This window comes from Ursus maritimus, unplaced genomic scaffold (assembly GCF_017311325.1).
Source record: "Ursus maritimus isolate PB19 unplaced genomic scaffold, ASM1731132v1 scaffold_13, whole genome shotgun sequence".
In the NCBI taxonomy this organism is placed as follows: Eukaryota; Metazoa; Chordata; class Mammalia; order Carnivora; family Ursidae; genus Ursus; species Ursus maritimus.
In genome coordinates, this window is record NW_024423675.1 from 62,005,510 (window position 1) to 62,129,809 (window position 124,300).

General features: G+C 45.3%; 1 protein-coding gene across 1 annotated transcript; it reads left to right on the forward strand.

Moving 5' to 3' along the window:
- The first annotated feature begins 22,673 nt into the window (after positions 1-22,673).
- FNDC1 (fibronectin type III domain containing 1) lies at positions 22,674-116,592 on the forward strand. The gene is made up of 23 exons (XM_040627495.1): positions 22,674-22,720; positions 22,877-22,956; positions 45,229-45,315; positions 45,741-45,809; positions 60,859-61,065; positions 66,490-66,588; positions 68,141-68,258; positions 70,387-70,574; positions 71,314-71,421; positions 74,118-74,306; positions 75,688-78,390; positions 80,118-80,218; positions 82,401-82,512; positions 83,687-84,115; positions 96,099-96,167; positions 97,732-97,875; positions 99,923-100,153; positions 102,934-103,042; positions 107,633-107,712; positions 110,210-110,239; positions 110,936-111,097; positions 112,829-112,951; positions 115,821-116,592. Exons 1-23 carry the CDS (start codon positions 22,674-22,676, stop codon positions 115,934-115,936), a joined length of 5,601 nt encoding a protein of 1,866 aa, XP_040483429.1. The 3' UTR covers positions 115,937-116,592.
- Positions 116,593-124,300: the final 7,708 nt, after the last annotated feature.

Genomic DNA, 124,300 nt, shown 5'->3' on the forward strand with positions numbered 1-124,300 from the left:
GCCCTGGGGTCCTCTCACCTATCAGCTCAGCCATTTCCAAGGGCCTCAGACTCCCCTGCTGGATTCACTCCGTCCTCCGGGTTGACCAGCAGAGAGAGCATGGGGCATCCTGTGGGATGTTTCAGGGGCCAAGACTTGAGGTCACGCCTGTCACTTTTATCTATTCTCTGCTGGCCAGAATGCAGTCACTTTGCCCCCCGTCACTAACTGCAAGGGGTCTGAGAAATACAGGGCGGGACACAAAATTAGGTATGTGAGTTTCCGGTAGCTTCTGTAACCGGTGACCCCAGTCTTGTGGGTTGAAACAACACAAACTTACTATCTTTCCATTCTGAGGTCAGAAGTCCAAAGTGGGTCTCACAGAGCCAACTTCAAGATATTGGCAAGGGCATATTCCTTCTGGTGGCTCAAGGGGAGAATCAGTTCCTTGCCTTTTTCAGCTTCTAGAGGCTTCCTGGTCCTCCCTGGTTTGTGGTCACAGCACTCTGACCTTGGCTTCCACGGTTGCATCTTCTCCGACTCTCCTGTTGCTGCCCTCTTCCACCCTTTAAAGACCTTGTGATTACACTGGGCCCACAGATGACCCAGAATAATCTCCCTATCTCGGGATCTTGAATCACATCAGCGAGGCTAAGGTAGCACGTTCACGGGTCACAGAGATTAGCACGTAGACAGACGTCTTTGGGGGCAGTTATTGTGCTCTCGCAAAGGGTGAGCTCCGGCTGTTTCCATCACACTCCCCGTAGGAACGCCGCCGCGGTCCGTGCTTGGCTCTCGATATCACTGGAGTTTACTCGACTCTAAGTGCTAGTACGCCCTGATGGAGCGACTCCACGCGTCCCGAACTCGCTCGCTGGAAACTCATAAGCTCGGGAGTAGAATCCCTAAGGCTGCGCACAGCGCCACCGACCGTGTGAAATCATGCAGTCGTGACTATAACTCCATGGGTTCTTTACTTTCTGAAAACATTACAAAAAGAATACATCAAGATATGGTTGTTATAAAAAATTTAAAATGCACAATACGAAACTAGAAAGAATAAAGGGAAAAAGTCATCTTTCACTTCTCTCTCCATAGAGAGAGTGCTGTTAGCGTCTGGAAGGTGTGCGGGAGCCGCTTCCACCTGCCCTCCTAATCTCTTCTGCACCCTTCTCCACCCTGCCTCAGGGTGGCTGACCCACACCAGACTGCATGGGTGATCCTTTGCTCTCCGGCCTCTCACTGGACTTGGCCAAAGGGAGGCACTAGTAGGAGATGGGAGGGTGGGAGGCGAGGGATGTCAGGGTATTTATTCCCTCTTGTTCCCTCCCTGTTGGGTTACCATGAGTTGGTTTCATCTCCGCCAAAAGCCAAAGTGACATTTTCCATAAAGCCTCCTTCTCCAGGTTATGTCCGGCTTGGGGGTTACAATGGTTCCATGCTCTTATTAGTCTGGGGGCACTGCACTAAACCTTATTCTTTCCCAAAATTCCACCTGTACTTTTATCAAATTCTTTTCATATTATCCAGTTTCAATGCCAGGACCCTGATGGATACAGAGTTTGCTATGACTTCACACACACGCACATGCTCACGTGCATGAGAAATAAGATGGTAAACTGGATTTAAAGGGTGTGTGTGTGTGAGAGAGAGAGAAAGAGAGACAGAGAGAGACACACACAGGGAGACAGGGAGATAGAGACAGAGACAGAGAAACCCATGGCAACAGGGTGGTATTTGAAATATACCACTGTGCAGGTATTTTAAAATCGGTGGTCAAGAACTGGTTGAACGGCTCCCATGAAGGGTACGGTAGAGCTAGGTCATTGCAGATTAGAGAGTACCTGTCGGGAGAATCACTTTGAAAAGATGTAACTCCAGTTGCTCTGAATACCTGTCCTATCTCCTAAGGGTGGAAACACAGAGGTGATTCCCCTTTATCTCAAGCCAATGGGAGCTTTATTTTTTAAAAAAATATTTACTTATTTGACAGAGAGAGAGCACAAGCAGGGGAAACAACAGAGGGAGAGGGAGAAGCAGGCTCTCTACTGAGCAGGGAGCTTGATGTGGGACTCGATTCCAGGACCCTGGGATCATGACCTGAGCTGAAAGCAGACGCTTCACCGACTGAGCCACGCAGGCGTTCCCCCCCCCCACCACGGGAGCTTTAGTGGGGCCCTTCCAAAGGCAGGGGCCGCCTCTGACACACAGTTAGGAGAGAAGAGGTTCTTTCAGCCAGAGTAGGGTGACCCGGGGTGCACTGTATGCATCCAGAGGTGGCTGGTGGGGAGGGCGGGAGGTGGGTTTATGAGTGCTTCTCATGGACCAGATGTGGACTGTATGGGAGGGAGAACTGGCCATTTTCAATCATGTCCAAGAGGGCCGCCTAGAGGGGCAATGGGTGTCAACCACGTGAATCCACCTGGCTCTGACTCCCAAAGAAACAAACATGAGAGGATAGCCACCTGGAGAAAAAAATGCAGCCAATGTCATGTAAGGTGCTGTTGCGTGTTCTTTACAGGAGGCCTGTGAGGCACTCCTAAAAGCACCCAGAAGAGAGAGGCCAGCCTACAGGATCCCCAGTCGGGCAAGAACTCTCTGCTTCTGAACCTGCAGGGGTCAGAATCCTTTAGCAAGCTGAGGGTTGGAAAACCGTACTGAAGGAAAACAGCACAAGGAGCCCTCAACGTCTGCAGGCTCCAGCTTGGGCAGGTTGGGAGAAAATCTACTTTAAGTCAAGTTTGGGATTTTTATTATTATACAGGATTAGACATCTTCAGTTGCTAAGTTCAGGCTGGTTATGACTTAAAGCAAACCGTAGCATTTGTTTATTACCTGTGAGTTCATAGAGGCCGTGACACCACCTGAATTCTCCCCTAGGTAGAGAATGAACTTTTCTCACTGGATATATTTTGGTGGAAGACAAAAATACGGCAGTTTTCTCATTAGACCTTATGAGTCTTTCCTGTTCCATATGCATCTTTTGAAATTGTACGTGATCATTATTATACTTTACATCCCCTTCTGGAACTTCCTTGATCACTTAGGGATGAATGTTAGAGATCTTCATGTATCCTTTAACTTCACTGACCAGTGACAGCTAGAATTCCTGTCTGGATGTACAAGGATGTACAATACCTTATTTAACTACTCCCTTATTGATGGACATTCCTATTATTTTTATTTTTATTTTCTTACCATTAAGAACCATTTTTCACCATCTATGTGATGTAGAAGAATAGATTCTCTGATGTCAGGTGCTGTTGCAAAGAGATTGACCCCGTGTTGCTTTTGTCTGCCTGTCTGCTCTTCTCCTTTCTGACAACAGCACCTCATTTTCCTTTGGGGAAAGAGAGATGAAATAAGAATGCATCTCAAATTGTTGTCTTCCACTGTGCTTTTTTATAGCAAATTCAAAGTGGGGCCAGCCCATGCCCTTCCTGGAGAGGGAGCTCTGTGACTGGCCCTCTTGTCATGTGATCTGACTAAGCCAATCAGATACTCCCTCCCGGGAACTTGATTCTCGAACAGAGGGACACAAAATTGGAAAAGGGTTGGGGATGACTTGTCCTGAAAGGGATCTTATAGAAGCTGGCCAAATGTAGGGGCGCCTGGGTGGCTCGGTCCATTAAGCATCCAGCTCTTTGTTTCTCAGGTCATGATCCTGGAGTCCTGGGATCAAGCCCTGCATCAGGCTCCCTGCTCAGAGCCTGCTTCTCTCTCTCCCCCTGCTCTTGTTCTTTCTCTCTCCTTCACATAAGTAAATAAAATCTTTAAAAAATAAATTATTATCACCTCATTTAGCCTGAGCGTGTCTCTATTGTTTGTGGATGATATAAACAATATGCACATTTAATATTTTGGCAAATATCTCTGGTTGCCCTCCAATCTGAGGGAGCAGTTTAAACTTCCACCAACAGTTGGAAGCTTCTGGATTTCTTTCTTTCTTTTTTTCCCCTTTAATTCGCTTTAAGCAGTTCTGTGGTGATATACACAGAGATTCTCCTTTTATTCAATTTTCCTGATACAATACCACTTTGATTTCCTGGTGGAGTGAGTCTATCTATTTCTAAATGAGCTAAATGATATTTGCTGCAAGGGGTTGGCCAACAAATAACTCATTTATTATTGCTAGAAAACAATTGGCTTGTACTTAACTTGCCAGAGGTAAAGTTGATGAAATTACCCAGTGTCAGATTAATTTTATTTATAAGTGGAGTGATTCACAAGGATATGAGCCACAAACTTGGACTCCAAGTGTTCTAAAACTGAGTATTCTCACATGATCACCTTAGCAACTCTAAACAATGACATAATCGTCAAATACCAGCAAAAAGAACAGTCAAGCATGCTACGAAAAGTTCCTCTAATTAACATCATGTTTGCCAATTACTTTATTCTTACTGAAATGTATATTAGAAAAACCAGCTGTAGAAGTAGAAGAATTCGTTATTTGAATTGAAGGCATATGAAAAAGAAATCAGGTTCTCCAACTGGGCGAATGCCATCATTAAAAGCGATACATACAGGGTTCATTGCCCTGCGTAAAGAGAAATGTCCAGGTTATTGATAGACGAGGGGAACCATACATAAGAATGAGTGATAGTGAAGAATCAATCACCAAGAAGTGTATGTACCAGGAAGAACATGGAGAAATGGAATCATGCCTACCACCAACTTCTTGAAATATTTCCTGCATCGTGAACAGGGGAGGAAAATGTACACATATGACTTTTATCCCCTCTCCTCACTCCAACTACTTTTGTTGAAATTGAAAGAATAGAAAATGTCCAGAGGAGAGAGAATTAGAATGTGGGAGCAGGGGCTTTGCAAGATTTTGTATAGGAGCTGGAGATAATTAAATCAATTACCACCATGTGTCTTATAGGGTCTTAGAAAGGAAGATTGCTTAAGTGAATAAAGTTGTGTTGTTTTGTTACTAAGATACATGGAAAAGATTGCCTTTTCTGTGCCAAGCAGTGCAACCGACAGGCGGGGAAATTGCCAAGTGCCTGAAATAAAGGCTCGTTGCCAAGGCCTCCAGTGTAGTGGGCTGATGAGAATGGACGTTCCATGCTTCCCGTATTTCACAATTAAGAAAGGTGTTGCTGTGTGCAGGTTCTTTATAGATACTATCAGTTTAAGGAGCCTCCCTTGTGTTTTGAATTTCTTAAGAATTTTTTTTAACCTAAAGGCATGCATCTAATACTTTTTCTGAGTTAATGAGAAGACCATATGGTTTTTCTCCTCTAATTTATTAATGTGGTTAGTTATATTTATTCTAATGTTAAACCTCCCCTGAATTCCTGGGATAGAGCAAATCTGGAGAAGATATATTTTCATTCTTATACTTGGCTGGATTGGATTTGTTCTGCTGTTTAGGATTTTTGTATCGATGTTTACAAGTTAGATCGTCTGCTTTTCTTTCATCATATCATCATTGCCTAGTTTTGGCATCGAGGCTCTGTTCACCTCATAGAATGTTACTGGGGCAGTACTCCCTCATTTCCATCTTCTAGAACACTGGAATGATCTTTCTTAGAATTTGCTCATAAAATTGGCTGAAGCTGCTATTTTGTTTTTGGAAGATATTTAACTACAGATTAAATTTCTTTAAAAATTGTAGGACCACTTAGACCTTCTCTTTCTTCTTGAGTCAAGTTCAGTAAGTTATAATTTTCCAGGAATTTATTTCATAGAAGTTTTCAAATTTAACATTATATTTATGAACAGATCAAATAATGACGATGAGCAAACAATTATGATAATCCACAATATTCTCTTTTCTTCAGGGACTTTGATTGGACAGGTGCCAGATCTTCCCGTTCTTTTTTTAAATGTCTTTTTCTTTCTTTATCTTTTCCATCTTCTTTTACCTCTGTTTTATAATCTTGGCAATTTCTTCTGACCAGTCGTCCAGTTACCTAATTTTCTCTTCTGCCATGTCTAAGCTACTATTTAACCATGGACTGAACTTTTATTATTCATGGTAATATTTTTTATTTGTAAGTTGTTTTGGCTATTGTTCAAAATATTATTTATTTTATTATTTTTTAGAAGATTTTATTTATTTGTCAGAGAGAGAGAGTGAGAGAGCACACAAGCAGTGGTGGGGGGGAGTGACAGGCAGAAGGAGAAGCAGGCTCTCCACCGAGCAAGGAGCCCAATGTGGGACTCGATCCCAGGACCCTGGGACCATGACTTGAGCCAAAGACAGACGCTTAAATGGACTGAGCCACCCAGGGATCCCCAAACTGTTATTTATTTTTTATTCTATTTTTATTTCTTTAAACATTTCAGGTATAGTCATTTCATATTTTGTATCTAATAATTCTAATATCTAAAGCACTTAGGAGCCCGAATCTTGTTTCCGCTGATTATTCTCATGGTGTTTGTTTCTTTGAAGGTTTGTGATCTCCTATCTGATTAACTGTAAATTGTGGAAATTGAGAGGGCCTAAAACGGGGATGCTTTCATTTGAAGAGGTTTCGTGTTTGCTTCTGCCGGGGACAGAAGATGTCTCTGACCTGGGTCACTGGGGAGTCCAGGCTGATGTTGGGCTTGGGGGTGCTCAGATTCAGTCTCTGCCTCGTGGTAAGCCCAAAGATTGATCATGGGGCCCCTTAAAAGCCTCTTCCCATCACACATATACCATGTTCTGTTAATGCTATCTCCCAGGATCCTGTGAATGCATTTCATGCATCCTCCAGTCCAGCCAACCTGAACTTCTCAGAGCTCTCCTCTTCCTTCCTCATGTCAGTCTCTCTGATGAGAAGGTCCTGTTATCACCGTTTCCACTTGCAATATCTCTCCTTCATGTCTGGCTCAAATGCTCACTCTTCTAAGACACCTGTTTTTGTTTCCTTAGCAAGCTCATATCTCCTGTGCATTAAGCATCATGTGCACACACACACATGTGCACACACACGCACACACAGATGCACACACAGACACACACGCGTGCACACATACAGGTGCACACACACAGACACACAGAGACACACAGGTGCACATACACAGACACACACAGACACACAGGTGCACACACACAGACACACAAGTGCACACACACACACACAGATGTGCACACATGCAGAGGCACACACACACAGGCAGACACACACACAGTCATATCCTTCCCTCAGGAATTAATTCCTTTGTGCTTTGTCTCAGAGTTTCTTTCCTTCTTTTTCCTACTACTTTGAAGTTGCCCTTTTTAGGTCAGGTTCTAGTTCATCTTTTTTTTTTTTTTAAAGTAGGCTCCCCATCCACTTCAACATAGGGCTTGAACTCACGACGCTGAGATCAAGATCTGAGTTGAGATCAAGACTCAGACACTTCACTGACTGAACCCCCCAGGCACCCCTATATGTCACCTTTGTAGCCAATCCCCTGTTTTTTTCACTCCAATCCCATCTTTAATAATTCTTCCCATAAAGATGAACTGTGTTTATAGGATCCCATGTGTTTTAAAGGGAGCGCAGCGGAGACATCCCTGAGAAGACTGTAGGGGTTGTAACTGCATAATTACACCCAGTGGCTCCCTGAAGGCTTTCTAGGCGGAGGGTTGGACTGAAGTGGGGTGTATTCAGTGGATGCTGTCAGGGGACTTAATTCTGAAGGACTAAAAGGCTAAGGGCTCTCCACTGATGTGTATTTTATATGGAAAATAGAGAAGAAAAACCCCAGAGATACAATTGTGAATGAATGATTCAATCTCAAATGTGTGCATGGAGCCCAGGGACCACATTCAGAAGGACATCAGAGCAAAGACAGGGGAGTGAGGGGAGTGGGCAGAGGGTCCTGCTTGCCAGAGAGATTCTCTGTCCTCATTTGGGGAACCCTGGCAGTCTCTCTTCTCAGAGAAGCTGTAATTTGGTGGCTCAGCAGTTTCAAGTTTTCCTTGTGATATTTGAAACTTTGCATATTTTTGTTCTTGCCAACAGTTATAACAAGACATCCTGCTTTTAAAAATACATTCCAGTGACATTTTCATGTTAGGCTCTGCCAACCAAGCAGACAAGTGCCTGAAGAGAATATCCAGCTGATTAATTAGCTTTATTTAGGAGTTTGCTAACTATTGCAATATGCAAAGTGACCACTTTGCTACATTTGAACTTCTCTTTGATATAAAGTTTACTAAACCATGCAGACAAGTCACGCATTAAAGAGAATGATACATGATTGGACCTTGTGCGATTTGCCACCAAAATATAATTGTTCTGAAAGATCATTCCAGACATTGTGTCTTATTCACGCTTGTGCCTCTGGTATTTATCTTAGTGCTTGACACATAGTAGGTATTCCATGCATGTTTGTTGAGAAATCAATTAAGGTATTTAAAAATGATTTCTAAAGCCTAGAATGTTCTCTGCATTCTTCATGCTTCCACGGGATACCAAAGAGGCAGAGGAGTTTGCCCTCAAGCCAGGAACAATAACACATGATTACGAATGATGTGATGCAAATATAAGTGCTAAAGGAATTTTCAGGAGAAAATTCTTTGAGGGTCTATTCAGGGAAGGCTTCCAGGAAGAGGTGGCATAAGATTTGAATACATGCTGCAAAAAAAATATTTGTTGACGTGAACTGATTAGGTGAAGGAAAAATGGGTGGGGGCCTTCTAGGTTAAGGGAGGTGCATGAGGGAGTACCGGGGTGGGGGTTGGCCAACGGGAGCAATGAGGAGAGAAACTGCGTCATTTCCATTCACAGGACACTGTAAGGGGGCCCTGCTAAATGCAATGAGGCTGCAAATGGAATGTGTCCTGGATGGGCCTCTGCATAGAATTTATGAGCTACAATATAGTCATATTTTATGTGCATACAACAAGGATCCTTGCCATAAAAGCAAACCAGAAAGTCATAACCTCACAAAAAACATGCTCAGGGACACTGGCCACTGGGACATACTGACAAAGGACACCACAGGCACGGAAGGTAGGATGTCGTGTTCTGTGACCCCGTGGAGGAGGCTTGGGCAGGTGGTGTGCCTTTCCCAGCAGCACGGCCTCCACTGGAACAAAGGGGAGTGAGCTCGGAGTAAAGATTCAAAGAGAAACAAATCACTGGTCAGTGAACCTAGGAACTGGCAGGAAAGCAGGGACGTGGCCACAGGGCCAACCTGCGGTCGCTAGCCTCCATGTCGACCCTCCGTGGTCTGCACCCCCGGTTTTCACCCTGTGTAGCCGCCCCCCAAGCTGTGTCAGGTTGGTCTGAGTCACCGATAGAATATGATGTAAGTGGTGACAGGTGACTCCCAAGGCTCACCACTAAAGGCTGTGCCGCTTCCTCGGACTCCTGCTCGGCTGCCGTAGGGAGTGCCAACCTCATGCTCTGAGCATCTGGGCTCCGCTAGGGGCGCAGATGGAGAGGAGCTGAGGCCATTAGCCAACAGCCAGCGCCAACCTGCCAGCCATGTGAGGGAATCCTCTTGAAAGTGGGTGCTCCGGCCCCAGCGAACCGTCACATGACGGCCCCCCGAGCTGACGTTCAGACTGCATCTCATGAGACACCTCCAGCTAGAACTGCCTAACCAGACGCTTTGGGGTTCCTGCCTCACAGGAGCTGGGAGGGACAATACGTGAGCACGGCTTCAAGTCACTAATACTGGGAATAACTGCAACACAAGCCTTCTGAGAAAAAATACAAAAAAAAAAAAAAAAAAACACGAAACCTGTCATATCCTTGGGTAATTATTCAGTCATGGACCAGAAGAGGAGGAGATCATGTGGAGAGTGTCCCCCGGTCTGTGCCTTTCTGATGTGACAGTGTTGGTCAAGGGGATCACCGACGTTATGGAAGTACAAGGACTCCTCGCTGGCAGCAGTGGGAGTATTGAATACACCAAACCAGCTGAAGGGCTGATTGGAGAAATCATGGTGTCTGCAAATCCCAAGGCACTCAACACCCATCTGTTGAATGAATTCAAGAAACAGCAAACAGGATGTGTGTCACCAGTTAATGAAAAAACTGAATTTGTCACACAACTACTTGCCTCTCATTCCTTCCCCACCTTGGAAACAATAAATGAGTATTTGCTTGTGATTATTAGATTCACAGCACTGATCGTCCAGAATGGGAAATCTAGTCTTTTTTTTTTTTTTTTTTTAAGAGAGGGGGAGAGAGAGAAAGAGAGAAGGGGAGAGGGACAGAGGGGGAAGGAGAGAGAGAATCTTGAGTAGGCTCCACGCTCAGCCCAGAGCCTGATGTTGGGCTCGATCTCATGACCCTGATCGTGACTTGAGCCGAAATCAAGAGTCAGACCTTCAACCAACTGAGCCACCCGGGCGCCTGGGAAATCTAGTCTTTCTAAACTGTGCTTGTGGGAGTGTCTGTCAGCCTGAGGACGTCTGCCCACTGGTTCAATGAATCCCTGGTTACGCATGCAGGGAGTTCAATACAGCCAGGATTTGGATGGGAGTGGAGTGGCGGCAGGGCAGAGGTCCAAGCTTACACTTCCTTCTTGCAGAGGCCCGTTCCACCAAGCTTGTACTACTGAGTACGGAATGTCCTCTGGCCCAAATGCACTCAACCCGTGTTTGCTGTGCACCTGTGTGAGTCAGGTCACAAGCCAGTTCCTGCGCTGGGGGGGGAGCAAACCCAGACACGGTCTCTGCCCTAGTGGAGCTTAGAGTCGCGCGGTGGCGATGCACCGTGGATAAGCACACGGAGAAATGCAAACACGCAGCCGTGAGAAGGGCTTGCAACGGAAAGTCATCTGGTGCTTTGAGTGGGCGTTGGGGGGTGGGGGACAGTTTATCAGCTGGCAGGGGTCGGGGGGACTTTGATATGAGCTGCTTTGTGAAGGATAGGAAGGAAAGCAGAAAAGAGTAGGGGAAGGATCAGCTGCTGCCAAAGCCCCTTGGGGGGAGGCGGCACGTCAAAGTGACTCCGGGACTGAAACACGGCCGGTGGTGGTGTGACAGTTACTGTAGCAGGAGTCCTGGACTAAGTCCCTTCCAGGAATGGAGGTAACCCACGAAATAGCTCAACTACACCTTTTCTTTTCAAGAGCACCATATAAACAATCACCAAGCATAGTTCATGAATTATGTCAGAGAATCATGCAGATTCGCATGGTACAATGTCATAGAAAGTTTCTTCTTGGGTGCACTTTGGTGCAGATTCTGAAGGATGTAAGAAAAACGGGCTTAGTTTGCTTCTCAAATGTGGCCTGAAAGAATTGGTTTTGAAGCAGATGCAAAAAACAAAAACAAAACAAAAAAAAAAACAAAAAAAGGTGCCTTTTCTAAAGTATAAATAAAAGACACTCTAGTCTTAAATGCCCCCCTGCTGATATTTTGTTGCTGGTAATTCACATAAGTGTTCTTTGTACTGGCCTATAATGCAGAGTGCTGAGTTTGCAAAGGAAGTAGCACTATTTGCTCCTGCCTTTGACACTTACTAACTGTGTATACATGGGCTGGGCATATAACCTCAGTTTGTACCTCTGTAAAATGGGCATAATAGTGTGTCTTCCGCCTTCATGGTTCATGAAGGTGAACAACATCACGCTTTGAGAGTTGAAAATCACCATATTCTTACAGGTAAGAGTCCCTGAAGCCGTATCAGTCACTTACATTTCAGCTAGAAGGAGGTAGAAGAACATCCTTGGGGGCACCTGGGTGGCACAGCGGTTGAGCATCTGCCTTCGGCTCAGGGCGTGATCCCAGTGTTATGGGATCGAGCCCCACATCGGGCTCTTCTGCTATGAGCCTGCTTCTTCCTCTCCCACTCCCCCTGCTTGTGTTCCCTCTCTCGCTGGCTGTCTCTCTCTCTGTCGAATAAATAAATAAATCTTTAAAAAAAAAAAAAAAAAAGAAGAACATCCTTGAAGGCAGGTTTGGTGGTGGTAGTGGTGGGGGGGGGGTTGGTAGGGTGCCCATGGGTGCTGTGTGCTGGGGTGAGTGGTATGAGAGGGGGTGCCACCCACGAGGAAAGGGGGTGGGGGTCACTGCTGACGATCTCTCTTCTTCATCCCCTTTGCCAGGGCTGGTCACGCTGGTAGCATGATACTACCAGGTATGTGTTCCTGGTGAGAGAAGGGTCTTGCGGGGCACCAGGATTATGCTGGGCCTTTCTGTGGCTTGCCCAAGGGTAGCCCACTGGGCTGTTGATGGCAAAGCCCCTGTCAGCTGTCAGCTGGCCCATGGCATTTCAGAGGTGACCACCGGTCTGTGCTGTTGAAGATAGGCTGGGTATGCAGTAGGAGCTCATTAAAGGCTTACTGAAGAAATAATTAGTTTTCCCATTTTGAGCACGAGTACCTGCCTACCCACATGGGGTCTTTGTAGGCCTGTGTAGCTGGTGTGACATGCTCCGTGCTTGGCAGCTCTGTGCCTCTGTCGTACCTACGGGATTGCAGCCCTGTTCTGCTCTCGACAGGAGGCGGGGCTGGGCCAGGGCAGGCTGGACAGCAGCCAGACGTGTGTTTTGCTAGCATAATGCCTCAGTCAACTTCTCAAACTGCCAACTGCAACTCGAAGACTGGACATTCTGAGCTTTTGTTCCATCACGGTTTACTAATGCCTTCTCCCCAAACTAGACTTCTTAATTCTGCAGGGTTAGAGTGAGTGCACCCTGAGTGACGTCTGCCTACAGCAATTACATGCAGGGTTAAAGCCCTCCTTGGGGAAAAAAGTGAATGAAGTAAGAGAAGGGATAGGCAGCATTTAGAACGATGCCCGTAAGCTTCACGGCTGAAATAGCACGGTGCTCCAGATTGTCAGTTTTTGTGTGTTTCTGTCCTTGACTGTAAGTTCTTTGAGGCAAGGGGCTGCTTGAGCTTCAGTCACATTTTATCCCCAGATTCTAACACATTACTTGATGCAAAAACAGCTGTTCAACAAAAGTCATATAAAGGAATAGATTAATGAATGATTTCTCTCGACCTAGCCCAAGTCCTGTGCCCATTGACAAGTGGCAGGTGCTAAACTGGATTATCTAGCTGCTTCCATTTGCAGTGTGTCTGTCTAGTGGCCTGGGGCCACCAGGCAGAAACTTAGAGTAAGGTCTGTGGGCTTTCCTATCATGGCAATCAAAACATCAGAATCTTCGACGATTCGTAGGCTAGGTGGGGTATCTGACATTTTCATCCCTTATGCTCCACTAATTCGCAGTATTTGCACAGAAGAGAACTTGCCTTGGCATGCTTTGCAGTGGAAACTAGTCAGAACTGCGCAGAGGAAGTATGCTTTAGGCAATGATGGATTTACAGAAATGTAACCACCACTTCTCTCCTGCATCTTCCAAACCCCAGGAAGGTGAATGATGTAACATCAAGGTCTTGTGTAATTGTCTGCTAACGAGGATTGCTCACCATTTGGATGATAAAGAGGTGTCTCTGTTCATCTGTACTGCACACGGGGAATGCAAAACATACTTTTATTTGTAGTCTCTGCTTGGATCCTGATGCTTTTGCTGAAAATAGAATAGGAGACATCTGGTGGTGTCATAGTGTCGTGGAAAAGATATGTACCTGGAGTCAAACAGAGGGGGGGGGCTGTCACCCTCACTTGTCACTCATGAGGGTGGACAAGCCACACAAACTCTCAGAACCTTGGTTTTCTCTTTGTAGAAGCAGAGAAGTGCCTCTAAGATCGTTGTGGGATTCAGAACAAAATAGGTACCGCTCAAGAAAAGTTTGGCCAAGCATTATTTTATTTTACTGCTGGTTAGAAGCAATCTCCGTCTTTTTTCTCCCTTGTCAAGCTGAAGCCTGCTTGCCTGCCTCTTTTTTTCTTTTTTCTTTGCCCCTTCTCCTCTGTTTATGGCGTCCTGTTTATAGAGACTGAGGCTTTCCAGCTGCCTTGTGCCTGCGTCCGTGGTCTCCTCCCAGTCACTGCAAGTGCTGTGGGTACTCCCCCTTTCATTCTATGCTCTGGGGAGTCTTTAAATAAAAGCTGTGTGCACATCACCATTGTGGAATGGGGATTGTACCGCGTCCTGATGCTGTGGCAACATACAGATACAGTCAAGTGTGCTGCTTAAAAAGGAAACGAAAGAGCCATGTGAGCCAAACTGAAGCCTGAACCCGATTTGATGTCCGATGATGGTATGAGACACGCACTTTCAGAACTACACGGAATGTATCCTGGATGGGCATCGGAACTGGTTTCCGCTTACCCACATGAGAATAGCATTGTAATCTCCCCACCGCGTTGGAACGCCATGACAATGTATATGGAGATTGCTCAACTCTTTGAATGTACGGTTAAAAATAACTAGAACCAGACATAGTGATGTGGACACGGACAGATTCATAAAGCTAGAAATAAGCCAGAGAAGCAACCTGGAAGCTGGTTAGGAAAGGGTCACAATCAAATAGCTGATAATCCATCTGGCCCAAGAGTGATCTCTACTCTGTTTCGTTTTGATAAATAAAATAGAAGCAACAACCAGGAGCTTAAGAAATTATGTGAAAAAAAAACCCAGAAAAGTCTATCAGGACGATAGTAAAATAGAGGGGAAGAAAACTTTGGAGAGCTTGTATTTTTGAGGTGCTCACATCCAGGATAGAGGACTATGACTCTTAGGTCAGATTTCTTTGAGGTCTTTCTGTTCATTTATTTGTTTTTGTTTTGTTTGTTTCTTGTTTTGGTCTGTTTGTTTTTCTGAGGTCTTTTAAACCTCAAGTTTGCTGTTTCCTTTTAGGACTTTTAAAATGAAATGGACTTCCAAATTTGTAATCAAATCAGAATCTAGACTCATAAATGTTAGTAATTTCATTTACTATCTCACAGTCCCTGGATGATTGTTCTGATCTAGTTGGAGGCAATGTTGCCTTGTACTTTACTCTGAAAGGCCCCAGAAGTAAGCTGCCCTCATAAGTAATATGCTGGGGAGGCAGATGCATGCACATGCATTTCACAAGGAAGGAAGGAATGTGCTGGTCAGGACTCAGTGGTTACATGGGATGGAAATCCCATTCCAATTTAGCAAAAGGGTATTTTTGTCTCCTGGAACTTAGGAAGTGCAGGGCTGGGGCTGGAGCCCAGGACTTCTACACCTGCAGACTCTATCTCCCTGTTGGGTTGTTCATGTGTTGGCTTCATTATCTCTGGATGGTGCCTCTCAAGGCTGAGCCAGAGACACAGACACCTCCTGGCTACTGTATCAATGTCCTGTGGCTGCTGTAGCAGCTAAAACAACTGAAATGTATCCTGGCAAAGTTCTGGAGGCCAGAAACCTAATATTAGTGCCACTGGAGTCAAGGGGCCCAGGGCTGTGCTCCCTGCAGAGGCTCTCTGGGGAGAATCTGTTCTTTGCCTCTTTTGACTGCTGGGGGCTGCCCCCTACCTTGGCTCATGGCTGCATCGCTCCCATCTCGGCTTCTGTGGGCACATTGTCCTCTTTTCTGTGTATGTCAAATCCCCTTCTCCTTCTTGGAAGGATGCATGTGATGGCATTTAGGGCCCACCAGATAATCCAGGATAATCTCTCCATTTCAAAATGCTTAATTTAATCACATATGCAAACACCCCTCCTCCCCCAATAAGGTAAAATTCATGGATTCCAGGGATTAGGGCATGGATATCTTTTGAGGGGTTATATTTCAGCCTACCATAGATGCGGTCCTTCAACATCCCTGAATGACTGGAGAAAGAAGACTTTCCACCAGCTCGGACTCTGACCCTGCTTGGGCCACTACGGATACTTGGACCAATTTGGGTGGGGAAAAGTGTGGTTGGGAGGGGACAGGTCCCACTGGGGCCACTTGGTCAGAGTGGGGGAAAGGGCTACTATTCCCAAAAGAAGAGCAGGACCTGGGGGGGGGGCGCTGCTGGACAGACAAAAACCACAGCTCCATTACATGGCTTATGGAGGAAAGGGCGAAATACTGGGGAGTAATGGAAGAAAGTACATATTTAAACATTAAAATACTCGCAAACTACAAGAGCTCTGGGAGCACAAAGAACTCTCAAGATGAATGAAGAACAAACGGTCACTGGGAACCAGGAGAAAGCTTTCCCAAAAAGAAGGTTGAAGGAATTACGGGTTTCACAGCCAATCACTGGGCAAGAGGCACCAGCCAGGGTTTAAGGGCAAGGATGTGTTGTTGCTTTGTTTCAGAAGAGAAGTACTATGTTTCTCTTTTTCATCGGTCTACAATTCATTTAACAGTCGTTCCCTCTCTGCGGTATCTGGTCAAGTTTTGGGGTGTCCCGATGGAGAGCCGCCTCAATGTTAGGTTGTGAGCTGGAGCGCGAGCAGCTTTGAACGGAAACCGCTGCGCAGCGGGCAGCACCGGCGCCCCAGCGTGGGCCTGCCTGGAGCAGGTGTCCTTGTCGCCTCCAGGGGCGCTCCCAGCCCGCTTGGAGCGGCTCGAGGCTTGCGAGGGCGAGGGCTGGCCACACACCGGTGGGAGTCCGGTACAGGGAGCCCCCTAAGCTGTGTTCACACCATGGATACTGGAGGAAGCAAGGCCAATCAAGGCCTCGGGCTGGAGGCTTCCGTACTTCAAGACGGATTCCTTTGAGACGAGTTGATGCGCTCCCCAGAAATGACAGCCAGGAGCAGCAGTGTCTAAGGACATCAGACCCCCTCTCCCGGGCGTGCGGGGTGTGGGAAGTCCGGGGTGAGCCGCAGGAAAGACCGCAACGTGCAGACAGAGGTGAAGGGACGTGGCTCCAGTCCCCAACGTTGAAAGTGGGGGTTTTTATTCAAGGGATCCTAGGGCACTCTTGGGCTTAGCAGCGATTGGACGCGATGAGCCATTTCCCGAGCAGAAAACGAGAGATGTTAGACAATGGGAGGAACTTCCCAGTCCACTTTGCCGCGCATCGCAACCACGAATTTTCAGAACCACCAAGCGGGGTTCTGGGATGCTGGAGCACCCGGAGCCCCGACTCGGCACCCGGTGCCCCGCCCTCCTGGGCCAGCCGCCCCACCGCCCCGCCGCCCCCCGCCTCGTGGCCGGCAGGGGGCGCCCGCTCGCGGCTAAAAGGCGCGGCGGACCACCGGAGGCCTCAGTACACAGCGCTGCGGCCGGTGCGCGGGCGGAGCGATTAGCGCGGGGCCAGGGCGCCGCGGGAACGGCGCAGAGCGCGCACACCCACACGGACGGCGGGGACCCGACGGCGGCGCCTCCGCGCTCTCCGACTCCCGCCCAGCGCCCATCCGCCAGCCGGCCCGCGCAGCTCGCCGCGTACCCCGGGCTCCCGATGGCGCCCGAGGCCGGGGCGGCCCCGCGCGCGCGGTGCTCGCTGCCCTGGGCGGCGCTGCTGCTCCTGGCCGCGCTGCTGCCCGTCGTGTCCCCGGCGGGGGCTCCAGGTATGCGCAGTCCCGGGCTCGCTGCCCGGCTCTCCGCGCCTCCTCGCCGCTTGTCTGTCCACCCTCCGTGCACCACCACCCACCCTGCCTGTCGCTCCGGGGATCGCCGTCCGCTCTGTGCTGTGCGTGTCGTGTCACTAACCTGTGCGTCCTCATCGTTCGCGGGTCGGGGCGCGGAGGGGGCGGCGGCGGACTCGGGGTCTGGGCACTTGGCGCTTCGCGCACGGGAGGCGGACGTGGGGACACCGTTGGTGCCGGGGACCTCAGTGCCCTGGTTTCAACTTTGCCGTCGAACGCCCCGGAGTCCGGAGACTCGAGCAGTCAGTCTAACTTCCCCAAGAGAGTCGGGCAAATGAAAAAACAAACAAGAAAAGAAAAAAGCGACCCTTCGGCGTTGCGGTGGAGGTGGGGGTGATGTTTCCCCGTGGGCATCCTTTCCTCCGGTTCACCTGCCCCGAGGTAGGGTTGCCTGTTGGAGGGTGGCACTCGGGAGGCCAGCAGGGAGGCAGGGAGGGGGGACTTTTCTAGAAGCGCACGGGGAAAAGCTTCGAGCTGCCCGGGGGCGGTCGGGTACCTCGGCGCCCAAGCATTGGTGGCGCTCGGACGGAGGCCAGTACCTCCCGGTGGGAACTCTGGAGCTGGGAGACCTTGGTCTCGAGAGGAGGGAGAGGGAAGGTGCGAGAGCCGATTCGGGAGAAGCTCGCCCTTCCCCGAAAGAGACTGAGGACTGGAGATGGGATGGATGCTTTCTTTCGGGGCTGAAGTGTGAGCAGCGCTTTTCAGAAAATGCCAGCGTGCTGGTGTCAGATTTTTTGAAGGTTTCCCGCAGAGAGTTAAAGCTTGTGGTGGGGTTTTCATCCCTAAGCCTTTGGTGGCCCTTGTTCCCACCTCCTGTGCAGGCATTTTCACACTTGAAACGGTGTGGCTTTTATTTATGCATCAGTTTGTAGGAATCCAAGAAGTCCACATTTTTGTTGATACTATTCACTCCCAGCTGGGTTATAAAAATTCAGATGTGATTCCAAGGAAGGCTACTTGCTTTATGATGCTATTTAGTGTCCCTATTGCCCTTTTGAAAAAGGGAAATGAGGGACAGTTGGGGGGTCGCATTGTCTTGCAGTGCTTTTTGGTGGGGACATCTGCATCAGGTTGATGCCACATGGTGGGATGCCGGAAGTCACTTCTTCATGCAAGGCAGTGCCACTGGTAGATTTTGTTTTCCTCTGTTAGCAATCTCTAGGAAAGCATTCACTGAGTATTTGGTGCAGTAGTTAACAAGAATAAAACTCTTTTAAAGCCTTTAACTTCCCTACCTACCACCCATGGCTTCTCCCCCCCCCAAATTAAATTTTCTGAATGTTGAAAGAGTTTTTGTTTCAGAAAATGGGCTGGCACTGGAAATAATGCTAAACTGGCTTCATGACAATTCCAGCTTCACTCCTGCTGGATCCCTCTGCCACCTGCCCATTGAGTTACATTTGTGGGTGCCTGGAGTCAGGGTGCTTTGTGGCAGCTGCGGAAACGCTGCCATGTTCCCTGCTATTCCTTGTCTTGCCTCCTGCTCTGTAAATCCACTGAGCTGTGGAATGTGGGAGCTGGAATGCTTGCTGGCACTTCTCTCAACTGTGTTGACGTGGGATTTGCAGTAAAATGATGATCAGACTAGAAATGGACCAGCACATTCCGAAATGAATATCTACTGTATTTAAATGCAATTAATAGAAGGAAAGAAACAGATATAATCTGCAGATAGCTCCCCAGTGCTGTGAAAGAAATCATGGGGCCCATAATTTATTTCATCTGCTCCTCTGGAAGGCTTCCTGTCTGTCCTGCTGCACATAGCTACAGTCACTGCTCCAGACTTGGATTCTGGGTCTGACAGCAAGGCCATGGACACACCACTCCTTCTCTGGCTGAATCAATGCACGGGCCCAGCAAGCTCCTTGAGTCAAGCCTTTCCCTGCCCCCCCCCAAACCTTTGGGGGCCAGAAACCCTATAAAGAAAGCACCCAGATCCACTCTAAATGGCAGGCCACCACAGCTCAGAGGAACTTTTCTTAAAACAGAGGAGATTTGCAGGGCATACTGAAGATCTAAATAAACCCTTTACCTTGGTGGTCCGTTGAAACATAAAATAAGCAAGTGAAGCCTCCGCCATCCATCCCTACAATAAAGTGCTAGGCAACCATTGAGATTATGGTGGCATTTGCCAGTCCGATAGGATACATATCTCTAAAAATGTGAGGACGCACACACTCACAGACATTTCAGCAGTTACCTTAGTGTGGTTATGGGTGACTTTAATTTTTTTCTTTAGAACTTAAATACCCTTTCAGAGAATCTACAAGGTCAAACTATTTTCAAAGAAATGCCAAGATACTATTTGCCTTTTTTTTTTTTTTTTTTTTTGTACTGTGTTGACATTTGCAGCAAGGGTGGAAAGCTTGGTGGGTGAAACTGCTGGTGAATCGAGGCATTGGCACTATAATGAACTAGTAGTCATTGAAGTGAAGAAAAGATATGCCAGTTTCAATTACGATTGTCCTGTGCAGAAATTATTAATTTTACCAAATCTCTACCCTTGAATGCATGTCTTTTTAATATTCTGTGTGATGGAACGGGAAAGGGACATAAAGTACTTCTGCGGGCTGCCCAAGTTCAGTGGTAATCCGGAGGAAAAATCCTGAGGAAAATCCTGGTAATCCTGAGGTAGTCCTGAGGAAAAGCTCTTGTGTGATAGTTTGAGTTGTGAACTGAACTACCTTCTTTTTTCATGGCACACTGACCATATTTACCAGAAAGAATGACCACAGACAAACTTGGGTATTTGGCAGACATCTTCTCAAAGATGAACAAGGGGGCCTGTCACTTCTAGTAAAATAACTGATAGTATGTCTTGCCAGTGATAACATTTGAGCTTTCAGATGAAAATTAGAATTTTGCCAAGTCATCTCCAACATCATTTGAAAGCTTCCCAACGCTTAAAAACTTTTCTAACGATGTCGGCATTTAGATGACCTGCATAACCAAGTGAACCAGTAAATTCCAAGTGGCCAGTGCAAGTTACCAAATCTTGCCTGGCTAAAAGATCTAGCCAAAGTGCAAGACAGCCCAGTGGATTTTTCATGTAACAAAATGTGAAAAATTCTTCATATGGTTTCAGATTCTACATCACGACCACCCTTAAAGAACTGCTACTTGATGAGTTTTGGTGTAGTACCAAAGATCTTCCAAAATGATCCACAAGGCTGTTAAGATACTTCTCCAAGTACAGAGCTGTGTGAGGCTGGATTTTCTTCAGGCACTTCAACCACAGCATATTGTAATAGACCGAAGGCGTAAGCGGAGAAGACGTCCTGCTGTCTCCTGTTGAAGAGATGTGCTGAAGTGTAAAACAATGCCACTCTTTCTTTTTGTTTTGGAAAACAGTTTTTTTTTTTTCATAAAATACAGTTTTTTTAATGCCACTATGAAACGGCTTCCTGCTGCTATTTTTAAATGATTTAATACATGCACAGGAACACGTGCCTACTTTACATTTTGGGTCAGTAGATCACAACAGATGAAACCCACATAGATATAACTGTGAAATCCTCATTAATTTAAGAGTTGACAGGAATCCAGAGACTAGGTAGTTTGATAACCACTGAGACAGAAGGAGGTCCCCCATCAAGGGGCCTGGCTGGGTGTCTCAGTGCTGTGTCATTCACACACTGTGTGACCAGCCCTGGGCCAGCTAGTCAGTCTCCACTGGTCCAAGTGAATGGAAAGATTCCTTCCATCTCCAGAAGTCCTCAGGGGCTTTCCTGTGGCCCAGCCTACACCCAGCTCTGCAGGGTTTCCCTCCCACTTCTGTCCTCTTTGAGAAGAGAGGGTGGATATACCGTTTCCTTTTATCTTGAGCCCACTCAGATGAAAGCACTGTTCGATGCATGCACTTTGGTACTGTGGAATCAGAGGTCGTAACAGAATTGCAGAGTGACGGTTCATGCCCTTGGGGAGTTGTCCCTGGACGGTTCCAGAGCATTATCAATATGTCTTGCCAGGGCCATGCATATCTCTAGTTAAGTCATAAAGGCCCATTCCCTGAAAACAGGCAGGGGAGGAGGTGAGGAGTGTGTGTGTGTGTGAGTGTGTGTGTGTGTGTGTGTGTGTAGGTATATTCGTTTTCTATTTACTGTTGTAACAGATTACCACAATTTTAGTGGTAAAGCAACACAAGTTTTTTATTTTGTAGTTCTGGAAGTCTGGAGTCCGAAGTGTGTCTCATTGGGCTAAAATGAAGGGCCGTGTTCCTTCCGCAGGGTCTTGGGGAGAATCTGATCCTTACCTTTCCCGGCTTCTCGAGGAGCCCATGTTCTTCTAGCGGCCCCTCCCAGCAGTCCTATCACTCCACTCCCTCCCACACATCGCCTTCTCTGACTCTGACCTTCCTGTTTCCCTCTTTCACTTATGAGGACCCTTGTGGTTCTCTTGGTCCCAGCGGGATAATGCAGGATAATCTCCCCATCTCCGGGTCCTTTACTCAGTCACAGCTTCGAAGTCCATTTTGCCATGTGAGGTCACATATTCGCAGGTTCCAGGGATTGGGAGATGCACAGGGTCGTGGGGCTGTTATTGTGCTACTGCAGGGGTGAGGGTGGTGGGGGGAGGCTAGCAGCAAACATTTCAGGAAGGACCCATCTCCCTTCACTGATTGAGGAGCAAACCTCTCTTCATTGTTCCTATGGAACTGAGGATTTAAGTTACCATTAAACCTCTTATCAGACTTTATTTTAGTTTGAAAATATAGAGGTGAGTATTTAAAGGTATACAAATAAAGGAGAGAAAAATACGTATATTTACTTGTTAATCCATAGAATATTTATGTTAGAACATACCCGAACCTGAAATTTTAGGTGCCTTGATGAGAGCCAGGTAGCTGGGGGCAGGGACAGATATTGCTTATTTCTTTTACCAGTTTTAGTAAGCACATATCAGGGCATTTGGATCGGGGTATTGGTTATACATACGAGCTAACATCTTCTTTTCCTTATAGAATTTATTCTTGTCTTGTTACAAAGAATATGCATTTAATTCTATTTTGGGGAATTAGGTTATTATTGATTTTTCAATAAGGAAATTTCTCCAATATGGGCCAGATGGTTAAAATTTAGAAATTTTGAACAAGGTATCTTTGTGCCACTGAGCGTTAGGTGACGTCACGAGGAAGACACATTTCGCCCCATCCCCCACTGCCTTTTTCTTTGGGCCCCGAGGGCGGCCGCGCTTGCGCCCCGCGGCCCTTAGAGGGCGCTGCTGGCCTTCTGGCGGCGTTTCCACCGCCCGCCGGCCCCTTGCGCTGGCGCCCCAGCAGCTGTGGCTTCAGAGAGATAAGCAAATTAGGATAAACGTGCAGTTATCTGCTTTGGATTTCCCTTAATGTTTGCCTTGTCAACTTTGCTCCTCTTCGAAGCTTCCTTCAGACAGTAAGTCAGGAAGGACAAAGCGTGCGTTAAGAGTGGAACTGAGTGCTTCTTAGTAATTTTCAGCTGATCATTGGTGAGGAGGAGCTCGAAAGCCTAGAGCTAAAGCAGGGGCCGGCAGCCCTTGAACGCTGGGGGACCCCCCGGCATCTCTGCCAGTCCCCCAGAGCTGCAGCAGCTGGAAGGTGGGGAGAGACAAGGGACACTGGAGGAAGACACGGGCCTCCAGAGCACCGCGAGTCAGTTTTGAGTGAGTTGATTAATCAGACACAGTTTCTCCCCGTTAACCTCCCTGGAAGCTTTTTGTATCTGGGGAGAGTAATGCACGTTTTAAGGCAGATTTGTAAGTCTAGCAAAATAGCTGGAGAGCTGCTCATGTTATTCCTCACATTTTTCTGCTGTGGTCCCTTGTATGTGGAGGAAATGATTAAATTATAATAGCATCATAATCTATATGGTATAACCTACACAATTCTGTTTTCATTTTTGCGTGGAGTTCTTCGGTGTGCGTTTTAATTTCCTTTTAATACTAACTGGTGATTAAAAGTGCCACAGAGTTTGTCATTTCTCTCTATGTCATATCATCTGATTTTCATGGCAACTTTGTGAAGTTGGTAGCATCCTCCCCTTACCACGAGGGAACTGGGTTCACAGGAGTTAGCTGATTTTCCCAAAGGAGTTAGCTGATTTTCCCAAATCATGTAGTCTGCAGTATCCCAGGATTTGGACCCCAGTTTTCCGGATCCACATCCTCCGTGCTTCCTGCAGACCAACCCAGCTCCTGTTCTAGTGTTTGCTGAATTCCTCGTGTTTTTTTCTTTGGGGTGGCGGTGGGAGCTGGTTTGCTCAGAACACCCTTCTAAGTCTACGCTCCAGTAACACTGCCGTTGGCTGTTGAGAAATGAGCCTGTCACGCACCAAAGCGTGTTGAACTCTAGTAGGGCTTAACATCAGATGAAGTTGCAGGGAACCTGTTCCCTGTGACGAAATATATTTGGCATTGGGGCATAAGCACGGTCTTCATGGTAGGCAGTGTCCCCTCCTTAGTGGCTCCTGTTAAAACTTGCCCTTGAGATCAGTGCTCTGTGCCTAGTTGGTTACAGAAACCCTTCAGCGTTTAGCGCAGTGGTTCTCTGTGGAGGCCTGATCTGTGTGATGGAGCCTGTCAGCCTTGTGTTGCAACCACAAGGTTCCCAGAGTTGAAGTTTGTTTACAGCAGACGATTTAGATCAAGGAGCAGTGCTGACAGACATTAGTTTTTTTTTTTTTTTAAGATTTTATTTATTTATTTATTCGACAGAGATAGAGACAGCCAGCGAGAGAGGGAACACAAGCAGGGGGAGTGGGAGAGGAAGAAGCAGGCCCATAGCAGAGGAGCCTGATGTGGGGCTCGATCCCAGAACACCGGGATCATGCCCTGAGCCGAAGGCAGACGCTTAACCACTGTGCCACCCAGGCGCCCCCCTGACAGATTAGTCATTAATCTGTGGGGTTGACAGATCCTCATTTCAGAGGTGGCAGGACTGTAAGAGCATTACCGTTTTAAGGTGTTTGGAACGTCTCAGAAAACAGTGTTCTCTAAATGCTTGAATTTGTTTTTTAGGGATTATTTTACAGCGTTACGTCTCTTTACCCATAGTGGCTTCACCTGACCCAGCTGCTAAGTTGCACTGCGTGAACTTGGGCAGGTCATAATTCTGCAGGCCTGTTTCTCATCTGCAAAGTGAGGGATCAGACGATGGACATCGCTAAGGGCCCCTTCGGGCTCTAACTTTGTGTGAGTCTCCATTTAAAGGCCATCCATTCAGTCAGTCAGTCAGTCAGTCAGCCAGCATTAATGCTTGTCAGATGCAGGGATACAAAGCCTGACAAACACAGTCCCTCCGTCCAGAAGGCGTAGGCAGAGGGGGTTGGGGAAGGGGTGCACAGAGCGTGGTGCGTATTAGGACAGTCCCTTGGCGGAATCGGACTGGACATCAGGACAGCCATATTGGAGCTGGGTTTTGAGGAGGGGAGTGGGCGTTAGTTAGGCAAGGAGGGCAAGGAAAGACATTTCAGGTGGAGGAACACTGTGCCGTGTGTGTGAAGGCACAGAGAGGCAAGGAGCATCATGACATGTTTGATGAAACATGCGTTTTCTGGTGGCTACTGCAATGTGGCCCCCTGGGGGAATGGTGGCATTCAGGGCTGGAAGGGCAGCCCTGGTCATCAGCTCAGGAAGGTCCTGGAGTTTGACCATAGTCCAAAGTAGCCAAGGCCATTGAAGGAGTGTCCATAGTGGGGGGAGGGGGGCACACGGCTGCTGAGTGGAGGACAGTGCAGGAGTCAGGCCAGAGGGAGGGTTCTTTTATATCTGCTTATTTATTTGAGTAATTTTAGGAGTTGGTGGGGGCGGCGGCGGTGGGTACCTCGGAAATGAGGAAATCAGGCTCTTAGAGTCTAAACAGTGACACTCCACTGGGAAGGCCCCCCAAGCATCCACTAGCTCCGGGGTCTGAAAGCTGGTATGTGGTGCACAGGCGGTGGGTTAGAGCCAGCGGACCCAGAGAGAGGAGCCGGTGCCGTCCGTGGCAGAGGGTGGACGGCGGGTCCCCAAGCACCCGCGCTGCGGCTGTGCTGGCTAGCGATGCCCTCCTCGGGAGGCTGCCACGTTTGTCTGGGGCTGAAATGCCACCGGCAGTCACCGCAGCCAGAGCCCGCAACGCTGGGCAGGGGGAGAGGCCAGGGACCCCGAGAGTCAGGTGTGGTCTCCTAGGAGCTGGGGAGCAGCAACCACAGCCAGGCCAGGTGAGGGCGGCCCTCTGGAGCCCCCCACCAGGGGCTGCTGTTGGCGGGGTGACGGCTGGGCCGGCTGCCTTCTCCGTGGTACCGTCTCACGGGGGCAGCGTTTTATCAAATCAAATCCCTACGGAGAAGACTCAGTCTCTCCAGACCGTGATGGTGCCGCGTGGATGCTTCTCCCTAGGAGACAGAGAGCTCTGGGCGCCTGTCCCGCAGTGAGACCGGTGCGGTGTGCAGTGTGGCGGCTCGGATTCCGAGGCTGCTTTCGGTGATCGTTTATCAGGAGTCTGCCCTGGCGTGCTCTTTTCCCCAAGCACAGGGGGCAGGGTTTGGGACTCCACTGTAGTCATTAAACGGCTTTGTAAAGTGTCATTTTTGAGGTAGTCATAGTCATGTGCAGTTGTAAGAAAGAGTGCAGAGATCTCCTGTGTCCTTCCCCCAGTGTCTCCCAAAGGTGACATCTTGCATACCCTAGTGCAGGGTCCATCACGCAGCTGACATTGCTACGATCCACTGACTGTTCCCATCTCACCAGTGTGACGTCCTTGTGTGGATTTCTGTGTAATTTTGTCGTCTGTGTATATACGTTCACCTTCCTTCTTCCCCTCCACCTCGGCCCTTGGCAACCACCAATCCATTCTCCACCTCTGTAATTCCAGCATTTCAAGAATGTCATATAAATGGAATTGTTTAATATGTCACCTTTTGAGATTGGTAAAAGCCTATTTTTAAGAAGTATTTTCGCCCATTCTGCTCGAGATCACTAGTTAGCTTGCCAGTATTTTTGTATGTTCTGAGATATCATGGTATATAATTTGGCATAGCAGGAAAGTACTGCTTGCCACCCTGGTCCAGGTCACCTTACCTGGATTACTGCAAGAACCTCCTCATTGATCTCCTTGCTTGCATCCTCCCTCCCTGCACTCTATTCTCAAAACAGCAGCCACAGTGATTCTTATGATCCATGAAGTCACAGAAGTCACAGTAGCTCCCCATCTCTCTTGGATAAAAACCCAAATCCTAACAAGTTTTCGGGGCTACACATGATCATCTTCTATACCACACCCTCCCTCACTGTCAGCTGCAGCTCCTTGGCTTCCTTGCTGGTTCTCTGATGTGCTAGGGACCTTCCAGCCCCAGTGCCTTTGCACTTACTGTTCCCTCTGCCTAAACAACTTTCCATGAACATCTATGGGTACATTCCTCACTGTCTTCAGGTTCTTTATGTAACATCTCACGAGGCCTTATATGACCACTTCCTCCCCAGTTTAACAGTGTAATCCTATCCCTACTCCCAGCACTTCTTATCCTGGCTTTATTTTCTGCACAACGTTTAGCCCCACCTGATAGTTCATGTATTTAGCTTTCGAAGTTGATAATTGCCTGTTGTCCTCCATTGGACTAAAAGCTCCCCAAGAGCAGGACATTTGTTGGTTTTGTTCACTGAAGTCTCTTCATTGCCTGGAATGCTATGCCGCCTGCAGAGAGAAGATGCGTGGTAATTATTTGCTCAGTGATTGGATGTGTGCTTTCTTTGGTATTGATTACATGTGGTAGACACCAAATATATTTATGTACATGACCTGACAAGAGCAGGATATGTGGGGGCTGCGAGTGTGGGACAGTGACCTGCCTCCCTCTTACCATAACCCTGTGAGGTCAGCCTGTGAGTTTTGAAAAGTGTCGGCTTGTGTTGGAAGTCCATCAGCAGCTGGAGTGAAGAATTATATTTACGTGGTATACCCATTTCCCAGTGCTGCGTGACTAAGGACTGCACACTGGGTGGATTTAACAACAGAAATTTATTCTCTCATACTTCTGGAGGCTGGAATTCAGAAATCTGTGGGGCAGGGCCATACTCTGAAGGCTCTAGAGAAGACTCCGTCCTTGTCTCTTCTTAGCGACTGGTGGTTTCCAGCAATCCTTGATGTTCCTTGGTTTATAGATGTGTCATCCATTCTCTTGTCTCCTTTGTTATATGGTCTCCCTGTGTGTCTTCTTATAAGGACAGTGGTCATAGTGGATCATGGCTAACCTGAAGCATAACGTCATCTCAACTTGATTACATCTGCAAAAACCCTATTTCCAAATCACATTCACAGGGATTGGGCATTAGCACTCAGCGTGGCTTTTGGGGAGACGCAGTTCAACCCACAACATATGGTATGCCTACCAACACGATTCCTTTTCAGTAGGTGAAAGAATTCTTGCAGCTTCCAGAAGTGGGCTGTAGTTGAGCTGTAGGAAGACATGAGTCACTGTGTCATGCGCTGTGCTGAACTGTCAACCCAGAGTTCCAAAGACCTACGCACATTCAGTAGGCCTAATTCATAGATCAAACCGGGCTGAATCCTTCATTCATAAAGTAAGAAATTAAGTAATTAACTCAGATCTTCTGTGACCAGTGACTATGCTAGGCTCTGAGGCACAGGGCTACAGAGACTTAATAATGAAGTTAGGATTGATGTAGCAGTAAATCATGGCATCGAATGTGATATTTAGCAATATGGAAACATTTAGTACTTTCTAATCAACTTCTCCTTGTCAGGTATTGTGTTAAGTTCTCAGTGTTTTTACGTCGACATACATAAAATTGTAAGATTAGCAAGAGAAATCAGCAAATTTGTGTGAGGACTCTGCCTGGTGGCCTCCCTTGAATATTCACTCAATCTCTATTTTTTTTCCTGTTCAATAAAATTTGGGATGCACCACTGTCCTTCTCTTATCTAGATTGTAGTCTCTAGTCAAGACTTCTGGGGGGGTGAGGTGAGGAGGCCTTGCTCTCTCACAGAATATCCAACTTTTTGACATTCTTTATGTCATAGAAAAACGTCATGTCCTTTTTCTATTGTAATGCATGCCTGGCCCTGCTCTGTCTTTTCACATTTTCCCACCCCACCCAACAGTTGCCTTCTATTATTTTCTGATAGACTGGGAGAATTGAAACCTCTTCTTGTGGTTAATAACTCTCAGAATTCGCATATGTACCTGCAGATATCTGAGCAAACCAGAGCCGAGGGGAAGAGAAAAGAGGGGCAAAGAACACTATGGTCCCCGACTTCCCTGAGTCCCAGGCTGATCTTATTTTATAGTTGTTGAGTCAACACCACATTTTGACTCTAGTACCTAGGAAGGAAGAAGTCTTAGAGATAAGCCACAGGCCATTGTCTGAGCAGATTACATGTCTGTCTTGGAGAACATGAAGAGTTTGGTTTAGGAGTCTCTGGGATGAATTTGGTGGGGTCTACTGGTGCTCTGAAATTATAATGAGTTTTCATTATAGGAAGCAATTCAGAGCAGTTTCAAGGGTAAAGGGCAAGTTGGGTTAGAGTCACAGAAACGACTTGATTAAATGTCCTCTCACAATTCAAGCTGTGAGACTGAAGCATAAGAAACAAACTGAGGGTTGCTGGAGGGGACAAGGGTGGGTGGATGGGGTAACTGGGTGATGGAGGGCACGTGGATGCAATGAGCACTGGGTATTATATAAGACTGATGCATCACTGGCCTCTACCTCTGAAACCAATACTACGTTATATGTTAATTGAATTTAAATAAAAATAAAATAAAATAAAAAAAGAATTCAAGCTGTGGAAAGCACTGGCCGGGTCTCCCACACATGCGGGAAATCTCTGGCAAAGGCCCTCCTTGAATCCCATTATTAAGGCTCTGTAGCCCTGTGCCTCAGAGCCTAGCATAGTCACTGGTCACAGAATTGTGCTTTGCTCTCTGATCATCCTGACTTGAGAAAGACTTCCTTTCCTCACCCTCTGAGCCCTGATAATGTTCATCGTTAGTAGCACTCGGTTGATATTAAACGTCTGATACCCTCACTCTTCTTTTCATGTGCCCGTACAGCGCTTCCCTCAGAAGCCTGAAGACCACTGCCTTCCTTACACGGCTGTGAATTTATTCACTTGTATTCCCAGGGCAGCGTCTTGCATACTAACTCGTACTAACGTCATACTACCTTCACCCAGCTGAAGTAAATATTCACGGAGATTTACCTTTGAAGAGAGGGGAATGTGGGGGAATTTGACTAGGTAGACCTGTCTAATCACGGAAACTATTGAAGACCGTTTTAGGCACAGAATTGTTAGGCAGATTGAAAAGGGGAAGTTGATCAGATGACCTAAATTTCCTTTCAACTCTTAAGATTTTAAAATTCAATTCCAAGACTATTTCCTAAGGTTGAATAAAATGAAGACCCCAAACCCACTCCTGCTACGTGAGGAAGGAGAATTGCCCGAGAGCCCAGGTACTGGGAATCATGCCCAGTCATTTTCTGTTGGGTTTTAATTGGTGACATCAGCCCTTCTGTGGCTCTTCCTCTTCCCACATTAGCTGAGTGCTTTATGACTTTCTTTCACATTTCATTCTTGCATCAATCCTTTGAGCACAGCTGTCTGAAAAGGAAGTGATTCAGTTTTATATTTTCCTAGAGAAACTTTGATGACCTATTTGCTTTGCTTTTAGGCCTTGAGTGGGGGTAGACCTGTCCTAAATATAAGTGGAGAAAAATGGGCTCTTCTCAGGCTTTATTTGACTTGGCACTGACAGACATTCCCTTCTTCCTGAAAATCTCTCCACTTCTGTCATCCATGATGCAACTTTTTTTCGTGGTTCACCTCTTTATAATTAATGGTTCAAATTAAAATGTCTTCTTTCCAGTCATCCTTCAGACATCTATGTTCTTTGGGTGCCACTGGAGATGTCACATACACTGTTGGACACATTGGAGCGCCAAGGAAAAGTCAGGGGTGCCTGGGTGGTTCAGTCGGATAAGCATCTGCCTTCAGTTCAGGTCATGATTTGGGGGTCATGGGATTGAGCCCCGTGTCGGGCTCCATGCTTAGTGTGGAGTCTGCTCCTCCCTTTCCCTCTGCCCCTTGCCCTGCTCATGCTCTCCCTGTCTCTCTCTCTCTCTCAAATAAATAAGTACAATCTTAAAAAAAAATAGGAAAAGCCAGGGCTGGAGTCATGAATTTGGGAGCCATCATTGTATGGGTGGTATTTGCTATCATAGGACTAGATGTGCTAAGGAGGGAGAGAAGACAGAGGGGGGTGCATGCAGAGAAGAGGGAGGGCCAGAAGCTGACTCTGGAGTACTCTAACATTTGAGTTCTGGCAAAGGAGACCAATGATGTGGAAGAGGTACCAGGGAGGGTGGTGTCCTGGGAGGCAGGTGATGGTGGGGTCAGGGAAGACAGGAGAAGAGGTACCTTTGGGAGAAGGAACTCAGCTGTTGTTGGAAGTAAGTAAAGTCAAGGACCAAGAGATGAGGGTTTGGCAACATGGACTCTTCTTGGTATTTATAAGAGCTCACTCAGCACAATGAGCTCATGTATCTTCATGAATTCTGGTGTCACTGATAACTTTTAGGGTTTTTTTTGTTGTTGTTGTTTTGGTTTTTGTTTGTTTGTTTGTTTGTTTGTTTGTTTTTCAAAGTAGGCTCCATGCCCAGTGTAGAGCCCAGTGCAGGGCTCAAACTCACAACTGTGAGATCAAGACCTGAACCGAGATCGAGAGTTGAACACTCAACCAACAGAGCCACCCAGGCACCCTAATAACTTCCAGTTTTATATCTTTGGTTCTGATTTCCCTCCAGGCCTACATTTATCCCTTTCAGTTATAACTGCAGCTGAGAGGCAACAAAGAGTAGTAGAAAGAGCATGGTCTTTGGTTTGGGATTGGTCTGGGTTTAACCATTGTAACTTACTAGCTGTGTGCCTTTGGGGAGAAACTGAACTTTATGAGACTCAGTTTCTTCATATGTAAAAGTGTGGATACCGAAGCACAGTTGATACAGTTTTTATGGCGATGCAAGGGCTGATAGTTACAGTAATCTAGAACTCTTTTTAATCACTTCTGGGTCCCCAGTGCCTAACTCAGAATCTGACACACAGTAGGTATTCAACATATGTCTTTTGTAGACATAAATGACATGTCTGGCTCTTACTAAATGGGTAAATAACAAATATTCATTTCCTTTTTTTCTTTACTTCCCTCTCTATTTTTTCTTGATCACATGTGGCCCCACTACAAAACTTAAACTCCTTGCTTATGAGGTGTGTTGAGCATTTCTTTCCTTTTCATTGGTAGATTATTTGCCTATGCCATTCATAACCATTAAGTGATTATCTGAAATATTAATTTTTTAAATTTGAAAGCATATTTTATTTTATTTTTTCAAAGATTTTATTTATTTATTCGACAGCAATAGAGACAGCCAGCAAGGGAGGGAACACAAGCAGGGGGAGTGGGAGAGGAAGAAGCAGGCTCATAGCGGAGGAGCCTGATGTGGGGCTCGATCCCATAACGCCGGGATCACACCCGGAGCCGAAGGCAGATGCTTAACCGCTGTGCCACCCAGGCGCCCCTGAAAGCATATTTTAAAAGGTGATTATTATTAGCAGTCTGGGTTGTCATTGGGTCCATGAGGTCGGTGGCTTCTGGTCATATCTGTCTCGTTTACTCTGTTTCATACCTGCCTCTCCACAACATTTGCTTGGCTTGTCTTCTAAGGGTATTTTTCAGGGAGCTTTCTGAGTAAGATGAGTGGTGATTTCAGTGACAGTAATACCCAAGTGTTTAACATAGTTAGACAATGACTTTCACATTTTGGGAAAAGGAATGAATTTTCAGGGAGTTTTTTTTGGCTGGCATGTCAAGCAGTTTATAGTAGGCTGAGTTTAAGCTGGACCAGCAAACAATGGTAATTCTTTGAGAAACTATTTCTCAGTTGCGGATTGAATTTGAAGAATGTGCAAGAGATCCCACAAAAACCTGGAAAGTACTGGTGTCTAGTGGGATCTCTGCTGCCAGTCAACAGCAGGCATGAGTCCTGTATTCCTTTCCAATCCATAGGCATTTTCTCTTCCAGGTCTCTTGTTTTCTTGTTGTTTTTTTTAAATAAATATATCTGTCCAATCCCTCCAGTTCCATTTCCCTAAATCATTCTGGAAAGCTGGTGGTTTAGATGGGGAAACATTCTTGTCTCTTCTCTGGAACAGTAGCTTTGCTTACATTAGTTCCTGAATAAAATGGCCAAGAGTTTAAAACTTTAAATCCTAATGATCGGATTCTGCCAGCTCTGTGGGTTAAGTTTACTCTAATTTTTGGCTGCATCATTTTCTGGACAGATGTACTGACTCAAGTCTGTGGCATACTGACAAATAAAGCATTGACATTGTCAAAATTAAATTCCCAGAGCAGGTCCTTTAACAACAACAAGAGAAATAAATTAAAGTTAAAACAAAGCAGCTCTCATTTAGAAATCAAGAGAAAAAGTGACTTGATTGTATGGATCCAGAAATGATGACACCAGTTAGCAATGGATTGAGTTGCTAATAGCACAATATCTGATGAACAGTGGCTAAACAGGTAAGAGAACTGCTTGTCTCACTCATCAGTAAACTCAGGAGCAGAGAGGCTAACCAGGATCTTTCCATTTCTCCAGTCTGCTGTCCCAGGCCACGTTGTCATACTCAGGCTTGTCACTTCATGTTCCAAGATGGCTGCTGCATGGCTAGGTGTCAGGTTGACATCCTGGAGTGGGGAAAAGCAGGAAGGTACAAAAGGTCAAGAGCACATGACAGTGGATCCTGACCCCTTTGTAATGCTTTCCTGGAAGTGATAGCAGTAACTTCTTCATAGGTGTCATTGGCTAGAATTGATCACATGACCACCCATAGTTACCGGGAAGGCTGAGGGGTCATGAATGTTTAGCATCTCAGTTTCTATTGCGGAAGAAGGCAAGGGAGGAAGAAGCTGGGAGTGGATCTGCCATGACACTTTCTGAATTCAGTGCAAGTTTTAAACTGTTATAAATTAGCTGAGAAACTGGCCATTCTTGAGTGAAACTAATAAAAATTCAGCTCAAAACATCTCAGAAGACATCTTGAGGAAGAAGGCAGATTCATTTTAAGAGTATTCTTTGGTCTTGAGAATTTGATTTTAGTTTTGCCACTTGCTGCTTGTTTTGAAACAATTCCCTGCTGCTTCATTTTGTTGTCCATTTTGTGTGTTTTTCTACTTTATAGATCTTCCCCAAAGTGGTGACAGGGAGGAAGGAAGATAATGAAAGGGAATAATGTGAGGTAAACTATATTAACAGATATTCTGCCTGTCTCTCTTCACCCCACTTTCTCCCCAAATACAAATAAACAACCTAGAATCTAGAACATTCTAGGCAGAAATTTCCCATAGAAAGCCATTAACCCTTGAGGGTAAGGAGATGGCATTTGAATGACAGCCTTTGTTGGGTGCAGGTGTGGGAGCTTGGGGGACAATTCCTAAGGAGAAGGAGACACAGGAAAGAAAGTACAGCCCATGCGGCATTGGGGCTCTTTCTTTGGGAAGTCCCCACGCCCTGGCAGGAGTACTGGGCAGCCTAGGACATGACCAGCTTACGTGCAGCACTCCCCACCCCCTGCCCCGTGACCCAGGGGAGCAGTTTCCTGAAGCCACATATGAGGATGTGTGACATGTGGGCACCTGAAACTCGAGTTAAGGTGGAGGATGGCGGTGCTAGCTGTCTGGAGAGGATGGAAATGGACTCAGACAAACTCTACGTAGGTTTAGCCAGTGGCTTGAGTTTTGAGATTTGGATGGCTTCACCATTTGGCTTCTTTGAGCTGATGGAGAAAAAATGTGATTCACAATTGTATTCAGTGACCATCTAGTGCCCTTATAAGCTCATTGGCATGTAGGCCTGTGAATTTGGCCATTTAGTCTGAATAAAATGATGCTTTGTTGTGCTCAAAATACTGGAGTACGCCTGAGGGCTTGGGGACAAGGGCAGGGAACTCAGGTTTCGCTGAGGCTGGGAGAGGTGAGCAGAGCACACACTGAGCCTAGTGGCCTTGCTCACCCCTCTGTTCATTAGCAAACTCTGCGGGCAGCGAGGCCGGGGTGCTCCAGCCACACGCCAGAGCTGCCCGGGGCATTCTGAGTCTTCTGGTTTCTCACTCTACTTGTCTATGCCCTCAGCAGGTGAACGTGATGGGACACGTTGGGCATGGGGGTGGAACCCAGTAACATGGGGAGCATGTTGTGACAAGGGAAAATGGATTGGGTTTTGAGGAATGCGAACCAGGGATAAAGTCTGGAGAGCCCTGGCTGCCCTCGACCTCCCGAGGGACCCAGGACATCTGCTTGCCTTGGTGTTTCTCTCTGACTCGAGGACAGTGCTGTGTGGCTTCCCCAGGGTGGGGTCAGAGGTTCTGTTTGCAAAGTTCTTTCAGCTCTGTGGAGTGTTTTTTAAGTTTAAAGACTCCAAAGACCTAGACTCCCAGACGTAGGTTTTATTTTTTTAAGCAGTTATCCATAGAGAACCATGCCAACTGTGGAAAACACTTTTATTGAACCCCATTCATATTGTGAAATGTCAGAAGAGGAGCCAGGCCATTATTTTAATACTCAGACTGTGTCTACCCAGCCCCCGTCTTCCAGGTGGAAAATGCAGTCAACCATATGTAGATTTGACTCGTAGCGGTTTTACTTCACACCGTTGCAAAACCACCTGTGCTCGCCCTGTTTTGTTGCTGTTCTTGTTTGTTTTTTAGGGGACCATCATAGTTATTTGGCAAATATAACTCCATTCATTTGACAAATTATTAAAACTTGGCCGGATGTTCCAGTGTTTTGCCCATGTGTTGCCAACCATCTGGATGTTTCTGCGTTTGTGACTATTCCTTTGCTGTCTGATATCTTATGGACAGAGCCAAATTTTTCCACCTTTCCTTGGAATTATAGTCTCAAAGTTGCAGATCATGTTGATTCCTACCCGCTCCCCCCCACAGTTTACATCCGAACCTTTTCTGGCTTATCGATTGGATTTTTGGTCAAACACTCATGGTGGCAGTGAGATCTGTGTTTTCTTCATTTCAGAGTCTGGGAAGTATTTGGCGGTTTCCAGTGGAAAGTAAACTTGCATTTCAAACAAAGACGAAGTAGGGAGACTGACATGAACATGAAGGTTTTGTTGCATTAAAGAGCAATCCTCAGTATACTTAAGAAATAATTTTAGAATTTTGGGGGTTTTAAGGGACTAGTTTATTTCAAAAGCTCTTAACATTCCTTTGGGGGTTTCCTTCTTCACCAAGGTTGTCCGCTCCTGCTCCCCAGCACCGACTGCCAGGCGGGGTGGGCTGCACGGAGCGCTCAGCTAGGAATGGCAGCCATCCCTGGCTGGTATTTGCCTTAATTTTTTTTGGGTGTGTCTGCACACTGGCAGCCTTTTGTGACTAAATGTACTGGCTACTGGGGCAGCTTCAGAAAGTTATTTTTGACTTTTGTAGAGATCTTGATTGATCCATCAGGGTCTGACTGCAAGTGGCCAAAAACCCAACTTGAACTCATTTAAGTCCCAGAATTCATTGCTTTGTGGAACTGTATGTTTGGTAGTGCAGGGGTTGAGCTGGCCTTGGGGGTTGAGCCCTAGAACCAGGTTCTAACAGCCCCCGGATTCTCTCTCCGTCGCTGGCGTCTTCTCCACGTGACGCGAGAGCTGTCACTAACAATTCTAAGATGCTCCCTCCACAGCCTCATGACTGGAAAGCAGAGGCAGTGCCCAGGGTCTGGCCCCAGTTACAATGATTCCAGTGAGGTCTCCAGAGACATCTGAGCTCACGTGAACAGAAGTCTGTTACCAGAGTTGGGGGGATCTTCATCGGATACATAAAAAAATATGAGTCCTTTACACTGCACATTTTGGATTTTCTGCCTCACAGAGATTTTAGGGACTTGGGGCTCTTTAAGAACCTAGGCAGATGGAAGACTTTGGGTTTGATTATTTTTACGTCAGGGAATCCTGAAGAAGTCGCACCAGTTCCAGTGAAAGATGGCAGAGGCTGGAGTTGCCGAGGGAGCCCTGACCCCATCAGGACACTAGATGAATCTCCTCTGGCCGAGGCGAGACAGAACAGGAAGTAAGAGCGGAAAGAAACTTGGACTTCAATTTCTTTAGATTTTAAGCTATAAGACCCAGAAGGCTTCACTCTTGGACTCTGAATTTTTCATGGGAATTTCATAATGGGAAGGACTTATATTGAAATTGGGACATTTTTATTTTGCTGGTACTGTATTATCAGAATATGTGTTTGATATTTCAGCTCATTGCTTAAACTCTGGTGGGGTATTTTGGACATCATGGCCTGGGCAAAATAGGGGATTGGGAAAGGAGAGGCAGGAGTGGATTTTCAGCCTAGAGGTCAGTGTGGCTTTGGAGTTGGCTAAAGAACGAGCCTTCCTCATTTCTGAGCCTTTTGGGGGCTGGAAGGATCCCATCTGTCACCCCAGGAGGATACCAGTGGACAGTGATTAGTCCTGAAGGTGGGGCAAGTGGCCTTGACCCTCACTCTGAAGAGGCAGCCACAACTTGACCTCGGGTTAATGGTCATGCCCAGTGGGGCCAGGGAATAGCCTGCTGGAGATGTTAAAGGGACTTCCATTTTCCTCTCCTTGTGTTTCGCTTCTGGCCTCTGGCCTCATCCTGTGCTCCCTGTCCTCCCCGAGGCTTGCTGTCTCCGAGGGGTGAGTGGTTAGAGCCCAGTCTGCGCTGGTCTGCTTTCTCTACTGTGCGGCATTAATGCCTTAGAAACACAGACATGTGAGTCTCCTCTTCAGGTCTGCCTTCCTGCAGGAAGGCTGCATTTGGCTCCTCTCCGGCTTCCACTTGGGATGGCACTGGGTTGTGGCTCAGGCCTGTTGCTTTCCCCCCACCTATGAGGCAGCGGCCCTGACGGGTTCTGCTCTGTAGGCTGGGCTCTCCCCTCTGTGTTCACCCGAGGGTCTGGAAGTGGAGAGGGGAGCGAGACAGGAAGCATGGTGACGGTCCCACTTTAGATCTACCCTCTCTAATGTTTATCAATAATAAACCTGATAGTTTGATTTTTTGCCAATATAGAGAATATGATGAAGTCACTATGTTATTTTTTTAAAAGTAAAATGAAACAAAGAAACAAGCAAAAGCAACGCTTTGAATCCAGAAATATTCAGTTACTGTTTTGAATCACAATCTTCAAAGCATGATTTCTCCATGGATTGTGTCCATTTTGGATTACTTTTACCATTGATTCATTTTATCAACTGATTCTGAACTTTCCTTCCCTTTATTCTGAGGAAGAGCCCTTCACGGAATTCCCTTTCTAGGAATATATGTATTTGCATTCGTTTTGGATATGCCTGTATACTTACGGATGGGTGGTGATGTCTGAAGCAAGGCAATGAGAAGTGCGAGACTGAGTTTCACCTTGAACCTGTTCCACTTGGAACTCAACACGGGACTATCACATGGGCAGTGGGGACTGTTGGTCTGGGATGGTTAGGTCAGTGACAGACATGCAGTGGTCATCAGTTTTGCTAGTAGCCAAAGCCTAGTAGCATCCCGCTCTCCCCTGGGAAGCCATCTGGGATGGGCCTTCCTTTCTTCTCTGGAACCCAGGCCAGTTTTTTTCAGAGCCTTTATGCCTCTCAGGGGACAGAGGGAGGTCTGGCAGTGAGATATGGGTCCTTGAACAGATCTGTATCCAGGGTGAGACTAAATCGTGCCTTTAGACACAGTGGACAACACTCCTTAATATGTCTTCACTGTTTGCTTGATCTTCCTGGTCCTTAGAGGTGTTTGCGTTGGAAATCCTTGGTGGACCTTGTGAGTCTAAAACCTCCTAGCATCCTTTTCTTCGATCCGTCAGCCATGTAAGTGAGCACCAGGTAGGTGGTCAATATCTGGCGTCAAGAAAGACGCCAGAGGGGGAAGGTGAGCAAGGAGCAAGTGGGTTATATGCCCCCATCTACTGTGAGAAATGGGCCCTGCAGATGTTGGTCAGGGCAGCCTGGCCCTGGGAACCTAGCTCTGGCATCTCGAGGACATTTGTCAGCCCTGGAGAACCCCTCGAGGTCACTCTGCAGAAGCTGAAGACCTTCCAAGGACAGACATTCCAGAGCCATTGGGATTTTGATATTCATTCTTGAGCAGAAAGGGATCCATACTTTGACCCTTGAACCAAACTGGCCTCCTAGAGCCCTCTTGGATAGGACCTGAAGTTTGGACCTAGACCAAAGTAACAACTCTAGGTGCTGTGTCCTTGTTGCCTGTTCCCAAACAAACCAGTAGAGGTCTCATAGGAGCCACAGCTCAGAAATGTCCATCCTGTAGTGGCTGGGTGTCTGAAAGATCACCAAAAAACCATTGCCACTTGGTACCTGACAAAATATTCCTGAATCTGGATAATGTTTACTGGCATGAACTATGGAAGTGACTTTCTCATGGTATGAAATTGCTGGAGTCATAGGAGACTCTCCTAGCTTCCTTCTTCTGTCTGGAGCATCTTACCACCTGCTCCGTTCAAAGATGCCTTGAGTAGGGAGAAATGGGAAAAGACATGGACAGGAAATTCTTTTTACTTAGCCTAACATCCCTTAGGCTGCAGCTTTTGCTCATTTCCTCATTTTGTATCTTGGGGAGAAGGAAAAAACAGCTTGTCATGGCCCTAACCTGTCATGCGGGCTCTGTGAGGTTACCACCCGTGTTCCCTCTGTTGGGCCATAGAATTCCTGTTGTACTGACTTTGGCTTTGTCCTTTTTTCTTTTTAGAGAGGCAGTTCTTGGGATTTATAGCTTTAAAGGATGTACCAGTACCATCTTTATCAGACGAGAATACGGAAAACTATTACAAAAGGTTATGTGTTGCATTTATCTAGCAGAGAGGGTGGTCTGGTCTAAGTTTCTAAAAACAGTTGGCATAAATCAGGAATCACTTTGTCATATTTCATCCTTATGCTCCCAGAATACTGATCCCACAATACAGAACCAGAATGCTGTCTGCAGACCTGGAAACCAATCTCACAGCCTTTATGCCTTTACTGCACATTTAAGGAATGAAATCAGGAGACCTACAGAACGATGATCGGGAATAGAACATACTGTCACGTTTCTAGTCCCAGGAAGAAGCTTTCTGTCAATTCAAGTGCGTGCGCGTTGATTTGTGCCCGCTGGTTTGGTGAGTTCGCAGAGAGCTCAGGCACGAGGGGTGCTGGGTGGGGCTGGAGTGACAGCAAAGATTGTTTTCTATCCAGGCCCCCCTTCTCTTCCAATTCTTTCTGAGTGGGCGCAGATGATGTTCACTAGGAGGCACCAAAAATGACATCAGGTTGAAATATCGAAGTTGATAACAATCCAGGGAGTGAAACTATCTGCTAATCAGGCCACCATATGATTCGTTTAACGGACCCAGTTTGCGTGTGTTGGGGGGAGGGTGGGAGGCAAGGTCATGGTAGATTAGCCTAAGGCCTTTGGAAAACCGTAAATTCAGGAGAGATCTTCAGGAGATTGACCCGAAGGCTGCCTTGAAATTATGATTTCTAGGTCTCCCAGAGGCCTTTGTGTTCACAGATGACCTTCATTAGGTAACTCTCCAAGGCCTAAGATGTCACAATTAGAATAGTCTCTGGTCTTAGGTTTTGTCATAAGAATGCAAATGTCCCTGAGAGAGCACATCGTCCACTTCTTCCATCCCTTCCAGAGGGGGCAGAGGACGAGGACACCATGATGGTGTTGGGGGGGGCAGGAGTGCCCCCCAGAGAGGAAAGTGGCATGGTGGCAAACCCAACCCTAGAGGCCTTGCGATTTGTTTTAGACGGGTGGTGGCTTCCTAAATTAATTAATTTTCCAGGGCAGTGCTCACAGGTCATATCTGAGCAGGGGTGGATTCTGAGGGTCTGTGAGCTGTGGGGAGAGCTGGGCTCTGGAACTGGACGAAGCAGGGCTTGCATTTGGCTCCGGCTCTGGTGCAGCTGTGTGACTCTGGGTGAACCCTAACCTTGCTCCCAGCCTTCTTCCCTCGCCTGGAACATGGAGGGAGTAAATGACACCTCCCACGTGGTGTGTGTTCTGAGCACTCATGTGACGTGGGCTTAGGCTCTCAGAGCAGTGGGCAGTGGGCGGCAGACACTCCATAAACCCCCTCCTCCTGTCCACCGCCCTCTCCCGTTGGTACTGACTAGCTGCACACCATGTGGCTTCTCTCAGCGTACGAGTGCTGGCTCAGGCAATTATCGCGTTGAGACACACCGATGGTACTTGATCATTGGCAAGAGGAGAACAAACTCGTGCACAGACACTATTGGAAGCTCCGATTGTGTAAGCACAGTGAAACGATAGTCATTAGGTTTTGGCAACCCAGCGGTATCTCCCCCTTGCCCCTCTTTACTTTGCACGTCTCTTACTGGAGCCCCTTGAAGGTTTGCCATATCTCCCCACATGCTGGGCTGATGCACCCGTTTGAACGTGGATTCTCGTACGAGTTGGAAATTCTATGCTGGGTCCAAGGATAGAGGCAAGGCAGGGCTGGGACAAACAATGAGTATATTTATAAATTGTTCTTCTTTCCGGATGATCAGTAATGAAAGTCAATCATCTTCAGGCCTAGGCAGTTTTGTACTGATTGAATCACAGGTGCCCAAGAGAAAAACGTGACAGTGCTTAGGGGTCCGTGGCCTCTTGTTTCAGCTGTCTGTCTGGGAGCTGACTTTCCTTAAGGGAGATTTGGTACCAAACTAAGGAAAAGCGTCATTCCCATATTCATGCATTTTCTTCCTTGGGAGAATCACCCAACATGAGCATCCCTTTTGCAGTTCGGAAGGGGAGGGGCCTCACTTTGCTCTTGCACACCTTGCGGTCAGTGTGAAATACTGGATTCCTGGGGCTGATTGCTGCGCTGGGGGAAACAGGGATCACACCGAGAAAGAGCTGGGTAGTCAGAGGGCAGAGAAGGAGGAGAGGCTTTTGTAGTGAAGCCTTGGGGGAAATAAAGGGAACCAAGAGAAGGGAATCCCAGTCCTCTGGCTAAGTCCTGGAAGGTTTCTCGTGGGCGAGGAGGGGTACATGAGAATTATTGAAGAGTAGCCATGATTGCTAGTAAATGCCCAAAAAGTCACCAACGTGCTGTGTGTATAATCTCTTCAACTCAAAATTGTACAGAGAGCCCTAGGTTTCTTGTCTGTGATTTCTCCCATTGTGGGTTTATGGGACCCTCATCCCTGGAACTGGGGAGGGGAGGCTTTGTGGGTTTTGCTTCCTGGCCCAAGTCTGACAGCATGCTTTTGTCTCCAAAGTAGGCCCCCCTTCTTTACTGCTTTGAAATCATCAGATTCATTCTCTTCTTTTCCATTCCTTGGATTTCTCTGAGTGAGACCACATGAGCTCTCTCCTTTTCTCATCATCGTACTCCTGAGGCAGTGGGGCAGTTTGGGGAGGAACGAGTGATGTATGCTAGCATCGTCTGTGCTTATGGTGTTCAGAATTTTCACCTGGTGTTAAATCACATACTAACCAGTCCACGTGTTGTCACAGAACACTCCTTCCCCTTTCTTCTTCCGTGAGGTTCCAAATTCATTTTTCTTCATGTTACTCAGTTTAAGGGTTTCTGGGTTGTTTAGATTATTTTTCTCTTTCCTGAGAGTGCCTTGCATCATTGAATAAACAGTTTCGGATCAGGTTTGCCTAAAATTTGTTTGACTGTTGTGTGAATGTTTAGCGTCTATATATGTTATGTAATGTGGCAGGATCCGTTACAATGTGAGCTGAGAGATTTTGTTTGACAAAATGTTATGTTTCATTTGGGTTATTTTTCAAAATCAAGAATACGTTTGTGGAACCTCATAACTGAAGATAAAAATGTAATTATGCTTCTTAATAACTTGTTTTTCTTCTTCTGGGACAAAGCATGGAAACAGTTAAATTAGCTCCATGCAGATGAACCAGAGGCTTACCTCCCTTTCAAGGTGTTGACGATCTTGGTTTGTTTTCTTTGTGGAAATGAATGCTTCTGTTATCTCACTGTGGATGCAATGGGTAGTCATCCTTATCATGACAATTTTATGTCGTTCTTCTTGGAGGTATTTTAAAGATTGTCCAACTGTACCATGCAAGATACTAAAAGCGTATTTGATATATGAATGCAAAAATTATGAATTCGTTATTCCTGCACTAGCGAGCAACATAATCAAGCCAGAGAATGCCTAGAGTCTGTTTTGATTTGTTTCACTTTTGTTTTAAATTTACCACCCACAGTTATCCAAAATACATGAAAGCTTGTGGGTTTGATATGTTTGTTTTGCTCTCATACTGTAACGATGTTCAAACATGACCGTACTTAATGTCTTTAGGACCAAATTGAAAGTCATTTGCTCTTTTGATAATAATATCAGAGAACATTGGGAAAAAATTCCTTTTCACAATCTGCCATTCCCGTAAGTTGATAGTTGCGCTGTTTGCATAGCTGACCACCCACTGAAGCCAAGGCACGTGAAACTGCTGTCCACTAAAATGGGCCTGAAAGTCACGTGGGACTCACCCAAAGATGCTACCAGTAGACCCGTGGAGCATTACAACATTGCCTATGGGAAGTCACTGAAATGCCGAGACGCACTCCTTCCTTATTGAGGATGTGGGTAAGTGACACTCTGGTCTTGTTGCCAGTCAGAACTAACTGTACATCAACATTCTCGGTTCCCTCCTCGGGTAGGATGGCTGTTTGTGAAACACAGTGTGACCAGGCTCCAGCGATCTCATGGTTCTTTGGGAACAGGTAGCCAAGGTCATGAGGCTGTTGCTTAACCTTTATCTTGCCCCTGGGCTTCTTCATTCTGCATTTGAGCTCAGGTATTTCTGGATAGCTCTCCAAATGGACGTAGGAAACCGAATGTGCTTTTGGAAAACATGTTGGTCTTTTGTTTGTTTCAGAGAAACTTGACTACTTTGTAGCCTAATCTTGAGATGTCTAATTTATAAACCAATTAGAGATTACTCAAATAATATGTCCCTGTGAGGGTGTGTGTGATGTTATGCCTACCCACATCTGGTTCAAAGATGTGACATTCTCCCCGTTAAATTTGATTCTGGAAGTCTGTATTATTTAACAATTTNNNNTACATATATTGTTTTATAAGTGCAGGTGTAGCTGGTTTTGAACATAGGCTTTGAGATGCCTCCTCAGGATCTTCTATCTTTTGCTTTTTTGATCCTACAAGCCTGAAACTCCATTTATTCTACAGTCCAACCTCAGGATGGATTGTAAGGAAGTAACAGAAGTCAGCATCCCTGCCAACCAGGTCTCCTTGTGCCAGGTTACCGTTTCCCTGCCTTCCTTTAGTGAATTGAAACCAACTCACGGCTCCTCAGATTCCTGGCCATAGTCTGCACCCTTACTCCCTCTCCACCCCTGCGTTTTAATGTTAGGCTTTCTGAGTAACGGAGCAGAAAGCATATAGAAGGGACATAAAAGGAGCCAGATTTCCTTCTTCATAGTTCCAGCTAAACATATATTTCTCTGAATCTTTTCCACATCAGTGTGGCCGTACGAAGTCCAACAGTGAGGTTAAATGGAGATCCTGTTGGACCAAAGGCATGAGCAGGGTCATCTTTGCTTGTTCAAACCTTGGGTTGTTAGGATAGCTGCAGAGAAGAAAAACGTGCAAGAAGAGAGCCCTAGAACCCACTGAAAAACAAATAGTGTCTCCCAGTAACTCGCTGATGAGTTAACGGGAATCAGAGACATGTGGATTAAATTTCTTTGAAATACGAATAACCTCAGAATAGAGAAAGTGCCTGGCAACGCGTGCTTTTGCATGCTGTCTGACCCTCGAGAGAATTTCCCAGTCAGTCCAGCAGGCCGTGCCAAACCCTGAATGCCACCAGGCCCTGCCGCAGTCGGACAGAGGTCCTACTGACCTTGAGCACAGCGGGGGTGCTAGATGGCATCACCGTGTCGCTGTTGCTGGGCCTCTGGCCCAAGAACTAAAGTTCCGTTACGGGGACATTCCTCACCTTGGGCAATGTACACATGCTTCTTGCCTTTGACTCAACTGACTTTTATCTCTCCAACCGTCCGTCCCATCAAATGCCCACAAACCCTCATCTTTCCAAGGAATTGGCGCCTTCACTTACCTTTCACAGTAATTCATTTTGAGGAAAACCAGCGCTATTGGAGTTTTCCTTTTTGCAGCTGCGAATTCAGGACTTATCACCCAGTTAACGTGGCCTCTCCATTTCCCTTCCTGTCCCACTGACTTCAGGAACTCGGCCAAAGAGATCATGGCTATTTGACCTTGACCCCTAGATTCAAGTCAGCCCAGTTATTTCAAGATTAGTATGTCCAAGGTTCCAACAGCTGTTTCTCTGGATTTTTGTTGAAACGGTCAAAGACAACATGCAGACCTAGTAAAGGGAGTATTTTACTGTCATAAGGAGAACATTTCATGAAGCTTTATGTGTTGCAATGAAGATTTCCCATGTGCTAAATTTTATGAGTTACACTTACATTTTCTTTCTGTTTCTTGGAGATTTCTGTGTGAGGCATCCAGGGGGAGATATTATTTGCAGTTACTGACGCTGTAGGCTATAAAACACCTAGTTAGTGGATAGTGCGTTCCTATTGCCTATATTAACTTCACATTAAAAAGCTCAAAAACCTTTTCTGTGGACTGCTTTATTAGACATGCCATGTACTTTGTACTAAATAAATGTGTTCTTTGGGTCAGGTGTATTTTCGTTGCACGAGAGGAATGTTAGTGATATTGATGAAAGAGAGAGAGAAAAAGCTGCAGTTAGACTTGTCACTTAATTCAGATTTTTTGTATTTGGTTATACATAAGGGAGACAGTTAGTGAATCAAACTGTCATTCTTGGAGATTTGAAATGGTGGCTTGATATAAACCATATGTTTCAGAGCCGGGGGTAGTGTACTTTGTGCTGGTTACTGCAGAAAACCACAATGGAGTGAGCCGTCCAGTTTACAGAGCTGAAAGCCCGCCTGGTAAGTCTTACCTAGCATTGGAGGCTGTATTTTTGTTACGTAGATGGGGAGAAACATCCCTCCTTGCTTTCTCAGATCTATACAAATTTAGAATCTTTAAAGAGTTCCTGAGCAAGAATGACTCGTATAGCAAGCTGAAAGATAGAAGACTAGGACAGTCTCATCCCTTCTTTTAAAGTAATTTTAATGTAGGTTGTTAGCGTTTTGTCCTACATTTTTTGAGTACTCATTAGAGTAAGCCATGTGCAAAAGGCCAAAAAGATGTGTTGTCCAGAAAGCTTAGGTGCCTCATTACTGATGTGGCCTGAGTGGCTCCTTTTGTGGACTGTTGAAAAGACCACTAAACGCATGTTAGGGCTGCACTGAAATGTGGAAAATCCAATCGTCCTCGTTTCTAACTATGAAGTTGCATTTTCCTCATTTAGGAGGTGAATGGATCCAGATTGATGGTTTTCCCATTAAGGGTCCAGGACCATTTAATGAAACCGTCACAGGTACTACGTGCTCCTTCGGTTCATGTCTTCACTGAAGCACCGTCTCGCAAGAGGGTCGTGCTTCTGTCACACACATGTGCTCACCAACCTTCATTCAGTTCCCATCGCTAAACTAACACACATGCCACACGGTTTTGGTCCATCTGCTCTGCACCTGATGACCCAGACTGCAGCCAGTGTTGCTCATTTCGCACTGTTCTTTCATGTTCTGGTGTGGGGACGTGTCTGCGTCTACATCTGGGGATACTGTTGCACTGTTAACAGGCAAATATGGTGGTTGAGATGGCAGCCCTGGCCTGATGAGGATATTTAAGCTGTTACCTGTGGATGGCATAAATGAATGGAATCCACCAAGAAGTGGTTTTTATTGGCTAATACGCTACATAAGTCTTTCTCTCTTTTCTCGTAAGCGTGGGATATTTTGTGATATGTTAGAGCACCTGCCTTCCATCTCTGCTCCATATTTGTATATATGTCTGTTTTATCATTTGGATGTTGATGTTGTCTAGTCATATTGTTTTACTTGTTGAGAGAAGTGTTTACATTTCTTGTATGTTTTTTTGAATATATTTAATTAATGGTGAAAAGATAATACAAAACGAATGCAGTTATTTTGGAGTGTGGTTGGATACTATCCCAAAGGCAAAATGGTGAGGACCTGTATTCTATTTTCATGAACCATGTTTTTAAGTCCGTCAGTGTGGTGTTGTTGTTGAGAGGAAGGTGAGTACTTTGAAACCAATGACCATAATCTGCTTCTCAGATCAGATTTGGTGGGTGTAGGCACTTTCAAAGTCCCCTTTTCATAGAAAGGGGGTGGAAAAATGAAACCACCAGAGAAGGAAGGTGGCTTTCAAGGAAAGGTGATATGCTTTTGTTCTAATATGCTGGACTTGCGGTGACCATGGGGTGTTGGAAGGGAGACATCTCGGTGGTGATTGGAGGTGGGGAGATGAAAGTTGGAAGAGAGAAGTAAGGGGCAGACATGGATTCCGGAGTCATGCTCCAGAGTGAGTGGAAACCGAGAGTGTATGAAGGAGACAGGAGGGACAAGAGCAAAGGGCCAAGGTCAAAACTGAAAGGATGATGACAGTGCGGAGTAGCCAAGATGGTAGTACACCTAGGAAATGTGCAAAATAGGCAGGGTTGTTTATTCCGAGATTGTCCATCCCTGAAGAGGTGCATGTAACCTTTTTACTGACAGAGGTTCAGTGCCTTATATTGGAATCTTGTATTTTAAACGACCATTTTATTTTTTATAATCTTTCCGATAAAGTATTCTGAATGACAGTGGTTTTAGAACAAGTAATTTTCTTTTGCTTTTTCTTAAATAATTAATTTCTTATGCCTTCTTTAAAAAAGTGTGTGTGTGTATGTGTGTGACCTTTCTGAGTGAGCATGAGTTACAGAAACGCTGGCAATTGGGACTCATGGACAATTGTGCTCCAACATGTTATTGGTTTTGCATACTGTGAAATCATTTAACCTCTCTCTGTAGGAGACTCGTATGCCCTCATTGCCAAAGAGCACTCTTCTGTGATATATAATACTATGTTTGTTACACATTATGATAAAAAAGATACTGGAAGAAATTGCTAGCTGAAACCATTTCCAGCATATGATATAAAGCAGAACTTTTTCTTTTAAAAAAATGAATGCCAGAATGCACAGACTTGGTTACAATGCTCCAGAAAAAAATTACATTTCATTGGTAATAAAAATAATAAGAATAATTTATGAGAAGTTATCAATAAATGGTCAGCATGCATCTATGCCTTTTCTCTAAGGCTCGGGAAATACGCTGTGCTGCTGCTCTGAGGAATAGTTAAAGAAATGACAGTCCCATTAACCAAAGTAGGTATTCCGCGTTCCAGGTATCTTCATTCAAAGGAGGGGATTTGCCCTCAAAATGTAGACATTGGCATTGGCTCCTGGTGGAAGGCCCCAGAGTTCCCTGTAGTGCTTTGACTGGTAGCATCTCACTTTCTTTAAGGGTTTTATTTGAAACCAGAGGACAATCTATCTTTTTGCTCTGCCAGAAACAGTAGTTTCAGTTCAAATCCCAGAAGGCCTCCTTTTGGGGTGGAGACCTATCTTGACCTCCTTGTCTTTCCCTAATTATTAGATTCATTTATTCAGTGCCATTGGCTTTCCAGGGGCAGGTCTGGAGGCTACAGATACAATAGTGGGTAAGACAACCAAGGGTTTGGCTGAACGAAGACTGGATTCTAGTGGAAAAGAAAGACAATAAACATGTAAGCAAAAAATAACGCATATAATCTGTATTAGTCTGTGAGGGACTCTGTAACAAAATACCACAGAGGGTGGCTTAAGCAACAGATGTTTATTTTCTCTGACAGTTCCAGAGTCTGGAAGTCCAAGATCAAAGTATCAGCAGGTTTGATTTCCCCTGAGGCTTCTCTTTGGCTTTTCTTTCCTCTGTGAGCGCACATTCTTGGTGTCTTTACGTGTCTCTGACTTTCCTTTCCTTAAAAGGACATCAGCCAGATGGGAGTAGGACCCACCCCAGTGGCCTCATTGTAACTTAATCGCCTCCTAAAAGGCTCAGACTCCAAAGACAGTCATATCCTGGGGTAATTGGGGGTCAAAACTTCAACATATGAATTTGGGGGGGACACAATTCAGCCTGTCACAGAATCATAAATTCTTTGAAAAATGAACAGCACTGAGATACAGACTAAGCCAGGTGGGCGAGCCGGGGAGGCTCTAAGATGGTGGCACCAGGCTGAGTTGGTATGGGGACTGCTGGCTGGGGTGAGAGTGAGGAGGAGGAAGAACATGGCAGGCAGACTTGACTAATTCTCAGACTAGTCACTCGTCCAAATCTGATAGTGCTCAGGACTCAGAAAGTAGGAGGACTAAGCAGAACTGTAATTTTCCCGGAAGTTCTGGCTTTGGCTTTGGGCAGCTCATCTTATATCTGTTAGTTAGAAAGTTTTCTTTGTATTTCAATGTGAAATCCCTTCTGTTGAGATGCCAACCCATATCCCTTTGTTTTGTCCCCAGGGAAGAGAGGTCCCAAGTCCATTCAGATATCGGAATCTTATTTACTTTCCCTGCAGACTTCTTTTCTGAAGTTGTTTTAGCTTTTAATCCTGTGACCGGCTGTGGGGTCATTTGGTCTGTGCCGAGCCAGACAGTGGGGTCAGGACAAGACCACGGCCCAGCTCTGCCTCCAACCAACCCACGGACTGGGTGTGCAGGTCATTCTGCTTTCACTAGGCTCTTCATCTGGAAAATTTTTGTTCTCAATAGGATCATGTGTATTTTTAATAAGGTGATGGTTTTCTAAAAATCTAGTCATTCGTGCTGTCCTTAAACAAAGGCGCCCAAATTAGACATAGTACTGAGATAAAAGTTTGATTTCTCCCTCGTATTTTCTTACATTATATTTTAATCCATGAAGTTTGCTCATTTTTTAGACAATTAAATTATAGCTCTGACTTGAGTTCACAGTTCTCCTTGGCTGTTCTCAACCAACACTGGCATACCTGTGCCCAGCCATTCCCTGACCTCCAGGATGCTCCCCAAATACAAATAACACGTTGGCACTTGGCTCATAATGGCCGGTCCACACTGGTGTCCTCCATGACGGTGGCCCACGTGACAGCCTCACCTCATGGTTTCCGGCTGCTGCCACCTGCTGCCTGTGGTAGAGTTGCTCCTGTCCACAGTATCTCGCTTTTTAAACTCCCTTACTGTCCTGAGCCCCCTTTTGGACCTACTCAGGGTTTGGGTCCATAGACCCTTCCCAGTTCCACAGTCTGAAGTCATCTCCTGCCTCATTTCTTGTCTTATCCTGGTCCCGCTCGTGTCAGCTCGGCCAACTCCCCTGACCGTGGGACAGCCTCAGCGGCCTGCTAGTCCCCATACCAGGGCCCCTACCTCCCTGGTTTCCCTCCTGCATGTGGATTGCTGGGCCTTGTGGGAGAAGCAAAAGCTCAGCTGATCTGGACCTTTGTGACTCCTTACAGCTGGTCTGCTAACTCCAACTGGGTCCTCAGCGCTGCTTGGCAATTGTTCTAAGTGTCCTTACTCAAGGTACTTCCTTCGTTCCATGGGTTGGCAGTTTCAAACTGTTGCCACTTTGCTCAAGCTCCTTCCTCCTGTCCTCCTCTCGCTTCTAGCCTTGTCTCCTCCTCCTAGCAGAATAAAGGTCATCAGCATGACACCCCTCCTCTTATTTCCCATGACTTCCAAACCCTCATCTCCCTTCCCTCTTCTTGGCTCTGAGGGGAACTGCTGTCCCTGTGACTCTTCAAGGCTGACTTCGTACGTGTGAAGCTGCTTTGCATGCTGGTCAGACCCGAGGGCAGGCCCGAGGTCATGGAGGCTGCTACTCTCCTCTGTGCCTGCCTCAAAAAGGTGATAGTTGCTGTTGAATAGGTATCAAATTATTTGACATAGAAATAATGAAACTAACAAACCATGCAAACCACAGTTTGGCATCTTTAATTCCTTCCCTGGTGTTCCTTTCATAGGAAATACCTATGGAATATGAGAAATGGGTATTTCATAATCTAGAATTATGAATTCTGGGATGCCTGGGTGGCTCAATTCGTTAAGCGGCTGCCTTCGGCTCACGCCATGAACCCAGTGTCCTGGGATTGAGTCCTGCATCGGGCTCCTTGCTCATCGGGGAGCCTGCTTCTCCCTCTGCCTGCCGCTCCCCCTGCTTGTGCATGCTCTCTCTCTCTCTCTCTTTCTCTCTCTCTGATAAATAAATAAATAAATAAATAAATAAATAAATAAATAATAAATAAATAGACCAAAAGAACTTAAAAAAAATAATTATGAATTCTGGCCTTTTCTATCAATAGTTCATCAAAACGAGCACGGACCTTCGGGTGTATCTTCTTGCCAATTTATTTAAATGTGACTGATGTGGAGAGTGGAAATTCTAACCCTAGTGTCCTGCGATGGGCCCTTTCCTGACCTGTTGACTTGAGAGCACAGTCCCCATCAGGCTGTAGTCCCCACCCTGTCCACTCCGCATGGCTGGCTCGGGCTGCAGCTGCAGCATATTCCTGTAAAATCCTGCAGCTGTGAAATGCTGGGACTTGATGGGAAGGTTCTAGGTTCCTTTCTAAGAACGGCCTCAGGTTCTGAGTTTTATTCTAAGGTTCTGGGGTTCCTTTCAGGTGGGAAATTTTGTGAATTTAGGACACGAAGCAGATCGATTCCACCACTTTTATTGGGTGATTTTGAGCTTTGCAAGCAATTGGGAACCATCTGTAGTACTGAGAAATGGCTCTGTGCCTTTTTCTCCACCCCTTTTACTGTTTTAGGTCAGCAAAATAAAAAAATCATATTATTAAAGGGAGAAACACTGAGTTGCAGTTTCTAGGTGTTGAATCCGTGCCCGAGTGCACAGAGCTGCTCAGAATAGAGAATTGTCACCAGCGAGCCACTGGACACACCTGTCCCAATGGCCCCGTTGTCTGTGCCGCCCCCCCCTTCTCTGTGTGTGACGGCACGCGTGCCACCACGTGAGCCAGGAAGAAGGCCCCATTACCATATCTAGACTGTTGGTGTCACTCTGGGTAAAAGTGCCGGTGTAGCACCAGTGCGCAGATCACACACCGTGCTGCTGCGTCCAGGGCTCTAGCCGACCATGCTGGAGCCGGGCCAGGGGGCTGCTGTGTGCCAGACTCGCGCTTCAAGCGTACCCCAATCCAGACTTCTTAAAGTAATTACAATCAGATGGTCCTCTTTTCACACACTAGTTTCAATTAACGCCCTGACCAATGGGGACTTAATAATGTCGGTGACCTGATTTTCTCAGTAGCTTTCTCAGGCAATCATGAGTTTTATTAAGTGCAGTTTACAAGGCAAAAATCAGTTTCCGCACCCCAGCCGAAATGGTGAGCCACCTCAAAGGCAGGGTGCTTTGATTTACTCATCTTTGTATCTCCGGGGCCTGGGGCAAGCACACAGTAGGTGCTCCATCGATGTGTGTTAAGCAGAAATGTATTTGGAGGCTGCTTCCCCTCGGTGTCTGTGCCTTGGCGGAGGAGATGGGCAGTGAGAGGCGCGAGGGCAGTGCGAGATGCAGAGCGGGCTGTCAGAAGGTCAGGGTCGCCCCTGGCTAGTTCAGCCTCTGATGCTGGGGGTGGTCCTGGGCGGGCCAGGTTGTCGGCCACAGAGGGGTGCTGTCCTCAGTCAGAGATCCTGATTCGTGCCTTCTGTGTCTTGGAATGACATGAGGGCATTTGTGGATTGGAATTCCTCGAGGCGGCTGGTCTGTGAAGACGAGGCGTGTACACAGCAAGACCTGCTGTGGGGATGCCCCTTCTTCCCGGGGGGCTCCCATCTTATCAGAGTGCCTGCTTCAAAGTTGCCTCTCCCATTACAGTGTAGACTTCCCCAACCTTCGAGCCCATTCTTGAACAGTGAAAAAGTAGGCAGTGGAATCTTGTGTGCGGTGCTGTGTAACTTCTCCCATAGCTGAATGTTCTAGGGTTGGAGCAAAACTCTCAGGGGTTCCAGCCCCCACAGAAATGCCTTGGAAGGGACTCAGGAGCTGTGGTTGACTGGAGAGGCTTCCCAACTCATTCTGTGGTGTTTCCTCTGTATCGATGGATGTGAATGTGTGCTCACAGATTTTCCCATCAGCGAGTGGCCAGGAAGCCGGCGACCAGGAGTGAGGCCGTTTCCTCGGGTGTGGGGTGGGTGCTCACTTCAGAGGCCGACGAGTGGCTGCTCTGAGCGGCAGGACAGGGCCCAAACGCTGGAGAGAGGAACTGTCCCCACATGTGTGGCCTTGAGTGAAGGTGCTGCTGACTTTGCCTTCACGTTCTGCACCTGTTAATAAACCCAATGCTCCTGACAAGGTCAGCATCTTGGGGGCCAGCTGCTACTGTCTGACTGCACAGGGTCTGTCATGGGCTTTTCCTTCCACGTCTGAGTGGAAAAGAGGGCAGGCATGTCCCTCATGAGGTCTCTGAAGAGGGATGTGGTCCTTATGTAGGATCCCTGCAAATGCAGATATTAGTCCTGAAAGAAAGCCCTTCTCTTTTAACTTATCAACCTATTCATATATCATGACTGGGTCTTCTGTTTGCAAAGGGCATGTTGGATCGCAGTAAAAAGTTAAACTAACCAGTTACCACTCAATAGAAACAAGGTCTTTCATTTCCGGAAAACAAGTGCGTTACTTACTGTCCAGCTCCCGAATGAAAGCAATGCAGAAGAGCTTTAGACTATAACAAATAAACCAAACAAAACAAACCTTGGAACTGAGACACAGTTTTCCTCAGAATACTTCCCACTCCTTTATCTTGGTTTCCATAGTCCAGGAGGCTGTCCCCATGTTACACTGAGGAGTGAAGAAATGCCAGATGTCTGCATCTCAGCTGCTAAGGAGATCAGGAAAGGGCTTTTGCTCCCTTTGCTTTCCGTGGCCCTCATGAGTCCTCAGGAAGTGCTTCTAGAAGTGACACTACCCCCAGAGGGATCTAGAGCAGATGCTTCCAGTGACTGCACCTGCCCATCTCGAATGGAGGAACCCTCCGCAGCTGGAGAAGCTCCCTGATCCCCTCATGCTAGGTCCGTGGGGCTGGGCCAGGACACCACCCTTCCGGGAGTCCATGAAGACATAGGATACATCGACCATGTCGACAGGAAGTGCTTTCTGGATGATCTTTCAAAATGTTACTTTCTACTTTAAGACAAACACCAAGATATTTAAGAGTAGTCTATAAAATTGAAGTGAGATTTTGAGATAAAGTTTGTGAATAAATTGCCTTGAGCCAGGCTTCTGGGACTGTGCCATCTTCTTTGCTATTAAATAACTTAGACGGGAAAGTTTGAGGAGCTCTCCTATGTGATAGAGGGATTCCACAGTCTTGTGCAACAGACAGCCGAACAAGACAAAATGGCCTCTGTGGCGTGAGCCCGGAATGGCTTACAGTATTTGCTTTGTTTCTGAGACAGTCCTCCTGGATTTTGAGGGCCACCGTTTAGGGCACAAGTGCTGGCAGCCTCGCAACAGCCCATGAGGTTGGCCTCTGACTACTGTCCTTTCTCTGCTCTGTGCTGAGTAGGATGCCCTGTGGCATCTCATCTGGGGACAGTCTGGACATTACTGTGTGATCCCAGAGAGCAGGAGGGAAGAGTCTGTGAAGAACTGGACAGGGCCAGGGGGCAGGTGGAAGCTTGACCGAAGACACTCAGGTTGGCTCGTTTTAAGAGTTAGTGTTTGATGTTTTAGAAAGGCTCTTTGGGCTTCCACAATCCATAACATCATTAGACATTGGCATTGGTGAGTTTGGGGGAGATCAAGGTTGTTTTTCTTTCTTTTCTCTTCTTTTCTTTCTTTCAAGATCTTGTAGACCTTTGAAGATCTACTGCCTCTAAGTGGGCCGAGGGCTGCTGTTCTAGTGTCTCTGAGGGCAGAGAGATGTGTGTAAGTTGCAAAAATTCTCTCCTTAATGTCCTGACTGCTTCCCAGGATGAGTCGGGCAGCCAAGCCATCAGTGTGGCTGCCCAGGTGCTGGGCTGTTCATCACATGGTCTTTCCTGGAGTGTTGAAATGTACAAATGTCAGGGGAATCGTGTGATGAGTGGCTTCTGATGGAACAGATGGACTGACTTCCCTCAAGAGCAGCTACGTCCTTGGGGACGATGCTGATGTTTTCTGTAAGTGGGTGTACTCGTGGCATGGAAGTCATGGGGTGATTCCTGGAGCAGCAGACCAGATCCTTCACCCCAAGTTGTCTGTGAGGCACCAAAAGGGACCTTCTCCCAGGGCAGGCATCATGCTTATGCCACAGCGTGGCTGCTGGTGACACCAACTCTGCAGCCACCAGGAGCTTCTGAACAAGAGTGAAGAGAGAATCAGGGCTACAGATCCAACAGACCGCAGTTCCAGGCCAGCTTCGTGCCCCTGCTATCTGGCTTCGAAATTCCCCTTTAAGCATCCTGAGCCTCACTCTGTCTGTAAATGGGGCATTACTGGGTGATGGTGAGGACATTTGTCAAATGACTTCTACCTGGTAGGGATCCAATGACTTATGAAGGTTGGTGACATGGTGACAGACACTATTCTAAATAAAGAACTAAGATACCCATTCTCCTTATTATTAAATAGCTAGGCATATCCAAATATCACACAAAAACCCAGAAGTCAGAGTATTGAGGATGTTTATTGGAAAAGAAAACAACGGCATTCAAAAGACTTCAGTGTAAGTGTTGCAAATGTTGGTGAGTGGAAGGAGAGTTTTGTGAAGCATTCATAGGTCTCTAAGGAATGATGTGTCAGAACTTGCTCAGGAAGGAGCCCTTGGCAGACATCACTCAGTGCCAGGCCTGGGCCTGTGTCAGTGGCAGGGAATCCATACTCCATGTGGGGACAGCAAAGCCCATGTCCTGTCTCTGTTCTGGCTGTCCACAGTTCATCTTCACCCCCTCTAGTGCTCCTTCTCTCCCCTTTTCCTGCCCTCCCTCCTCTTCCTTATGCTTATTCATCAAAGGACACATAAGCTGGGGCGCCTGGGTAGTTCAGTTGGTTAAGCATCTGCCTTTGGCTCAGGTCATGATCCCAGGGTCCTGGGATCAAGGCCCACGTTGGGCTCCTTGCTCAGCAGAGAGCCTGCTTCTTTCTCTCCCTCTGCTACTCCCCCTGCTTGTTCTCTCTCACTCTCTCTGTCAAATAAATAAAATATTAAAAAAAAAAAAGTACACAGAAGCTTTGGACTCACCTGGCTCTGATAGAGCTGGGGGCTGGGACGTGTTTTCACAAGCCCTGCAGGTGAGTCTGATGCACACTGCGGTGTGAGGGCCACTGCGCTGGCCTCACAGGCCAGACCCCTTCCTGCTGTTTGGACCAGTGCCCCTCCTGGCCTCGGGGTCTGATGTTTGGGATTGTGGGGAAGCTGCTGGGGGCAGAGGATGGGTGAGCGGAAGGCCAGCGAGCACACAGGCCTGCCCTCTCAGGCCATGAGGATGAGGGTCGGGACTATTGATCTCTGTGAAGCCGGGAGGTCAGTGAAGCAGGGTGTCAGGTTGCTCAGCGGAGCTGTGTGCTGAGTGACAGCTGGCGTTCTGCTGGAAAATGAGAGTGTCCTGTTAGCCGAGACCAGGCCGAGGAAAGTGGTCACCAGACAGCAGTGGCCGTGGACCCTTTTATGCCAACAAAGAGCCGGGGCTTGCTCAGAGCAATTGGTCATTGTTAGGTGGTGACGAAGAATAGCGCTGTCAGTTTATGGTGCAGAAAAAGGGGTCTGGATTAGACCACCTCATAGCTGAGAAGGTTTTCAATGTAGAGAGTCTTTGACAATACTGCGTTCTTCTGCTTATGTCTGGTTCTTTGAGACACGTTTTTTTTAGTGCCCCCTATGTGCAGGGCATCACGGTAAGCTCTGTGATACGACCGTGGCTCATGTCTGGAGGGGGCGGCCCGCCCATCCAGACAGTCTGATAAATGAGGGATTTCATTTTTATCACAGTCACAGACACAGCTAGCACCTAATGGGTGCTTAATGTATGCCGGGTACAGTTTTAAATGCTTTACATGGATTATATTACAAAACTCGATATGCTGGATATACTTTACAGAGGAGGAAACTTGAGCTTCCATGAAGGTTCTCAAAGGCACCCAGATAGCGTTGGATTGTAGACGGGCACAGCATCATGGTGATCTTTTGATTTTTTAATTTTTTTTCTTTGTGAAGAGAACAGATTTCGATTCTGTATAATTTCAGTATTTTTGCCAATTTGTGTAGCTGGCAGTACAGATCAGGAGAGGTGTTCTAATCCTGTCTGGCTTTCTGAAGTCTGCTGTAATCCAGGTGCTAACTGTTGCACAGCTGACCGGCCAAGTGGACAGTGTATAATTAACCGCTGTGGGTCTCCTGTGATTGGTCAGTTCTGAGTACGATCTACCTGGTTCTGTTGTACCAAGAGCAATGGAGGGAATGTGTCCCGCCAAGTTTAAAATACACTCTGCACTGGTCAATGTGAACGTGATGACTCATGGCAATTATGACTTCCTGTTTTCAAGATAAAAGACTTACAGAGGTTTATTAGAAAAATTTCACAGGGCTTCTGTGAAGCTATCACATACAGCTTAGAGAAAACACTGGAATAATTTCATGGCGAGTGAATTTGAACCATATGGATAGGTTTTTCTTAAAATGTGTGCATCAGCTTAAAAGAGGACTACCAGATGACCTATAAAAGATCTATAGAAGATGTTTGATGGTATGAATCCCAGAATATTAAAGAATGGAAAATTTCAAAATACTTGAAAAAAGATTTCTAAAACCAAGGTTTGAAAGATGGGGGGCTGTGGTTTTCAGAGTCAGTGACCTCCGTGTATGGTGGGAGAGGTCTCGGGGCGTCCTTGGCGAGAGGCCTTCTCTTACTCATTTACTGGTACTGTGTGTACTGTCCGGTCCATTTAAATGTGTGCTCGCGCCCACACACACACACCCGCACACTTAATACCTACTGTGCCAGACATTATGCTCACACCCTGAGAAGGGCCTGCCCAGCTCAGAACCTTGCTTCACATTCATTGGCGGAAGAGGTTAGGTGGTTGTGGGATGGCACGTGGGCTGAGGAGAGAGTGGAACTGGAAGGTGTCTAGCGAGATGAGAATGGAACCCAGCCCACATGCTTGAATTCAGGTCCTCACTTGGCACTTAGTAGCCGTGTGGACTTGGGTCAGCGACTTCACCTCTTTGAACCTCAGTGTTCTCTTGGGGATTATGACATGTATCCTACTTAACCAGGAAGCTCTTGTAAGGACAATTAAACCATGAGGGCCTGTGTAAACTGTGAAGTTCTGTGTAAAGTAGGCAGCACGGTTGGTGGCTGGGGCTAGCCGCAGCCTGCTCCCTGTTCCCCGAGTTCCTTGCTCAGCAGGCCCTGGTGTGGGGCGGCTACACAGCAGGTTGGAGCCTGGGGTGAAAGCCTGTATAGTTTGAGGGGGGCTGTGTGGCTGATGCCTAGGGGGCCTGGTGGGAGTCGAGCCAGAGCCACAGGCTGGGCACCTGAGGCAATAAACTTGTGTTGTCTGAGACTGAACTCCGTGTCCTTGGAACCTTAGCACTTCGTGCTCCTCAGGGACCCTGTCACTGTTCCAATGGTCTTTTTCCTTCTTACAGTTTTGTCAGCGCTTTACTGTGGAGTGTCGGGGAGCAGAGACCCGCCACGTTCCAGCAGTGACAGCACGCCCTCCAGGAACACTTGACCCTGTAGTGTGTGTGGCCGGAAGTGCCCCAGAACTGGAGCGGAGCCGCAGGGCAGAGAATACCATCTCTGTGCAATAATTGATTTTTTATCCGACTCCTGTGAGACCCATGTGTGTGTTTTCAGTACATTTGCCCATTTTGCCAGAGGTCACCCAGAACTCCCACGCTGACGTATTGCTTCCTGCAGGGGTGCGAGCGTTGCCGGAGGCCACAAAGGGATTCAGAACGAGAGCTGGGGAGGGAGTAACACTGAGGACAATCAAGTTGATAATAGCACCATGGACATCTGTCTTGTTACTGCTGCCCCTCAGGAAATACACTGTGGCAGCCATGGTTGGGTGGTAACCCTGTCATTTCTGCCCAAAAACCAAGCAGTGCAAATGGCCTGTGGCAGCTTGAGCAGGCGTCATTTTCAGGCCCACATCACTGAGAGGTTCCCTTGAGGAGGATGAGCTTTCTATAGAAGTAAAATAAACATCACATGCTATTGGCAGAGATCATTTTCACTTTATAAACTTCTAAAAAACACAGTACTAACCCTTGCCCAAAGCTGGGCACCCCCTGAAAACAAACCCCAACCTCAGATGGTTCACCCTCAGAGACTCGATGCCATTACTCACGGGAGGGTCTTCAGTTAAAGTTGGATTTGGTGTGTGTGGTGACAGTTTGTATGAGAGGCACACAGGGGAAAGACGATTTAGAAGCTGTAAAGACAGAAGGAAGCAACGATTTTTGCTTCCTGTGAAATTTTCTCTCAACTTCTGTGCCCTTGCTTGTGGCTCGTGTCAAGTCTATTTCACAACTTTGCGCAAAGCTGAAAAAGACACGAACACTATTCCTGAGAGTGTCAACTTGGTTATGTGTTTTGTTCTGACGAATGTCCTCCACAAATCTGCTAACTTTGAAAACAAACCAAAACATCATTGTTGATAAATGAGACTGATTGTGCTCCTTGTTATTCAGATTTTGCTTTTCATACGTGGTTTTTGAGACATTTCCCCCGGTATTTAAAAACAACCTTTTCATTCAGGCCCCACACAAGGTCTAGTCATCAGTGACCCATGCCGATAAAGGAAATTCACGTCCACCTCTGTGACACAGTCACCTGTGTCTTAATAAGTTTTGGCAGCCTGGATCTTTCTAGAAACATGGACATCACATTATTAAGGGTGTGAACGAGAGATCCCCATTGGGAACTCATAAGAACAACCAAGTCATAGGATTAATATAGAAACTCAGGCAGTTACTCAGTGCTGTGTCATTAAAGACTTGGGCTCTCAGTATTGAGCACATTTGGCAAATTATTTTCTTTTGAACTATATAAATGAGCATATTATTCATTTCCATAATCACTTGGTAGTCCCTAATTTTTATAGAGGCTAGTCCTTGAAATTGAGAACCTACCTCTTAACTTGGATCAAAACAGAGATCAGTTTAGTATAACCCTAGGGGAAGTGATTACACTCACAACACCAGGCTGCCAGGGAAAGTCCCATGTAGTTAGTCCTTTGGCTGCGTTACTGGGTCAAAACTGAAAAATCTTAATAATGACTATTTTGTATATTGGGGAAAATATTTACCGAACCATAATCTGGTGTTCACTTAGAAGCCTTTCGGAATGGGGGTGCCCAGTGACGGAGCAGGTTATCTCCAGCCAGTGTACAAAAGGATATTCCTGTTGATTAGATTCAAAACATGGGAGCGTGTGTCTGGCTTCTCAGAATAACCATCTCCAATGGCTCTTGATTTATTGTGCTACTGAAGCTCACGCTAACTCATGACATTAGATTTTGTTTTTATGTCTTTGCTTAGCTGGGAATTTTCCAGTCTAAAAAATCAGTCAAGAATTGACTAATAACGGAAGTATATACTGTATGGTGACTAACATAACATAATAAAAAATTATTTAAAAAAAAAAGAAATCATTGAGATGATTACAAACCCATTAAAAAAAATAAAAGAATTGACTAATAACGGGGCCGATGGAGATGGTTGAAGAGCAATGCCTGGGAAGTACCTGGCTTCTGTAAGTGAAGAGATGCTTATTAGCCAAATTGTATCCCTGATGCAGGGCCAGAGTGTGGCTGGTGTCAGAAATAAGCAGTCTGGTCGTCACTGCCTTGTTCCCAAACTTACCAGCTCTTACTTGATGTAAAAGCAAGACTTTAAACACTAAGTATTGGCCACCAGAATGCATTGCTTTAAGTTAACAATCAGGGTGTTTCTTGAGATTGGTCATTTAGCAAGAGGGTTTCTCGACACTGATTTCTCAAGGAGGAAAGAGCAGAGACTGGGGATTGCAGCGGCATTCGTCTGGAGGGGCAAGACAGCTGTGTGAGAGAAACTGAGATAAAACACAAAAACCGGTTAGCATTGCAATCTTAGCGATTTACTGTAAAGACAAGGAAAGCCTGTGTGGAAAAAAGCTTCCTGGAGGACCGTTTTAAATAGCACAGAAGTGTGTTTGCTCTATTTTTACACTGACCTTTAGCTCTCACCAAAGAATATATAGTTTTGGCCTTAAGAAGGCAAAATAGATGAGAAAGAACGTTGTAAAACATCCAAGATTTCTGGCTGGCAGCCGCACAATGGCATGTTTTCACTTGAAGTTCTTGAGCCCTCTCGGTCTGAACTGCAGGGAGGAATGGGTGCATTGAGTGTTGATACCCTTGGGGGATAAGTGCTCCTACTAGAATTGATTTACCAGAAATGGATGTTTGGAGCCCGGCTGCTAATTGTCGCAGCTCCGTCTTCGGACAGACTCTGTGGACTCAGAGGTTCACTCTCAGGGGTGTACTGTTTAGTAATTTCTGTGTCATGTCCTCTTTAAGAAAAGGAAGTGCCCAACAAGCCCTTGCGTGTCCGGGTCCGATCCTCAGACGACCGGCTCTCCGTTGCGTGGAAGGCACCGCGCCTGTCGGGAGCCAAGAGTCCACGCCGATCGCGCGGTTTTCTTCTGGGCTACGGGGAAAGTGGCCGGAAGATGAATTATGTCCCACTGACAAGAGATGAGCGGACACACGAAATTAAAAAGCTGGGTGAGTTTAACGTTAATTGGTATCGATGTGTTCATGACCTTGCCATCATGTCAGTATTTAGAAGCTCGTTCGTGACCGGAAATGATATTTGAGGTGTAGCGTTCATTTTCCAGGTGTGACGATTATTCACAACCGTGTTCTTGGCTCCATCCTCCCTCCATGCCTCTGTCCTTTCAACCTTCAGTTAGTGGCAGGACGAGACCCCCTTCCCCGTGCCCATCAGCTGCCGCCTCATGCCATAGCCCCAGTCCCTTCGGCTGGGCCATTTCTCTGCACGTCGGAGGGAAGCTCATACTCTTCTCGTCTTGTCCCTGCTTTCACCGTTTTATTCTTTTAAGCTTTGTCTTAGCTCCCAGGACGCTGGACTTTGAGTCCTTTCAAGAGGAAGTGTGGCCGCTGAGGGAGCCTGCACACCACGCCCGCCTTCCTCCTTCTTTGCAGGCCCTTATTGTGTGAAGGAAGCTCTGGCCATGGGACGCGGACGGGGACGTCTGCTGGAACGTGGAGGTTCCAGCTTGGGTTGAGGCCTGACCTTTTGTTGCTCTCACTCACTGACAGGCCCAGAGAGTGGCACAGGCCACGGTCTAAGCAGGGTGATGCTGCAAACTCCTCCTTTTCTCCCCCTTTCCTCATGCCCCCTTATTGACCTGATGAGTTTGGCGGGAGGTGCTGGGAAAATGTGGGTTGCCCCTTTGTGTGTCCTCCTCTTGCAGGGAAGCCAGGCTGCACAGAGCACGTGATCTGCTCAGCTCATCTGGGCCTATGTCACATAGGCCCCTGGGCTGTTGGGCAGCAGAGCCTGGTAATTCTGGGGCTCATTACTAGGAAAGCACACTTGCCCCATGATCTCCAACGTAGCTTGACCAGCAAGAAATATGTTGGCCCCACTGCTTATTCTTCAGTCGCTTCCTAATTGGGTCAGTACTTGAGCAAGGAAAGGGAATGATTTTTTGGGCCCTTCCAGAAGACTCCAGTGGGACCTGATGATCTCTTCACTTGCTAACGCGAGCCAGGCCTCACTCAGCTTCCAGCCTCGGCAAGATGGGCTGGAGGTGGGAAGGAGAACCGGCTCTGGGCAAGGAGCCCAGAAGAGCACAGAGCTGAAGGTCTGTGCCGGGCACAGAGTCACCCGTGAGAAGGCAGTGATGCCTGTGGCGCCTCCTTAAGTCTTCTGTCAACATGACGAGGGACAGGCAAGTGGTGGGAAATGAGACCGGCGAGACAAGACAGAGAAATGGGAGAAGAAAGGGAGAGGAGAAGCCAGACTGAGGGTTCCAGGCTTGCAGCAACAATGACCAGCAGTTTGGGGCTCAGGAAACAGGCCGGTGAGAAACGGGGCTGCCTGTGGGAAGCAGGTGTGCTGGCCCCCAGTGCCTCAGGTGCTCCGAGAACACAGTCCCGCTGCTCGAGGCATGACCACAGATTCTGGAATTTGGATAAGCAGCTCTGAGTTCCTCAGGACTCCCAAGGCCGGCCCCCTGCGCCACATGGCAGGCACTGCTCGGGGCCAGATTGATCTGGTTGGAGACGCTAGTGGAAGGCCAGCCTGGATTCCCTTCCTGAAACAACCCAGAGTCACCGCCTGAGTCACGGCTGTCTCTTCAGCCACCTGCTGAACCTTGGACAAGTCTGATGGGTGTTCTGCTGGGCAGAGCATCCAAATCATCTCGAAATTCAGACTCCAGACCTCCCAGACAAAAAGACCAGCTACCTCTCTGCTCCAGAGCCACCAGAAGCCACACGGGATCACAGCAGGCAGTGCTTGGGGAGGCTTCGGTATTAGCCGTGAGACCTAGAGCCAGAGGCCCAGTCATCGGGAGACTCTTCGGTCATTCGTTCCCAAGCCTACCCTTTGCCCTGAATAGTTGAACTGTGCGGGGGTAAATGGGCCAAATTCTACCCAGAACATCAGCAGCAGAGGAGAGGCCCTCCTTCTGCATTCCTGAGACTGCAGGGGAGCGTGTTTCCAGTGCGAAGTGTTCATCGTTCTGAGTCTTCCATAGACACCATGCAGTAAAACCTCGTTTGGTGCGGACACGTTTCTCATCTGCCTGGGAATGACCCCTGGCTCATCTGAGGGCAACAGAAGGATTTGATTGCTTCTTGAACTTGAGCCAATGTGGGAACTGAGGTCAGGGCTGGGCTCTAGTTTCAGCCTGATGAACAGTGTGCCCCATGCCTCTGCGACAACGTGTTGGCTTTTGAATTTTCACCAAAGTGTTGGACTTGCCATTGCGGACACTCTACGAGGCTGCCATGAGGAAGAAGAGGGCTTCCCAGACGATTGCTCCGTCATGATGGGGAGGGTGCGGTGAATTCTGGGGAGGATGTCCCAGTGGGCCTACTGTGTCATGGGAGGAGTGTCCTACATAAGATTTTAATTCCGTTTATGACCGAGATGCCATTGAAAGCATGGTGCCCACAGAGAATGGCCAAGGAAACTTGGAGAGAGGTGAGCCCAAGGTCCTGTCAGCAAAAATCCCACCCTGCCAGTCACTCACGAAGCACATGTGATTGGATGTCTTCTGTGTCAGGCCCCTCAGGGGGCACCGGGGCCCCAGCAGTCCCTCACAGAGACAGACCACGGACAGGGTGTCGTGAAAGCAGAGACCATAGAAGCAGACACGGGAGGCCCCAAGTGCTGCGGCGGGCGCCCAGGGCCAAGTCCTATCCAGGGGAGCAGGGGCAGCCATGGGAGACAGAGGCCAGAGGACGTAGCAAGCCCCGGGGCTCACGTGGGAGCAGGACAGTTATAGAGAAGGAGTGTGTGAGTTTAGGGGCCTTCAGGAAGTTAGGACTCTGGACGAAGTCCAGCGTTTCTGCCGAGTCACACACTTCAGATCAGGGAAGTGAGCCGATACACTGGCTCTGATGAGGGGCCGTGGTGCCTGGGGTCTCAGGGGGCACTGGGCTGGTGACGCTGGGGTCATTTCGGATATTTTATTTCCAGAGTACCAGGGGGCACAGAATGGAGCGTGTTCTGATACCAGCGAGTCGTCATTATTTCTGTGAAAAAGAGATGGTTGTTCCCAAACCAGCACTTGGCTCTGGGCCCTGCTCCCTCGTCACCTGCCGTAGTAAATCCTGGTGTCACACTGACCCTGCCACGTCGGCCGTGACCGTGGGTGGGTCATCCCATCCCCCTGAGCCTGGTTTCTCGTCTGTGAGAAGGAGACCGTGAGAGTAGCTTCCTCATGGGGCTTTCGTTGGGGCTAAATGAGGAGCTGGGGTGACACATTCAACACAGCAGAGACCAGGGCCACACTCGTGGACTGTTCTGGTTTATTCTTCCTTCGCGGTAATCTTGGGCCAGGTTTAGTGTGGAGAGCTCGCAAGTCAAGAATCTGGGTGTTAAAAACAATCTAGGAACTTTACGAAATACATGACGAATATGTAAAAACATCAATTGTGGGAAATTATTCATTTCTTGGGGGCTCTTGATGGGCCACTGCTTTTTAAGGGTTTTCCTATGTGGTCCTGGGTTGTGAGGTTGGATGGGGGAGTTTTTCTTTGTTGCCCTTTGGCTGCTTCCTTGTCAATAGCACCAAAAAGTTGACCATCCGCAGAGACTCCTCTTTTTGGAGGCTTAGTCTGATGCTCTATGAATCCCAGTATTACAAACTTGAGTTTTCCGTTTATAAAACATACATTTCAAAATTCGATAGTAGCATGTCAGAGCCTTAGTCTAAATAATAATTTACTCATCACCGCATGAGTTTCACCTGCTGTGTGTGTGTGTGTGTGTGTGTGTGTGTGTGTGTGTGTGAGTGAGTGGGGAGAGAGAGAGGTAGGCTATTCGAGGGTTGTCAAATAGTACCCCCTTCCCCTGAAACGTGCCTGGTCTACAGCAGTTTGTAAGTTTCTCTGTGTGAGGTTTTTGAACACTCATCTCCTTTTTATGTTTAACTGACATGCTGTTTATACAAACAAAAGGTTTATTTTCCCATTGCTGTGAAAGTTTGCAAGGCCCGAAGGAAGACCTCCAGTGTTACAAGTTCTAATTCGGATCTCTGTCCCCTCTGCTAATCTGCTCAGGTGCTAGCTGACGGTGTAGTTACCTGATGGTTTATTACCTAATGGCGTGTGGTTAGAAACATGTCATATTGGGGCACCTGGGTGGCTCAGTCCGTTAAGTGTCTCACACTTGATTTGGGCTCAGGTCACCATCTCGGGGTGGTGAGATTGAGGCCCGAGTTGGGCTCCACACTGAGCATGGAGCCTGCTTAAGATTCTCTCTCTCCCTCTCTGCACCCTGCCCTCACTCTATCTCAAAAAATTTTTAAAAAATAGAGAAATATGGGGCGCCTGGGTGGCACAGCGGTTAAGCGTCTGCCTTCGGCTCAGGGCGTGATCCCGGCGTTACGGGATCGAGCCCCACATCAGGCTCCTCCGCTATGAGCCTGCTTCTTCCTCTCCCACTCCCCCTGCTTGTGTTCCCTCTCTCGCTGACTGTCTCTATCTCTGTCGAATAAATAAATAAAATCTTTAAAAAAAAAAAAAGATCTTTTAAAAAAAAAATAGAGAAATATATCGTATTGCCTCATTTTTATTCTTGAACTTAAAGGCTGCTTCTGGAAGCTCAGTCAATAGAGTCTGGAGTTAGGCATTAGTGACTCTGGATTCAGAGGACATTATGAGTCCTTCTCAGGGGCATGACCACGGGCAAATCAGTCAATTTTCCCATGGCTTTATGTCCTTATTTATAAAATAAGGTCAAATTGGAATTTAATCAAGGTTTCATCTGGATCCCAGATTTTATGATTCCACGGTACTCAAGAGTTGCAAGTTTTATTTCAACATTGTGATTTTTTTCCAAATACAGTTTTCAAGTTTAGGTTTGTTTGGATACTGCTGCGCCCAATGTACAATTTGCAGTGTGGAGTAGAGGGAACTAACTGAAAGAACAATCCAGAAATAAAGAATATATTTAAACTCTTACATTTGCTCTTAGCAAATCTTTGGAGGCTCAGTTCTGAGGATTTCAGTTTCTGAGGGCCCAGCATCCTCTCTGGACTGCTTACCTGGTACACTCACTGTTCTTGTCTTGCTCCCGTCTTTTGATGACAGATTAAAACACAGAATGACCCCTCTTCTCTGTTTTGGAGGTAAAAAAAAAATTGGGGGAATTCTGTGGGCAAATATACTGTTCTTTTCTTTTTTAAACATTGTTCATCTTTCTTCGATGTTTAGGAGATAGAAACCCATTTCTCAACAACTATAGGTAATAATCACTTCCACATTTTCTCACATAATAGTGTTCTTCTTAGGCCTAGTTTCTAATGTTCTTGGCTCATCTTGAATTGTCCTGAAGAAGTTGGAATGCCCAGAAAGACAAGATGGGAAGGGTGGGGGGATGCGGACAAAGAGGGTGTGCGTTCCGGAAAGCCAAGTGCAGAGCCTCATCCCTTGCCGGTTGGTCCACAGCCTCGGAGTCGGTGTACGTGGTCTCCCTGCAGTCCATGAACTCCCAGGGGCAGAGTCAGCCTGTCTACAGGGCTGCCCTAACGAAACGGAAGATTTCAGGTATGTTTCCAAGGATGCACCTGCTCACGCCATGGTCTGTGTGGATGCAGGATTGTTTCCAAATGATGCCGCATTACGTGATGAATTACATGGATTTCGCTGAGTATGAAGGAAACCACAGGACCGGCTTGGTCACGTTTCGGACACGAGCATGTTTCTTTTATACTCAGAGATGAGAGTGTTCTTCCAATGAAGTGTATTTCCCTGTGCGTTTTGAATGGCTTCCCTGTGCAGCAGATTTGCCGCAAAAGGAGCAGCCAAGCATTTGCTCCATTTAAAGTCACAGTCTAACCCACACAGCAGTTGCCTTTGGCGGCAGACCGTCAACAGAGAGAAATAAGAGTAGGTGTGGAGGGGACAGTCTGCAAGATCTGTACTCATACTTCATTTTAGCTAAAATCACCTAAACAGCATTGAGAAGAGTGAGAAAAATGTAGTAGAGGCTTGCTCATAGCCTGATCATTGGTCATTTACTAAGGGATGCTTTCCGCCTACATCCATTCACAGATTTTTTTTTATGTTACGTATTAATAAATTACACATACTTATTCTGGGTTCTGCATCTTAATTTAAAGAGGCAGCCTGCAGCATGGTTATTTTTATGAATTCACAATTTATTTGTGATTACAGTTTTATATGACAAAGCAGATATTAAGTTATTATGTATCTTTCTATATTATCGTTTTACATTTATGATTATAGTTGCTTACGTTGTGTGACAGAAGTCTCAAATACGTGATGTTGCATTTTTATTTTTCGTATTTACTACTATTGAAAAAGTGTCTGCATTGCCTTTTTAACGGGCTATTTACATCTTCCCCTACTTGTAGCAAAAATCGCATCCCTTTGGTCCCTGAAAGGTGAAAAGAAAAAACAAAACAAAACAAAAAAACCCCAAGAGACTAAAAGCAAAATTGAAGCCTATAAGTCTTCATTTTGGGTAGAGATTAAACAGAAACTTAGGCTTTGTGAGTATGATGTATTCTCTTGGAAAGTGGCAAATTGAATTCTATTTTATGTCTGAATGTAACTTTTAATATGTCTTGGAACCACATTTTCTAAAATGGGAGGACATTGAACCGAATGTAATTTGTGCATTTGTTTGAACCAGAATTTCATTTCATGCCATGATCGCTAAGGAAATGCTCTGGCTTGACATTTTCTCCCCCCAAATTTTGCTTCCTGTAAATCTTGTATTATTTCCCAGAAATTTACAGTACGTTTTAAGAAAACATTGAATTACTTGGAGTATCCTGGGCCAAGGCAAAGCATCCCTTTTGCACTGTTCTTTAGGTCAGTTGAATTGGGCAACTTTTCAAGTGAACTGCCCATTTCTTAGACTGTGGGTAAGAAGAAGAAGAATGGAGATTTGGGTTTTTCTACATTGACCAAGCAAACAATTGCTTAGCTTTCTATTAATTTCACTTTATCAACATCAAGTGTAAGCAATTGAAAAATTATACAGCATGAATAATGAACTCTGAAGGCCAGAGGAACTCAGGGCAGAGCCTATTGTAGAGATAGCCTTTAATGTGTCCCGTTGTCTTTTCAGAAGAGGATGAACTAGACGTGCCTGAAGACATCAATGTCCGGGTCATGTCATCCCAATCCGTGCTTGTAGCCTGGGTGGATCCTGTTTTGGAAAAACAGAAGAAAGTTGTTGCATCAAGGTACTTTCCCTTATTTCTTTGTCTTTATTTGAAATACGAGAGATGTGGTTTTCTGGCCCTGAAGAGACATGTGTTTATTTGAATGACTGTATCTTCTGACATATCTGAATGCTGGCCTCTGAATGGTAGACTATTCTATGACAATCTAGCTAATCTCAGGTGTGGTCACACATTTTCCACAGATCAGATATGACCAGGGCTTCGTGTGTAGTGCACACAGCAGGACCTCACCTCTCACTTGCTCAGAGTTTTATCTTGTGTCTGGAAATTCCCTAGATTCCATTTCTTTCTTTGCCCCATTTGTGTTTTGCTTTATCTCACTACGATCTATTTGTGAGCAGAAGATATGGCCCCAACTTCGAAGGAGTCTTACCTTTCCTCCTGTTATCCAAGAAGGGTGGCAGTAGAAAGGATTTTTTTTTTTTTTAAAGATTTTATTTATTTATTCGACAGAGATAGAGACAGTCAGCAAGAGAGGGAACACAAGCAGGGGGAGTGGGAGAGGAAGAAGCAGGCTCATAGCAGAGGAGCCTGATGTGGGGCTCGATCCCAGAACGCCGGGATCACGCCCTGAGCCGAAGGCAGACGCTTAACCGCTGTGCCACCCAGGCGCCCCAGTAGAAAGGATTTTTATGTAGAGAAGGGGACATTTGTCAAATGCCTTGTACACAGCAGTTCTTCATACATTCTTCAAACACTGAATCGCTTTATGTCCAGCTCATTTGTGCATAGCAGAAGGCATGTTTTGTCTCGTAAGCCATGATGTTACGCCGTTACACTGATTTACAATAGCAATAGAAGAAAAACAATCATGAGGTTAAAATAATTTTTGTGTTTAAAGAAGCCACTGGTGAACACCATTCCTTTTAGCGGTAGATTAATCTAACCAGCAATATTTTATGTGTTAAATGACTGAATAGTTTATATTACCAAGAGAAAGCCAAAGATTTGGTGGTCACTAGGGCACTACGTATTAACTTTTGAACCTATCTACAACCAGGAAAAGTGAACATCCTTTAAAAAATGAATGGAATATAATGCTGAGATTATATATGTATTTTATCTATATATTTTTATTTTATATTTTTATTATATATATTTTTATCATATAATTTATTTTATATACACACACATATACCATTATTTGTATTAGATATAGTTTCTGTTACTATCTGTTAGTAAAGAAAAAGAAAAAGAAATCTGCTTCTTTTGAAAGACCCGAGAAAGCTCATAGTGATTCTCTTCCTAACCATTTTGTTCCTCATTACCACTGGACTTTGATTTCCAACATCTTGATGAAAAGGAAAAAGCGCTTGAGTTTTCTTAGCAAGACTCTTGAATTAATTGGCAGGCTGTGTCTGCAGCTGAAGTCTTATCTTGACTTATTAAATATCACCTTGTTAATGCTTCAGATGCTTTCTACTGCCAAGTGGCTGCAAAGAAAATTTCTTGGCAAAGGAATACAATAAATGGCATTTGCAACTCTTAGAGTGTGGAGGATGTCTTCTGTCTGGGATTGTTATTTCCATGTTTGTTCACACTGTTTCTCTCCCTGATAATCACACAGTAGAGTTCCTTTTGTAAGCTCCTCTATCTTACTCTGTTTATTACACATTTTTGCTCCTTCTCATGGTGATAAGTCTACTCCAAACCACATGTTGCCTTTCCTCCTGAACCTACAGAAAGCATGCCTGCTTTGGCATGAAGTGGATCTTCTTGTCTTTCTTTTCTGGAGAGCCAAGATACCTTGGGCCAGTTTCAGTTCTTAATATTGCTTTTTCCACACCACATACATGCACACACATACACACATGTCCCTCAGAAGGCCCTGCCTGGTCAAAACTGTCCTGCTTGTGTCCCTTTCCTTCTTAATCTCTGCTTGAATTCGTGAGCAGTAGGACACTAAGCTTCATCTTTTCTGGCCAACTTTAGGCACCTTTCCTGGAACTTAGGAGTAAATTCTTTGACTTAATAGCATAGTCAAAAATGTAGATTTTTCTCCTCTTTAATTTCTCTGCTTAACCTCCAAAGTCATTACTTATGGGGAAGGAAAAAGAGCAAGGAACCCAATGTTTAGTTGCAGAGAATTGGTCAACGGGGTGCATTGTTGCCTTGCGTTTTCTTATAGACAGTACACTGTGCGCTATCGAGAAAAGGGGGAATTGGCAAGGTGGGATCACAAGCAGACCTCCAACAGACGCGTGTTGGTCGAGAACCTGATTCCAGACACCATGTATGAATTTGCAGTCCGTATTTCACAGGGTGAAAGAGATGGCAAATGGAGTACATCTGTCTTCCAGAGAACACCAGAATCTGGTCTGTATTTAAAATGGCTTTTGGATCTTCCATTTGGGAAATGCCCTGAAAATAAGATTTAAAGATGGTTTAAGAAGCCAATGGTGATAAAGGCCAGCAGAGGCATTTTTTTAAAGTAACATTAACCCTAAATCTGGGAAGTGATTCTACGTACAAGCGGAAAGAAGTTCAGGAACTGTTGCCTTGGGTCCATGTTTGTCCTCCACTGGCCATCTTCATTAGCAGGTTATTCGGACATGTGGAGCACATTACATCCCAGGATAGAGCATAGTCATAAGTCCCCGCTGGATATGTACATGCCCCTGGGTAATTCATGGCTCTGGAGGGTAAGGGAGACTCTTCTTTCCTAAGGCTGAGCTTTTGTTTCATTCTGGGGGAGAATTTTGCTCTGTATCAATTATTTTCTTTTAAATGATGTCTTTAAAAGCTTTATTAAAAAAGAAGTTTAAACTGGATTTTCATCTTTTTTATATATTTCAACATTCAGCAATGAGAGAAATTCTGAATTTCTAAAAGCATTTCCCTGGATATGTCTAAACTCACTACATGAGGTGGTAGCACTGATATAAATCATCATATTGCACAAAGAGTAATGAGAGTGTAGAATTTTCTGTCATGTATAATCAAAATGAACCTAGTAGTAGCTTCAGTGAAAAATCTATCTGTAGGGACCATACGTCACTTACTTTTAGAATATCCATAAAGGCACTTTAAACCTTGGGTCCTTGTCCTTTTGTAGCTCCTACAACAGCTCCTGAAAACTTAAACGTCTGGCCAGTCAACGGCAAACCTACAGCGGTCACTGTAGCTTGGGACGCACTGCCTGAGACCGAGGGGAAAGTGAAAGGTAGGAACCTCATTATTTAAGGTATCAGGTGCACACAGGAGTGACATACCCCAAATAAAGATGTGTACATTGACTCTGATAAGCACCAGGTCTAACAGCAGGCTTGATGACTGGAAGAGCAATAGGGAAGCAACATATGTATATGGGGCACTAACCCAATGGACAAGGGTATTTCTTGTAGGGTTCTTACGTCAGTAAGATCCAGGTACTCATGAAGATGATTTTGCATCTTCTCTATCCACAGCGATTTGGGTGCTGCTGTCAGGAGGGGTGTTTTTGATTGTATGGGTATGACATCATAACCTTTACCCATACAAGTAACAGCCTTGTGTTGCATGCTATGGATCTTTTCATTGTACCAATAAGATCATGGAATGTGGGAGTAAATAGGAACCCTGTGGGACCACAAGTGTCTTGAATGAGACCATAGATATTTAATGGGTTTGAAAATCAAGTAATAAAATAAAATAAAAAATGGATTTTTTTCCTATTTTTCAGCCTTTTAAATTAATTATTATTATTTTTTTTGGTTGAGGAAAATGTGACCTTAAAATAGAAAAAAATGCCAAAGATGAAAAGGAATTAAAATAGAATAAAATGTCCACAACTACTTAAATTTAAAAATAATCTGTTAAGAATATTAAATAAAAACACAACTTCCTTTTAGTGTAAAAATATTTAAGAACCTTTCAGAAGTCTTTTCAGAGACATTTTAGAAGACTGTGTGAAGGTTTTCCCCTGACATTGCCTATTCAAATGTACCCTAAGGGTACGTTTTATTATTACTTGATTTTGGAAGCCAACTTAAGTCTATGTCCAGAAACTCTGAAAGGTTTGTGTAAGCTTAAAGAAATCGAGAAAATTATTACTAATCCCCTCTGGGAATTTCTTAACTGAAAAAACTGAAAGGTTCTCTTGTATTCAACTGTAAGTTATCTTTGAGGACCTGTAAAGATGTCTTTGCATGGAACAATGGGGTAGTAGTTTCTAAACTTAATGCTTTCTCATTTGCTTGCAGTTTGTAAAGAATATATTGTACTATTCTTGCTCGTTCTTTTCCCAGTGGAATAAATCAGAAGCAAATGAAGAGAAGAAATATTGAGTTGGCCCTTTAAATCATCCTTTTTATGACAGTTTGTCGTGATGCTGGCAAACATTCTGAAAATTGCATAAAGACGTTTTTGGCTGACTTTTGTTAGTTACAAAAAAGTCAATTGTTGCTCCTTTCATGACTTTATTATCATGCTACTTATTTGCTTTCTTTCCCTCTCCCACATCTTAGTTTATATTTATAGCTCTTTGGCGAATGAACCTCCCTGGTAGTCAATGAAATATTTTCAGAAAATAATAATAGCTACTGAGTTTTTTGTCCAAAAGAACTCACGTATCTTAACCCTGCTTAGGCAGTTTTCATAAAGGGGTGGTGATGGGACTGAAAAGTCATAATTACACTGGGGAATTTATATGTATGACAAATATAAAACATAATAGAAGAATATAGTTTAACATGGTTACATTTTTTCCAGATGAATTAAATTTCTAAAAAAATCTGTATTACCAAATTTTATAGACAGTGGGTTCTTTTAATTCTTACTTTGACCACCACAAATGACTAGTTTGTTCATTTTCAAAGAGAAAAGAATGTGGGTGTGTTTTTTTTTTGTTTTGTTTTGTTTTTTTTTTAGACAAATGCTGCAATGGCATTTTTGGTTGAAGTTTTTTAATTAATGTACTTTTTAAAGATTAGATCTCAGGGAAGAGAAAAGGTCTTCTGTGCTCTTCTACATATGACAAAGATAGTATGACAGTTGCTTGGTTTTTCTGTGATTCAAATCATTTTTCGTGGTTAGCTCCTACTCACATTAATTTGATAAGTTTTGTAAGTCTTAAGTTTATTGAGAGGAAAATAGGCAAGACAGTTTTTAGTCGAGGGTGGAAATTCTGCTTCAATACATGGCTTCCTTACGTTACGGTATTTCCATAGAAGCATAGAGCTATATTAGGTCCTTGGACTGAGTTTGCTCTGATTTTCAAAGTTCAAGGGCATTACATGTTTGTAAATATCACTGATTCGAGATGGAAACATTAGACATCACATAAATCTATGAACTGGCAAATTTTCCTCACAGTTTTAAATACTGTGAAATATCCTTACCTAGATATATTGAGTCAGGATTGGAATTTCTGCAATAGTGAAATTATACTCCAAATATGGAATTTATCTGGCTTAATAGACAAATAGCCCAGATCAATACACTGAGACTCTCAAAGGTGTTGGTAGCGCTTCAGATTTAGTTCCGACCATTGTCATTTAAATCTTCCACGGCTTCTTCTACTCAGAATATATTAATGCTGACATAGTAAATTAGTAAAGGAACACAACGAAGAAGAGCTCCCAATGCAGTGTAAACAGTTTGGGTAAGTTGTATGAAGACTGGCCTCCTGGGTTCCATTGTTTAATTTGCTGGAAATGGAAAACTGCCCACGAATTCACTCCAGGGCCCGTTCTGGTAGCCTGAATGAATGGGAGTTGACCTTCCACTTGTCTTTATGCTCCAGCTGCTGACTTGGCGTGCATTGTTAGAGTATTAATTTTAGTAATGCACGTTCTAATTCATCCTGCCCATACAGTCTGTCTGCTGGACACAGGACTGTTTTCAGTTTCCTCCTTCCAACCGTCTGCCAAATCATTTCAGAATACATTCTTTCATACGCCCCGGCTCTCAAACCATTTGGAGCAAAGTCCCTCACCTATCCTGGAGAGACTACTTCTGCCCTAGTGGATGGTCTGCAGCCTGGGGAACGCTATCTTTTCAAAATCCGGGCCGCAAACAGGAGAGGACTGGGGCCTCACTCCAAAGCCTTCATTGTCGCTATGCCAACAAGTAAGCATCGTGTGTTCGTGGCTCTCTCTCTCTCTCTCTCTTCATTACCGCTAATTGTGATGTGTTACTTTGAATCATGCTCGTGGATTTAGAACTGCTCTGTTGATGATTTGGGGGGCTAAATTTGGTGATTTCTAAAATATTTTTATTGTCCCTTTAAAAATTCTTCTCCCTGAAGACTAAAAGATCGATTGCCAGTCATATGAATTACTATTACAATATTACAGTAACATGAATGTAATAATTATGTGATTAATCTTATATCACTGTGTAATTTTGGGCTTATGATGACAGGGAAAGAACATATTTACAGGTGTAACGTGACATTTTTAATTGTTAGCTCTCTTCAATTTCTAGATAGCACTTAATATTTTTAGTTTATATTCCATTATTTTGGAGTGTAGCTTTAGTCAGAAGAATTTCAATTACCTCGTTATCTCACCACTATCAAAATCGAGCAGGTTAATAAAATCCCAAATTGGAGGGAGGTGTTTTGGGGCTGTATTTCCTTTTCTGCTTCCCCATATTTACACCAGATATTGGGAACTGTCTCCTGCGTGGTGTGCGGTGAGGATCCCCAGTATACTGCAATATTAAACAGTTCTGTGCTGGAAAAACTGGAATAGATAACGTTTGCTCCCTCTGGGTCCCCCCTTGCCATATATATTTCCCCCCTCTTGCAGCATCCCTTCCTGCATTCAACCTGCTCTCAGGAAAGGATAAATTGTAGGGCACCTGTAATATAATGTTTTGCCTACCCCAGGAGTCTTTTTAGTTTAGGCCTTATTTTGGGATTACGAATGTATCCATTATTAAGGGGATTTTACATAAGAAGGAGGAAGCTGGTACAGACATGTTAGGGGGGATAGAGAACTCTTTGTAATGTCTTAATAATGACAGATTTGTTGCTCACCTGTCACTTGCAAATCCCACACAACACATCCCCATTTAGTTTTGTGTATAGATCATTCAGCATTTTGTACCAGGCTCTTGTGTATTTCTTCCCTACATCACGAACAGTAGTAGTATCCCAACAGTTATATTAAGAAAATCCTACATAAGATTTTGCATTCACAAAATCAATGGATTACTTTAAAGTACTCGTTTCAAAATTTCTGCAAATAATAAGCTGTGCCGTAACTTGATTCAGTTTATAGAAATTTAATACACATTTTCTGGGACTATATGTTACTTAAAGCAAAAAAGAGATCTTTAAAAGAGATTGCCATAATTCGGAAAATGTGTTCAATGTCTAAATAATGAGAAGTTATTAATTGTAATGACTAATTAGAAATGCCTCCACACTGCCATCTTAAACACTTACCTGATGTTTCTCAGCTTTCAATTTTTTTGACGGCAGAATCTTTAAAATCTATTTTAGCTGGTTCTGGTGAGTCCGATGTGCAGCAGAAGACCCACCCCGAGGATGGCTGGAAATCTGAAAAGCCAGAGACTTCTCCCAAAGCGCCCGCTTCCTCAAAACACACTCATTTGCCTATTTCTCCCCGAGGCAGAAATGTCAAGGACCCTCTCCTTGACTTGAAGAACAAAATATTGGCTAACGGTGGGGTGCCTAGAAAACCCCAGCTTCACCCTAAGAAGACTGAAGGGCTGGGTCTTCAGTCGACAGAAATCACCGATGAGGAGGAGCTGGATTCCCGGGGGGACCCACCAACGTTGCCCTCAGAGACCCAAGACCGGAAACCACAGCAGAGGCTACCAAGTAGATCTGTCCCCCCAGTCCTCACTCTCGGGAGGACCCCAGTGAAAGCACAGACGCCAGTGCTGTCCCAAAAGGAAGGTGCAGAGCGGGGTGGCTCCTCTCTGGCTTCCCACCCTCGTCCAGGGGTGTCCTCCTCTGTACCCCACACACGCATCGAGGGTAGCTCTCACCGCCCTTCGGGGGGGCCCTCTACCAACCTGCCCCCCAGCTCTGCTGACAATGACTCAGTGGGCCAAGAGGAGGACGAGCCAGCCGCAGGCTCCCGGGACCCCAAGGACGCCGCCTCCCAACGGCTGCCTCCCAAGAGCACTGCCCAGGCTCGGCCAGCCCTGTGGCCCAGCCGCCAGGCCACCTCCAGTGCCCAGCGGGACAGAGGCCCTGCGTACCACAGCACAAAACCAGCCTTGCCCGCGCGGAGAGCACCCCATTTTGGGGGTAGGGAGGAAAATTCAGGCGCTTTAGTCTCACCCTCAAAGCTTTCTCCGCCCCAGGGAGGGTTGTCTCGGCTGCTGCCCACCCCACCACACCCTGGGGCTCCACTGTCCAGGGGCTGGAAGAATGGTCACGACGCCCCAGCCACCAAGTCCAGTGCACCGTCACAGTCCAAGTCTTCCTCGTCTTCTGGTCTCTCCTCAAGGACACAGGTCCCTGAGGGAGAACATGCCTCTGATGGCGAAGGTGACAATGATACAGAAGATAGAGGCAGGCAGGCGGAGGCCGCGGCCCCGACGTCTCAGGCCCGGCTGCCCTCAGGTTTGTTCAGAAACAAGCCCTTTGCTGCCCACACGAGATATCCAAGTCGGTTTGGCAGCAGCCGAGGACCCCGGTTGCATCCTTCCAGCTCCTCGCCGTCCACCGTGTCCCCCCGAGTCCACTCAAGGGTGAATTCTCACCCAGCTTCGGACCACAGGCCTGGCTCGGGGATCCATGGAGATGGAGCAGAGAGCGAAGCTGAGGATGAGAAGCCGCTTCCTGCCACCGTGGTAAACGACCACATGGCTTCCTCCTCCAGGCAGCCTGCCTCCCTGGGCGTGGACCACCTAAGAAAAGGCCCGCAGAGAGGGGCGAACCTTCAGCGGAAGGAGCCCCTGGCGGAGAACCCCAAATCCGCAGGGATTGAGGCAGGCGCGCACCCTCAGGGCAAATCCCTCCCTTCCAAGGCGCTGGATGTTCAACAGAGCACAGAAGTGGGCGTGGACGGCGGCTCTCCTAAGGCGCAACTGGCCCCCGCTCGGCGGCCCGCGACGCGGCCCCAGCACCACCCCGGGCCCGGCGTGCCCAAAAGGATGGCACCCGGCCAGGGCCTGGGTGCGGGGGCCGCCGCTCCGGAAGGGCAGCCTTCGCCCGCGGTCTCCGTGTCGCAGCCACAGCCCCGCGGCCCCGCGAGCAAGGACGTGGGGCGTCCGCTGTCCAAGCCCGAGCTGCCCCAGGCTGGGCGTCCCCACTCCGCGGTGCAGGAAAGCGCCTCCTTCTCGGACCCCTACGCGGCCAGAGGCAGTCAGTCCCCCCACACGGCAAGCTCCCGAGGGGTGCTCCCCACATCTCCCCACCATCGGGACGAGGATTCCGAGGGCAGATCCGTTGGAAACCTCCACGACAGCACAGAAGCGGAGGCTGGAGGCTCCCGGGCGCCCGCACACCCGGCCCGGGCCAGGGACCCCATCTTGTCCCTTCCCAAGCACCTCCAGCTGGAGGCTCACGCAGGAGGCGCGGGCGACAGTCACCTTCGCAGACCCCCAGGCTCCCCATTGAGGCCCGGCAGCCCCCGCCACTACCCCCACGCCCGCCCTAGGGTCCCGGGCCGAGCCGGGCCCCAGGCTGTGGGGAACAAGGACCGTGCTTCCCAGGCCGTGCCGTCCAAGAGGGAGCCCCTGACCTCTAAATCGCAGCAGTCGGTCTCGGCGGAGGAGGAGCGTGAAGATGCCATGGTGTTTAAAGGAGGAAAGGACGAGGACCCTCTGTCCTCCTCTGTTCCAAAGTGGCCTTCCTCCTCCAGCCCCAGAGGCAGCAAGTATGTGGATGGGAACATCGCTAAGGACAAGACGGACCCTGCCATTGTGCTCTCACTTCCCAGGGTGAGCTCCCCTCAGGACGAGAATGACACTCCTGTGAAGCGTCCTCCTCCTCCTCCCCCTGCGGGCAGCTCCCCGAGAGCCTCACACCTTCCGCCCAGACACCCCCACCGCAGCCCTGCCACCCCAAGCCCCACCGCGGGCACCCCGGCCCGGGTGCAGTACACCACCCGCGCCCCTCCTGTCTATTCTTCCACCACCCCGATGCTCTCCTTGCGCCAGCGCATGATGAACTCAAGATTCCGGAACCCCGTCTCCCGCCAGCCTGCGAGATCCCCTACCCGACCAGGTAATTCGTTTTTAACTGAACATTCTCTTGGCGGTTCTCCACGGGGTTCAGAGCCAATTCTTGAGAGGCTTTTATTTTATATTATTGAGTGTCTGCTATGTCCAAGCCTGTGTTAAGAGCTTTACAGATGTAACGGGATTTCATCCTCTTAACCACCTCTTGCATTGTTTCTCCTGGTTTTCAGAGGAGCAGACTAGGGCCCAGGGATCTGAGTGGTTCGGAGAGAGGTCAGACAGCTATGTGGCTGAGTGGCAGATCCCATCCCAGACGTGCTAATTTCCCAGGCCTCTGCCATTCCTCTATCACATTCTGCCTCTTCAAATTCCCCAGCATGCGCTCTTAATCTGTGAAAATGCATCACAGTCATGATGCCAAACTAGGCTTCCTGTATTTTAGGTTATTTTTAGTTGCTCACCTGCCAGGGTATATTTAAAGAACCCACAGAAAGGAATTAGGTAACTGTGTAGGCTGGATCTTGTTCTTGTAGATTCTGCATATAAAACTCTCAGTATACACCCCGAGATAAACTCAGATGTCTTGGATGCGAATTGCTTAAACATTGCAATCAGTGAACGTTATTTAAAACCTCCAGAAAATGCATGTTAAAGATGATTGTCACACGGAGGAGTGAGAGGCAGATGTGTGACTTACGTTGAGGACTCAATGTAGACAACTGTGAATTGGAGTCTACATGGACCCCAGGGCAGGATCTAAGTTATTTACTCCAAGTTTGCATTCAGTTTAGTGACACCTTGCACTCTCCTTGCCTGGAATTGGTGCTTAATGGGAGATTTTTGAATGAATGCATTAGTTTTGTTAGTCTGTACTATTATTAGCTTAGCAAAATGTAAAGACACAGAACAATGCCCTATATAGAAGTCAGTTTTCTATTAAAATCACTATTGTAAGCAAACATAAGAGCCTGATAATAGATGTAAAATCCACATTCCCTTGTATATAGCAGAAATTCAATAAATATTTAATTCTCATTAGCTATTTGAATGATAAAAGTAAGTCTCTGACCCACAGAGTTGTAAGAAAGTCCAAGTACTTTATGCTGTGGGTGGGGTTGGACCAGAGTGCTCCCAGCGCAGACCTCGACTCACTGTAGCTGATCAGAAATGCCAAGAGATGAAGAGGGAGGACAGATGCTAGGAGCAGACAGACCAGCAACCGAAGGGGCAGCTAACTGGACCTTCTACTTCATCTCTGAGCAGACGCTTCTCCAGCAGCCCCACGCAAGTCAGCACTGAGCTTTTACACTTGGTGATTGATGGACCCGATTCAGCTAGAAATACTTTAGTATAATCTGCTGAGAAGAGCAGGACAACATCTAGTATATTTTAGAGAGATTTTTCTCCATCCTTCCAACTTTCCTTCCCTCTATCTTCCAACTGGCTAAAATAATGCTATAGCCACTACCGTCCTTAACTTTATCTAGAAAATTTACTTATGCTGGACTCTCTCCTTTTCCCTGTATTGTTGGGAAACTGTGACTTTAGTGTACTCTTCGTAGACATTCATATTTGGTATTTAGAAGTCACAATTTAAGACTGTCTTCTAATATATGCAAGTTATTCGTTTAAAATTCTGTTTAGTATTTCTGTTCAAAATGATGCGTTACTATTTAGAGGTTAGTATGAAGTCAACTTTACAGGAGTGTTGAATTTACCAGATGCTGGGTTTTGTTGTTGTTGTTGCTATTGTTTTCTTTTGTGTGCATGTAGGGTATAATGGCCGACCAAATGTAGAAGGGAAAGTGCTTCCTGGTAGTAATGGACAACCAAGTGGACAAAGAATTATCAATGGCCCTCAAGGAACAAAGTGGGTAGGGTAAACTTCTTTACACATACCGGTTGTTTTGCTGTTGGGAAGAGAAAAATGGTGGGCATTGTACAGCAATAAGTGAAATGGTGTTTCGTTTATCTCCTCCAGTTTTAACCACTCCTATGTCAGTATATTTTTGTATTGCTTCTTCCAGTGCTCAGAAAGATCTTTTATTCTCCTGAGTAACTAGTTTGCTTTCTTCTCATAACTAATAAGACAAATGGGTCTTTATTTCCTGTTTGCTTTGACTGGTTAGGAAGATCATACAAATGTATGTTCCAGCCCCACAGCAATTACATAGACCCTGATGCTTAGCCCCTCAAATGGACTTCTTTTTTCCATCTCTGATAGTTTCATTTTATTTTTATTTTGTATTTTTATTTATTTATTTAAGATTTTATTTATTTATTTGACAGACAGCCAGTGAGAGAGGGAACACAAGCAGGGGGAGCGGGAGAGGAAGAAGCAGGCTCCTAGTGGAGGCGCCCGATGTGGGGCTCGATCCCAGGACTCTGGGATCACGTCCTGAGCTGAAGGCAGATGCTTAATGACTGAGCCACCCAGGCGCCCCTATTTTTATTTTTTATTATTTGATTAACTAGTATACACATTTTTCTGTAAATTGTCTCGAATCCTTCGTAAAAGAAAGCAGGGTAAAAACAAACAAACAAACCAAAAAAAGTTGGCTCAAATAGGCAATTTTCACTATATCACCTTTTGAATTTTCCAACGATCATTGTTTGACCGAAATAAAAAATAATTACTAGTATTTTATGTGTGTTTAAGCTAATTGACTCTAACTTCCTGGGGTTAAATGTTCAGCAGTTGTTGGTGAGGTAGAGGGTAATGGGCAGAACACCTTTACAATGTTCAAGGATTTAAAAGATTTACTAGAGAATCACAAAATTATTCTTATTTTGACTAGGAATTCCCAGTCAAAACTTCCCCTTTATTGCAGTAAGCTTTAGGAGAACATCTTGAGAGAGTTCATAAAATTTTTAGTCACAGGTAACGATACATTTTATCATTTCTCCAAGGAAAAAGGAATTGATAAAGAAAGAATGTATATTAAAGCGAAATGTCATTGTAAATAATTTTGCATTGGAACAGTATGGAGTAGAGTTCAGAAGAAGGGTTTATATAAATACATTTTATTTTAATTACTGAGACATCATCCAACAAAGTGGCATCCTGGCAGGTGTGGCCTGCTGTGCAGAGTCATGGTTCTCAGACATTAGGGAGCATCAGAGTCCGCTGGGGGCTCGACAAATAAGACTTGGGGTAGGGCTAGGTAATTGGCATATCTATCAAGTTCCCAGGTGACGCTGAGGCTGATGGTCCAGGCCACACTTTGAGAATCACCAGTGTAGAGCATGAGCTTGTTCCTTAACGGGAATAATAATAGCTTCCCCCCTCCCCAAAGTATCATAAATCGTAAGAACATGACATTTTTGCCTGCATTCTATATTAGGCAGTTTCATTACAAATTAAATGGATTTTGTTATATAGCAACTTCAGTTTTTGACATTAACAGCCAGATGGAAACATTTCATGTTTTTAATACACTAGCAATACGTGTTCATGGCAAGAAGTTAAAGCAATTCAGAAATATATGAAAAAGATCATTTCTAAGCTAAGAAACATCCCAAACCACTCCCCAGCGGTAACCACTGATAACAGTTTGGGATATGTCTGTCCAGATTATTTTTCTCTGCAGTTTTAAGCTTATATATACAAATGAATATATTTTTATTTCTTCCAAGTAGTCCTGTAATCTGGTCCATAGCAGTTAATATATGTAGAATTTCCCAATCCTTTTCATTGGCCACTAGCAGTCCACTGTGTGGATAGGCCACGTTTTCTTTATCCCTCCTCGCCACCGGTAAGCGCTTAAGTCATCTGCTGCTTTCAGCATTACACACAGCGTACTAAATGGTAGCAGTACTATGAATATCTTTTGCATATTTGAGAAACTTAAAACAATTTATATATTCTGTGGTTAAGCAATTATAGTGTGAAATGGGACTGTTTTGCACTTTATTCTTATTAGACCTTGTGAATGGTACAGACAAAAATAACATTTCCTATTCACATTATGGTTTCCTTCTGTGGAAGCTTCGTGGATATGTTCATGTAGGTGGATTCATGCTCAGTCTATTCTTTAATTTGTGTTATGGATTTAGGTCGTGGATCTCAACCGTGGGTTAGTACTGAATGCCGAAGGAAGGTACCTGCAGGATTCACAAGGAAATCCTCTTCGGATTAAACTAGGAGGAGATGGTCGCACCATTGTGGGTAAGTGAGAATGGTGTTTAGGCAACAAAAAGTGTTCCGAGTTCACAATTAACAGCCACCTACCCTTTTTTAATGGGTGCCCTAGGCCAGTTACTTTTAGCCATGTGGAAAGGAGTCCCCCAAAGAGGCAGAACTTAGCTTTTTCCCTGATACAACTGTAGTTCTACTCTTCAAACAGACTCCACCTTCCAGAAAAGGTGGTGCTTGACTTCCTTCTTGAGAAAGGGCAGCTGAGAGCAGTAGGAGTCAACAAACGGCAGCACAAAGACCAAACCCTGTCTGCTGCCTGTTTTTGTACTGCCTGCGAGCTCAGAATAGTTTTTGCACTTTTATTTTGATTTAAATTCGATTAGCCAACATATAGTATATCATTAGTTTCAGATGTAGAGTTCAGGAATTCATCAGTTTCGTGTAACACCCAATGCTCATTACATCACGTGCCCTCCTTAATGCCCGTCACCCAGTTACCCCATCCCCCCACCCGCCTCCCCTCCAGCAACACTCAGTGTGTTTTGCCATAGTTAAGAGTCTCTCATGGTTTGTCTCCCTCTCTGATGACTTCCTATTCCGTTTTCCCTCCCTTCCTAGTTTCTGCATTTTTAAATGATTGGAAAAAAATATAATAAAATAAAAAATCAAAGAATAATAATAGTATTTGTGACATGTGAAAATTATTTGAAATTCACATTTCACCAAGTTGTATTGGAGCATAGACACACTCATTCGTTTGTGCACTCTCTGTACTTTTTTGCCCTACAATGGCAGGGTTGGGAAGCTGCAACATGCAGCTTAAAATATCTGGCCCTCGTTCTTCTCTGGCTCTTTACAGAGGAAGTTTGCCACCCGGGTACAATGTAACTCTTCCTCCTTAGATGTAGAAATCAAGAGGAGGAAAGTGTTACTTTCCTGACTAGAGACTAAGAGTTATGTCAGGGTAATTGATGAACGTGATTATGTGAGTTAATACAGAGTAAGGGACAATATAAGAAGCCCAGAAATTTCTGGAGGGCAGCAGATATTGCTGCCTCTGCTGGATATCCTTTTAATGCTTCCTTTGCTTTTTGCTGATTGGAACATAAGAATCAATAAGCTTGGGAAAGACACTTTGCATTTGGTTTTACTTCCTCTGGATGATTTCATCTCATTGTACAGCTTTTGTCTGATTTTGTTTCAGATCTGGGAGGGACCCCTGTGGTGAGCCCTGACGGCCTGCCCCTCTTTGGGCAGGGGCGGCATGGCAAACCCGTGGCCAGCGCCCAGGATAAGCCCATTCTGAGTCTTGGAGGGAAGCCTCTGGTGGGCTTGGAGGTTGTCAAAACAACCACCCGTGCCCCCACCACAACTACACGACCCACTACGACGACCCCAAGGCCCACGACCACCACCACCCACCGCACGACCACCACTACCCGCTCAACGACCACTACCACACGCCCAACGACCACCATTCGAACCACTACACAGACGACCACCACTACGACTACCACCCCTGAACCCACCACCCCCGTTACCACCTGTCCCCCTGGGACCCTAGAACGACATGACGAAGATGGCAACCTCGTAATGGGCTCCAGCGGGGTCCCCGAGTGCTACCCTGAAGAAGGTAACGGCCTTCATTGTAATGATGGCCCACTTAACTAGCATGCTGCATTTCCAAGTCGGGTCACAAAGGCTCCAGGGAGGGGTACATAGGGGGCACAGTAGAATGGTGACTAAAAGCATTTCCAGTCCCACAAGGTTCGTTCAGGGGTATGTGTCCTAACTGGGGTTGTCAGATTTAGCAAATAAAAATATGGCATGGGACATACTTCATATGAAAAATTATTTGCTGTTCATTTGAAATTCAAATCTAAGTGCACGTCCTGTGTTTTATCTGGCAATCCTTATCACGACCCAAGTCAAAAATTTAGCTGGAACATGGAACATTATAGGAATGGATTAGTGTGTCTCCAAGTGTGTATTACTGGACATTCGTAGATTTGTACGTGTTATATTTTTCTTTAAAAAAAGGTTCTGTGATTCGCTATGTGATTTAAACAAGGCTAATTTCTTCCTGTTGGATTGTTCTGATCCTTGAATAGTCTCATTGTGAATTTCCAAGAAAAATAGAGTGTCCTAAACTCATTTGCTGGCCGAACACTTTCTTGATCAGCTCTCCCTTTGCAAAAGCTAATCCTTGAGTAGCTGGGCTCTGGTGGCAGCAAGGGCAGGACTGCTTTCCACCAGGTAGGACTGTGCTGTTTCCTCTGCTGTGGGGCGCCCCGTCAGGACGGTCCTCTGCCCTTGCTGTGTCTTCCCGCGGAGAATGCCCAGTTCCCCTGAATGGAAGCGAGGACCCTTCGGTCAGCTCACGGTGGAGCTGCAGAATCATCACCTTCTGTTCAGGCTGCTTTGGAAGAGGTCATTCTGCATTGGTGTCCCACTCAGAGGAGAAAAATTCATCTTCTTTCCCTTAGGTGGAAAAGAATCACCGTGGACGCTGTAAAACTTAATGTCTTTTTAAGCTGATGCAGGGTGAAGGCGCTTCGTTTCAGGAATCATTTTATGTGCCCGGCATTCTTTATGCAGCCTCGTTGACTGTGATAAGCTTGAACTTGAATGCTGTATTCAAAATGGGAATTCTCTTTGAAGTCGCTCTTCCCACAGAAAAGCTCCAAGTAAACAGGAACGTTGGACACATCTGAAAGTTCACACCAAAGGATGAGGAACCATGCTGAGAGGAAGGCCGTTGGGAAGAAGATTCGCACACTATCATCTCCCCAGGGAGCACGAACTGGAATTTACCTTTGGATTTCTGGTATGAAAACATTATGTACTTCCTTTGACCTTTCACTTCCGCATATATTGATGTGTTTGTTTTTTTTTAAATCTAAGTATAATTGGAAGAGCTATTTACTTAATAATTGTCTGCAAACAGGAGAGTGACTATTTTGGATTTGGATTGAATTACTACTATTATTATGAATATTTTGCATTTTCTTTTGTCTACATTTACAGAGGGCTTATAGCATATTCTTTTCATTTACTTTGAATTTTTGGACTTTCATCTGGCATGAAAGTTAATGTTTTTCCTGGTATTTTTGTTTCTTCTTCTTCTTCTTCTTCCCCTCCTCCTCCTCCTCCTCCTCCTCCTTTTGGCAAATCATAATGAATGTGTATGTTTTTCACTTCCCTTACGTCATCCTTCCACTTTCCTAGCACAGGCCAAATTAGTAGCCAGGTGTTAACTATAATTTGCCTCTAGGCAGCATTTTCAAAATAAGTACAAATCAATACCAAGTCTTGGGAAAAAAGTAAACTTGTGGAGTGCAACATATCATCTTTATATAACATTATAATGTACTATAATCATTATTTTAAAAATATTCCTGTATGGCCGATCTTCCTTTTTTACTTATGCTGCTCCACTAACAACTTAATTTTCTTCCTTGTGTTAATTCTAATCATAGTTATTTTTATTTATTTTAAATTATAGCTTTCTTGAGATTCAAATCACATACCATAAAGGTCACCCTTCTAAAGTGTATGGTTTAGTGGTTTTTAGTATATTCACAGGGTTGTGCAACCATCACCACTATCAAATTCTAGAAGAATTTCATCACCCCAGAAGAAACTCCATACCCATCAGCCCGTCACTCCTCATTCCCCTTCCTCCTAACCCCTGGGTAACCACGAGTCCACTTTCTGTCTCTATGGGTTTGTCTCTTCTGGACATTTCATATAAATGGAATCCTACAGGATGTGGCCTTTGTGTCTGGCGTCTTTCACTCAGCATGGTTTGTATTCAAGTTCCATCCATGTTGTAGAGTAGATCTGTACTTTATTCCTTTTACTGCTGATCAGTATTCCATTGTGTGGATAAACCACATTTTATCCATTTCTTGGTTGATGTATGTTTGAGTTGTTGTCACCTTTTGGCTATTATTACGAATAATGCTGCTCTGAACAGTGTGTACAATTTTTTTAAACACCTGTTTTCCATTCTCTGCAGTATATGCTTGGTAAGAGAGTTGCTGTGCCCAATGGTAACTTTGTGTTTAACTTTGGGAGGAGCTACTAACCTGTTTTCCCTAGTGGTTGCACCATTTTGCATTCCCACCAGCAGCATATGAAGCTTCCGATTTCTCCATATCCTCACCAACACCTGTGCTTTTCTGTCTTTCTGATCCTCACCATCCTGGTGGGTGTGAAGTGGTATCTCTCAGTGGTTCTGATTTCCAGTTCCCTAATAACTAATGCTATCCGCATGGCGATTTTGTATACTTTCCAATGATAGGTTCTGAAAGGGAAAGCGAGCAAGATCACATCTGGTGCCTTAGGTCAGCCCTGATGTAGAATTGAGTAAATTGACAAATGTTTCATCTTTATCATTGTGGCGGTGATGTCGTTGTGAGAAAGCCCATGTGGTAAACTAGAAAGGATGCAATGGCTCTTGTTTTTGTTATCCTGGCTTCATTCATAATTTTGTAAAATGAAATTAGCGAATGATGATTAACCATCTGGTGCGTGTGGATGGGGTTCTCCGTGAGCTACAGAAGAGCCCTAGGTGATCTGCCTCTGCCCCCGAAACTGCAGTAGACAGAAACAGCTCACTCTCTTGTCAGAAAACCAAAGCGTTCATTTTTTAAAAAGATTTTATTTATTTATTTGAGAGAAAGAGAGCACAAGTGAGGGTGGGGGCAGGTGGGGCAGGGGGAGAAGCAGACTCTCTGAGGAGCGGCTCGATTCCAGGACCCCAGGATCATGACCCGAGCCAAAGGCAGACGCTTCACCAACTGAGCCATGCAGGCACCCCCCAAATTGTTCCTCTTTACAATAACACAAGACAGGGTAAATAAAGATTGTTTTGCAGTAACCCCGAGAGCTCTCCAGGCCTGAAGCCTCGATGTCTCCTTGGACTTCTTTGAACTCATTGCCAGGCCTCGTTGCCCACTCACTCTTCCTGCAGCACGCTTCCTTTTTTTCTTAAGTTTTTATTTTAATCACCAGGTGCTCAGCATGGCGTGTGCACGCCTTAATCCCCATCACCTATTTTCCCCACTCCACCCCCACCTACCTCCCCTCTGGTAACCATCTGTTTGTTCTCTAGAATTAAGAGCCTGTTTCTTGCTTTCTCTTTCTCTCTCTGTCTTTTCCACTTTGCTTGTTTGTTTTATTTCTTAAATTCCACATATGAGTGAAATCATATGGTATTTGTCTTTATCTGATTGGCTTATTTCGATTAGCATTATACTCTCTAGCTCCATCCATGTCATTACAAATGGCAAGGTTTCATTCTTTCTTATGGCTGAAAAATATTCCATCGTATATCTATACCACTTCTTTATCCATTTATGTATCAGTGGACACTTGGGCTGCTTCCATATCTAGGCTATTGTCAATAATGCTGCTATAAACATAGGAGTACATGTATCCATTTGAATTAGTGTTTTTGTATTCTTTGGGTAGATACCCAGTAGCGCAATTGCAGGATTGTAGGGTAGTTCTATTTTTAACTTTTTGAGGACCCTCCCTACTGTTTTCCACAATGGCTACACCATTTTGCATTCCCACCAATAGTGCATGAGGGTTCCTTTTTCTCCACATCCTGTGTTTCTTGTGTTTTTTCATTTTAGCCATCCTGACAGGTATGAGGTGATACCTCATTGTTGTTTTGATTTGTGTTTCCCTGATGATAAGTGATGATGAGCACCTTTTCACGGATCTGCTGGCCGTCTGGATGTCTTCGGAGAAATATCTTTCATGTCTTCTGCCCATTTTTAATTGGATTATCTGTTTGTTTGTTTGTTTTGGTGTTGAGTTATGTAAGTTCTTTATATATTTTAGATACTAACCCTTTATCAGGTATGTCATTTGTAAATATCTCCTCCCATTCAGTAGGTTGCCTTTTAGTTTTGTTGGTTGTTTCCTTTGCTGTGCAGAAGCTTTTTATTTTGATGTAGTCACAATAGTTTATTTTTGCTTTTGTTTCCCTTGCCTCAGGGGACATTTCTAGAAAAAAGTTGCTATGGCCAATGTCAGAGAAATTACTGTGTTCTTTTCTAGGATATTTATGCTTTCAGGTCTCATATTTAGGTCCCTAATCCACTTAGAGTTTACTTTTTGTGTATGGGGTAAGAAAATGGTCTGTTTCATTCTTTTGCATGTCTCTGTGTTGAAGAGACTGTCTTTTTCCCATTGGATATTCTTTCCTGCCTTGTCAAAGATTAATCGACCATATAATTGTGGGCTTATTTCTGGATCTTGTATTCTGTTGTATTGATCCATGTGGCTATTTTTGTGCCAATACCATATTGTTTTGATTACCACAGCTTTAAAATCCAGAATTGTGATGCTTCCAGCTTTGCTTTTCTTTTTCAAGATTGCTTTGGCTATTCATAGTATTTTTTGATTCCATACAAATTTTGGGATTATTTTTTCTAGTTCTGTGAAAAATGCTGTTGGTATTTTGATAGGGATTGCATTAAGTGTGTAGATTGCTTTGGGTACTATAGACTTTTTAACAATATTTGTTCTTCCAGTCCACGATCATGGAAGGTCTTTCTGTTTGTGTCATCTCCAATTTCTTTCATCAGTGTTTTAGTTCTCAGAGTACAGGTCTTTCACCTCTTTGGTTAGGTTATTTCTTGGTATCTTTTATTTTTGTTGCAATTATAAATAGGATTGATTCCTTCATTTCTCTTTCTGCTGCTTCATTACTGATGTATAGAAATGCAACACTTTCTCTATGTTGATTTTGCATCTTGTGACTTTACTGAATTTGTTTATTAGTTCCAGCAGTTTTTTGGTGGAGTCTTTTATTTCCTGGTTGACCCATTCATTGTTTAGTAGCATGTTATTTAACCTCCATGTATTTGTGGTCTTTCTAAAAGAATTTTTTTGTGTGTGTCGTTGACTTCTAGTTTCATAATGTTGTGGTCAGAAAAAATGCATGGTATGATTTCCATCTTTTTGAACTTGTTGAGGCTTGTTTTGTGGACCAGTATGTGATCTGTTCTGGAGACTGTTCCATGTGCATGTGAAAATAATGTGGTTTCAGCTATTTTATGGTGGGATGTTCTGAATATATCTGGTAAATCCATCTGGTCCAGTGTGTCATTCCAAGTCATTGTTGCCTTGTTGATTTTCTGTTTGGAGGATCTGTCGTCAATTGATGTAAGTAGGGTGTTAAAGTCTTTTACTATGGGGGCGCCTGGGTGGCGCAGTCATTAAGCGTCTGCCTTCGGCTCAGGGCGTGATCCCGGCGTTCCGGGATCGAGTCCCACATCGGGTTCCTCCGCCGGGAGCCTGCTTCTTCCTCTCCCACTCCCCCTGCTTGTGTTCCCTCTCTCGCTGGCTGTCTCTCTGTCACATAAATAAAATTAAAAAAAATCTTAAAAAAAAAAGTCTTTTACTATAATTGTATTATTATTGAGTAGTTCTTTTATGTTTGTTATGTTATGTTTTATGTATTTAGTTGCTCCCATGTTGAGTGCATAAATATTTACAATTGCTGTATTTTATTATTTGATTGTCCCTTTCATTATTTTGCAGTGCCCTTCTTTGTCTCTTGTCGTAGTCTTTGTTTTAAAGTCTCTTTTGTCGAATTTAAGTTTTGCTACTCCAGCTTTCTTTTGACATGCATCTGTGTGATAAATATTTCTTCGTCTCCTCATTTTCAATCTGCAGGTGTCTTTAGGTCTAAAATGAGTCTTTTGCAGACGGTATATAGATGGGTCTTGTTTTTATCCATTCTGTCACCCTGTGTCTTTTGATTGGAGCATTTGGTCCCTTTCCATTCAAAGTAATTATTGATAGATATGTATTTATTGCCATTTTAATATTTGTTTTGTGGTTGTTTCTGAAGATTTTCTCTGATCCATTTTGTCTATCTCTCTTTCATGGTTTACTTCTTTTCTTTAGTGATATATTTGGATTTCTTTCTCTTTATTCTTTGCATATTTATTAGAGGCTTTTTATTTGTGGTTACTATTCGGCTTGTATATAACATCTTCTGCATATAGCAATCTATATTAAGTTGATGGTCATTTAAGTTTGAACCCATTCTCTACTCCTCTCCCTCCCATGTTTTAGATATATGACATCATATTTTACATCCTTTTATTTTGTGAGTTCCTTGGCTTATTTTTTTATAGAAATATTCATTTTTACTGCTTTTGTGTTTCATACCTTCATACTGTCATTTTTTGGTCTTTCCAGTCAAAGAGATCCTTTTAATATTTCTTGCAGGGCTGGTTTAGTGTTTATGAACTCCTTCGGTTTTTATTTGTCTGGGAGACTCTTTCTCTCTCCTTCTATTCTGAATGATAGCCTCACTGGATAGAGTATTCTTGGCTGTAGGTTTTTCCCACTCAGCACTTTGAAGATATCATGCCACTCTTTTCTGGCTTGGAAAATTTCTGCTGAAAAGTCCACTGATAGCCTTATCAGGTTTCCTTTGTATGTAACTGTCTTCTTTTCTCTTGCTGCTTTTAATATTTTTTCTTTATCACTAGATTTTGCCAATTTAATTACAATATGTCTTTTTGTGGATCTGCTTTTGTTGGCTTTTGGCAGGGGGAGGGTCTCTGTGCCTCTTGGATTTGGATTTCTGTTTCCTTCCCCAGATTAAGGAAGTTTTCAGCTATTATTTCTTCAAATAAATTCTCTGCCCCCTTTTCTCTCTTTTCTTCTGGGACTCCTATAATACAAATGTTATTACATTTGATGGAGTCACTGAGTTCCCTAAGTTTATTCTTGTTTTGCATAATTCTTATTTCCCTGTTCAGCTTGATTACTGGTGCTTCTGGGAGTATCTCCAATGTGGGCTGCTTATGCTCTGCTCTTGTGTCCTGGCCACTTTATCCTTTCGGCCAGCCATCTGCAGAGGCTCTCTTTGCCTGTTGTGGGCAGTGTTTGGTCCCTGGCCCGAATGTGGTAAATTTTAACTAGGTGTTCTCTGGTCTGCTTGTGAAATGACACCTGTCACCGCCACTGCCAGACTGAGGCCCTGCAAAACTCCTAGGTCAGAAGATGTGGTGCTAGCAGGGGTTTGGGCTGGTCTTCTAGTGGAGGGTTCCTGCCACAAATGGAACTGAAGCAGTTGTGATGTGGAGGAGTGGTTCTTCCACAGTGGAGGTGGTTTGGGGCTTAGTGTAAGCGAGTTAGGTAGCCAGTGTCAGCACTGTACTGCTTCCTGTGGGTGGCCCTGTGCTTACGCTGAGGGGTGGGAGAGGGAAATGATGCCTGCCAGTTGCTTTGTTCCTAGAGTGGTCTCTCTGTGAATGCTGTCTCTATGGGATACATTCTGAGATGAGTGAATAGCCTCCTCATTTTGTGCTCCAGGTGCTTTTCAGATCACTGTATCCATGCTGTATGTCCATGGCCATTTGCCCAACCTTCTATCCAAGGGCAGCCTCAATGTCCTCCAGGCTCTCCCAGAGCCAAGCCCACTGACCTTTAAAACTCTAGGCTTTAAGCCCTCCTGGTTGCCAAAAGTCACAAAATTTGGCCCTTCTCACTTTCTAAGCCAATTGCTATGGGGATTCATTTTTCCCATGCACTCCCCTGTGTGCTATTCTGTCTCTGTGCCCTTCTCTGTGACTGTGGCTCCCTCCCCACCACAGTAGCCATGATCTGTTTCTCTTCCAAGCTGCATCTCTGTACTTCTTACTTTCTTCAGTGTGGCCTCTTCTCTCCCTTTAGTTGTGGAGTTTTTTCTGCCAGTCTTCAGGTAGATTTCTGGCGTATTTAGAATGATTTGATAGTCATCTAGTTGTATTCGTGGGACAAGGGGAACCTACGGTCCTCCTACTCTGCCACCATCTGCCCCTCCCCTTCATCACACTTCTTAGGTTTGCTTTACTCTTTCCATCTATAGGCTAGCCCTGTTGGCCCAATACTCAAATTGTTATTCTTTATCGGGCTTTCTTCCACTAGCCTCCACTTGCCTGGGGATACCACACAGTCCCTGCTTCATTCGTCATTGGAATGAAACGTGTCAGGGCCAATGTTGGAGAGAGGCAAAGGAGCAAGCATCTTGGGTGGGAATTAGCTTCTAAAGTGAAATAAGTCAAGCAGAGAAAGACAATTATCATATGATTTCTCTCATCTATGGAACATAAGAACTAGGAAGATCGGTAGGGGAAGAAAGGGATAAAGAAAGTGGGGTAATCAAAAGGGGGAATGAAGCATGAGAGACTATGGACTCTGAGAAACAAACTGAGGGCTTCAGAGGGGAGGGGGGTGGGGGAATGGGATAGGCTGGTGATGGGTAGTAAGGAGGGCACGTATTGCATGGTGCACTGGCTGTTATACGCAACTAATGAATCATCGAACTTTACATCAAAAACCAGGGATGTACTGTATGGTGACTAACATAATATTATAATTAAAAAATAATAATAAAGATGGCTTATAATTTGAAAAATGGAAAATGCTGTGTACTATCTATGAAATACAATGGAATTTGTCATTTATTGGTAAAACAACTCTTAGTGGCCTTGATATTTATTTTGTAAATGCTGTAATGATCCTGAAAGGAGATGCATGCTTTCAGTAGGAGGCTCTGAAGTCAGCTGAGGGGCAGTCCCAAGGCTCCCCTTCACACATGAACTGCGGAACCACCTGTATCTGTCTCCATGCCTCTTACTCTGCTCTCAAGTTCGTGTTTTTCTCATGCCCCTGCTCTTTTGTTGTATTTAGTGCAGTCCATAATGTACACTCACAAGTGCCAGGGCTCCATGTGTACATAGCCAGTACTTAGCAAGCAACATTTTGGCCACGGCCCTTTGCAGGCCAGTAGCCTGAAGTGTTTGTTGTGGTAGTGCTAATGATCTATCACCTGCATCAGCGATCAGTGAAGGACACCTGCCCTTCAAGGCCCCTACTCCGCACTGCCCCCAGCTGGTCACCCACTTGTTATTACATTCCACTGGTGAAGTCCAAAAATTTTATTTCTAGCCCTCCAATTTTAAAATCTTTTCAAATCTCAAAGTCTTGGCTCACCTGGTTAAATCACATACCCCTTTCCTTTAAAACACTGCTTTAAAATAACATTCTAGGGGCGCCTGGGTGGCACAGCAGTTAAGCGTCTGCCTTCGGCTCAGGGCGTGATCCCAGCGTTATGGGATCGAGTCCCACATCAGGCTCCTCCGCTATGAGCCTGCTTCTTCCTCTCCCACTCCCCCTGCTTGTGTTCCCTCTCTCGCTGGCTGTCTCTATCTCTGTCAAATAAATAAATAAAATCTTAGAAAAAAAATAAATAAAATAAAATAAAATAACGTTCTAGGAATAACCTTGTGTCATTCAATCATTGCAGTAATTCAAGCAGTATTTATGTACTTCTTCATTTGTTATAAATGCCATATGTGTGTGCATATTCCTGGAAGCAAAGATGCATCTTATGTGCTTGTTTTCAGTGTTTTGTTGCCTTTACTCTTCTCTCTTTCTTGCCACACACACACACACACACACACACACACACGTGCGCGCATGCGCACACACACACTTTTTTTGCTTAATCTGACTCCCCCGTTAAATAATAAACTCCTTGCAGTAGAGACAGTGTCTTCTGCTTCATCTCACATTCTTCATGGTACTTAATTATTCATCTTTGGGTATCTAAGCAATATCTTAAGCTATAGACATTCTCCATTTTTCTAACTCAGAAGTAAAAGCCAGTGGTCTTTGTTTTTTAGGTTCGTTTCTACAATGGATCAGATGATGTCATACGTATTTGGAAATGTTGAGCCAGCTGAACATCTTCAATAATTTGTAACATGATCTTGGGGCATGTTTCAGAAGAACATCAGTCATTTTGGAAAACCATTCCACTCACCCACAGCTCACTCTCAAGATAGAAAATACAAGAGAATAATTGAAAATTCATTTGAGCTGGACCAACTTTGCAATTTACAAATATCCTGGTTTTCAAATGGCTGTCTTTAACCTTTTCCCTAAACTTCTACTCAGAATTTTTCTTATAGTTTGGTTAAATATCTCTGGAGTCAAGGCCCTAATTCTTTGGTGATATCTTGCACTCATTTTTTTTTTCATGACCACTTGGAGAAACTACTCAAGAGAATGAACGACGCCACCATGTTGGTGGCTGCCAGCTGTGGCTCTTTGATGTGAAGAGTTGGAAGCTTTTGACAATGATGCTGAGTTGATGTATAAAGCATATAGTTTTATGTAGTTCCAAATGCTTCAAAACAGGTGTGACAAATTCTGATGGCCAATTTTGTAAATAAAATAAAATAAAATAAAATACACTTCCTTACATCTGGAGGTTACTTTTACTTGGAGCCAAGATGGTGCTATTTTAGGAAAATTATACTTGACTTTATTTGAGCCTAAGAAAAAAAAAAAAAGAGCACTAAATCATTCAGCAGGATGTTTACTTTTGCCGGAAGACTTAACTGATACTTATTCAAGAAACGATGCCAGTTTGCAGGTAAAAGGCATCATCTCTGTGGCCTGCTGCACGTACTGCGGTGTTCCGGCACCTCAAGAATTACATTCAACAGTGAGACTCCAGCAAAGAAATGGTATCCTTTTCCCTTTTCTTCTTTACTCTGGGATGCAAAAGGTATACAATTTATTCATTTTTGATCTGGCTAAAAATAAGGAAAAGAAACAAATGTGAACCAAGAATGAGGAAAAACAAGACCATGTTGTTAAAATCAAATTGACAAGGGAAAGAAAATGGTAACCAAGGAAGTAATGGCCAGCCCCGAACTGGGTGGTGTGAACCTGAAAACTGTCTGATTTGAACCAACCAGAAGTAATTCCGCTTGGATCCAAGAACATTGACATTGGAGTGACCTAAGGAAAAATTATGTCTTAATAGTTGTTCTTGAAATGAGAGTCCTGAGCCCTGAAAGGGGTGGACGGTAATTTACAGCCTCTGTCCTGCCGACATCCATTGGCCCCATCAGAACACACCAAGGGTCACCACCTCAATGGTGAAGCAGGTGCCAGGGCATCTCATAGGCCCTGGGCTGCGGGCTTCCCACCAGAGAGGGTGGGAGGTTAGAAGGGAAGCAGTGAAGCACAGGGAGCTCATGTGTGTGTAGTTTGCCAAGGTAGAATGTAGGAGAGGCAGGAAGTCACCCTGCTTCCGGAACATGTAATGGTGGCAAGATCGAGGGGATAGGGAGGATGAAAATGTGATGAACAAGGGACATCGCAGGTGGGGGGATTTTTGTCCCCACCCTGAGCAGGAGTCTCACACTCTCCTGCTTCCTGAGAATGCACGTTCTCAGTCCTGTGACCGCTGGGCTGGCCCTTCCCACAGCCTCCTGAGAGCTGCCTGGGCCGGTGGGTGGGTGGGCACTGTGTGCGGAGGGGAGGTCAGAAGACGCTTTGTGCTGGAGAGTTGGCATGCTGCGGGACCCCAGGGGGCGTTCTGAGCACCCTTCTCTGAGTGTAAAGGAGAAGAAGTCTGGGTTTCTGGTCAGGGTTCTAATGCTCTTCCTTCTGAGAAAGCTGGGTGACCCTGGCCTGGCCACTGACCCCTGCAGAAAGGTGGCGGGGACTGAATGCCGTGCCCGGGGCACGGTTCCCAGCTGCTGAGAGGAAACCTTTCTCCCCTCTTTCTTCACTAGATGAATTCTCAGGATTGGAGACTGACACCGCGACACCTACAGAAGAGGCGTATGTTATCTATGACGAAGGTGGGAACTGATTTTACACTGTTTGGATTTGGACAGTTTCTCTCATTTTAATTACTAAGTGGATGATCTCAATTTTCTGAGTTTCCCTCAGAACTCGGGGCTGCATGGCAATGCTCAGGGAAGATGGTTGTACCCCAACTTCCAAGTTAGCCCCCAGTACATATTTGATCCAAAGAACAACAGTGGGCTTCATATGTGAATGCAGCCTCCAGACAAGCCCCTGTACCCCCAACACCCAGAACCCTGGAGCTGCTTGTCTGAGCCTCCATTTCCACCGCCATTTGTGAACCGACTTGTTTAACCCATGACTCCGCTTCCTCTGTTGGCTCCTCTCATTGTTCCCTTTCCTCTCCTTTTCTAATTATGTAAAAAAATGCAGTGCTATGGGGGCGCCTGGGTGGCTCAGTCGGTTAAGCGTCCAACTCTTGATTTGGGCTCAGGTCATGATCTCAGGGTTGTGAGATCAAGCCCCACCTCGGGCTCCGCACTGGGCGTGAAGCCTGCTTGAGATTCTCTCTCTCCCTCTGCCCCTCCCCCTCCACCGCCCCCCCTGCAGTGTGCATGCCCACGCTCTCTCACTCTCTCCCTTAAAAAAGAAAAGAAAAGAAATGCAGTGCTATGCAAGTGTTTTTTTTTATCACAGAACCTTTTCAAGCAGGGATAAGCTTATAAGATTAAGAATGCAGTGTGCCTTGGGTAGAATCTGGAGCCAATGCAGTTAGTCTACTTATGACCCTGTGACCCTGCGATGGTTCTGTGTGTTTTATAAATTGCCTGTGCAGTTTTCCCGTGGGCATCTTGTCCCCACCGCAGGGCTGGCCTCTGATACTCAGGATATTCTCACTTCTGTGCTTTCTTGTCTGCTGTTATCTGTAGCTCCCGTGGCCTCAAACCACTGATGTGAAAATAATGTCACCTTTGATACAATCATAATAAAGTTCGATACATTGGTTTCGTCCCAGAGTTTAAGAAAAAACTGACTTAAGACAAAAACAACAGGTGTCAGAAGCAAAAGAAAAGTTTCTTAGCACCTCTGAAAATACTAAGCTCCTTTCTTACTTTCTTATTATCTTTGAGTTGAAAGGGGAGCCGAGTTCTCTTTTTTAAATATTAAAGGATTAGTTTTTTTAATAGGATTCATGCCACCCCTCTCCCCAGGAAAGAAGCCCATACACAGAAGGTGAATTTTTAAGAAATCAAGTTTATATTCTGATGTGAATCTTTTATGGCCCTGAAAGAAAAAAATTACTTAGGCAGCGAATGGCTGGGGCCCAATAACAGGACGCAAAACTGGATGATTCTAAGGTTCTGTCCAGCTCCGATTGTAAAACCTCATTTTTCTGCTCCTATGTGTTTCCTTTTCCTCTTCCTTTTCCCTGCAGCTGCTCTCGAGGGGAACACTCTTTCATTGGGAAGAAATTACGTTCAGGCACAGCACTTATTTTGGGGGTGTGTGTGCGAGTGTGCTTTAGTCTCGAGTTGAATGTTGAGAAGGTATCTCTTGGCGGTACATGGTGCCCCGTTTCTGGAAGGGCCCAATTGCAAAGCCTTCATATCATTTCAGATTATGAATTTGAGACCTCAAGGCCACCGGTAACCACCAGGCCCTCCACGACGGCTGCGACACCCGAGGTCATCCCGCCGGATGGCTCCATCAGCTCCTTTCCTGGAGAAGAGTTCGATCTGGCTGGAAAGAAACGATTTGTTGGTAAGTAGAACTTTCTTAACCAGAGAAACATGGGTTTTTAACTTTTCTCTTTGAGGAAGAGCATAACTAATTTCTTGGCCTGGTCGAGGCAGCACATTTGGAGCAGAAGCTTTCCCAGAGTGAAGTTTCCATCTGGGGTGACTCAGTCAGTCCTGCTTGAAGGCACATTAGCTTGCTTTCTGCAGGAGTTGGGGAGGGGGTTGCAGGAGAACGTCTGGTATCTAACCAAGTAGAGCTTCAAGAGGCTGCCTCACGTAGACCAAGAGGAAGGAACACTTGTAAACACCTTCAGGAGCAGAGAACATGACTGTTTTTGTTCTAGCAACTTCTCCAAGCCCGGGCTTCTGCTGGGACTCGCGTATACATTGTTAAGTCCTTCCTCAAAGATGAGCAGCTTACCGAATTGAGCCATGGTGCTTCTTGTGCTACCACAGAGCCAAAGCTGGTTTTCTTCCGTCGTTTCCTGTAATTTTCATTAGCCTCGGACTAGGGATCTAGAAGTTCACTTGATTCTTCTTTCTCAGTTGTTAAACAGCTTCAAGAGGAAATTCTATTTCTCTAAACTGTGCTTCACTCCCTTTGGGAGTCTTCTTTTCCCATGCCCTTAATGAACTTCACTAACGAGACAGTTAGATTAGTACATTACTAAGTGGAAAAAAATATTACCAAGTGGAGACAGGCAACAGCTTAAACTAATATCACACTTTTCTGTTTCCAAAACAAATGTTCTGCCATAAGCAGGGAACAGCGCTTGCCAGCCAAGATGTAGTATTGAGTGTCTGAATCTCACGTGCCTGAAGCACAAGAATATTAATTTGAGGTAGCATTCCTGAGGCAAGCGCTGATGCTGGCCCCTGGCATTAATCAGGCTGGCTGAATTCGCTGAATGTTCTGGTCGTTCTCTCTGTGGCTCCATGACAGGAATGAAAATGCTTTTGGTGCTATCATTTGCTGTTCCATAGAACGCTTCTCTAGACCAAAACGCTTACTATCGTCCGGCTGTTTTCCTAAGTCTGTAACTCTACAAAGCATAGTAGATTACTCCCCAGAACTTCCTGATTAGATGCATCGACAAACTCTCAAGGCCTAATTTTATACAAACTATTGGAAAGTAGAGGATCTAAAAATTGCTTTTAATCCCAGTGGCCACCAAGAATGAGCACCTGTACCAAAAAATGCAGTGGAATGTTTAGAAAGTACTAGAAATTGTTACTTGAAAGCACTTGAGAGTTTTGCATGTATGAAGCCCCAGCTCCAATTCCTTGACGTTTCTATCTCCTACAGAGCATATGTAATAAAGAGGTGTGGGCTGGAGGTAGAGTCTTCTGTTTGACCCTAGCTTCGTGGGCCCTGTCAGCATGAGTAGGCTCAGTGGGAACATGGGATATCAGTCCATGTCCTGCTTTATTCCCAGGGCCCTTGTATCCACTGAGATAATGTGTGTAGAAAAACTTGAATCTGTCCATAAATGTGAGTAGCTGTATTGTACTTCGCAGTAATGTTGTAAAGGCGTCCAGGGCTGGCCTTATGCAAATATCCCAGATGGTTATGGGTATCCCTGAAGCTCTAGGGAAGGCCATCCAGGACTGGAGGCTAGAAGCTGTACTTCCTGATCGGGGTATTTTTTTTCTGGTTCCAAGACAGTCTAGGGAGTGAACGGTGCCACGAGAGCTCTAGTTAAGTGTCAGCTGGGCTTGATTCATACCTTGCCAAGTGTCTGGGCATACAAACAGCAGAGCGCTGCAGACTTATACTACACTGAATTATAGTTTGGGGGTCTTTCAAAATTACTTTGAAGACGTAGTCATTGATGTTGATGGGGCAACAGGATCTTTTGAAACTACCAGATTGGAAGATGTAAATGCGTGGGTGCATTAAGGAGAGCTAAGGGAGCGTTTCTGAGTTTAGCATCAGGGCTGAGGGCACTGGATTCTCTGTCTGGCGGAGAAAGACTGAATGGTAAGTCTGCTGTATGGAGCAGACATTATGTTCCTGCTTCTAGAGAAAGCTTTCAACAATACAATTGGCTGTCTCTCTTCTTTTCCAGCTCCTTATGTGACATACCTAAATAAAGACCCATCGGCCCCGTGTTCTCTGACTGATGCTCTGGACCACTTTCAAGTGGATAGCCTGGATGAAATCATTCCAAATGACATGAGGAAGAGTGACCTGCCTCCTCAGCATCCCCCCCGCAACATCACTGTGGTCGCTATGGAAGGCTGCCACTCATTTGTCATTGTGGACTGGGACAAAGCCACCCCAGGAGATGTGGTAACAGGTGTGTCCAAGGCAGGTGCTCAGAGTCCTCATTGATCTGTAGGTGGAAAATGCAGACTGTAGGGGATGGATAGATGATGGATAAGTGGATGGATGGATGGATGGATGGATGAGTGCAAATGCCTCCTTTCAAAAGGATGAAAAATAGGCCACAAGAGAAGCCTTGTGAAGTAGCATGAAGAGTACTGGGTGGAAGACAAAAGTCCTGAATCTTAGTCCCACATTGGTTTGTATGACCTTGAACTAGCTACTTCATCTCTCTGGACTTTGGTTTCTTCCTATGCAAAATATGATTACATCTCTAACATTCTGTAATCCCACAAATGGCCACGGAGTCCACATAGCCACTTGTAAGGTCAGATCCTGCAGCACAGGTGCTGAAAGACCTCCTAATGTGCAGTGCCCTGTGGAAGAGTCAACCCTGGGATCAAGACTCTGCCTCTGCACTTAACTGAGATGAGATTCCTGTATTATCCTGTAGGGGGTATGTTTCTGAACCACGTGCTCTTGTTAATATGAATCCCAAGCCGTCCAAAGCTCCCTGGAGAATTTGGTATCATCACATCATCATATACCCTACACCTCGTCTGAAACCAAACCTCTGTGCCCCAATCACAGGTACCCATGCCCCTAGCATAAATAATATGGATGAGGTATTTATAGGCACTTGGGCATTCCCAATTTAAAGCTGTGCCTGCTAAATTGATGACCATGGAACATTCCAGTGCAGGACAACCCTACAATATGCAGGAAGAACAACAGACCACATTGAGCACCAGCTGTTGTTACCTATAGCATCACTGAAAGCGCTCATGACTGATGTCGCTGTTACCAGAGGAGGAGGAAACCCTGTGAAGGGAGCAGCATCCCTTCACGAGTTCTCACACAATATTTGTTGAAAAAGAGAATAATGAACTCCTCCAGGGAACAGTGTGGAAAGGGCTATGGAGCCCAGCCTACCTGCTTCTGCTTCTGGTGTGCCTGTTGGTTAGCTGTGTGGCTCTAATCCACTCTCTTTATGTCACCAAAATCGCTCCTGTGAAAGTAATCAGCAGTCACAGGTTGCTAAATAAATTAGCTTGACTCTTCGATACATTCAATGCTGTTGACCTTCTCCTCCTCCTTGACTTATAACTTGATTCTCTCAACCTCTGAATCTCTCTCACAGGCTTGTCTGCTTTGCTCCAGCATTAAATGTTGGAACTTCTCAAGGCTTGGTCCCAACTCCTCTTTCCTTTTTGCTCCATCTTCTCTCCCTCCAGGATCTCACCCAGGAACATGGTTTTAATTCATCCTGGAGATGAGTCATTGATTGATAGCTTGAGGCTAGGCCTGCCTCTCCTCTGAGCTTCAAACACTAAAACCAGATGGGCATTTGATATCATCCCCAGGATGTCTCCAGAGCATCTCAGACTCAGCATATCCAAAACCAAACTCCTGATCCCTCTGATTCCCGAACCTGCCCATGCGTGTTTCCTGTCTCAGAGAATGACCCCTCTCCCCACCTCATTTCTGTAAGCATGGGATTATCTTCAAATCTTCTTTAATTTCCCCCACCATATTCAATTCATCACTGAATCCTATCAGTTTTGCCTTCCAGGTTTCTCATGAACCCATCCGTTCTCTCCATTAACGACCAGATTTACCTGAGCTCTTGCCACCTGTCACTTGGATATTACAGTAGCTGGCTGGCTGGGCCACCTGATCCACACCCCCTACCTGACCCATTTCACTGGGCTCCGGAGGGAGGCATAGAAGACAGTCTGGTTGTGCTGCCCTGTAATGTCTTCCCCTTTCTTTTAGAATGAAAAGCAACACTAAGGGCACTGCGTATTTCTCTGTTCTGTGCTTCTTCAGCTTCATCTCATGCTTTAACCTCTAAGACTCCATTTTCCCATGTGTCAAAACGGGGATAGCGATGCCTACATGCTAGGAGCAGGAGAGTGAATCAAAATAAAGCTTGGTTGAATGTATTTAGAGTGTTTGGCACATGGGAAAGGCCTGATGGACGTTTTCTTCCTCTGTGTGTAACATAGGAGACTGTGGAGGGTGCGTGAGCCATGACTTCACTGGCCTCCTGAAGCCTCCTTGAAGGCTGAGCAGGTGTCAGGGCCTGCTGGGGTCCCTTCATAGCAGAGAAGGCAGAAGACATGGCCTGACTGCTGTCGCTAGACATCGAGGTCAAGGGCAGGCACAGATATTCAACAACTAGCCATCAAAGGAAAGCCTTGACCAGTTGGGTGAGGAGACCACTGCGAGTCTGGAGTCTTTCAGTCCCACACACGCGGGCGTGTGCACGCACGTGCACACACACACACACACACACGCACACACACAGCATTCACCATCAACAGTTTTGTCATTTCATGTAAGGACAATTGTATATATCTCTGCCAGGAAATTCTTAAATACTTGTGCGGAGGTCACTGCTTTTTCTTCTGCCACCTTTTTCTCTGCGCTGTCAAGGTCAGTCAAGGTGATTAGTTCCGAGGACGTGAAGAAGCCAAGAAATGTGGAAGATATGGAGAAGGAAGAGAAGTAGGGAACCAGCAGTTGTCAGGAAGTGTGTTTAATTTTGTTATCCACATCGGCATTCACCAGCAGGTACCGATGTTATACCCATCCAGACGCGACATGCAGCTTGCTCCCGTTCTGGAACTTTTCCCTCAGACAGCAAAGCCTCTGTGCTATGGCCTCCTCCCCATCCTGCTCCATCGGGCATATCTCTTGGATGATGTGGTTCCTCGACGCTCAGTGGTCCTTCTGTATCTCCACTTGCAGGTTACCTGGTTTACAGTGCATCCTACGAAGACTTCATTAGGAACAAGTGGTCCACTCAAGCTTCCTCAGTAACTCATTTGCCCATTGAGAACCTGAAGCCAAACACAAGGTACGATGTGTCAATCATTAAAGAGATAGGTGGGGGGGGGGGGAACCTGTGTGCCTGGTCACGGGTATCCTCGGGTTGAACATGAAGAGAATGATGAAAAGGTTTTATGATTTCTTGTGTAGTGTCTGTTTACTTCTCATGGAATATCAATGAATACCCACCAATGTCATTATATGTCTCTTAAAAGAAATTACTGTATCTATTAGAGTTGTTAGTCTATTGTGTTTATATCTTGTTACCAACGTTTCAGAGACTAAACACTACCGACTGTTGGGGAAAGAAAGGTTGCTCTGTGTGTCGAAGGGACTCGGATGCATGTGCAGTCACCCAGGGGGCCGCGTTAGGAGCACAGCCTTCATATGTAGCCTCGGTGGGGCAGCAATCGCTGAACACATTAGTGAACTGGTGCTCACACTCTACGATGTGGAAGTTCAGACCATCTAGAAAGATGCATTTTACACGTTAATAAGGTTACAGACATGTCTTCCTAAACTGGGCAGTGGCTGGCTGGCCAGAGGCCCCTCTGGGAGCCAGAGTTTGTGACGCTCAGTGTGAAATCTACAAAACTTGTTCCCACGGTTACAAAGAGAGTGACTGCATTTCCTCTTTCACACTATCTGGTTTTGATAGCAATGATCATCAGGAAAGCTTTCCTGGTGGGTGACAATGGGCAAAGGGCCAAGCAGGTGAGGGTCAGGCATAGTGTGCGTGTAAACCAGCTCTCTGGGGAAACAAAGTCCCTGGTTTATGGTGCTTACCATTTTCTGTAGCGTGAACACTCCCACCATGGCCAATTCCAGGCTCCCAGTGGGCCTGCAGGATTCTTGAATATTTAATGATTATCTCTCTCAAGCCCGTGCAAATGAGTCCAGCATCCCACGGTCATATCAAACCCAATCTTTAGGGAGCAAAGAGCTCTAAATGACGTGTCTGTGGGTCTGAGAGGTCTCTCATTTCCTGTATAATTAGACGAACCTGGAGAAGGTTGAAACAAAACACTCTCTTTAAACAGAAATGTGCCAAAGCGGATAGAAACTAGTTAATAGCCTTGGGTACTGGGACACTTCTGAACTAGCTGAGAATTTTCCTCAGGGCATTGGAGGTGCTGTGTGGGCTTCCCTGAGCTAAGCGTTCACAAACTATTATCAATTTGAGGATCTGGCAAGTAAAAAGCAAGGAGCAAAACAGGAACCTGAGAAAGCACTTTCTTTGTTTTTCCCTAATAGTGAGGAAACATGAATTAGTTAAAGCAAACAAAAGCAACAGATTTAAGACAGTGGAGTCGACACCCGATTTTCTTTATTGTGTGTGGACTGACGGTGCTTCCCCAGCACAGCCTCAGTATCCCACCACTAAGAGAGGCACTGGAGAGCTTTTGCTGCGTAGTTCCTTGTGGTAGAATTTGAATCCCCATCTCCTGACTGCCCCGTGCCCGCCGCCCCCCCTCACCAGCCAATGTTCTTTCTACAACTTTTGCTGCCAGGCTGATCTTGAGTTTTGAATGTCAAGGAATGGTTATGTAAGAGAAGGTGTATTCATTCTTCCAGCAGGTATGGAGGAGCGCCCACAACTCCCTCTGTACGTACGTCACCAGGTGATGCACTGAGGGTAGAGCGGGGATTCGGAGCAGGAGGGTGAGGGGGTGGAGGGAGTGGAGTAGGGTCCGGGAGGTGGGCTATAAATACGCCATGGCCCGGTCCTCACGGAGCTCACACTTTGGTAGAGACAGATCGTTCAGCAACAGCATAAATATAAACTTTGACCAGTCAATATCCTGAGCGAGACTTTTTTTCTGAGCTTGTGGGGAGGGGGTGGGGTGGTCAGGTGAGCTTCCCTGGAGAAATAGATAAGCAGTGGTGAACTTGGAGAAGGTGGGTGGGGTAAGGCCAAGTTGTTCTGGCAGAAAGGATGTCCGACAGCCTGGTGTGTTCTAGGAAGGAAAGGAGGCCAGGATGGCGGGAGCAGGAGAAAGAGAGGAGGCTGGACAGGTTGGTCCCAGAGCCATTGGGAGTCCCTTGTGCCTTCTGTCCTACCTTCCACCTACATTCAGTGCCCTGATAGCCAGGCAGGGAACAGCAGGTGCTACTGTAGCCTTCTCTCTGGGATGCCTGCTTAATTATTCCTGCTTCCCATGGAGGGCACTGGCGGGGGCACGGAGCACTCGCGGCTCCTCGACACAGATTTCCTCAAAACCCCTGTGAACAGCCTAATGTAAGGATGCTCATTGTTTCCCTGCGTTACTCTGATGCAGAACATCTCTAGTGGGCCCACCTTAGTGGTCCACGTCCTTCTTCCACAGAGGCTGCGTGTCCCAGTTGTTAGCACTGTCCTCGGGGCTTCTCAGGAACCCACCTCAGAATCCCTGTAGGAAACACAAGAAGTCACTCCCCTCAAGATGAGCCGGAATGAAAGACACCAGCCTTGGTTCTTTATGACAGAATTTTGTATTTGACTTTATCTAGGGATTGCCCGCCTTGTTCACTCAACTCAGTCCCAGACCACTTTCTGGAATCTGCATATTTCATCCATACTTCAAAGCACAAGAATTGAGACTGGGGGGGGGGTGTTATTCAAAAGAAGGTGCCAAGAGCTTATGTATGAAGGCAAGGCATGGATCGCTCTTGTTACTTGGGTGAGACAGAGACTGGTCATAGTATGAGATATTTTAGTTTCTAGAAGAAGTTTAATGTGGTTTGGAAAATAGGAACCTTACTTTTTCCCCATAATTTTATGTTTTTCAGCTTCATGCATTTAAATTTGCTTTGACACATTAGGTGAGGTTCAAATGGAAGTATGTCTTTGGAATTGGGCCATGTGGGCTTTGTTGGAGGACAGGACAGAGAAAGTAGAGGAGAACACTTGGGTTTCAGTGGGGAGACAGAATTGGTACAGTGAAGGAATCAGACCGGTCGGGCATCCTGTACCCTCTCCACAATTGTAGAGCTGTGAGTCCCTCTGTGGACCTTGGGAACTGGTGTCAGGACCACTCGATAATGGCTTAAGAAATGTTCAGCAGAAATGTCTCATGTAGCCTCTGAGGATGTGTCATTCCTTGGGTTTTGATTTCCCTTTTTAAGGAAAAAAAAAAGTATCTGTAAAATTTGACCAATATCACTGACGTATGCCAAACCCACTGCCTGCAGAATTTTGCCTTAAATAACTCCATAACCACTGAATAAAAGTATGCATAATTGGGAAAACACAGACTGCTGAGTGAATTGAGATTTGGAAACTCATATGTTCTTAATTGTGCATATCTTTTTTTAAAAAAATGAAATTTAAAAAGGATTCTCTTCTAAATGAGATGTGAATGACTTTCTTGAAAGGCTGAAAAGAAGACTAAATTTACCAAATGAGCCTTTCTTTGCTCTCTGTTTAATCAAACCCAAAGTCAAATATTTCTGTGTAACCGGGAAGCCTGAGGCTCCCGTGGTGATCTCAGGAGCTCTGGAGGCTTGGCGCTAGGACAGGGGTGTAACAGACATACGCCTTTGCTCTCCGAATAAATAATTCACCTTTTGAAAATTTAGTGCGTTTTAATTAGTGCATAGAACCTGTCTGTGTGCCAAGGCTGACATAGGAAAAGTCTTGTCGGGAACTCTCTGAAATGGCAGAGAGCCACCCCTACTGGGGTTTCTTACCCTCTTCTTCACCTGTAAGTAGCTCAGGACGTCGAGAGCACAGATAATGCCTGGTGTCCCAGAGGTCAAGGAAACACGGAGATGAACAGTGGCTGTAGTGGGTCGCAGCTGCGGTGTTGGTCTCTAGTATTATTTAACCACCACTTTTTGTCCTATAGTTCATAAGAGCACAGAGCAAGATGTTTGGGGACTCCCCACCCACTCAGCCTATTAGTCTCCCTCTAGGCAAGCGAGTACATTCTCTGTTCCAAGACAAGGATAAATTCGACAGTAAAACCTCTCCCGGCCTTTTCCACTTCCCCTTCTTGGACTTGCTTCTCTTTCCTGGAGGCCCAGAAGCTCGAAACTCAGTGACTTTTAAAGCCAACCATAGCACTTGTCACGCGCCCAAAATATCATTGTCATGTTTGTTGCACTGAGGAGGCCAACCTCGGGACTGGCTCGCCTTCGTTCCGCCAACAATAGTTGCATCATTACTGGGTCAAACATCCTGCTTTTTCACATGGAGTCCAGTGACAAGAATTAGGTTAAGTTTGAATTTTGCTCTGGAAGTGTCTTGCTGCTCCAGCGTCTCCGTCTTGAGCTGTGGAACTCAGGTGGGACAAGAGCAGGATGGGAGGGGCATCCGTCCAGGGGTGAGGCTGCGTGGGGCCAAGGAGCCTTAATGCCCTAAGGAACATAACGCTCTCTACGTGGCTTATTTGCCCGGTATGCTCCTTCTGCTGCCATCAGCCACATTCATCAATGCTGTGAATTGTATTATTTTGAAAAGTTATTGAAAAATGAGAAAATTCAGAAAAAATCTGAATAGCGGCAATGTATGCATTTGTTACGAAATAACACTCAAAACCTGCCACAGAGTCAGTGCTCAGTAGTTTGGGAATCTGTCTTACTACACAGAAATTAAACAAGCTTCTCTTTCAAAAAAAATCTTTTCTTCCAATTCCAGGTATTATTTTAAAGTTCAAGCCAAAAATCCCCATGGCTACGGACCCATCAGCCCTTCGGTCTCATTTGTTACAGAATCAGGTATCTGCATCTTAACATTCTCGTTTTTTTCCTCTTCTCAAAGACAAATAATTTGGAATCATGACTACAATAGAATAGAAACTGAAGAAGTAAAGTCCTTACTTTTCTATTTAGTGAGTTCATATTGGAAATCACTTCATAAAATAAACATCGTTTTCTTTGTGCTGTGTTAAAATCTGGATAATAAAATTAAAAGTAATCTTCATTGGAACTGCCTGGAAAGTGGAAAGGTCACATTCCAATGAAAGGAAAAAATCTAGTTTTCAACCATGTGGGAAAGATAAGTTTGAATCTCTCTGTAAAAGATTTAGTTGCAGAGCTAATTTTTTTTTATTACAAACAGCTGAAGAACATAAATGTCATGTGGTCTGAGAGGCATTTGCTTCTTCCAATTAGTCAGGTCTCGAAGATTGTTCTTTTACTAGGAGACAAAGATGTCCTAATATGGAGAGTTTCATTAGAATACTATCCAGTCTTACAAGCAGTGTTACTCGGACGATGGCCCTGCACTGGCATACAGAGCTCTCCAGCCCTCTGTAAGATGCTCCTGTGGTCATGGTCTGAAGCAGTATGCCCAGAGCTGGCTGTGGTGACAGCCTTTCCTTTTTTGTCCTGGGTGAACAGCCTCTCCACATAGGAAGCCACACTGAGAGCTGGTCCCTATGCCTCTAAGCCAGGCCACCTTCAGAGGTCCAGCCGGACCAGTTGTGCACTTAAGTTGCTCTAACTTCTATTTGGATTATTTCCCACATATAGCTTAATCCCAGAACACTGATCATTGGCAGATACTTTTAAGTGTGATGCTTTGAAATCTACCTAATCACAATAAGGGGGAAAAAAAACCTTCTGCGAGAATATGCTTCATATTGGAAATGTTGGCAAAGGACCGCAAAAGTGTTTTCATTTTTTCATTTAAGAAGTGTGTTCCTCATTAGTAATTAAGAAAGAGTCAAAGAAAACCATTTTCAAGGGTTAATTTGCTAAAATAGGGAACATGTCTATGTTCATGGCTACCTTTCCTAAAAAGAGAATGGGCCTTTGGCGACTACCAAAATTAACATGATAAAAGTCTGTAGAAAAAAAAAATAATTCAAATCTAGAAAGCTTTCAAGAAATTGGCCTGAAATCTGAGAAAAGAAATATAAACGTAATTTCTGAGACTACAGTATGAATTGGAAGAGACAGCTCTCTGCTACTCCCCCCTCCCAAGCAAAACCCCACCATGATCCTACCCTATCCTTTACGGCCTGCAAAGGGTGGGTGAGGGCACTCCAGGGGCCCCCACACAGACCTCTTTTACCGTCAGCTCCCGGGAGATCCTCACGCATCTGACAATGGACAATTGTCAGAAATTGACAATTTGACAATTACTTGAAACTTGACAATTATTTGCTCTGGCCGTCTTCACTCTATTCAGTCAGTTTGTTCGAGTTTCTTCTTCACTTTGCACAACCCTGCTGTGAGTGGTTAGGTTAACAGCAGAAAATTATCAGGTAATTGAATTATGGCACTTGCCACACATAAAAATACCTGAAGTAAATGCATGTGTGAGCACAGGTTGCAGCACGGGGTCCGCTTTCCATGTTGTTTGTGTTGTGTCGTCGTTCTGTGCGTTCCCCTCCCCTCCACCCTGGAGCATTTGAGATTTTTTCAGCAGACTCTTGAAACTTAAGAGCAGGAGAGCAAAACAAGTGTTTACACTGACAGCTACTGGGGGGTCACTCTTCTGTGGGAGTAAATGAATGGTCTGTACAAAGACCCAATTCTTGCTACCCCAAAGGGGCAGCTCAAGGGATTTGGGGGATGGAAATATTCTGTATCTTGATTGTAGTTAGGGTTCCATGAATCAATGCATGTGTTGAAACTCACTAGATACTTACCCTAAACAAGTAATCTTACTCCATGATAATTAAAAAAAAAAAAAAAAAAAAGAATGGCCCATGTCATTTTATAAAAATGAATTTTTTCTAAAACAGAATTCCTTAAAAGCTAGTTCCATATTTTCTTTTTTTCTACAAAGATTTATTATTTTGGCTATTACAAATAAAACTACTGTGAACATTCATGTACGAGTGTTTGCTCAGACATGTGTTTTAATGCCTCTTGGCTAAATACTTGGGAGTGGAATGGACAGATCATAGACCAGGTGTATGGATACCTTTTTGAGAACCCACCAAACTGTTTTCTCAAGATAGACACATCTTTTAAAAACAACGAGTATTGAATTATTCTGTCATACCCCAAATCAAAATCTGACTATATTGACCCACAACTTCTGTATAAATAGCGAGGCAGTTTAACTAGAAAAGGATATTTTTCAGAAGGAAATGCTTAGAAAATGAAAACTAAGGAAAACATTGGCATCGCTTGAATAAGCTGTATTTGTATCTATTCCAGGGGGCTCTTTGGTTAGCTCTCTCCGCCACAATAAACATTTCAACAATTGCATGGCTGTGAAATAGGATAGTGAAGTCAATTATTTCTTTTTCATTTACAGACAATCCTCTGCTTGTTGTGAGGCCACCAGGTAAGTTTCTCTTCTTGACAAACTTGACGTTCTAGTAATCAAGTTGGATATTGACTATGAGATTGCTATGATTGCTCACAAGTAGAAATGCTAGACCATTTTTGCATTTTTATGACTTAATGACAACTTCCTTGGTTTCCTTGACCCCTTTATCCTGATCTAGGGAAAAGAATGATCTGGGAATTTTTTATAGGACCATAATTTATTTACATAATCCCTTTGAATATTTTAAATGGCTGAAAAGGTAGCAAAACGCATTAAACATACAAGAGATTTTTACTTTGTATTTCAAACAAACTGTGAAAGACCTATTTCTTAAGTTCAAGACAGGTCTTAGGAGTGATGAGAACAGTGAGTCTATGCTGAGGGACTTCTGGAAGGGGCAGCTAGGATGGCATATCCCAAAAGATCAAATATGCCGTTACATCTTATTTTCCTTAAAGCTTAAAGGCTTTTTCTTACTTCAAGAATCCCTTATAGAAATGTAAATAAATATGTTCAGGTAAAAGGAGCTCCTCAATTGTACTTCAGTGCCAAGAAAGAAGGGGAGTGAGGGAAAGAGTGCCCACTGGGGAGGTGAGAAAAGCCCTGAGAGGAGGGGAAGGGCTGATGAATCAGTCAAACTCTCTGATACGTTGTGTGAGAATAAACATCGTGGAATGCCATGACTGAGAGAGTGTGTCTTGTGTTGTCAAGGTGGTGAGCCCATCTGGATCCCATTTACTTTCAAACATGACCCTAGCTACACCGACTGCCACGGCCGGCAGTACGTGAAGCGGACATGGTATAGAAAATTCGTGGGAGTTGTTCTTTGTAATTCACTGCGGTATAAGATCTACCTCAGTGACAATCTGAAAGGTAGGTCTTTAAGAATGGCGTGGTAAGGGAAGGTATGGAAATGTTTTCTCTTACCGAGTACTAGCTTGACATAGTAGGTGCATCGGAATGTATTTGAGCTGTGGACCCATTATATCTCACTGTGGCTCAAACACAAATCAGTTTTTCAGGCTCTACTTTGGAGTTACTAGTTTTTGCTTTGACACCCAGAAATATATATATAATTTTTATTTTAGTTTTTAATATATGTAATTATTATATATCACTATATATAATATTTGTATGTTATATATAATTATTTTATTTTTATATATAATTTTTTCATTTTCATTTTATTTTAATATTTATTAAATAATAAATATTAATAATAAGGTTTAGTTATATATGATTTTATATATAATATGTATTATTTTAATTAGATATATAATTTTTAAAAATCCACTACATTTTAGAAATGAGGTCCAAAATTCTGTTAGAAATGTAAAGGCCAATTTTCTTTGCCATTAATTCAATAACACTAGGTATGAGTGTAAGCTAGTAGTATCAAGGAAAAGATCCCACCCCCCACTCCTGTTCTTGCCATTGCCACACCTTTATGAAGAAAAAATGTAGATGGTGAAACGTGTCAGAATTACTTTTCCTGTGTCTGAATAAAAATGACATTGTTTCCATTATGGTAGGGGGTTAAAACAAAGAATACCACGAGCACCTTGAACTACTAGATTTCAAAATGCCGTCTCTATCCAGCTGGCTTTGATTCCCCCACCACACAAATCTGTTTTTCATTTTTAAAACTTGTACACTTTTAATTTTTTAGTACATATATTTTGAAAACTTTTCCTCGGCTGCTATAGATTTTTTTCTCGCTTGTGGTGATCATTTAAAGACAATGTCAGGGCACCTGGGTGGCTCAGTCGATTAAGCATCTATCTGCCTTTGGCCCAGGTCATGATCCCAGGGTCCTAGGATCAAGCCCCACATGGGGCTTCCTGCTCAACAGGCAGCCTGCTTCTCCCTCTCCTGCTCCCCCTGCTTATGCTCTCTCTCTCTCTTTCTGTCAACTAAATAAATAAGATGTTTTTTAAAAAATTAAGACATTGTGTCAAAACAAATTCTTCCCTACCATTTTCCACTCTGGCAATTTCTCAGTGTATATGTCTCTCCCAACACCTATTGTCTGTCTGTTTCTCTCTGCTCTTTCTTTTCTCTCCCACCATTGTGCTTTACCTCCTCTGCATCAGAATTCCTGGCAGAAATTACACAGCCAGCTCCAGTATCCCAGGGTCTACAGAAACAACTGCCCTACTGTGCAGCTGTGGTTCAGGACCATGGACAGCAGCTTATGCCACAGACACACACCCTACTTCTAGTTATGTATGAAAATAGGTTCTTCTATTTTTCACAGATCTTCATGCCTTTTGTAATTATTTCATAATATACCCCTATTACAGTTTCATCTATTCCTTTTTTAAAACCAAGGAGTAAAGAGGCCTACCATTTATAGGCTGAAACTTCCTATAATATTAATAGTTTCCGCTTATTGAGGACTTGTTAAGTATTTAGCATACATGATCTTACTGAATCCTTACAACACTTTGATGTTGGTGCCATTATCACTCTTTTTCCAACATGGAAAGTATGACACACTGAGTTTAAGTACCCAATTCAAATGGTCTCCAAAGCTTGTGCAAATTCTTAAAAAAGGTGTACATTTTTTGACCAGTCACTAACCCGTGATATTCCCTTATGCAGACACATTCTACAGCATTGGGGACAGCTGGGGAAGAGGTGAAGATCATTGCCAGTTTGTGGATTCACACCTTGATGGAAGAACCGGGCCTCAGTCCTACGTAGAAGCTCTCCCTACCATTCAAGGTAATTCAAACAGAGGCCTGATTAAACTACCCTGGGGGTTGGGAGAGGAAGGGTAATATAAGGAGGAGATCACTATCGCGCTCTCTTTTGTTCACCTTTTAAAGATAGATGTTTTAAAGACAGCATTTTGAATCATATAAATAAGGAACCATCAAAATATTCCAACCATGTGCTGGAATTCAGTGAACCCAGGAGAGGCGGGGACACAAAGGAATATAAGATCTTGTCCCTACTCTTAGAAAAATCTCTTCCCTGCTCCATAACTGGGAAGAGAAAATAGACATGTAAAAGGTAACTGAGAGTGAATGACTTAAAATACAGATAATGACAGGAGTTCTGTCACATAGTTGCCCTATTGTGAGGTAATTGTGCAGACTGTAGTCACTGTCTGAGTTCAAGCAAGGCAGGCTACTTGAGGCTGTCAGGAAAGAAGGAGTGGATACTGGGCTGAGTCATTAAGAAACCTAGACATGCGGAGATTAGTCTTCCGGGCAGAGGACAGCAAGAAAACAGGTGTAGAGAAGGAAAGGTAAACAAACATACAGACTGGCCATAGCTTATCATATACTTCAGGAGGTGACGTAGTAACTATTTCATTATGGTATCACAGGGTGAGAACAAAAATACTAATCTCAAATGTTAACAACGTGCACTATGCTACTAACTCCCTCAACTGCCAAAACAAAAAAAATAAACAGAACAACTGAATAAAGTCCAGCACTGTTTCCATTACACACTCAACTCTTAGTCATCTGGCAGTTTTAAGACATGAGATGTTCTATCAACTTTTTTAATTTGGAAAAAAAAATACCATAGGCTGATAAACACAGATTACCCGTTTTCAAAGAATTAAGATAGATTAAAATACACAGAACAGGAAAGTAAGTGTATTAGTCAGAATTCTCCAGAGAAACAGAACCAGAGAGAGAGAGAGAGAGAGATGGGGAGAAAGGTGTCCTAAGGAGTTGGCTCATATGATTATAGAGGCAGGCAAGTCCAAAATCTGCAGAGCAGGCTGGAGACCCAGCTAAGAGTCTGGGTTACAGTTTGAGTCTGAAGGCAATCTACTGGAAGAATGCCCACTTTGTCAGGGAGGTTAAACTTTTCCTGTGAGGGCCTTCAACTGATTGGATGAGACCCACCCACATTATAGAGAGTCACTTACTTTACTCTAAGTCTGATAATTTAAAGGTGCACCTTGTCTAAAAATATTTTTACAGAAACCTTTAGAATAATATTTGGCTTAATATCTGGGTACCATGGCCTAGCCCCATTGACACATAAAATTAACCATCACAATTGGTATACAAAATATATCACATTTCTTCCTTTATTCAGGATCTTGCATCGATCCAGGGTTACTATGCATTGTTTATATTTTACTGTTTCTGTGACTGTGGTCATGGTTTTGGTTCTGAGCAGAGGTGCTCCCTCTTCAGCTGCTCACTGGTAGGATGGCGCGTATCCTTTCGTCTGGCAGGAGTAAACAGGGCCAAAGAGGAGTTGCCAAAATTTTTTTGAACAGCCTGGGGACCTCAGTTACTTGAAGGGAGAACTGCTCAAAAATGCTATAGCATTCTTTCCTTTGAGAGGTTTACCTGAAAGATCTAAAAGCCAGACTTCAAGAATTAAACCTGGAGGCTTGAGGTTCTAGGCGAGTCGCGAGGCCCTAAGTGCTGTGAGGAGCAGGTGGGAATCTTGCCGACAGTTGTTCGCCCTGCAGGGAGTGCTACACAGCGAGCAGCTACAATGATCTTCTTTTGTGGAGAGAGAGAAATAGGGCACTAATGAACACGCTTTCCCACCTGTGTCACACACCTGTGGGGACTGGATTATCCCCCCAAATCATGTGTGGTAGAAACCCCAGGGATTCTTGTGACCCTACATAGAAATGGTAGTGTTTCTTGGGAGAACAATTTCTCAGAGGTCTTCTGTCTGAACGAAGGTTCTGAGGATGAGAATTTTTTTCTTGTGGTTCGGGCACTTTTGATGCTACCATTGTGACACCAATACCATGTGTGGGTTGCCCCTCATACCAATAGCGATTCTCGGACACCAATGGGGTGCCCTACGGTTCAAGTCTGTCCTGACACTATACCCAGAGGTGGCGTCAGATCACACAGGTTAAGTGCTCAGTCCCACAAGACCGATGCCCTCCGCCCACCAACTTCAGGTGCCCGTCGCACGTCCAGAGTGCCATCTGAGCATCTGACCTATTGGTCACATATTAGAGGTTCCTACTGCCCCCTTCTTGGGTTCGATTAATTTGCAAGAGCGGCTCATGGACTCAGAGAAACATTTTACTTACTAGACTACCTACCAGGTTATTATAAAAGTACACAATTCAGGGGCTGCCAGAGGGAAGCAGGGGCTATTCAGGGCACAGTGTGGGGAAAGGACATAGAGCGTCCATGTCCTCACTGGGAGCGCCATCCTCCCAGCATCTGCACATGTCCACCAATCCAGAACTTTCAGAACCTGAAAGTTTTTGGGTTTTTGTGGAGGCTTCATTATCTAGGCATGATTGAAGAAATCATTGGCCCTTCCTGATTGAACTCAATCTCCAGCCCCTCTCACCTCCACAGACTTGAGGAGGTGGGCCTGAAAGTCCCACCCTCTAATCCCATGGCTGGTCTCTCTGGTGACTAGCTCCATCCACAGATGCTTTCTGAAAGTAATCCCAGCCGCAGAAACTCAGGTGTGTTAGGAATATTGAGATACTTTCACCACTCTTATCACTTAGGAAATCTTAGGGTTTTAGGAGCTCTGTGCCAGGAACAGGGATGAAGACCAAATCACAGATTGCTTATTATCAATCCCAATATCACAGATGCATTTTCTTTCCCTCGCTTTCTTTTTACCCTTCTAGGCTACTTCCGCCAGTATCGCCAGGAGCCGGTCAGCTTCGGCAACATTGGCTTTGGAACCCCCTACTACTATGTGGGCTGGTATGAGTGTGGGGTCTCCATCCCAGGGAAGTGGTAACCATGGGAAGATGGTGCTGCAAGTTCACCCGTCCGGCCCCCTTGACTAACTTGCACTAGGGACCGTGAGCAGGAAGAGACAGTGTTTCAAGCCCCACCGACCCTGGGTGCCGGCAAGGCCACGGGACGGACACCGGACATCTCCAGTCTGGAGCTCGGTCCTCCTTCGTGGCCAGGACTACACACAGAATTCAGCGTGACTGTTAACTTTGCTTCTCCACATGTTTTGATTGTAATAGCACCTGCCAGAGAGAGCAGAAACACACAGCCACAAGGGAGCCCCACTGACTCACTGAAGTCTTCACACTTGATAGGCACAAAATTCAGACACGTCCGTGTCTCCAGGGAACAGCATAAAACATGCCGTGCTTGCTTCATGGAATGCTCCATGCTTTCTCTTTTCTCAGCGGACTCTTCCCAAAGTAGCCGAATTTAAGCTTCAGATCTCTAACACTGCAGTAGAACTGAGTTACTAAAAACACCACCAAAGGAAATATATCCTCCCTGAGATTTATTCCATGGGCGTACCCACCGCTAGACCAAATGTATCAGATCATATTTGTAAAGTCTCAATTTTGAGATTTATATATATGTATATAGGCATATACATATCCTCACTTGTCTGCAAGAACATTAATTAAAGTTGCTAAATTTGTACTTGTTCACTAGATAAATGTGTGTGGGACTTTTTGGAGCAAAGGTGCTGCTTATGAACATCTTTTAGAAGCGTCCAAAGGGTCTGTACTGTGCGTGAGGAGAACAACAGAGGGAACGCCGCTGGACTTTGGGAGTGGTGGGGACCTGGCGGTGACAGCAGTTGACACCAGTGAGCTAGATGCAAACCAAGTGCTTGCTGCCCAAGGAGACGGTCTGTCCACACCTGGGTGAAGACTACCACTTGCCTCTATGGGGACATATCCAGTATGTTTTCAGAATAATCAAGATTTTAGGGCCCAAATGATTTAAAAATCCAGTTAAAAAATATATATTTTTCCCCTTTCCTCCCTGAGTATCGCCTCCTCGAAATACAAGCCTCTTATCCATTTGGACGACAACATGAGAACATTTATTTTAAGACACGGTATTCTAATTCTTTTTCAAACATGGTGTCCTTTCCGTGTGCTTGGCTGTCCCGTGTCCTCGGCTGTCCCGTGTCCTCAGGCAGCTCTGTGGCATGAAGGTTTTATCTTCTTTCATAAAGGTTTCAGCATAGGAGAAGAAGGGGGGAAATGAGCTAGAGGTGTACCCTTTTCTGGGGCCCCCAGGCCACTACGGAATGATTTAGTGGCAGAATGCTGTCCAGCCTCGTGGAGTCAGTTCCTCTCAGTGCCGGTACTGTGTTGAGGGGCGACCTGATGTATCTGGTGAGTTCAAAGGTAAAACCTACAAGGAAACTTAGCAGGGTCCTTTCCATGGGGCTGTGAAAGCTGATGTTCTCCAATTCCATGATCCCCTTTCCACAGCACAAACAGTAAAGAAAATGCAAGCATTCTGACAGCCTGGAAAGATACTAGAATTCCTTAGGGAGCAGATTAGAGACCCAGTTCATATGTCACTCACAGTTTAGTTTGCAAAACAGGATGGGAACCTCTAAGTAGCTTTTAGGGCTCTTGTTCATGAAAAGGGGATTATTAAAAAAAGGATGTCTAACAACCTTATTTTTCACACAGATAACATTCAAACATACTTCACAATGCCAAGCGAAAGATAAGGTCTTTAAATATAAGTGACTTTTCCCGATAAACACGTAACTTGCTTCCTTCATTTCTCCCACCCACCCCTCCAAACTTCTGTCTGGTTTCAGCTTCCACTCGCCTGCTGTTGGAGACCAGAGAAAGAAGCCAAATGAGGCCCCTGTCGGGAGAGCACCAGCAGATTGCACATTTCCTGAAAGTGTCTCCTCGGGCATAAATAATTCATTAGCATGTGTGAGAGAAGAGCCATTTGGTCTGTTCCACAAGCCTGTCTTGGTGATGGGGCCCCCTTTAGAAGACACAGAGCTCCAGATCAGCGCTGAGAGGCAGGCACCCCCCCCCCATTTGCAATTCACACACCGAAGGGCACGTTCCCTGCCTCACCCCCCCAAGCATTGGATGCTAATGCCACGTCCTAAAGGACATGGGTCCCTCAGAAGGCTAAGTTTATGCTCACCTCACAGGAATCCAAAGAAATTCCCTGGCATTCACTCATGCAATGGTTTTCAAGCCCTGCCTACATCCTTAGACTGTAATTCATTCTGGAAATCTGAACTTCTATTAAAATGTTGGCAGTTTTTTGATGGAAATTACTACAAACCCCAGATGACAGAGCAGCCAAGGCAAAAACAAAAACAAAAACACTGATTCTAAGCATAGGTAGGTGGTGTTACCGGTATTCCGCCCAAACTAGGTTACGTAACAGTCCAAGTGAGGGCACAGTGGCCCCACCGAGTTTCCGGTTCCGGGTCAGGTCTGGAGGCCATGCTCTAGGAATGCCGCGGATCTCAAAACCATTTCATCTCGAGTTAGGAGGAAACTAATGTACCGATTCCCTAAAGAAGGCTTCATCTATCTCAGAGGCTCCGAGAAAGAAGAGCTTAACCCTAGAGGTCAGAAGTAGGCACAGGTGGGAATTAAAGGAAAAGAACATTTGGCTCAATGTTTTTTCTTGTTGTTTTTTAAAGATTTTATTTATTTATTTGAGAGAGAGCACAAGCAGGGTAAGGAGCAGAGGGGGAAGCAGACTCTGCTGAGCTGGGAGCCTGACTAGGGGCTCGATCCCAGGACTCCAGGATCATGACCTGAGCTGAAGGCAGACGCTTAACCGACTGAACCACCCGGGCGCTCAGAGCAGACAGATGAGCAAAAAACCAGTGGTATGTGACAGAGACCCTATTATGTAGTTTGCAAGGCCTAAATTCCTATCTCACCCTGTAAGAAAAAGTTTACGTACCCGTGGATTTGTTTTCTTGAGGTTGAAAGAAGGTTAAACACAGTCCTAATTTAAACACTAGCACATACTACTTAATAGATGTCCTTTCCGTTTTCTCTTACTTGAGTTGTTTCTTCCTGACCATCTCTAGCATGGAGCACCTGAACTCTCCGAGTGCTTGGATCCTGGGTTCCCGATTTTCCCATTTGGCAAATGCTTTGTTTGTGCTACGGTCTCAGGAGGCAACACGCTCTTTGGGAGGCTTCATGCATATTTATGACCATCTGGTTAAAACATAATTTCCAGCTTTTACCAGATGAGTTTTGACTTATTTTCTCCCCTTTGACCTACCCAAGCTCCATGTCCTGGTCAGGTCAGGAGGCTGGGGAATTTGGGAATGTGATGATGAATGGGGTTACAGTGGGGCTCCTCTCTCCGCACAGAAATCAGCTCCGAGTCCCTATTATGAGGATTCTGCTGATATGCTCAATGAGCCTGTGTTTGTGGGGCATCTTGCACGTTGTGGATGCCTTAAAGTCATCTCCTTGAGGTTTAACTATCTTGCAGTTGGAGAGAAGAAGTGAGTTTAGAAAGTAAGATGACTTCCTGGCCATCCATTTCCAACTGTTCTCAGATCAGGCTGAGCTCAGTAAAATTATATGAAACCACAGAGCTTACCCGTTATGAACGGAGGTGTGATTTTAAATCTTAGTTGTAAGCTTATTGTACAAAATTTAAAAATCATAATGAGAGCTAAGCACACAAGGGTTTATGATAAAAGGGAAATAAAATTGATATAACGTTGGAAGCCAATACATTTAGCACACCACACACAAATTCTTGGTCTAGACTGGGAAAGCAATATTCTCTCAGGCTGAGATTATTTGATGGCCAAGAAGAGAAATAACTCGAGAGCTAAGTCAAGGGTTTGCATAAGGGGGGACCACATAGTCTCAGGAGAGGAAATAATGTGTGGCAGGTGCTGCGGGGTTGCAGGGAGTGACAGGTTGGTGAGTAGTGGCTCTTGCCTCCTTTTCTCTCTGGTCTGTTCTCTCTCCTGCTCTCCATGCCTGGCCTCATCCTCTTCCCTACAGATGGCTTTCTCTGGACACATGACGCCCAAATGCCACCAGCCCCTAGACTTCACACAGAGCTGCCATGTACAACTGCAGTGTCCAGCGACCACCCTGTGTGCAATGATCTGTCTCCCAGACCTTGTAACTCTGCTTCTCTCAACCAGCTCTCCAAGTCTCTCGGTATCCAGTTCTAACCATCCTGACAGGCTCTGATGGGATGTCTTGGGCCAGGGTCCACACCCTGATCCAATCAGCTCTTCTGACGTGGGGTTGTCACCTGGTAGAAACGAGGCTGTCTATGCCTGCCCCCTGTACAGAGGCTATTTGCATGTGGAAAAAGATAACCACTGACGTCTTAGGGCAAATACACATAGGTGAATGAGACGTCAAATAAGAAAAGGGAGTCATTGTATTAGGCAACCGGTCATTTTCAATTTTCACTTAGGATATATTGAGGATTTCATGTTTGTTCACTATGAGGCTTTATGTTTCCTACTCTCCAGTCCTTCTAGCTACCATTGGGGTAGCCTTCCTTCTTAACTGAAAGAAGTTTGAGGACAATTCCAAATATTTATAATTAAATTATGGCCTAGATGCACTCTACCACACCTATGTTTTTCAAGGAAAAAAAATGAGTACATTCTTTTTGCTGTCTGAGATGCTCCAGGAAATTTTTAAATTTTGAACAGAAATAAGAGAGCAATACACAGTCGTGTGCAGCTTTCTGTTATCAGACCAATGATGAAATGAATAGCTGATGTTAAGGCAGTCTTCCTGAACAAGACGAAATGAATTAGCCAGTGATAGAAAGTTCCTGAGGGGCGGCTGGGTGGCTCAGTCAGTTGAACATCCAACTCTTGATTTCAGCTCAGGTCATGATCTCAGGGTCATGGTCTCGAGCCATGCAGTGGGCTCTGCACTCAGAGGGCAGACTGCTTGAGATTCTCTCTCTCCCTCTGCCCTTCCCCCCTCAAATAAATAAATAAATAAATAGAAGAAGAAGAAGAAGAAGAAGAAGAAGAAGAAGAAGAAGAAGAAGAAGAAGAAGAAGAAGAAGAAGAAGAAGAAGAAGAAGAAGAAGAAGAAGAAGAAGAAGAAGAAGAAGAAGAGAAAGTTCTTGAAGGCCCTGAAGTAACTGGCCCTGAACACTTCTGAGGGCTGGAGGGGTTTACTCCGGGCTTTGGAGTTACAAGGGGATTCCCTTTGTTCAGTACTCTGAGATACCCAGCTTCTTCAGGGTAAAATCCTACATCCTTTCCACAGCCTCCAAGGCACCCCACAATCTGGTCACACCACACTCGCCCCCAACACACCCACTGACACCAATGACTCTGCCACTACTCTGACCTCCCGCCTCCCCTGTCTGCTCCTGCCTGTCACAGGGCCTGCACAGAGTGGGCTCACAGTAAATAGTCATCAAATGGGTAAACATATGGCTAAGATATAGATGGGAAATGAAAATACAAAGCTTTCCAATCCAAGATTCTCAGTGAGCAATACGTACCCCTCCCGCCCACCATTCTGTCTGGGATTCCCTCAGCTCCCTACAGGTTTCCACGAAGGTTTGTCAGGCTGTCCCCAGGGTCCTGATATCTACTCCCCATCATCACCCAGCCGCATCCTCCGCTGCCCCTGATTCAGGAGATTCCTCACCTCTCAAGGCAGAGCCAGCAGGCGGAGCCACTGGTCTCCCACAAGCCTGCAGCTTGCCTATCCTGTTGTTGAGAAGCCTCCCAGACCGAGGCCCAGTGCCCTATCTCTACACCGTGGTGTCTCCCTCTTGTCCTGAAAGATTCTTCCCCGACATTTAGACATGCTCCAGTCTTTCTTACTTAAAATTTTTTTTTAATTTAAATTAAAAAAAAAATGTTTTCCATCACCTCAGGTGCCCCCTCAGCTACTCCCTTGCACTATGCTTTGCTTGGAGCTGAGTCCCTGAATTAATCACCTGCCCTCCATCCCCCAGCCCTCCACCTCATTCCCACACATTTGTCTCAGCACCGCCATACCCGGGCTTCTATGATCCACCTCACACTCAGCTTCCCTAGGCCCCACTCTCTCTGGTGGCTCAACCCAGTGGACACTGGTCAGTATTTTTCAGTGTTGAGGTGAGCTGCTCACCAGCTTGTCCTTCCTGAACTGTTCTCCACATGGTTCTTCCTTCCCTGGCTCCAAAATGGCAGCCAAGTCTTCTTGGTTTTTGTTTAAGGGGCTTTGGATAATACCGGAAGATAACTTTCTCCTCGGAAGTCCAAGCACGTTAAAGAGATATGCAAGGGCAAGGGATGAATGCTTTGAGAGTTACAGGTAGAGGAGACATTTCCCCCAAGATGGTGGGTAGATGCTAGATGGACTTTGCAGGCCATTCCTACCCATCTCCCTGGGGCCGTGGTGGAGTGAGGTTGGCTATAGTGAGCCAGTAAGGCTCGAGCTGGGCTCGTGGAGAAATTTTTGTAAATCTCCCAAAGGGTCACAGCCTTCTAGCTGACCCCATCCCAGGCCTTCTCCCACTGACACGTAGCAGGGAGCAGGAGGATGTTTGCCTTTGGCCGTGCTGGCCTGGGAGTGAATGAAGAGTTAGTGACAAGGCATTTCTTCTCTCATTCACACAGCTAATGTCAGTTAAATTCAAAATACGTGCCAGTCTTTCCTCTAAGTACTATGGCTACACACCCAATCCCTGCCCTCACAAAGATTATATATTATGGAGCAGATGGAAAACATGCAAACAAGTACACCAAACGTCAGCTGGTGAAAGTGAATGAACATAAATAGAGCAGATGATTGTGTCACAGGCAACTGGGGCCCGGGGACCAGAAAGGCCCCCCAAATGCTTCTTTCTAGGATACCTAGGATACCTTTTGGTGGGAGAGAAGGGACGTGGGGTGCAGGAGGGAGCGCCAGTAATGACTGAGCCTGAAGAGTTTCTACCTGGGCATATGGGATCTCAGAATTGACATGTACACGTAGAAATAAAATAATGCTCATTTCCTGGTCTTCGAACCCAGAAGGATTATCCTAGTTGATAAGGTTGCTGTAACTTGAACACCATAAGAAGAGAGTCTAGATCCTGTCCCACTCAAGGGACTGCTGACCTCAGTCCAAACCCACCCACCCAACTAGTCACCCATCTTCAAGCCCAGACATCACCAGGGAAGAGGGGAGGCACAGCAAGGCTTTTTCATCCAGAGATCAGAGAGCTAAACCTCATTTTTCCTTTCAGACAGTGACTAGGTACTTACTTTATGTTTGGGTGACTGAAGGGTTCTTCTGTAATCTTCCCAAAACAAAGGGTATCTCCCCTTCAAAAGAGAGATCAATTGATGTCCCTCTTTTTTGGAAACTTGCCATACCTATCTCCACTGCCCACTGAGGCAGAGGCCGTGTCTGCTATTTCATTTACTGTTATGTCCTGGCATCACACGTAGAGCCTGGCCCATAGCAGGTGTTCAATAAATAAGTCTTCAGTGAAAGAACGAATGAGCAAATGAATAACTGAACGCATTATTTATTGCTCTCCTCTGACTGTGTTTCTTCTAGGTGTGCTGCTTCTTTCAATCTACTGGCTCTGTTCAGCTTTTTTTTCCAAAGGACAGAGAATTTGAGACCAGAATCATTATCTCAAGAAAGTCCCACTAGCATGGAGGAATTCCTCCAGTGTCTCCAGTTAGTATCTCCTCCAGGTCTTCAGTTAGCCTTTTTCCAGTTCTGTAACAATGTTTTTCATTTATGCATTTTTTTCCATTTGGAAACTGGAGACCTGATGCCTGAGATACATTATACACAATTGTAACATAGAACCTGGAATATAATTAGTCTTGGTGACTCAAGACTATTATGCTTCCTTTCTTTTCACCAGGAGGCAAGGGAACTTGCAGTTATAGGCAAGAAAAATTGATCAGGGGAGGAACCCCCTTGCAAATAGCAGCCCCTGAAAATCTCCTCCTAGCCTCGTCTTTGAGAAGGCCAGTTGACACTAGGTATTGGGAGGGTCTGGGTTGAAGCTGGGTCTCAGACTGGGGAAGGAGTGGCTAGAAAGGATTCTAAAGATGGGTCTCTATACTGACTGCTTGCCTTCCCACTCCTCCCTGTTCTGTTTTCCTGCCTTTGCAGTCCACTTGTCCTGGACAGGCCAGGACTCCTCAAAGCCCCTGCAAGTTACACTTCCATCTGCTTTCCCTCTCTGAGAAAAGAAGCTTTGTGAAGGAGCTGTGCCACCCAAGTCTCATTGGACAAAAATGATGCTGGAACTAGAGGGTGACGGTAGGGACCCTCAAACGCATCCATCAGATTATCTCTTTAGGGAGATGATTGGTAGATAGATAGATGATGATAGATAGATAGATAGATAGATAGATAGATAGATAGATAGATAGATA

What these genes read in the sequence shown, in the direction of transcription:
- FNDC1 (XM_040627495.1), top strand. Translation starts at nt 22,674, where the DNA reads ATGTTTGCCTTGTCAACTTTGCTCCTCTTCGAAGCTTCCTTCAGACA. An exon ending in CAGAGCTGAAAGCCCGCCTG is followed by an intron (nt 45,316 to 45,740) that starts GTAAGTCTTACC and finishes TTCCTCATTTAG; the next exon opens with GAGGTGAATGGATCCAGATT. An exon ending in CATTGTCGCTATGCCAACAA is followed by an intron (nt 74,307 to 75,687) that starts GTAAGCATCGTG and finishes AATCTATTTTAG; the next exon opens with CTGGTTCTGGTGAGTCCGAT.